This window comes from Mixophyes fleayi, chromosome 4 (assembly GCF_038048845.1).
Source record: "Mixophyes fleayi isolate aMixFle1 chromosome 4, aMixFle1.hap1, whole genome shotgun sequence".
Lineage (NCBI taxonomy): Eukaryota > Metazoa > Chordata > Amphibia > Anura > Limnodynastidae > Mixophyes > Mixophyes fleayi.
Window position 1 is genome coordinate 104,503,334 of NC_134405.1, and position 131,403 is coordinate 104,634,736.

The 131,403-nt window shown below is 41.5% G+C and overlaps 2 protein-coding genes, 1 long non-coding RNA gene and 1 pseudogene across 3 annotated transcripts; 2 read left to right on the forward strand and 2 right to left on the reverse strand.

The window, feature by feature from the left end:
- Positions 1-27,469: 27,469 nt before the first annotated feature.
- Positions 27,470-59,249, forward strand: USP8 (ubiquitin specific peptidase 8). Its single transcript, XM_075207933.1, has 20 exons — positions 27,470-27,613; positions 30,194-30,367; positions 31,557-31,701; positions 32,264-32,349; positions 32,641-32,770; positions 34,362-34,413; positions 35,056-35,209; positions 35,592-35,754; positions 36,729-36,873; positions 38,402-38,613; positions 39,843-40,244; positions 40,686-40,763; positions 40,932-41,006; positions 41,979-42,232; positions 42,922-43,134; positions 46,713-46,923; positions 49,526-49,762; positions 51,444-51,586; positions 51,700-51,829; positions 57,283-59,249. Exons 2-20 carry the CDS (start codon positions 30,264-30,266, stop codon positions 57,466-57,468), a joined length of 3,120 nt encoding a protein of 1,039 aa, XP_075064034.1. The 5' UTR covers positions 27,470-27,613; positions 30,194-30,263; the 3' UTR covers positions 57,469-59,249.
- Positions 46,930-48,053, forward strand: LOC142151869 (uncharacterized). The gene is made up of 2 exons (XR_012691259.1): positions 46,930-47,498; positions 47,575-48,053. It is a non-coding gene; the product is annotated as an uncharacterized LOC142151869 (long non-coding RNA).
- A 723-nt stretch (positions 59,250-59,972) lies between the features above and the next one.
- USP50 (ubiquitin specific peptidase 50) lies at positions 59,973-84,285 on the reverse strand. The gene is made up of 7 exons (XM_075207934.1): positions 84,195-84,285; positions 83,523-83,717; positions 76,781-76,976; positions 75,509-75,715; positions 66,191-66,333; positions 65,536-65,668; positions 59,973-60,240 (listed from the first exon to the last, which is right to left on the reverse strand). The coding sequence occupies exons 1-7, from the start codon at positions 84,221-84,223 to the stop codon at positions 60,040-60,042; spliced, it is 1,104 nt and encodes a 367-aa protein (XP_075064035.1). The 5' UTR covers positions 84,224-84,285; the 3' UTR covers positions 59,973-60,039.
- Positions 84,286-118,009: 33,724 nt separating this feature from the next.
- On the reverse strand, positions 118,010-122,701 carry LOC142151870 (migration and invasion enhancer 1-like; annotated as a pseudogene).
- Between the last annotated feature and the right edge of the window lie 8,702 nt (positions 122,702-131,403).

Here is a 131,403-nt window from a genome sequence, read left to right on the forward strand (position 1 = left end):
ATTTTTTTAACTTCACACCCGTGGGCAAAGAGGCAATTGTATCCTTTGAAATGTGACAGCTGGTCTGGCAAACATAGACATTTTGGGAAGCCATGCCACTTCATTCATGCTTCTCTGCAAGAAGTTCTATTGCACTTCGCATTGTTAGTGTCAGCAGGATTGGAACTTTTCTCCCTTGTTTTCCCTGGATTTCAATCCATGTGAAGTGCCAGAAGAGCATCTTCTCAAGCTCAGAAAGCACTATGGCAACATCTTCGTGGAGATCTGAAGTATCTCTTAAAGAGAAGGTTGTCAACTTCATCTTGGAGACTGCCCAGTCCCTTCTTCGATTGAATAAGATCACTTGTGCCAGGCTCACCTTTGTGAACCAAAGGCTCGTAGATAAACTGCTTTGGAACGCTTGCTGTTTCTCATCGAGATACAAGTGCATCTTTTTCACATCTTTAGTGAAAAGTAAAAGCTAAGGCACATTCCACTTCGACTCCTTAAGAGTTTTTAAGGCAGGCGATGAGATCAGCCCATTCCACCTTGCCTCATAGATCTTCCTGACGTTGCATGAATTTTTAAACGCAGCAGTGCAGTCCTCCATCATTGCTCGGCATTCCACAATGCTTGATAACTTTTGCAAGTCATGCCTGACCTTCAGTGCCAGCGAGGGTGTCATAAATGTACTGTTTTCATAGTCATAGCCAGCTACCAGCTTCACCGTGTGTACTACATGCAAATGGTGTCACGGGCACTAGGAGTTCTACCCAGGATTCACCAGATGATAATGCTTACCAGAGGGACAGATTGCACAGCGATCCTCTGGGCAGCAGGGTGAATAGTTGGAACTCTATACAACAACTGGTGGAGAAGGAATGTCAATGGAGTAGATAAGAGTCAGCGACTTGCAGCTATAGTGGTAGGAAAGTCAGCGACTTGCAGCTATAGTGGTAGGAAAGTCAGCGACTTGCAGCTATAGTGGTAGGAAAGTCAGCGACTTGCAGCTATAGTGGTAGGTAGCGGGGAGAGTCAGTGGTCTGCGGATAGAAAGTTGTACCACTGCTGTGATGGGAAGACTTGTCCAGGTGCAGGTAGGTAGCAGGGAGTCAGTGGTCTGTGGATAGCAAGTTGTACCACTGCGAGGAGGTAAGGACTGATAAGTAGAGTAACAGCAAATAGTCTATAGCTGTATGTATACAGCAGTTGAGCTGAGAAGCTTGTCCAGAACAGATATGCAGGGTAATCCAGCAGGAAGCTGAAGACACAGGCAGGACACAGGAAACACCTTCAGAGACTCACAGGAAGTGAGAATCAAGATCAGGCAATGATACAAAGAGCACAGGTGCCTTAAATAGGAAGAGGTGATTGATCCACCAATTAGTTTAAAAGCAAGGTCATAAGAGTTCAGGGATCCTGCACATGCGCAATCCGATCAAGATGGCGGGCGGCCGCGGCTCAGGACAGGCGCCGGCAGGAAGGAGAGAGAACTACGCACAAGGGCAGAGGCACTCACGGTCCGGTGAGTGACAGTACCCCCCCTTTTAAAGGTGGGCACAGAACACTTGGAACCGGGTTTGCCCTGAAATTTGGAGTAAAATTTCTTTAGAAGGGCTGGAGCATTGAGATCATCTGCACGGATCCAAGAACGCTCCTCTGGGCTAAAGCCCTTCCAATGCACTAGGAAGCAAAGGACTCCTCGCAAAATTTTGGCATCTAGAATATGGGTAATTTCGAACTCCTCCTCCTGATGAACTTGTACTGGCCGAGGTACTGAAGGAGGAACAGAGAATCGGTTGATGATGAGAGGCTTGAGTAATGACACGTGGAAGGCGTTGGAGATACGAAGGTTCTTAGGTAATAGTAACTTGAAGCACACCGGATTTATCACCTGAGTGATTTTATATGGGCCAATGAAACGTGGAGCGAACTTCATGGAAGGAACCTTCAGGTGAATATTTTTGGTAGAAAGCCATACGCGGTCTCCAATTTTAAGTGGTGGAATTGCTCGCCTCTTTTTATCAGCAAAAAACTTATATCTGGCAGATGCCTTCTTCAGGAAGGATTTAACCTGAGACCAGATAGTTTTAAATTTCTGACATAAATTCTCCACTGCAGGCACTTGGGTGGGAGGGAGGGCAGGAAATTCTGGGAGAGACGGATGGTGACCGTATACCACGAAGAATGGAGTTTTTGAAGATGACTCGTGATACATATTATTGTGGGCGAATTCAGCCCATGGAAGTAAATCTACCCAATTGTCCTGGTTGGCTGAGGAGAACATTCTTATGAAAGTCTCAAGATCTTGGTTGACCCTCTCGGTCTGTCCATTTGATTGAGGATGGTATGAAGATGATAGTGACAGTCGGTACCCAAGGCTTTGCAAAGGGCTCGCCAGAATCTGGAGACAAACTGCACTCTTCTATCCGAAACAATCAGCCAATGTAGATGAGGAAGGTAATCCAGTCAAAGGAACGAAATGGGCCATCTTAGAGAATCTATCCACCACTGCCCAGATGGTATTGCATCTCTTGCTGGGAGGAAGGTCGGTGACAAAGTCCATACTTATATGGGTCCATGGTTTGGAGGGGATAGGTAGTGGTTGAAGTAGTCCCGCCGGTGTTCTGCAGGAAGATTTGAATTGGGAACAAACCTCACAGGCAGCCACAAATTCCTTGACATCCTTCCTAATAGAGGGCCACCAGTAGCTCCGAGAAAAAACCTCTAATGTCTTTCGTTCTCCCGAATGTCCAGAAAAACAGGAATGATACCACGACAATAATTTTTTACGTAGAGGTGGTGGCACAAGGGTTTTCCCAAATGGTAGCACATTGGTGGAAGAAGTGGCCAGAGTCACACATTTGGGATCCAATATGGGATGATCAGAACAATCCTCAATGTCAGCGGAAGCCGCAACCGCCCGAGATAATGCGTCTGCTTTTCTATTCTTTGAAGCCGGTTTAAAGGTTATGATAAGATCAAAGCGGGAAAAGAAAAGTGACCATCTTGTTAGTCGAGGGTTCAGGCATTGAGCTGACTGCAGGTAGAGAAGATTTTTGTGGTCAGTAAAAATAGTTACAGGGTGACGAGCCCCTTCCAGTAGGTATCTCCATTCCTCTAAAGCCTGTCACGGGCACTAGGAGTCTTTACTCAGGGATCACCAGGTGATAAGCTTACCAGAGCAGTATACATGGTAATATGGTACTCTGGTAGCGGGGTGATCACGGAACAGGAGACAGCAGATGATAGAGATGCTCGGGAAAGTCTATGACTAGCAGCACTGGTAATATATATGTAGTAATACACGAGGAACTGAATGGACAAAGGACACGTGAGGGTAGTCAGTGGTCTGCGATAGCAAGTTGTACCACTGCTATAGTGAGAAGGAATGTCCAACAGCAACGAGGAGGTGATGAGAGTCAGCGGTCTGCGTTTAGCAAGTTGTACAGCTGTCTAGGTGAAGGAATGGAATCCAGGTGGAGGTATCCGGGGAGTCAGTGGTCTGCGTTAGCAAGTTGTACCACTGCTATGTGAGAGGACACAGGAACAGGGATCAGTGGTCTGCCTCTAGCAAGTTGTACCACTGAATATATATGTGAGGAGGAGCACGGGGAGAGACTGCAATACAGAGGATACACGGGCACCTTGAACTTGATCCACAATGACATGCACAATATAGTAATGACTGAACAGCACTGCAATAATACAAAGTCACAGAAACTATCCGGGAAAAGGTAACACAGTCAATGATGGCAAAAGTCTCAGCGGATAGTAAGCTCCAGAGGAGAACAACTCAGTCCAGCAAGATATGCAATACACCAGCACAGTCAATGAGAAGTATGCATACCGTGGTTCAGGAGCAGGCTGTCAGACAGGAGTGCAGAGATACCTGAACGGCTGGAAGCCGGCAGGATACGAAGTCCCTGGAGGGTGAAGCGGTAATCAAGTAGGTGCAGCGCACAGGTAGGTAGACCAACAGGGATAGCAACAAATACTCAGGAAGCAGTAGTATGTAGAACTGGACTCCTGGGGAACCCTGAAGAGTAGCGATGGTCTAGACGAGATGAAAGCAGTGAGGCGTAGATCCGATGCAGACTGGCGAGTAGACACCAGCAGGAACACTGAGAAGCACGGAGAGCGGATCAGCTGCTGCAGACACGAGTAGAACTGAGGAGTAGCAGCCAGCAGGACTCTGCAGGTACACGGAGGTAGCGGATAGAAATCAGCAGGTGCAGTCACGATGAAACACGGGAGAGTAGAGCTGAGCTGGAACTGTTGAGCATGGAGAGCAGCGGATAGGAATCAGCTGGTGCAGTCTCGAGGAAACACAGGAGAGTTGAGATGAGCTGAAGACTGTAGCGCACGGAGGCAGCGGATAGGAATCAGCTAAACAGTCATGATGAAACACAGGAGGGTTGAAGTGATCTGAAGACTGTAGTGCACGGAGGCAGCGGATAGGAATCAGCTAACAGTCACGATGAAACACGGGAGAGTTGAAGTGGTCTGAAGACTAGTGCACGGAGGCAGCGGATAGGAATCAGCTAACAGTCACGATGAAACACAGGAGAGTTGAAGTGGTTTGAAGACTAGTGCACGGAGGCAGCGGATAGGAATCAGCTAACAGTCACGATGAAACACAGGAGAGTTGAAGTGGTCTGGAAACCACAGGACCGTTGAAGTGGTCTGGAAACCACAGGAATCAGCAGCGCTGAATACACGAGGAAACACAGGAACACCTTCAGAGGCTCATGGGGAATGAGACTCCAAGATCAGGCCACGAGGTATGGAACTCAGGTGCTTTAAATAGGGAGTGTTGCCTGATCAGCCAATTAACTTAAGGGACAGGTACTGAAGGTTTGAAAGGGCTGCGCATGCGCAGACCCTCAGGATGGTGGACGGCCACGGTTCCTAAATACACGGGAAGAAGCACTCACAGGCTGGTGAGTGACAGTACCCCCCCTTTTAAAGGTGGGCACAGAACACCTGGAACCGGGCTTGTCCGGATTTTTGGAATAAAACTTCTTAAGAAGAGCTGGAGCGTTGAGATCTTCAGCTTTGATCCATGAACGCTCCTCAGGACCAAAGCCCTTCCAATGAACGAGGAAACGAAGAATTCCTCGCAAAATTTTTGCGTCCAATACATGAGTAATCTCGAAGTCTTCCTCCTGATGAACTTGAACTGGCTGAGGTGCTGAAGGAGGAGCCGAGAAACGGTTGATGATGAGAGGTTTGAGCAAGGACACATGGAAGGCGTTGGAAATACGAAGGTTCTTAGGAAGTAGAAGTTTGAAACAAACTGGATTTATCACTTGAATGATCCTATATGGACCAATAAAACGGGGAGCGAATTTCATAGATGGGACCTTCAAACGAATATTTTTGGTAGATAACCAGACACGATCTCCAATTTTCAGTGGTGGAATAGCCCGCCTCTTCTTATCTGCGAAAGACTTATATTTGGCAGATGTCTTCTTTAAACAGGTTTTGACCTGAGACCAAATATTTTTGAAGGTCTGACAAACAGTCTCTACAGCAGGAACTTGGGTGGGAGGGAGGGCAGGAAATTCCGGAAAAGACGGATGGTGACCGTAAACCACAAAGAATGGAGTTTTGGAAGATGACTCATGGTACATATTGTTATGAGCGAATTCAGCCCAAGGAAGCAATTCTACCCAGTTGTCTTGATTGGCTGATGAGAACATCCTTATAAAGGTCTCGAGATCTTGATTGACCCGTTCAGTTTGTCCGTTTGATTGAGGATGGTAAGAAGATGAGAGTGCTAATCGTATGCCCAAGGTTTTACAGAGGGCCCGCCAGAATCTGGAAACGAATTGTACTCCTCTATCTGACACAATCTCAGACGGACATCCATGAATACGAAAGACTTCTTTGATGAAATGTTCAGCCAGAGTAGACGAGGAAGGCAAACCAGACAAAGGGACAAAAAGAGCCATCTTCGAAAATCTGTCTACCACTACCCAAATAGTATTACAATTTTTACTAGGCGGAAGATCAGTAACAAAGTCCATACTAATATGGGTCCAGGGCTTGGACGGAATGGGTAGTGGTTGAAGCAACCCCGCTGGAGTTCTGCGGGAGGATTTAAACTGAGAACACAATTCACAAGCAGCTACAAACTCTTTGACGTCTCTTCTCATCGACGGCCACCAGTAACTTCGAGAGAGAATCTCAAAGGTCTTGCGTTCACCAGCATGTCCAGAAAAACGAGAAGAATGGAACCACGAAAGGATTTTCCTCCTAAGAGTAGGAGGCACGAGGGTCTTCTCAAATGGTAGCACTTTAGTGGAAGAAGCAGCCAGCGAGATACATTTGGGGTCTAGTATAGAATGGTTGGGAACCTCTTCAACGTCAGAGGACGTCACAAAAGCTCGGGATAGAGCGTCAGCTTTCTTGTTCTTGGCAGCTGGTTTGAAGGTTATGATTAATTCGAAACGGGAAAAGAAAAGAGACCATCTTGCTTGACGAGGATTCAAGCATTGGGCAGACTGTAGGTATGACAAGTTCTTATGATTCGTGAAAATCGTCACAGGGTGACGAGCTCCTTCCAATAAGTATCTCCACTCCTCTAATGCAACTTTGATAGCCAGCAACTCCTTGTCCCCGATAGTGTAATTTTTCTCCGCAGGCAGGAGACCCCGAGAGTAAAAGGCACAAGGATGGAATTTTTGTTGCTCCGATCGTTGGGAGAGAATGGCTCCTAAGCCAACATTAGAGGCATCTACTTCTAGGAAGAAGGGAAGTGTCACATCAGGCTGGCGAAGAATGGGAGCAGATAAGGACTCTTTAAGGAATTGAAAGGCTTGGAGAGCCTCGGATGACCATTGCTTAGTATTGGCCCCTTTACGAGTCAGGGCCACAATCGGAGAAGCAATGGACGAGAAGTCTTGAATGAAGCGTCTATAGTAATTGGCAAAACCTAAAAAACGCTGGATGGCACGAAGGGTAGTTGACTGGGGCCAATGTAATACAGCATTCACTTTTTCTGGATCCATTTGTAGGCCAACTCCGGAAACAATATACCCCAAAAATGGAATCTGGGGTAACTCGAATTAACATTTTTCTAGTTTGCAGAATAATGAATTTTTCCGGAGTCTGGAAAGGACTTCTGCCACATGTTGGTGATGAGAAGGCAGGTCCTGTGAAAAGATCAGTATGTCGTCCAGGTAGACAACGACATATACATATAACAAGTCCCGAAAGATCTCATTAACGAAGCCCTGGAAAACAGCGGGGGCATTACACAACCCGAAAGGCATTACTAGATATTCATAATGCCCATCTCTGGTGTTGAACGCTGTCTTCCATTCGTCACCGGGCCGGATTCTAATTAAATTATAGGCACCACGAAGATCCAACTTGGTAAAGATCCGGGCTCCCTTGATGCGATCAAACAACTCAGTGATCAACGGAATGGGATACCGATTTTTAATAGTAATGGCATTGAGTCCACGAAAATCTATGCAGGGGCGTAGTGATCCATCCTTCTTTTTCACGAAGAAGAACCCGGCTCCAGCGGGAGAGGTGGAAGGTCGAATAAACCCTCGCTGGAGATTCTCTTGGATGTAATCAGATGTAGCTTGAGTTTCAGGTAACGAAAGTGGATACACCCGACCCCTAGGAGGAGTCTTGCCAGGTAGCAGATCGATCGGACAATCCCATGAACGATGAGGAGGAAGACGTTCAGACTGAGCTTTATCAAAAACATCGGCAAATGAAGCATACTGAGGAGGAAGTCCCAGTGAGGAAGATGAGATGGAAGATTGCTGTATTTTCAGAGGAATGACTTGAGAAAGACAACGATGATGACATTCAGCTCCCCAAGACGTAACTTGAGGAGTGCGCCAGTCAATCTGGGGAGAATGACATTGAAGCCATGGAAGGCCTAAGACAATCGGACTTGTCGTAACAGGAAGAATTAAAAAACAAAATCTCTTCATGGTGTAGCACACCAATCTGAAGCGTTACTGGAGACGTACTCTGGGTGATGAGACGTGATCCATCTATAGCAGTCACAGTAATCGGTGTTTTCAAAGTAATCACTGGTAGGGACCATTGATTCACTAGGGATTTAGAAATGAAATTTCCTGCTGCTCCAGAATCAATCAGTGCTTGAGACTCAAAGGATTTGGTAGCAAAGGAAATCGTAACATCAAAAGCGCAGACTTTTAATTTTGCAGAAGATGGAGAGGACTCCAGGGACATTAACTTCACCTCTCCAGAACTAGTTAGGGCCTGGCATTTCCCGATTTCATAGGGCAAGAACTGAGCATATGTGTAGAATCAGCACAATAGATACAAAGTCTATTCTTTACTCTTCGGTTCCTCTCCTCTGAAGATAATTTGGAACGTCCGATCTCCATGGGGATCACAGGAGATGAAGCTGGACGAAATTGAGGGGTTGAGCGAAGAGGTGCTTTAACTGAAGTTGTTTTCTCAGATTCCCTTTCACGAAACCTCATGTCTACACGATGGCAAAGAGAAATCAAATCTTCTAATGACGTAGGAAGCTCTTGGGTAGTCAGTGCATCTTTAATTTTATCGGAGAGCCCCTGCCAGAAGGCGGCAATTAATGCTTCAGTGTTCCACTGAAGTTCAGAGGCTAATATCCTAAATTGAATGACGTACTGGCCTACTGTACGAGAACCCTGACGTAAACGAAGAATGCTGGAAGCAGCGGAGGTCACACGACCTGGTTCATCGAACACACTTCGGAACATAGAAATGAATTTGGCACTATCTTGTAATACAGGATCGTTTCTCTCCCACAGAGGGGAAGCCCAAACCAGAGCTTGTCCAGAAAACAATGAGATAAGATAGGCCACTCTGGAACGATGGGTAGAAATATTTTGAGGTTGGAGCTCAAAATGAACTGAGCATTGGTTGAGAAAACCCCTACAAGTTTTGGGGTCTCCATCGTATTTTGACGGAGTAGGCAGGTGAAGCGTGGAAGCCGTAGACACCTGGGATGGCACTGGGGAAACGGAGGAAAGCACAGGAGCTTCAACATTAGCTGTAACGGTCGGTCCAGATGTTCCTTGGGAGGCTAACGACTGGTAAAATTGAAGTAACAGATGTTGGCGAGCATCCTGTTGCTCCACACGGGTGACCAGATGCTGCAGCATCTCTTTGGCTGTAGGTTCCGTATCAGGGTCTGTCATGGCCTGATCTTACTGTCACGGGCATTAGGAGTCTTTACCCAGGGATCACCAGGTGATAAGCTTACCAGAGCAGTATAGATGGTAATATGGTACTCTGGTAGCGGGGTGATCACGGAACAGGAGACAGCAGATGATAGAGATGCTCGGGAAAGTCTATGACTAGCAGCACTGTTAATATATATGTAGTAATACACGAGGAACTGAATGGACAAAGGACACGTGAGGGTAGTCAGTGGTCTGCGATAGCAAGTTGTACCACTGCTATAGTGAGGAGGAATGTCCAACAGCAACGAGGAGGTGATGAGAGTCAGCGGTCTGCGTTTAGCAAGTTGTACCGCTGTCTAGGTGAAGGAATGGAATCCAGGTGGAGGTATCCGGGGAGTCAGTGGTCTGCGTTAGCAAGTTGTACCACTGCTATGTGAGAGGACACTGGAACAGGTGACACAGGAACAGGGATCAGTGGTCTGCCTCTAGCAAGTTGTACCACTGAATATATATGTGAGGAGGAGCACGGGGAGAGACTGCAATACAGAGGATACACGGGCACCTTGAACTTGATCCACAATGACATGCACAATATAGTAATGACTGAACAGCACTGCAATAATACAAAGTCACAGAAACTATCCGGGAAAAGGTAACACAGTCAATGATGGCAAAAGTCTCAATGGATAGTAAGCTCCAGAGGAGAACAACTCAGTCCAGCAAGATATGCAATACACCAGCACAGTCAATGAGAAGTATGCATACCGTGGTTCAGGAGCAGGCTGTCAGACAGGAGTGCAGAGATACCTGAACGGCTGGAAGCCGGCAGGATACGAAGTCCCTGGAGGGTGAAGCGGTAATCAAGTAGGTGCAGCGCACAGGTAGGTAGACCAACAGGGATAGCAACAAATACTCAGGAAGCAGTAGTATGTAGAACTGGACTCCTGGGGAACCCAGAAGAGTAGCGATGGTCTAGACGAGATGAAAGCAGTGAGGCGTAGATCCGATGCAGACTGGCGAGTAGACACCAGCAGGAACACTGAGAAGCACGGAGAGCGGATCAGCTGCTGCAGACACGAGTAGAACTGAGGAGTAGCAGCCAGCAGGACTCTGCAGATACACGGAGGTAGCGGATAGATATCAGCAGGTGCAGTCACGATGAAACACGGGAGAGTAGAGCTGAGCTGGAACTGTTGAGCACGGAGAGCAGCGGATAGGAATCAGCTGGTGCAGTCTCGAGGAAACACAGGAGAGTTGAGATGAGCTGAAGACTGTAGCGCACGGAGGCAGCGGATAGGAATCAGCTAAACAGTCATGATGAAACACAGGAGGGTTGAAGTGATCTGAAGACTGTAGTGCACGGAGGCAGCGGATAGGAATCAGCTAACAGTCACGATGAAACACGGGAGAGTTGAAGTGGTCTGAAGACTGTAGTGCAGGGAGGCAGCGGATAGGAATCAGCTAACAGTCACGATGAAACACAGGAGAGTTGAAGTGGTTTGAAGACTGTAGTGCACGGAGGCAGCGGATAGGAATCAGCTAACAGTCACGATGAAACACAGGAGAGTTGAAGTGGTCTGGAAACCACAGGATAGTTGAAGTGGTCTGGAAACCACAGGAATCAGCAGCGCTGAATACACGAGGAAACACAGGAACACCTTCAGAGGCTCATGGGGAATGAGACTCCAAGATCAGGCCACGAGGTATGGAACTCAGGTGCTTTAAATAGGGAGTGTTGCCTGATCAGCCAATTAACTAAAGGGACAGGTACTGAAGGTTTGAAAGGGCTGCGCATGCGCAGACCCTCAGGATGGTGGACGGCCACGGTTCCTAAATACACGGGAAGAAGCACTCACAGGCTGGTGAGTGACAAAGCCACTTTTATGGCCAACAGCTCCTTATCCCCGATAGTATAGTTGCTCTCTGCAGGTAGAAGGCCTCGAGAGTAGAAGGCACAAGGATGAAATTTCTGTTGTTCCGATCTTTGGGATAGAATGGCCCCTAGTCCAACATTAGAGGCATCCACTTCAAGGAAGAAAGGAAGAGTCACGTCAGGCTGTCGAAGAACAGGAGCGGTAGAGAACGCTTTTTTAAGGAACTGAAAGGCTTGAAGAGCCTCAGGCGACCATTGCTTGGTATTAGCGCCCTTACGGGTCAGGGCCACTATTGGAGAGGCAATGGAGGAAAAACCTTGAATGAACCGTCTGTAATAGTTTGCAAATCCTAAGAAACGTTGAATTGCTCTGAGGGTAGTTGGCTGGGGCCAAAGTAGCACTGCATTAACTTTCTCCGGATACATCTCTAGACCTACTCCAGACACAATATATCCCAAGAATGGAATCTGGGATAATTCAAAGGAACATTTTTCTAACTTGCAGAATAGCAAATTCCTCCGGAGTCTAGAAAGGACTTCTGCCACATGTTGATGATGAGAGGAAAGATCCTGAGAGAAAATTAATATATCGTCCAGGTAGACAACGACACAAACGTACAACAAGTCCCGGAAGATCTCATTCACGAATCCCTGGAAGACAGCTGGGGCGTTACACAACCCAAAAGGCATAACTAGATATTCATAGTGTCCATCCCTGGTGTTAAACGCTGTCTTCCATTCGTCTCCGGCCTTGATCTGGATTAAGTTATAGGCGCCACAGAGATCAAGTTTGGTGAATATCCGGGCTCCCTTAATGCGGTCAAAGAGCTCGGTAATTAGCGGGATAGGGTACCGATTTTTAATGGTTATAGCATTAGGCCCACGATAGTCTATACAGGGTCGTAATGACCCATCTTTGTTTTTAACAAAAAAGAACCCCGCTCCAGCGGGAGAGATGGATGGTCGGATAAATCCACGATGGAGATTCTCCTTGATATAATCAGACATAGCCTGAGTCTCTGGTAGCGAGAGAGGGTATACACGGCCCCTAGGAGGGTTCTTGCCAGGCTGTAAGTCTATCGGACAATCCCACTCCCGATGGGGCGGAAGGCGTTCTGACTGGGCTTTATCGAACACATCCGCAAAGGAAGCATACTGTGGAGGAAGGACCAGCGGGCAGGGTGTTATAGAAGATTTATTTACTTCGAGTGGAACAACTTGAGTCAGACATTTATGACGACAATCCGGGCCCCAGGACGTAACCTGAGGAGTGTTCCAGTCAGTCTGTGGAGAATGGAGTTGAAGCCATGGAAGGCCAAGTACAATGGGACTAGTGGTAACAGGAAGGACCAGTAAGGAAATTTTCTCTTGATGTAAGGCTCCGATTTGAAGGGTCAAAGGAGTCGTACATTGAGTGATAAGTCCATTAATTATTCGTGAACCATCTATAGCGGTGACAGCAATAGCTGCTTTTAAAGGAATCACTGGTAGGGACCACTGATTCACTAGGGAACTAGAAATAAAATTTCCAGCAGTACCAGAGTTCAAAAGTGCTTGAGACATAAATGACTTGGTAGAAGTGTAAACAGTAACATCAAAAGTACAAACTTTAGAATCCATAGAACATGGAGAGGATTCCAGAGACCCTAACCTTACCTCTCCAAAACTGGTTAGGGCCTGGCATTTCCCGACTTTCTGGGACATGAGTTCAGCATGTGAGTAGAGTCAGCGCAATAGATGCAGAGTCTATTTTTCACTCGTCGCTCCCTCTCCTCAGATGTTAGTTTAGAACATCCTACCTCCATGGGTTCTACTGGAGGTGGGAGAAGACGAACTTGAGATGCTGGGCGAATGGACCCTTTAGAAGAACTTACTCTTTCGGAATCTCTCTCACGAAATCTCATGTCTACTCTGTGGCACAGAGAAATCAAATCGTCCAAGGAGGAGGGTTACTCTTGTGAGGTCAGTGCGTCTTTGATCTTGTCAGCAAGACCCTGCCAGAAGGCAGCTATCAGCGCCTCACTGTTCCATTGGAGTTCAGAGGCAAGTATCCGAAATTGGATTACGTACTGGGCCACTGAACGGGATCCTTGGCGTAGTCAGAGAATACTGGAGGCCGCGGGGATAACACGACCAGGTTCGTCAATTCTCCGGAACGTAGAAATAAACATAGCACTATCTTCCAATAGGGGGTCATTTCTCTCCCAAAGAGGGGAGGCCCATGCCAGAGCCTGTCCGGAAAACAAGGAAATGAGATAGGCCACTTTAGAACGATGAGTAGAAAAGTTGTGAGGTTGGAGTTCGAAATGAATGGAGCATTGGTTAAGAAAGCCCCTACAATTCTTCGGGTCTCCATCATACTTTGAGGGAGTAGGCAGGTGTAACGTAGAAGCGGTAGACACCTGGGATGGCACTGAAGAAGAAGAAGACACTGGAGGGTCAACAGTAGCTGATACATTTTTTACAGGGTCTCCTCCGGAGGCTAGAGCCTGAAAACATTGGAACAACTTGCTGCCGAACATCTTGTTGTTCAATCCGAGTAACCAGGTGCTGCAGCATCTCCCTAGCTGTTGGTTCCAATCCTGGGTCTGTCATGGCCTGATCTTACTGTCACGGGCACTAGGAGTTCTACCCAGGATTCACCAGATGATAATGCTTATCAGAGGGGCGGATTGCACAGCGATCCTCTGGGCAGCAGGGTGAATAGTTGGAACTCTACAACAACTGGTGGAGAAGGAATGTCTATGGAGTAGATAAGAGTCAGCGACTTGCAGCTATAGTGGTAGGAAAGTCAGCGACTTGCAGCTATAGTGGTAGGAAAGTCAGCGACTTTCAGCTATAGTGGTAGGAAAGTCAGCGACTTGCAGCTATAGTGGTAGGTAGCGGGGAGAGTCAGTGGTCTGCGGATAGAAAGTTGTACCACTGCTGTGATGGGAAGACTTGTCCAGGTGCAGGTAGGTAGCAGGGAGAGTCAGTGGTCTGCGGATAGCAAGTTGTACCACTGCGAGGAGGTAAGGACTTGTCCAGGTGCAGATAAGTAGAGTAACAGCAAATAGTCTATAGCTGTATGTATACAGCAGTTGAGCTGAGAAGCTTGTCCAGAACAGATATGCAGGGTAATCCAGCAGGAAGCTGAAGACACGGGCAGGACACAGGAAACACCTTCAAAGACTCACAGGAAGTGAGAATCAAGATCAGGCAATGATACAAAGAGCACAGGTGAGGAGATTGATCCCCCAATTAGATTAAAAGCAAGGTCATAAGAGTTCAGGGATCCTGCACATGCGCAATCCGATCAAGATGGCGGGCGGCCGCGGCTCAGGACAGGCGCCGGCAGGAAGGAGAGAGAACCACGCACAAGGGCAGAGGCACTCACGGTCCAGTGAGTGACAAATGGTTTGATGGAATGGTAAAGTTTTCAATCTTCTCCAAAGGGGTAGCTCTTCTGGCATGTAACAGTAGCCTTTCCATTTCTCTAAGCTTCTGGCAGATGTACTCGTGTTTGCTGGCATTTGACCAGACCTGGTTGAAAAGATGCTGCCCTCTCTGCATGATGCATCTGTCATTTTTGACTGAGTAAAACTTCATCTGGGGTCTTGTCACTCTACAGCTTCCAAAAGCCACCAATGATGGCAGGTGGAACAGGCTGAGCCAAGGCACAGAGACTGGAATCAGAACATTGCGTCTTGTCCTCATCACCTCAGAGTTGTGTGCAAAGTTACCTCTATCGCGAAGATATACAAATTGCATGCACCTTTCTATCGAGTGCTTGGGAAATTTCATGGCCCAGGCAACTTCAGTCTCCTTATGGTGAACATGCTGGATATGCTATTTTTGAGGGGATTCTCAATGTACAGGCAGTATTGTTTTTTATTACACGCCCTGGAGCCATCACTTTTTTTGGAAAGTGTTCGGACGGACACAGCATCATCTTCTGGGCCTTCTGTGTTTAAAACACTGCTGCCATCAGGTCGAGAATTGTTGTGCATACAACGTGTCTCTGTTACTTCGCTGTTCCACTACCCTGCAATGGCTCCATCATTGTTACTGGTGTCTGAACCACTCTTCTCTGAAGGGTCAGCTCCATACTCCTCTCCACTGCTCTCCAGGCTATAGTCGGAGCCACCACTATCATGTCCCACTGTCCCCACATTACTTTGAGAAGCAGAAGGATATGACTGTGTCTTATTCGTGTTCTGCTAACAAAGCAGGAAAGCTGCAATTTCCTTCACTTCATGTTGATTATACGTATGTCCTATTGTTCCACTGACATCCGGTGGTAACATGCATACACTTTTCCCTCCGTGTCAGAAACACACATATTTTTAGTCCAACAAAAGACATGCCATATTTTGATGCCACGTGTCCCCTGCGTTAACTAGCATAAGTTTCGTGAGGACCATATTTTTTTTGTCCCCATTATGACTGAGGTCCCCACAATGTTGATGTGTAAACAGGTCAATGTCCCCACAAGTATAGGAATACAAGTACACACACACAGTGTAAAAATCTGTCCAGTGTGTCTGTGCTACATGCAAAATCAGCCAGTATATTACCTGCATAAAAGAGGATTTTTGTACTTACGTTAAATCTCTTTCTCCGAGTCCATCTGGGGGACACTGCTACCTTGGGGTTGTCTGAGGGCATTGCAGTTGGCACTTAAACAGTTAAGAACTAAACTTGCTGCTGACTCCTCCCCTCTGCAACCCCACCACCTCAGTTAATACTAAAGTCCCAAGAAAAATTGGGCAAGTCTAACTAACTAAAATAACCGCAAAAGGGAGGGAAGGCAGTGTCCCCCAGATGGACTCGGAGAAAGAGATTTAACGTAAGTACAAAAATCCTCTTTTCTCCATCATCCATTCTGGGGGACACTGCTACCTTGGGGACCTTATAAAATAGCCCCTCTAAGGGTGGGAATTAATTGGTCTACCTGCTTGTAATACATTTTTTGCCAAACTTGGCATCCGAAGACACAAAAATGTTGAATTTGTAAAACCAAGTAAAAGTATGGACAGAAGACCAGGTAGCTGCCCTACACAGTTGATCCGCAGAAGCCCTATGAGGAGCAGCCCAAGAGGCCCCCACCGCACGGGTAGAGTGTGCCATGACAACTCTAGGCACAGGCCAGTTCACACTCATATAGGCATGCCTAATGACAGACTTAATCCAGCGAGCAATTGTCCGTTTGGAAGCTGGCTATCCTCTCCTTGAGGTGTCGTAAAGCACTAAAAGAGAATCAGTTCTTCGACAGAAGTCCTTTCCACATATACTTTTAAAGCTCTGACCACATCCAGACTTATTGACAAAGAGGGAGAAGAGGACCCAGGAGAGGACTCTTCTTCCTTAAAAGCTGGAACCACTATTTCTTGATTCATTTGGAAACTTGAAACCACCTTTGGCAAAAAAGACGGAATTGTCCTGAGGACCGCTCTGTCCTCATGGAAAATTAAGTAAGGAACTCTACAAGATAAGGCTCCTAATTCAGAGACCTGAATTTTCAGGGAGCTTAATCTAAGACCCTTCTCTAACCCATCCTGGAGAAACGCCAGAAACCGAGTTAGACTAAAAGACACAGGATCATGACTATTACTTTCACACCATTGTACGTAAATCTTCCATATTCTATGGTAAATCTATGCTGATACCGGTTTACAAGCTTTCATCAGGGTATCCACTACGCTAGATGAGAAACCTCTGGAGCTCCAGAGTTTGGCTTCAATAGCCACGCCATTAAAGCCAAACGAGTTAAGTCCAGATAATGAAATGGACCTTGAATTAGCAGATCGGATCTGAGGGGAAGAGCCCAACCCTGACCTGCCATCTTCAAGATGTCTCTAAACCAAACTCGTCTTGACCAATTTGGTGCTACTAGATTTACTGGATGCATTCCCATTCTTACTCTTCGCAGTACTCATGAAATCATCGGAATTGGGGACAAAAGATATCCCAGTTTGAAATCCCAATTCATTGACATTACATCCACTGCTACTGCTAAAGGATCTCTGGTTCTTGCGCAAAATCTTAGAACCTGATGGTTGTATCTCGATGCCATCAAATCTAGATCTGGAAGACCCCCACCTTTCAACTAGTTGCTGCAACACCTGTGGATGTAGATACCATTCCCCCGGAAGGATTGCATGCCTGTTCAGATAATCCGCTTCCCAGTTTTCCACTCCTGGAATGAAGACTGCGGAAACCGCTGGAACCCATATCTCTGCCCAAGACAAGATCTGTTCCACCACATGCATTGCTCCTGCACTTTTTGTTCCTCCCTGACGATTTACATTCTCTAAAGAAGACCATTCTCTGAGTGGGCTGTAGATGAGACTTTTGATAATTGATTATCCATCCGTGTCGTTGCAGAAAGTAAGGGACAAGGTAAGATGTTGAGACAGGAGCTGATACGATGGAGTCTTTATTAGCAAATCGTCCAGATATGGAATTACGTTTATTCCTTGAGCACGTAACCCCGCCGCCATTACTGACATAATTTTTGTGAAAACCCTGGGGGCGGTGGAAAGACCGTAGGGAAGAGCCCGAAATGAAAAATGAGAGCTCCCTATCGAAAAACGAAGAAGAGACTGATGTCCCTCCCAAATAGGGACATGTAGGTATGCGTCTTGAATGTCTATCGATGCAAGAAACTCCAGAGGTTCCAAACCAATTATCATCGAGCAGATTGATTCCATACGGAATTTGGTTACCTGAAGGTGAAGATTTACATTTTTGAGGTTCAGAATCGGCCGAAACGAACTGTCTTGTTTTTGAAATAAGAATAGGTTTGAGTAAAACCCCTTGCCTCTGACTTTCCGGAACCTTGCAAATAACGTCAGCGGAAAGAGAAGCGATCGATTGTAACATCGCATTTCTCTTGATGCAATCTTGAGGCAACTGAGTCTGGAAAAAACGTTGGGGGGTAGGGCCAATAATGTCTAGGAAATAACCTCTAGAAATTATTCCCAATATCCAAACATCCTTGATGGAAGCTGTCCACTGATCTTTGAATAATTGAAGTCGACCCCCCGCAGCCGCAAGGAGAGGCGGAATCACGTCATGCGGAAGGCTTATCTGATGTCTTGGACGATGGCCGCCTCTTACGAGTGAGAACCCCTTCCTTTCTGAGATTGACCTCTAAGAGCGATTGGCTTACCCCTAACAGAGGACTGTCCTCTTGAAATTGAGCTACCACGAAAGGGCTGCCGAAAGGAACTGATCCGTGGAATTCTGGGTTTAGAAGAATTAACTGGTAAGAAAGTACTTTTACCTCCAATAGTCTGACTGATCATATCATCTAATTCAGAACCGAATAGGACGGACCCTGAAAAAGGTAACGCCTCCAAAGATCTTTTAGATTCCAAGTCCGCATTCCATGAACGAAGCCAAAGCGTTTTTCTAGCTGCCACTGCTGAAGCAGAGACTGTGAAAGAAATTGAAGCCGCATTCTGGGCTGCCTCATAGAGATAACCAGAAGCCTCTTTAAATGAAGGAAGGAATTCCGTATCCTGTAAACCTGCTACTAATTGGCCAGCCCAGGACTCCATAGCTGTAGCCACCCACGCAGATGCAAACAAGGGTCTAAAAGAAGAGCCTGCCCCAAGAAAAATATTTTTTAGGAACCCTTTGTCACGGGCACTAGGAGTCTTTACCCAGGGATCACCAGGTGATGGACTTACCAGAGCAATATAGGTGGTAATATGGTACTCTGGTAGCGGGGTGATCACGGAACAGGAGACAGCAGATGGTAGAGAATGCTCGTGGAAAGTCTATGACTAGCAGCACTGGTAATATATAGGTAATAGTACACGAGGAACTGAATGGACAAAGGAAACGTAAAGGTAGTCAGTGGTCTGCGGATAGCAAGTTGTACCACTGCTATAGTGAGGAGGAATGTCCAGAAGTAACGAGGAGGTGATGAGAGTCAACGGTCTGCGTTAGCAAGTTGTACCGCTGTCTAGGTGAGGGAACGGAATCCAGGTGGAGGTATCCGGGAAGTCAGTGGTCTGCGTTAGCAAGTTGTACCACTGCTATGTGGAAGGATACTGGAAACAGGTGACACAGGGAACAGGAATCAGTGGTCTGCCACTAGCAAGTTGTACCACTGAAATATATATGTGAGGAGGAGCACGGGGAGATAAATGTAATGCAGAGTATACACGGGCACACTGAACTTGATCCCACGATGATATGCACAAAGTATTAATAACTGAGCAGCACTGCACAAATATACAAAGTCACAGGAACTATCCAGACTACAAGGTAACACAGTCAAATGATGGCAATAGTCTCAGTGGATAGGTAACTCCAGAGAAGAACAACTCAGTCCAGCAAGGTATGCAATACACGAGCACAGTCAATGATAAGTATGCATACCGTGGTTCAGAAGAGCAGGCTGTCAGAAAGGAGTGCAGGGATACCTGAGCGGCAGGAGGCCGGCAGGCTGCGAAGTCCCAGGGAAATGGAAGCGGAATCCAAGTAGGTGCAGCGCACAGGTAGGTAGACCAGCAACGATGGAAACAATACTCAGGAAGCAGTAGTATATAGGACTGGTCGCCTGGAGATCACTGAAGAGTAGAAGTGGTATGGCAGAGAAGACAGCAGCGGAGCGTTGATCCAATGCAGACAGGCGAGTTGACACAGGCAGGAACACTGTAGAAGCACGGAGAGCGGATCAGCTGGCTGCAGACACGAGGAGTACTGGAGGGTAGCGATAAGCAGGACACTGCAGATACACAGAGGTAGCGGATAGGAATCAGCAGGTGCAGTCACGATGAAACACGAGAGAGTTGAGGTAAGCTGATAACTGTAGTGCACGGAGGCAGCGGATAGGAATCAGCTAGAGCAGTCACAATGAAACACGGGAGAGTTGAAGTGAGCTGATAACTGTAGTGCACGGAGGCAGCGGATAGGAATCAGCTGGAGCAGTCTCGATGAAACACAGGAGAGTTGAAGTGAGCTGATAACTGTAGTGCACGGAGGCAGCGGATAGGAATCAGCTGGTGCAGTCTCTATGAAACACAGGAGAGTTGAAGTGGTCTGGAAACCACAGGAGAGTTGAAGTGGCCCGGAAACCACAAGGGAGTTGAAGTGGTCTGGGAACCACAGGAATCAGCTGGGCTGAATACACGAGGAAACACAGGAACACTTTCAGAGGCTCATGGGGAATGAGACTCCAAGATCAGGCAACGAGGTATAGACAGCAGGTGCTTTAAATAGGGAGTGTTGCCTGATCAGCCAATTAACTAAAAGGAACAGATACTGAAGGTTTGAAAGGGCTGCACATGCGCAGACCCTCAGGATGGTGGACGGCCACGGTTCCTAAACATACGGGAAGAAGCACTGACAGTCTGGTGAGTGACACCCTTCCAATCTACGATCAGTGGAATCCTGGAGAACCGCTGCGCCTGGAACTTGCAAGGTGGTATGACGTGCCAGCCTAGCCACCGGAGTATCTACCTTGGGTAGCTGTTCCCAGCAAGATACATCCTGTTCGTCTAGAGGATAAAGCATAACATATCTACGAGGGACTTCTTATCTGGATGTTTCCAGGCAGATTCAGCAATTTCCATAAGTTCAGGGGAAGTAGGAAAGCAAATAATTTTAGGTCTACTGCGCTTAAATAAACCCTGGACGGAAAGAACTAAATCCTCTTCCATGCAATCAAGGGTCTGACGCACTGCTAACACCAAATCCTGAATCCCCTGGTTTCTGGAATTTTCATCCCAGTCACCTAATTGTACAGAATCTGAATCCTCTCCTACCTCGCCAGATGAGCCGTCAGAATCAGAAAGTAACAAAGGATGAGAATGGTGAGGGCGCTTTGCTCTGGGAGCTAAATGTGTAGAAGAGTCTAAGAAACTATTCAATCGGTCCAAACGCTTCCCCAAGGTGGTATGACCATGCAGGTTCAGATTGAGATGTGGAGGGCTGTACCTGAGACAAGTCATGCACCAAACTGCCTGAGTTCCCAGTCTTAATTATTTTGCTAGAATTTGCAGAAGCAGAGTATCACGCGCCGGGTGTTCGGGCAGCGCACCCGGCAGACGAGTGTCGGCAGATGGCAACGCATCCCGCTGGGTGCCGCCATCTTGGATCTCGGTCTGCGCATGCGCATATTCTGCAGCTGGACTAAATCCCTCTGTCTCTTTCTCATTGGTCCCTCTCCTTGGCGGCTAGTAAAAGGCACCTCCTCACTTTCTACAGTGCCTGTTCTTTGAGTCACCTCCTGGTGATAGAAGTGGCTTCCCTACATGTTCTGCTTTTGTCTGCTAAGCTGACGCTCACCTGCTGCCTTCACTATCCTCTCGTCTGCAGAGCTAACGCTCATCTCCTGCATCTACACCTGCATCTACGTTACATTCGTCTGCAGAGCTGACGCTGCTCCTACTACATTTACCAGAGTGGTCTGCTAAGCCGACGCTCACCTGCTGCCGTCACTATCCTCTCGTCTGCAGAGCTGACGCTCCTCCTGCTGCATTTACCACACAGTGGTCTGCAAAGCTGACGCTCATCCCCTGAATCTACGCTACGTTTGTCTGCAAAGCTGACGCTCCTCTTGCTCCATCTACCGCACAGCGGTCTGCAGAGCTGACGCACATATCCTGCATCTATGCTACATTTGACCGCAGAGCGGACGCTCCTTACGATACAGTTACCACACTGATCTGCAGAGCTAACGCTCATCTGCTGCATCTAAATTCTGTTGGCACCGCTGACCACTCCTCCTACGGTGCTATTCCCTGTAGACTTCCCAAGGGCTTCCGTACAGTACTCTTAGTGGGGACCGCGACCTGCGAGCCAGACGCAGCTAAGACCATACTGCTTTGCGGCAGTTCCTGGTGAACACCGTTTCCTCATTAGACTCCGCACCCTGCTAGAGTAGTGCAAAACTGTACGAATCTCTAGGATTCGCTGCACCTACTGGATTCTTTTGTGAGAACCGTGACACAGAGCCAGAATCCACTCCAATTACATTGGAATTTGTCTCTGCCTGTCTATTGATAAGCTGGGTGAACATAGAAACTGCTCCAAAGAGCAAACCCATACCGGTTCCACCACCACGGCGGAAGGGCCACCCCGGGACTGCTCGCCCTTTGCTCCCGAATCACACTTTGCATACACAGCCCCTTTGTCCACTTGTCCTACTGGTAGTTTAGCAGAACATTTAGAACAAAATATTTAACGCTTACACGCTTTCCTTTGTCAGACATTTTATATATATAATTCCTCTCACAAATTAAATATAAATTTCTTGTGTTCTCTTCTTTTTTACTTATTTTTTTTAGAAAAAAAAAATAGCTTTTAGCAAATATATTTAACTTGTGCACACTAAAAAAAATAGGTTACCAGCCCTTATTTCAATAGGGTAAGGGTGGGAATAGGGGAACAGGTTGTGAACTCAGAAAATATACATACATATATATATATATATATATATATATATATAGACTATACCTACATATGTATATCTACATATCCCCTATGGGGTACTAAGCATTTTTAACAACAGAGGAATCTGAAGAGGATCCTGAGGGGAGAAGTCAGCAGAGCCCTGTCGTCCAGCAGTCTGTGTCTGATCGAGTCGCTGCCCAGTCCTGTCAGGTAGAAAAGGGCGGGAAAATCTCCCTCCTCGGGATCTTCCACCGAGCAGCCAGCAGTCTTAAACTACCTCCGGCTGTCTTCTTTGTCATAAATAAAACCTTGGACAGCTCAGTCCTGTGAGCATATATTGTGCCTCTCCTATTGCTCACTCAGGACTCCTTCCGCATCCACAACACCTCCTGCAGCTATAGAGATCCAAGCCCTCCCTCCGCCTCAGCGGGGGACTTGGTATCTCCCAACCTGTCCGGCCTCAGACGTAGTGCAACACTCTCTGCCTTATGGCGGTGTCGGACCCGCCGGGACAGAGTGATGACAGGCGCTTAGCGCTGTCACCGCTCACTAAATACCACACAAACGTGTCGTTTTTTGTTTTGTTTTTTTTTTAAAAAAACCTTTCTTGTTAAAGGAACGGAACTTTGTTCCATTATAAATATCTATGAGGAAAAAATGTTAATAACATTAAAACCTCACCTACACTCATTTGAAAACTAATAAAAAATAATAAAATCTAACACTAAACAGCAGGTACTGCTAAGCAGTACCAAACGCAGCCCAACTCCTTGGGCACTTAGACATACCTGAGGTGGATGGGGTTGCAGAGGGGAGGAGTCAGCAGCAAGTTTAGTTCTTAACTGTTTAAGTGCCAACTCCAACGCCCTCGGACAACCCCAAGTTAGCAGTGTCCCCCAGAATTGATTATGATGGAGAAAAAAATGTATTTGCACCACTTGCATTGCAACATGATTTGTATGAGGGCAAATTTGCTCCTAACGCTAAATGAAGCCCTTACTGTACCTAATCTAGGGAGATGTGGAATACACATACACAGGCCCCTTGCAGTGGACATTTGTTCAAGGGAACAAATTTGCACAACCCATATTGTGGAAAGATCCATACTCCAAAATCCATATACAAAGAACAGCTATGTATTTCACAGATTACTTAAAACCAAGTGTTGAAAATATTATAAATATTATATTAAAAAATAATGACATATACAGTTTTATACTTACATATAATTAGATTTTTCAAAATGGGAATATGAGTATTAACAAAATCATTAATAGGACTTTTCTGTGTGTATTATTATTATAGGGTCCGGAGAGGATTTGATTTTTACTGATTTTTCTCTTACTGATGGAGGCTTATTCTAAATGATGATTGGCAACCCTACCCAGAGAATAGATGTGCACTTCACAATCCACACACAGGACATTGCTGTCACAAGGGCATATCCTTTGATGGAAGTCAGTGACTTGTATGTCTGTCAGGCTTTTCCACAAAAAGTGCAGGGGATACTGAGCAACTTTAGAACTATTTTCATCCATATTTAAAATTAGTAATTGGTTAAAACTAGAGATGAGCGGGCTCGGATTTCGTTAATCCGAGCCCACCCGAACAGTGCGGATCCGAGCACTGTTCGGGTACTTCCGGCCACCTAAGAAATGCAAAACGAGGCTATGACATCAAAGTCTCGCGTCGGATCTCGCGAGACTCGGATCTCATAAATGCCCCGCTCGCGGCCGCCATCTTCATTCTCCCTGTGGTTACTGAAGAGGGAGGTTGATGTGCTCTGTCCTGCTGATTACTTCAGTCAAGTGGTGCTTTGTCCTGCTGAGTCCAGTAGTACTTTGTCCAGTGCTCTGTCCTGCTGATTACTTTAGTCAAGTGGTGCTTTGTCCTGCTGAGTCCATTAGTACTTTGTCCAGTGCTCTGTCCTGCTGATTACTTTAGTCAAGTGGTGCTTTGTCCTGCTGAGTCCAGTAGTACTTTTTCCAGTGCTCTGTCCTGCTGATTCCAGTGGTGCTTTGGCCAGTGTCTGTGCTGCTGAGTCCAGTGGTGCTTTTGGCCTGTATTTGTTTCTGATAAGTCCATAGCAATTTGTTAATTAGCCAAAAATCTTTAAAAAAAAATTTAAAAAATACCAATTTTTTTTTTTTAAAAAAAAAATATAAAAAAATAATTTAAAAGGTATAAAAAATATTATAGAGCAATATATTCTTGCAGTCCCAAAAAAGAGGAACTGCCTTTTCGTTTACTACGTTCATTGTTTGTGCAGTCCCAAAAAAGAGGAACTGCCATTTCTATTACTACGTTCATTGTTAGTGCAGTCCCAAAAAAGAGGAACTGCCATTTCTATTACTACGTTCATTGTTTCTGTAGTTCCAAAAAAGAGGAACTGCCATTTCTATTACTACGTTCATTGTTTCTGTAGTCCCAAAAAAGAGAAACTGCCATTTCTATTACTACGTTCATTGTTAGTGCAGTCCCAAAAAAGAGGAATTGCCATTTCTATTACTACGTTCATTGTTTCTGTAGTTCCAAAAAAGAGGAACTGCCATTTCTATTACTACGTTCATTGTTTCTGTAGTCCCAAAAAAGAGGAACTGCCATTTCTATTACTACGTTCATTGTTTATGCAGTCCCAAAAAAGAGGAACTGCCATTTCAATTACTACATTCATTGTTTGTGCAGTCCCAAAAAAAGAGGAACTGCCATTTCTATTACTACATTCATTGTTTGTGCAGTCCCAAAAAAGCGGAACTGCCATTTCTATTACTACGTCCATTGTTTCTGTAGTCCCAAAAAAGAGGAACTGCCATTTCTATTACTACGTTCATTGTTTGTGCAGTCCCAAAAAAGAGGAACTGCCATTTCTATTACTACATTCATTGTTTGTGCAGTCCCAAAAAAGAGGAACTGCCATTTCTATTACTACGTTCATTGTGCAGTCCCAAAAAGGAGGAACTGCCATTTCTATTACTACGTTCATTGTTTGTGCAGTCCCAAAAAAGCGGAACTGCCATTTCTATTACTATGTTCATTGTTTCTGCAGTCCCAAAAAAGAGGAACTGCCATTTCTATTACTACGTTCATTGTTTGTGCAGTCCCAAAAAAGAGGAACTGCCATTTCTATTACTACGTTCATTGTTGGTGCAGTCCCAAAAAAGAGGAACTGCCATTTTTATTACTACGTTCATTGTTTGTGCAGTCCCAAAAAAGAGGAACTGCCATTTCTATTACTACGTTCATTGTTTGTGCAGTCCCAAGTTCCCTGAGTTGTCCCCCCTCCAGTGTTTACTCCGAAAGAGTTTTTAGTGCAGCGGGGAACCTGGTCAGTGAGCGGCGAAGGAGGTTGCTTCCGCAGAACGTTGAAAAAATGATGTTCATAAAAATGAATTATCAATTCCTCAGCACTGGCCTCCAGATACTACAGAGGGACCTGTGGTTGTGGAGTCCAGCGGGGACGAATTGATAATGTGTGAGGATGAGGAAGTACACACTGAAGGGGGAGAGGAATCAGAGGATGAGGATGAGGACGACATCTTGCCTCAGTAGAGCCAGTTTAGTTTGTACAGGGAGAGATGAATAGCTTTTTTGGTGTGGGGGCCCAAACAAACCAATCATTTCAGCCACAGTTGTTTGGTAGGCCCTTTCGCTGAAATGATTGGTTTGTTAAAGTGTGCATGTCCTATTTCAACAACATAAGGGTCGGTGGGAGTTCCCAAGGACAATTCCATCTTGCACCTCTTTTTTTGGCATTATGTGACCATCCAACAGTCGTTTGCCATGAGCACAAAGTACAACAGTAGTCATCCTATGGCAAAGCGGATAACTGCGGCCTTAACAGCTATGTTGGTGTTAGACGTGCATCCGGTGTCCGCCATCTGTGCAGTGGAATTCAGACCAGTTGGAGGAGGTAGGAGCAGTCATCTGTGCAGTGGAATTCAGACCAGTTGGAGGAGGTAGGAGCAGGCATCTGTGCAGTGGAATTCAGACCAGTTGCAGAAGGTATTGTGGCCCCGGTACCAAATTGGGTACCGGGGCCACTCCACCACGCAGTCCAGATAGATGCGTATCATATATTAAAATACATTGACTGTTGCTGCCAAATAAAAATTTTATGAAAATGACCTGTCATCGTCGAAAACAAGAGGTAGTGACGCGCTCGAACTACACCCTCTATATGCTGCAGAGGATGTAGGAGCAGCCATATGTGCAGTGGAATTGAGACCAGTTGGAGGAGGTATTGTGGCCCCGGTACCAAATTGGGTACCAGGGCCACTCCACTATGCAGTCCAGAAAGCTACCTCGGTGCAACGTTTTGGACTAAAAACAATATTGTGAGGTGTTCAGAATAGACTTGAAATTAGTGGAAATGATTGTTATTGAATGTTATTGAGGTTAATAATAGCGTAGGAGTGTAAAAAAAACCAAAAAACTGGATTTTAGCGCTTTTTATGCTTTTTTAAAAATAAATCACAACCCAAAACCCTAAATCAGAACCAAAACCTTTTGTCAGGTGTTTTGGCAAAACAAATCAGAACCCAACACCTCAAGCTAATTAGAACCCAAAACACTAAAAGTGCCCGGTGCACACCCCTAGTTAAAACATAATTAAATACAGAAAAGCTTTGTGTAAAGTATTTCCACGCGTAGATTTGAGCCAGGGCTTGACTCTATAATGTACATGTGAGTTTATTCACACTCGGTATCAAGTGGTGAATATATAGGATACTGATTGGGAGAGCAAGGCTGCAAGTATCCATCTCTTAAACCTTATGCCTGAAACAGTTACCTCAGTTCGTTTCATTATAGAACTTCTGACACTATTCTTCTTTTTACCTTCTCAGCACTACAAGACAGCAGAGAATGAAGAGAATTGTAGCTTTAAGTGAATGGCTGTGCTCTTTTCTCGAGTCTCACAAGTGCAGTGCTAAATGTACAACCTATAAATGAGTTATATATTACATCTGCTGATAACCTAGCAGGGGGTGTAAAATAAAACTAGTATCATCATATGGTCGCCCTCAGCGGCGCTGTACCCACTCCCCGGTACAGCCTCCCGTGACGTCATGGCGTCGGTCGCTCGCTCACACCACAAGGAAAACAATCCGTAGCCATTTTGGTGCGTCAGGCTGCAGAAGTTGTGTCTTCTGCCCTTGTGTGCAATGACGGATGGACTGGAAGAGAAGGGAACATGATGAGCTCGGTAAGTGTCGGATATGCAGTACAGCGAGCGGGTAGGTGGTGCTGGGGGTCTGCTGCTCCCCCCCCATGACATTATAACAGACCAGGAGCCTAATGGGACGTGTCATGTGATCTCCCTGTCACTGGGAGTGCTGCTTGTCTCATGTCGTGATATGACTATCACATGTCACACATGATGCGTTGCTTAACGTGCACATATTGAATTTTGAAACAGTTAAGCATTGAAGTGTAATAACATATTGTTGTTTATTGATACATGTTCTGCTTGTAGATGTGAAATATGTTTATACGCTAGGCATTTATGTGTAGTTTATATGCGTAACTTACTGTATTTTGCTTATGCAGTTACATATATATATTTAAAATATAAAAGCTATTTGAATAAATGTTTAAACTTTGAAATTTGTTCTGGTGTTATTTAAAATCTCCTATTATTTGGGGTGTTTTTAATCTGATTTTACCTTATGTTTTGTTGTTAAAATAAAAAGGATACATTTGAGAGGAAAAGTTCCTGTTTACTTCACTGCGCTGCGTTCCTCTGAGGTGGGTCGCACTGCCTCCCTGTAGGGTGCTTTGTGCTGTGCTCCTGCTTATTGGATTGTGTGGTGCAATGCAAAGATCCTCATAGGTGTTCCGGATTCTTCACACTTTTGCCAGAGTACTTCTTTTTGTGATTGCCCATCTGCTACCCGGGAGGTTTCTGTCCTCCCTGAGCTCGCCTTAGGACACCCATGTTACGGTTTGACAGGTGTACTGCCCCAGTCAAACTCCCCACCTGCCACGTCCTTGGAGCAAGGAGAGAAAGTCACACACTACCACCCCGATTAGGTTTTTCACTGTAGGTTGCAGTTACCTGTATTTTAACAGTCATTCAACTGTGGTGGTTACAGGTCAGATTGAATGAACATTAGAGTATGTAAACCTGTGTTATTCATATATGTGTACGTATGTTAGAGATTTTAGACTGTAAGCTCCAATGGGGCAGGGACTGATGTGAGTGAGTTCTCTGTACAGCGCTGCGGAATTAGTAGCGCTATATAAATAGCTGATGATGATGCCTACGGTCCATTACTGTAAAAAAACATAGGTGCACATGAGCAGAGCAATACAGCCCATGGATGCAATAAAAAATTGCATATGTTCTTTCAGAGTCCACATGCATGTTCTTGTGTACTCAGGATGTGTTTCCTATAGGCATGCTTATTATGTTTTGGAACAGAGCTCAGAGCATGATAAGCACCCATGTGTATGAACCCTAACACTGAAACTAACATAGAACACACATAGCTTATGCTACTATAGGCATATCCAAAACATAGTGATAAACTTATATGTTCATGACTAGTGTTAATGCAGGGTAAAGAAGACAGTTGCCTGATTCCCCCTTTTCCACTCTATGCATAGTTGACTACGCTCCCAGAATGTCCAGGAGACTCCCAAATTTCTGGGAGTACTCCCAGGAGAGCAGCAATTCTCCCTGATCCTGGCCGGCTATGTAAACTAAACAGAGGGGATGGGTCCTAGTGACATCATGTACCCAGCATCATTGCCACGCCCCCTGTTTTTATTGGTTCAGAGTAGTGATGGCTGTTTTGGGGGAGGGTCCAATGACTCGCTTCTTCTAGCCCCGCCCCCACACACCCACTTGCACCCTGGACCTCCTGGGAATTATCTTGCCCATGTTGGCAAGTATGATTCTATGATGTTACTTGTGTGTGTGTGCATTGTTCTCCATAGGACCAATTTCCAGGCTGCTCCACCCAGCTGTTTTACTTGACATCCATCTCCTATTATAATAGGCACTGTATGAGTGCTGCTGCCATCAGAGTGTGTTAAACCTCTGACCACTAGTCTGATCAGTCCAGCCAGGCCTAGATGCTTAGCAGCACAACACATTACATTTTCCATATTGGCACTTGTAATTTCCACTTTGAACACGGTATGTATGTATGAGAATATATATAGATTTCTGGAAATGCATACAATTTGTCATTGTGTTGCACTTTTTAGAAACTACAATTACTGAGAACACAAAAAAATAGCACTATGAACCTAGCCCTACTTCCCACACAGGAGAGATCCCTCTACTACAATTCTTTGGCTCTAATGCAGTCATGAAATCCAGCCCCTCTTCCCCTTCTCTTTTCCCAAAGTAATACCTTCGCGCTTGCTTCCCCCACCCCTCTCCTTGTACCCACCATCTGGGTTTCTGTAATGTTTCCAGCAAATGTTTCTCACGTAATTTTCAAAGATTGTTATTTACCCTATTTTATATTTAATGATTTTTGATATGTTATTGCTATGCTAAAAATTGCACCCTACCCCTTATCCCCATTTCTCTTTTCTGTACCCATTTACTTGTTAATTTGTATGAAATTCAAATAAAACTGTTAGAAAGAAAAGAAAAATTTCATAGGAATCTATTTGTTCATATTTGATGGGATGCATATTAGAATCACATGCATATTACTGTCTTTGTACCGTTCAGAATTATTATGTAATCTTGTAGAGTTTTGTATTCTTTTCATTTTTTGCATTTTGTGCTTACTGGTTGAATTCTTCTTTCTTTATTTTTGCAAAGGAGCACATTATCACTAGGGTGATAAGAAGATACACCCTCTGATGTAAAGAAAAGAAACCCTTAGTCCAATATGCCTACAGTATCTGCATTACCCAAAGAGTTGTATCTTTCCACTTCCCTGTTGGAGCTTAATAAGAAAGCTGAAGTTAAATCAGATGCAACTAGTACAAAGAGGTAGATTCTTTTCTTTGTGTTCAACAGTTACGTATGGGATAAATATTAGGCTCTTCCTTTTAACAGAAGTGTCTTGCAAAACTATCAAAGACCTCACATTGTTTATGGTGTATTGCTTATTCATGTATCCATTTAAGTGTTTACATCAGCTTTTAATCTGTTACAGCATGTTGTATGGAATACTAGCTATGGTAAAACTTTCCATGACACAAATTGCAGAGAAATGTGTTGCAATAACTGTTTGCAGAAGATTAATTGTCCAAAATGTTTTTTTGTTTTTCTTTTCTGGAACTGTCTCCCTGGGTTATAAAGGTGTGTGTATATATATATATATATATATATATATATATATGTTAACCCGTGCATGATACTCATGCATTCTAGTCAAATCAAGCTACTTAAGGTCTTAAAAAGGTTCTTGTCATGCATTTGGGCCTAGCCCAGGCCTCCTCAGGGGAAGAGCGTTACTTCCCGACGCAAGCGGCCTTTTTAATGTGTGTTCATGAGGTAAAATTACCTCACGAAAATGAGTTTGAGCCCTACCAAATTTCAGCCCTTTTTGAATTTTTTTTCCCACACACACTAAGAATTTAGTAGGTCAGTGTATAACTCCGCCCAGCAGGTGGCGCTGCAACTTTTTTTTTTTCGACAGACGCCACTAAGCATTTATATAGTAGAGATATATATATGTATATCTCCACCAGTTAGTTGTAAGCAATAGCATACTTACTTATGCGTCGTACCTCCTTGCTGCATACCAATTATGCTAGCAGTAATACAGCTTATGTATTTAGTACATAGAACACATTTTAGTACATGTAGAACACAAAAAAAAAAAAGTAGTTCAAAGGGAAAAAAAATATATAAACATCCTTCATGTTTGGCTTTTATATATTGTAAAGCTGGTTAATTCTGTTTGTTGATTAGTCATGAATATGATAGAAAGCTTGATGTACAAAGTGCAAGTGTAAAATACTGAACCTGACGACACCACTTGCTCATTGCAACAAAATATTTCTATAGATAGCAAAAGCAACATTGATTGTGTTGTTCTGATTTTGGATATAATACATTTATAAACATTTGTTAGTTTTTGAATTTCTTTTCTATTCATTATATTTCGCAAAGATGTGCTTCTGGTCTGTACAATGTACAAAATATTTACACTTCTTTATTTTTTATTATTTAGCTATGTTATCAGTGCTTCCAAGATCTTTAAGAAAGCAGAAGAATGCAGACTTGATGGAGATGAGGAAAAAGCTTATGTTTTGTACATGAAATTTTTATCTGTATTTGAACTTGTTAAAAAAAGAGCAGATTTCAAGCAAAACCAGGTACAGTTTTCTTTTGTTCTGTAAGATTAATAGTTTATGTAGAATGATAAACTGTCATGAGAGTTGTAGTCTTGTGAACTGCACAATATTTGTTTTAGATGGCTGTATATATTATTCAGTTATGTTTATTGCTTCTGTGTCATGTGAAAAGCATTACCAGCAACTTATGAAGGCTTTATGAAAGTGGATATAAAATAATTACAGTTGTTCTGGGTTTGTGCTAAATGCTGAATTTAAATATTGTGTTTGAGATAACAATCTCTCTGTTAAAATGCACCCTTCACCTGCATACAGTGGTTACTGCCATTCTGTGGACAATGCAGACTATCCATTCACTGGGGACTGATGACATCACTGACACATGATCCTATGCTGGGTACACATTAACAGTAGCATTTTTCATAAGTATAATCAGTAGTGAGATTCCGTATTAGAAGTTCTTCCACTTTATTCTCTGTGCTATGCGACTATCTTGTTCAGCAAAAAGATGGCCTCTATATATGTACATCAATATCTACAGATATTCAGCTCCAGCACTCACAGTTTGCTTGTTTTATTCTAGGATTATTTCAAGTCCTTACTTGGGCCTAGTACAATATTAAAGTCAATTGAAGAAGCAGAAAAACTGTCAAATAGCCTTAAAAACAGGTAAGTGTGATTTGACAGTTGATTGGTACGTGAAAACATTAGAGAGAATATTTAGGCTTTTGTGGTTATTCTGTTACAAAAATGTTGTCTTTATTAAATATGAAAATGATCTTGCTGTTTGCCTGAAGTTGCGTCTCCACAAGGTTACACCCTCTGTTTATTTTCAGTCTAAAATAAAACTTAGAAAAAATAAAAATAGAGATTACTTTCTAGTGCAGTAACACTAATTTGAGCATCTCTTTGTTTCATGTGCATGGATCTTTATAATAGAAACATTCCCATTTTAACTAGGTATGAGGAAGCTGAAGTCAGAAAGAGACTTGAAGAGAGAGACAAGGAAGAAGAACAGAAGAAAAAGGAAGGGAAGTCTCTTCAAAAAGAAATACCTAAAGATATTTCTGAACGGAGTGATAACTTAATGGTACTGTATCTCTATATATTTACCATGAAATAACGGCCTGTGTCAATCCATTGGAGATTAATTACTATTCTGCAGGGCAAACCCTTATAATGTTCAGACAACCTTACCTCCTTCCTTCCAGGAAAGGGTGGAGGAGGGGTGAATGAATTACAGGGGAGAGAGAAATGAATTACTTGCTGGGGGCATGAATTTCTGGGGTGGGAGGAAGGGGAAATTAATTGCAGGGGAGGCAGGAAGGGAGGAATGAAATCGAAGGGAATGAGGTTGAATGAATTATACAGTGTTTTGGGGCATATGAATTGCAGGGGAGGAGAGCTGGGGTTGATGAATTGCCATGAAGGGCAGTGGGGGAAGGATTAATTGCAGGGGAGGGGGTGAGGGTGGATGAGATTACAACGTAGGGGGAATGAATTACAAGCTAGGGTAAATTACAGGCCAAGAAAAGTTAAGTAGATGCATTACCCGGGGGGGGGGGGGGGGTATGAGTAGATAAATGATAGGGGAGAGTGGGGGGATTATAGGCGATCGGAGGTGAATTACAGGGAAGATGAGATGGAGGAATTACAGGAGGGAGTTGGGAAGCATTACAGGGGAAAGGGTGATGGATGAATTACAGAAGAACAGAGGAGGGATTACAGGATAGAGGGTGATGCTGGGGAAAATTAAACTACATGTGGGGTTGTTTGGAAATAAAGTTTTAGTGTGAACAACCTGTAGCCAGATCATATCATATCATCAGAATGTGTACAGTAACACGAGATGAGTGTGCTGATCTTGTGCGAGGCAGTGACTTGTCACATTTATACATGTGACAGCAGTAGTATCGTGATGTGATGAGGGAAATGAAGAGAAGCAGGAAGCCACAGACTGAGATCTAGTACAAGGAACAGCACAAAGGAGTGGTGTGAAGCTCTTGTCACTTTGGTGGAGGAAAACTGTAGTGTTATCCACTTCTTTGCGAAACTATACTCATACATCCACTTATTTACATAAAGCATTTCACTTTACAAAGTGATGTACACATCATTTTCCCTGCACAATTACCCTACTGCTTTTAGATTTTGGTGCCTGGGGCAAAGGGAAACACAATGACTTGTCCAAGCTTACAAGGTGAAGACATTGGGATTTGAGCTGTGGTCTTCAGCAAGTCCCTCTACTGTCCTTGTAAGTCTACACAGTTTCCTTAATTTGAAGGTGGAAGATTTATTTTAATTACATTATTATTTACCTTTATGTAGCATAGCCTACACATAATGCAGAGCTTTACATAGAATGTCTTACTCATTCACACAGAACATAACCTATGGCCCAAGCACAGTGAGGCAGCAATTCTAGTCGCCATGCCCCCCAAATTACAAGCTGTCTGATGGTTTCACAGCATTCATATAGGGCTTTGCAGAGCTGCTGTAACTTCAATGCTGCATTCCTTACATATGGTAATTCTCATGCTATTATTGTTTGGAGTCAACACAATTTGCTATTTCTGTATTTAATATGACTAAATACTGAATATCGATAATGATCATATTCCGTGTTTATTTAAAGGAATATAATTTTGAAATATTTTTTTTTAACCTTTCGTATTTTGTAGGTCAATGGTGATAAAAAGCAATCCTTGCCCAAGAAAGAAGTCTCTTCAAATGGTATACATCAGAATAGTCAAACTGATTTTTTTTAAAGATATTTTTTTTTTTTTTTTGTATTTCTGTGTATGCTTTAGTTTCAAAGAAGATTTCCAATTCCTAACACAATGTAAAGGAGCAAAGAACAAGCTAGGAATAAAAGCACATAAAAATAAGGGAGGAGGGACATTATTAGTGCCTATATATTCATGTTACAATCAAAGTATGCAGTTAATCCTTTTTATTCTGTCTTTTTTTTTAAGAACATACATGTTCTCCATCTCAAGAGATGATGTTTACAGATCATGTAGTGTTGAACCCTGAACATGCAAGTCCCAAATACAATATTAGTAGAAACCTCACTGGAGGAAGAGAAATGATCTGTGTTGTATTATTAAACTCATTCAAGTCTAAAAAATAAACACCAGTCCCACCATGTCTTAACATATCTATTTTTTGCTTTCTTGTAAAATAAAATGTTTTGCTTTGCTTGTTTTTTGACTATTTATGTAACATTGCAACATCAGAATCAGTAAAACTTTCATTTGTTTTTTTTATTCGGTTCTAAGGCAAATGGAATTGGCTAACTTGGATCTTAATATGAGTGGTGGTTTTATTAACATTTTTAATCAATATTTTATTTTATGTTTATTTTTTTTGCAGTGCTTCATGGTTCAATTAACCCAGAAAAATTGTATGCGATGATGAAGGACCAAGATATCAATGTTATTATAATGGATGCTCGCAAAACAAAAGATTTTGAGGAATCTCACATAGAATCCTCCATAAATGTGGCTGAAGAAGCTATATCTCCAGGGTTTGTATATTACCATGTTCATAGGTTTTCTTTTCCTGTTCATAGCTTTGCAGATCTGATCATGAGATCAGATCTGCCTGTAATACTTTTTTTTGTATTTGTATCTATTGCTTCTTGCATTTTGTAAATGCTTGTGCGCTTTATTTTATATGGATTGTAGGCATCACATATTTTGTAAGGGTTTTACAAGGCTCGTCTATGACAATTGACATAGTTCATTTTTGTAGAGCATGACAGTAATATGTATTATTGTATCTGCCTTCTCAATGTTTATGCTCTTAAGAAATAGAAAAGTGTTCATGTGTTTAGGGTTACATATTTTCTCAGGCATTAGTTAGATGTTAGATCTGCTTAAAATAAATAAAAATGTTATTGTTTGTAGATGTACTGCAACCAAGATTGAGAATAACCTACCGGAAGCATCAAAAAATGCATGGGATACACGAGGTCATGCTGATTACATTGTATTGCTTGACTGGTTCAGTTCTGTAAATGACTTAACGCTTGGAACGACACTTCAGAGTTTAAAAGATGCACTTTTTAAGGTAATTCAGAATGACTATTTGAAAATGTACATTGAGTTGGGGAATGTCACTAGATAAAAGGTTTGATAGGAGCCTGACATCACTACTCTGTGCTGTTAGGATAGTGCTAGGAACAGTGTCACCTGTCTTATTTAGTCTGTGGCCTCCCACTTGCCTCCATTTCCCTCCACATGGTACTGCTTTGTCATATGGAGCCCTGCCTTCCATTACACAAACGTGTGTGGACAGGTCACTGTCTCCCACAAGATCAGCTCACTCATCTCCTGCAGTATTAAAAAGTATTCTGTTCTGCTGAGCAAATTCTGGTACTCTAACTGGACACAGGTAGTTTTTTTTTTGTTTTTTTTTTTCCTTTAACACTTGTGCACAAGGGAGGTTAGGAAATATAACAGAAAGATGCCCAGTCCTATGCTGGATGATCTTCATAATCAGTACTGTGAACGTTTTGGATTGTGATTTTTTTTTTTATTTTTTTTTTTATGATTTTACAGTATATAAAATATGGTGTTTAAAATGTCCTTGCTTGCTAGCCGTATTGTTTCTAATTTCATAACGAACCCTTATCAACAACATTTGCTCTGTCAGCTGCTTTGAATTGCTGAAACATTAAATGGGTTGTACCACTCCCTGGAGCATTAAATTAGATTGCTGTATCCTGGAGATATCAGGCCAGCAGTCACTTCAGAGAATTAAATGAGTGGGGCTTGGGAGCTGAAGAGGACAGCGTGTGATTGGATGTCAGCTAGTCACATGATGCATTTACAGCTCACTTCCAGTCATGTGCCTGGAATGCCAAGCTGTTTTAAGTCTTTGAAGTGTTTTTTTTCAGCAGAGTGGTCAAACCGTTCACCTAAAAACTTTACTCTTACATGGCTGCCACATTCTTACTAAAGTGCCCAATATGGTCTATGCGTCTGGTAGTTTGTTAATATGTAAATAATATGTTATATGTCCATATCTTGTTTTGCTTGTAGTGGGAAACTAAGACTATTCTGAAAAGTGAACCTTTTGTATTGGAGGGTGGCTATGAAAATTGGCTTCTTTGTTATCCAATGTACACCACAAATGGGAAAGTAGCCGTGCCTAGGAGGAACACAGCTGAAAATATGTTAATGTCATGTAAGTTCATCCTGCTGAGTATTTAATCTTCTGTAGTATTTGCTTTTTTTTTTGGGTGAAAGAAATCCTAAAATATTTTATTTACATTCTATAGTATGTAATGGCACATCTACCCTACTTACTGAAATAGTAACATCATGATGGCTAAGACATTGCATTTAAAGACTATATTATGTCATGTTATCATTATACATTTACTATTTCAAGTCAGAGTAAATGGTAAGGCTAGCTCAGGTGTATGAAATATGTTTGTTTAAAAAAATTAAAAAAAACACACGTAACAGCGGTACCTCTTGATAGTCAACTGAACAGGAAACCATTGCATTTGGATGTTGATTTCATGTTCCAGTATTTATTCAAGATATCTTTCACACTGACTATTGCAATTCCATTCTTATTGGTCTTCATCCCTACAATCTATGTTTTAAGACTGCTCTACTTCTGCTCTTGTCAGTTCCTACAGATGTTACCTGTACTTTACTGAATCAAATATAAAATACTTCTAACACACAAGGTCATAAAGAAAACTGCACCAACATTCATTTCTTCACTTGTCTCAAAATATCTCTTGCCTTGCCCCACACTCATTACCTGCTTTATTGCTGGTTACAGGACTCTTTTTTTCAGACTGCACTCGATCTGTGGAATTCCCTCCCTCGTACGACAAGACTTTTCCTTAGCCTGCAAACCTTCAAGTGTTCCCTGAAACTCACCTTTTTAGGCAAGCTTACCTAATTATTGAACCATCTTCTTAACTCCCTAGGCTTTATACCACATTTATACATAATTCACTCAAAACATACATTTATTCTCATTCCATGCTCAAACCGTCTTCTGACCCCCAAACCAACATTGGGGCAGCACGATGGCTTAGTGGTTAGCATTTCTGCCTCATAGCAGTGGGGTCATGAGTTCGATTCCCATGGCCTTAACTGTGTAGAATTTGTATGTTCTCCCCGTGTTTGCGTGGCTTTCCTCCGTGTGCTCCAGTTTCCTCCCACACCAAAAACATACTAGTAGGTTAATTGGCTGCTATCAAATTGACCCTTGTCTATGTGTGTGTGTGTATGTTAGGGAATTTAGACTTTAAGCTCCAATGGGGCAGGGACTGTTGGGAGTGAGTTCTCACATCAGTCCCTGATGTTGTGTTCCTCCCCATGGTTTTGCCTTGTGATGCTTTGCAGTAAATATGCTTTAAGTAGGAGGCTGACACTTGTATATTGTGAAAATTGCTGTATATAAGTATATTTAAAGCTATAATGAAGTTTTGTGTCCTGAGTCAAAACCTTAGTTTGTGGCATTGTGCCTCTTTATAGTCATGTTGACCGATAAAATTATTATTTACAGAGTCAGAGACATTATCCCAATAGTAATAATGTTCGCCTATCTCTTATAATGCTGTGGTACCAGGGTGCCTAAGACAGTCTAGTGTTAAGTATAATTCAGAATAGGCTACAGATATTTTAATATTTCTCAAATCCCTGATACCTCCTGATCTTATGAGGCATTTATTTTCATTTTGGGATAGTGAATTTCAACTACCCATCTCTGGAAGAGCCATCAGCTCCTTCATCCTCCATTCAAGTAGAACCACCTCCTGCACAAAATACAGATGTTAATGACGGTGAAAACATGAAAGTAATTAAAGTAGTGAAAATAGAGGAACCTGTCAAAACAACACAAAAGCCAGAACCTGCACCCCAAGTACAGCCATCAGTGCCAGCAAAGCTTATTCCACAGGTAAGTGTGTTACTAATTCCTGTTGTTTAAAATGCAAATAATATTTTCAGGGGTTTTGTTCTCTGCTGCAAAATAATACTGCATGCCTGTTGTTATTATTTCTGTAGTTATTATTATTATTATTATTATTATTATTATTATTATTATCATTATTATCCTCATTTCATAAATTTTCTGCCAAGTAAAATAGTTTAAGGATTGACAGTATTAAATTAACATTTGATTGTTATTGTCATTGTCACTGTTTTTGTGTCACTTAAGGCTTTTTCACACCAACACAGGGTTTTGTTTGGCAGATGGGAAAATGATAGGTTTTTGGCTTTTCAGAAGGGTTTTTCAGTTGTCACTTACTTTGAATCAGGACTGCAGGGTAGCAGGCTCGGGATGCTGAATTCAACACAGGATAGCTGGAAGATGGGTTAAAGACTGGTTCTTATCTGCAGGTCACAGGCTTTTAGCAGTTATGTGTGTCTTGTATGAATAGTGCAGGATCTTTAGGAATTGTAGTGTTGCTCTTAAATGTGCTGTTACATACCACTGAAAAGTACAGTAGTTATGGTACACACCCAAACAGATGCATTGAATTTACACAGTGCTTTTCAGCCCTATTTATATAATTTTTATTATATAAAAGATTATTAAAAAATGTTATTATATAAAATAATAATTATATTTTTTACATACATATTGGCAGGGAGTAATCCAGTCCTAGTTTATTTATCTTGCACATAAGTCAGCCTGAACCTAGTTCACACCTTTAACATTATACTCTGTGGTCATGTGTGTGTTCCCTCTCTCCAACGTCTCTGCTCTGCCAGGTTGAGGGGTGAGCTCTGCCCCCTCTTCACCCCGACAACATGAAGTCTGGGCTTGAACTTTAAATTCCCAGTCCAAAGTATCTTCCGTGAGATTGCTGCCCTGGGGAGTAGAGGGGTAGCAGTGTTCCTGTTGTCTCAGCTCTTTCAGATTGGCTGTGGAGCTTTGCTTCCTGGGGCCTCCAGGGGGCAGTGCACTTTTAGGATTTAATACAATCTTGGAACTATGTAGGAAATGTGTCTGGCGCTGATTGTGGCAGCCTAGCTACCATCAGCACCCCTTCTTTCGGGCTCACCGCAGTAAATGTGCCCTAGTATTGTCATTGGTAAAATTTGGGGCTACAATTTTTAATTTGTTACGTAAAAATTAGACCTTGGTTCCAATTGATCCTCTGCATTATATTTCATTTTTAGATCGACCGCTCAAAGAAACCAACTGTAGTGATAAATGACAGTCCAAAAACATTCAAGCATGAAGTCAAAGATAACAAACCAGTGCAAAATGGCAAGATTATTCCAGACCGTTCCACAAAGCCGCCATTACACTCAAAGGTAGACAACTTGTCTTCATTGAATAAAAAAGAGACCACAGTCAGTGGTGTAGAAGAATTCAGAGATGTCTGTACACAAGAAGGAACAGATAAGAATAATATGACAGAACCTGTACAGGAGATACCTCAGGAAAAACAAGAACCGGAAAGAAAGCAGCAAATTGTGATTGATAGAGAAACAAAGGAAATAAGCAAAGCAGATGCTGAACAAAGTTTTAATGATGAAAGAAAGAAAGACGTGATCATATCAATCATTCCGAAGAAGGTGAGGTCATTTTTCTCACGAACTCAAATGAAAGATACATGTTAAATTTATGTGGCGTTTATTAGATAGAAAACCCAAAACATCACATTTTAATGTTGCTGTGTAAAATATTCATTAAAGCTATTTAGGGAATGTACTTGCAAAAGACGTCTCTACTATATGCTTCTGTCCAGTCTAAAACGTCATGATGACACTTAAGGAGGAAGACGTCTCTATGACTGTTTAACAATGAACTAGATGACTTAATTAAAAGCTTTGGAGGTAAACTATAAATCTGTGTTTTTATAGTATTGACTTGAAAATACCCACTAGGCAGATATTTCATACATATCCACAACTGTCTTCACTGCATCTGTTTGCATCTGCACATGAATAAAAGGTAAGTCATGTTGTGTACATGGTGTTAAAAGATAAATAAATCTGCATCATCTTATTTTACAGCCTGAAGCAAGTAAAGGTCTGCACGAGGGTAAAGCTGAGGTGGTTACAAAAGAGGTTGCTGAAGATGATCGACCCAAAGTAGGTATTTTCGGTACATCTGGAAATGTTTGCTACTGATTATCAATATATATTGGATATCTTGGATTATGTCATATGCATATTTATGGAGTAGAATTAAATTTCATAACCTTACCAGCAAGCATGCCCTTTGTTTTTACTTATGATCTTTTTAATATGTTGTTTTAGAGGGAACCCTTGATGCGAGCTCGAAGTGAGGAAATGGGAATGACTGTTCCTGGAATGCCTGAAGGTTGGGTCAAGGTAATAAAAATAGATATATTTTTTTAAATGTGAGGATAGCGCACACAAGCTCACAGTCTTCCTTTTCCCAGCGGACATCTGACTCAGGAATTCCTGCATCAACCTACAGCAACAATTTTTACTTCTTTTTAACTTATTCATTAAAAAAGTTTGCAATAATGTGCAACATTCTTGGTTAGATGCAGCTCTAGTATATAGATGTGAGATTGTATCTTCCCGCTGTAGTGTTGGAAAAAGCCAGATTTTTATTTATATTTAAGCCGTCTTTTCTTAAACCACTGTAGCTGTATAGTTTGTGTAATGGCATGTTCCTGTATTTAAATGTTTTATAACTGGCAGGTAAAAGTAGAGAAGTAAAGAATTGTGTACTTCACCTGCTTAACGGTCAAACACAAATAGTCACACACATGCAATTATTATTTGCTTTTTTTATAGTAAATCACAAATAATCAGTAATGAATTTCAGCACAGCAGTGGGAATTAAGCAAGCCAAGACGGATACACAATGTATGTGAAATAAATAACAATTTGAGATCAAAAATTGATATATCATACTAAGTGCTTGTGGTTCATGGCCCCCAGAAAATAACACAATAAGGTCAGACACTGTCACCATCAGCGGCTGCAACATTGAGGGGGGAAAAAGAGCGTTGTTTCTCGTATCCAGTTCTCCGCTGATGTTTTAGGGTATTACATGTAAACCTCCTTGTTCCTTACAGCATTCATTTTATTACTGTTACATGTAAGTTTATGGTTATATATTTTCTTTTTAAAGGGGCATACTTTTATTACTATACATAACATCTGAAGGCCTTTACATATCAAGATATCTTAAGATGGCTGTCAGTTGGTGCGCATTCAGTAATCTGAGTATAAGGTGATAGACTGCTGGATTAATATGTTATACAATAAAATAGTGTAATGTTTCTTTTCTAGTCACCACAACCTACTTGCCGTTTCTTCTCCCTACAGTTCCTTGAACCCATAACCGGTACCTATCGCTATTATCATTCACCAACTCACACAGTTCATATGTATCCCCCTGAAATGGCTCCATCGTCTACTCCTTCATCTGCTCCAGTTCAAAAAGTGAAGCCTCAGGCGCACACAGACACAGACAAGGAGCAAACAAAGTTGAAACGATCTTACTCTTCACCGGATTTAACCCAAGCTATTAAGGAAGAAGAAAAGAAGAAACCAATACCTGTGATTAACCGTGAAAATAAGTAAGTGTTTATTTATGTAATTCTATTGTATGATTCAATGATTTTATACATTTTACATAATATTGCAGCATGACTCAGAACTTAATTAAATCATTTTAGATGCTTTTGAATGTATCGGCTGTATAGAGGGACTCAAATTGGATTAGATCCCTGTCTAGGTCTGCTTTACTGATCCATTTTCCGCTGTATATAATCAAACTTGGGTCTTGGATGTGGTTTAAGCTTCAGGAAGGATATTGCTTAAAGATAGTATTGATGTCAGACCCAACACCAAAGGAACCTAAGACTTCTTGTATGTGGGCGGCACAAGTATTCATGGGTATATTAGTGTAGACAGAAGATTTATACTCTTGTGCTTTCACTGTGACTCTTTTAATGGCACTGTTGTGGTGTGAAATCATTACCAAATGTTCCATAGCCTAAAAATTAAAGATGGTGATAATGAAGGCTAGACTAACAATGAGCCTAAAATGAAAACTGGTAAATATATCAGGCTGCTGTGACAATGGAAATAAATATTAATGGGAGACATTTTGAATATGACAAAGAAGACAGTTTTATACGGTGATGTACAACATTCCAGAGAGTATTTTTCATTTATGCATTTCGATGATTCCATGACATCATAAGCCAAGCCATGGGTATTAGAGGATTGGTAAATGTTAATGGGAAATGTCTTTGTCTTGCAGGCCAACAGCTCATACTAAAGCTGAAATCACAAAGTTATCCGCATCTAAGATCCGCAGCCTGAATCCTGTATTTGGAGGGGTAGGTCCAGCTCTCACCGGCCTGCGGAATCTTGGCAATACTTGTTACATGAATTCTATCTTACAGTGTCTCTGCAACACTCCACGCCTGGCTGAGTACTTCCACAAAAACAATTACCAATCGGACATTAACAGGTAATATGTACAAATAAAACCTTTCTACAACATGCGCATTTATAGTTGCAGTACATTTACCTCTGAATTATTTTGCCCTTTTCTTTTTGCATCCAAAAGTAAAACGTTTAATGATTCAAATTTTTGTGTCTTGCATAACATTGCTTTATGTTATCCATTTCTGTATGGTAGGTCTAGACTAATTACTTTACAGTACGTTTTAGATAAAGGCTAAAAAAATAGAAATGAAATAATTTTTGTGATATGCATTATATTTGCATATTCTGTGCTCATCCATCTGGCAGGCATATTTAATGCTCTATCTTGTATGGAAGTACTTTTACATGCCAATGTGTGTTTCTAGGAGAAGGTTTGTTTTAAAGGAAACTAGATCTAAACTAACTGAATCTAAAAATCTAGTATTGGGTGGATTTCAGAAAGTTCTACTTACCAGGTATGAGTCCACAATGCATGTGATGGTCCACACTGCTCTGTATTCTAACTGCTTGCGTGTTTCAAACAGTTTAAATAGGTGTCGATGCCCCATACACCATGAACTTGTACACACAGAATACCAAAATAGGAAGGGGTGCAGTTTTCATATATTTCCCTGCACACAAATAAATCATTCTTGCCTTCTCTCCTGGAATGTCCAGGAGACTCCCGGGAGAGTAGCCCACCTTCCCGCATCTTGACTCCTCCTCCTCTTGTAAAGAGTGGGTGGGACAATAGGATTGCAACATTGAGGGAGGGGTGAGGGATGTTGAATAGTGTCATCACACCCCCGCACTTGTTCATTGGACCTCCCATCAGTGGATCACCCGAATGGGATTTCCAAAAAGTAGGCAAGTATGAAATAAATAGAAATTTGAAGGCTAGTGTCTCTTTAATCTAAATTTTATAATTATGATTTATACATGGGAATATACCAAGATACCAGGCCAAATATTTTAGTTTGTCAAAAGTAATTTTATGGAAATTATTGTGTTTTACACATTGGGACCCATTTATAATTCAGCTAAAGTTTGCAGATTTGCAGCTGGACATATCATTGTGTGATTCAAGTGAGACAAATGCAAACATTTTTGCATGCATGGAAAATACTGTCTGCTTGTGCATGTAGCACAGATACTGGGCCTAGTTGAGCTAGGACAAGTCCCCTCCAAACTAAATCTGTCTGCCCATTTTGAATTTGCACACTCCCTTCCCACAGCACATCCTTGATTTGTCAAGGTGCAAAATGGCACCTTCTAGCTGGTTTTACTCCTAATTGTGTAAATAAGGCGAGAAATAAAGATTAATGATGCATCATACATGCCGTACACAATTAGCAGTGTGTATTAAAAAAAGCAGGATCAAATAAATGAATAAATCTAGCCCCTATCCTCTTTATGTGTCACTATTAAGTGACTGCTAAAGGTGCTGCATTCCCAATTCCTTTTTCTCTGTATGAAACAGATGGTGACATGCCGATCATTACAGTCACTCCTACCTATGCCTATCATTACAGTCCCTCCTACCTATGCCTATCATTACAGTCCCTCCTACCTATGCCTAGCATTACAGTCACTCCTACCTATGCCTAGCATTACAGTCACTCCTACCTATGCCTATCATTACAGTCCCTCTTACCTATGCCTATCATTACAGTCCCTCCTACCTATGCCTATCATTACAGTCCCTCCTACCTATGCCTATCATTACAGTCCCTCCTACCTATGCCTATCATTACAGTCCCTCCTACCTATGCCTATCATTACAGTCCCTCCTACCTATGCCTATCAATACAGTCCCTCCTACCTATGCCTATCAATACAGTCCCTCCTACCTATGCCTATCATTACAGTCCCTCCTACCTATGCCTATCATTAGTCACTCCTACCTATGCCTATCACTACAGTCACTCCTACCTATGCCTATCATTACAGTCACTCCTACCTATGCCGATCATTACAGTCCCTCCTACCTATGCCGATCATTACAGTCACTCCTACCTATGCCGATCATTACAGTCACTCCTACCTATGCCGATCATTACAGTCACTCCTACCTATGCCTATCATTACAGTCACTCCTACCTATGCCTATCATTACAGTCACTCCTACCTATGCCTAGCATTACAGTCACTCCTACCTATGCCTAGCATTACAGTCACTCCTACCTATGCCTAGCATTACAGTCACTCCTACCTATGCCTAGCATTACAGTCACTCCTACCTATGCCTAGCATTACAGTCACTCCTACCAATGCCTAGCATTACAGTCACTCCTATCTATGCCTAGCATTACAGTCACTCCTACCTATGCCTATCATTACAGTCCCTCCTACCTATGCCTATCATTACAGTCCCTCCTATCTATGCCTATCATTACAGTCCCTCCTACCTATGCCTATCATTACAGTCCCTCCTACCTATGCCTATCATTACAGACACTCCTACCTATGCCTATCATTACAGACACTCCTACCTATGCCTATCATTACAGTCACTCCTACCTATGCCTATCGATCATTACAGTCACTCCTACCTATGCCTATCGATCATTACAGTCACTCCTACCTATGCCTATCGATCATTAGTCACTCCTACCTATGCCTATCGATCATTACAGTCACTCCTACCTATGCCTATCGATCATTACAGTCACTCCTACCTATGCCTATCGATCATTACAGTCACTCCTACCTATGCCTATCGATCATTACAGTCACTCCTACCTATGCCTATCGATCATTACAGTCACTCCTACCTATGCCTATCGATCATTACAGTCACTCCTACCTATGCCTATCGATCATTACAGTCACTCCTACCTATGCCTATCGATCATTACAGTCACTCCTACCTATGCCTATCGATCATTACAGTCACTCCTACCTATGCCTAGCATTACAGTCCCTCCTACCTATGCCTAGCATTACAGTCCCTCCTACCTATGCCTAGCATTACAGTCCCTCCTACCTATGCCTAGCATTACAGTCCCTCCTACCTATGCCTATCATTACAGTCCCTCCTACCTATGCCTATCATTACAGACACTCCTACCTATGCCTATCATTACAGACACTCCTACCTATGCCTATCATTACAGACACTCCTACCTATGCCTATCATTACAGTCACTCCTACCTATGCCTATCGATCATTACAGTCACTCCTACCTATGCCTATCGATCATTACAGTCACTCCTACCTATGCCTATCGATCATTACAGTCACTCCTACCTATGCCTATCGATCATTAGTCACTCCTACCTATGCCTATCGATCATTACAGTCACTCCTACCTATGCCTATCGATCATTACAGTCACTCCTACCTATGCCTATCGATCATTACAGTCACTCCTACCTATGCCTATCATTACAGTCACTCCTATCAAGGCATTTCAGTCACACTATGTGCTGTGGGAGAAAGTTAAGTGACTAAATAAAAGGTATTTTAAATGATTGAATTAAAAAAATAATGACACACATCAGATATAGGTTAGGTATTTACATGTTTGTTTTTGCTGTGCATTATTTCAGTAGCATATACTTGTGTTTTCCTGTTCCTAATATCCAGAACCAATGAATATGAACTTCTTTTCTGTACAGAGCAAATTTTCTAGGTCATAAAGGAGAAGTGGCTGAGGAATTTGGTATTATAATGAAAGCCCTATGGACAGGTCAATACAAATTCATAAGCCCTAGAGACTTTAAGGTAACAATCGGGAAGATCAATGACCAGTTTGCTGGGTACAGCCAGCAAGACTCCCAGGAGCTTCTGCTATTTTTAATGGATGGACTCCATGAGGATCTCAATAAGGTAATCATGTTTGGCTTCAGCTCATCCACCATTATTAATACTGGGTAATTTTATTATTTTTTCACTTTTAGTATAATTGAAATGTCTCTATGTTTTTAATATGTCGATCTTTAAAGAGGAAAAATCACTGTTCATGTATTTCTTTATATACAATCCCCTCCTCCCCCTCCAAACTGAATCTACATGACCTCTCTCTACAATGCCAGCAGTCCCCCAAATGTTGAATTCTTAAATCAGGAATTCATCTACATCTCAGAAACTTCCTCCCTTAAAAGAATAGGATAGGTAATAATTTATTACCCACGTAAACATGAGGAAAACATACAAACTCCCTATAGATAGGGAAAGCAGGGGGTGAAGTGTGTCGGCCCAGAACAGCGCAAAGTCAATCACCGCATTAGAATTCTAACAGCACATTGTCCATATGTAGGTGTGGGAGAGGCTAGGACAAAAGTTAGCCAGTCAGAGAGAGTAAACCTGAACAACAGTACGGAGTAGTAATTTGAGGCTTTAGTCAAAGGGGTGTGGGAGAATCGTTTTGTGTACAGTGATATATGCACAGCTCTGTGAATGAAGTTCCCACATACAGTTTATACATCCTCGTGTTTAAGGAGCATTGGTCAGAGATCACATTTATGATTAGCATATTAGTGATGGAGATTAGGCTAATGTCATTCTCTAAACTCTGCAAGCTGTTATCACAAGATGGGTGTGTTGTCACAGTGTAATGCTAATGCCGTTTAGTAAGATTTTATGTTGGGAAATGACATGTAGTAAAAATCTCATTTTGTTTTTACTTTCTATTTTACGTGGCCTTTGGTGATGCTTGTAGAGAGTAAGTAAGCTACAACATTTATTTGTGTTTTGTAAAATCAAAGCATTTGTTTTCAGTTTCTATATCCTCAACTTTTGTTGGTTTTGTGTGGTAGCTTCACAAAAGAACATTAATACAAATAAACTAAAATAAATATATATAACTTGAAATGTTTACTATGTCTATTGTGATAATCAAGTCCATTACGTTACCATTAAATCAGAATATGTTTTTTTACTGTCTACATTTGTTTGGTTGTTTCACATTGTGTAACTGTTTGTGTGTTGGCTATATTAAACAAACCTTGTCTATTAAATTGGAAATATTGAATACATATGTGTACCAGAAATTGTGCTTACACCTATTGAACACTTTTTTGATTGTCTACATTTTTTCTTTCTAATATTGTCTATAGCATGTTCCACTTAATAACTATTTCCAGACTGTATTTGTTATTTTTCATTTATTTAAATGTATTTGTCACTGGCAGTCACATTGTCCTGGTCTGTTTAGCAGTGGCTGTTCAGGTGCTTATTCTATAGTCCATTTAAAATCTTCAGGATTAAACATACTTGCCAACTCTCCCGCATTGTCCGGGAGACTCCCGCATTTTGCGAGAGTCTCCCGGACGAGTGTGGCAATCTCCCTGATAGGAAGGGAGAAAAATTTAGTTTAAACGCCGCGATTCACCCGGAATCGCGGCGTTTAGCCCCGCCCCCACTGTAAAATGACGCGATTTGCGTCATTCCGTCACGGGGGCGGGGCCAAAATGACGCGATTTCGCAGCCCCGCCCCCTGCACGCCCACGTCCCAGCCGGCATCTCCCGGAAGAAAAAAAAAAAAAGTTGGCAAGTATGGGATTAAAGCATGAAGCATTTTCATTCATTAAAGTTCATTCCTTTATTATCAGTGTGATGTAAAAAGGAAATTAATTATAGCAGTGTGATGTGAATGGTTATTAATTGCTTGAATGGGAAGCCCACCTTCAGAGCATTCTCCAGGCAGAGCATTTTTATTTCTGTTTCTCTCAAATGTGTCGACAAAATTATCTTCAATATCTTCTATAGTCTAGTAGGGAAATTTCTGTTTAATAGTTTTTTGTTTCTAATAATCTTTAGTGCTGTGTACGTTATTTAGGATAAATCAATGATATATTGCAGACCATAAAACCACTGTGCAAACATTGGTGTGATATTTAAGGCTTGTTAATGCTTTACAGGTAAAACATATTTGGAATGTCTGTAAATTTGTTGTGTGTTTCCATATGTTCTCTACAAAATGATTGCTCCTGTTAATCACCCGCTATTGCATGTGAAAGGTCAGGTTTTTTCATGTGGTGCTCAAAAGGATAAACAAAGTAAATGCCACCTCCAGACCAGTTGGTGATAATGACGCTGGTTGCAATATTCACGACCTCTGCTGCTATTGTCTACAGTTTTGACTCACCAGGACCTAATTACTTCTATAAATATTAGAACCCCACATCTTCCATACTGGAGTAAACATTTGTGCTGAGCCACACACTGTGCAGGTGTTTATATAGTCATACTTCATGACCAGCCCAGATCATCTATTGTACAGTCTGTTTATAAAGCCATTGTGAGCACAGCAGCTGCTGTTTGGTGCAACTGTTAGGTATGAATGGTGATAAACATACTTTGTAGTTTTACACAGAGGTGCTTATACTACTGCTTAATAGTCAATCTTTTTGCTTACAAGCAAATAATATTCCATTTTTCTCTGTAAAATGTAAAGGTAACAGATGGGTTGCTTTTTGTCTATTTGTAGGCAGACAACAGAAAGAGACATAAGGAGGAAAACAATGACCATTTAAATGATTCTCAGGCTGCGGATGTAGCTTGGATGAAACACAAGCAACTAAATGAATCAATCATAGTGGCACTTTTCCAAGGCCAGTTCAAATCCACTGTGCAATGTCTGACGTGTCACAAAAAATCCAGAACGTTCGAAGCGTTCATGTACTTGTCTCTGCCTCTTCCATCCCCAAGCAAGTGTTCCCTTCAGGTACCAACTACAGCTAATTCCTTTTGTTGCAGCATTAGAAAACTTGATATTGTCCTATATTTTAACATTACATGGAGCAACTACAAAATCACGCAATATGCTATACGTTTATACTTTTGTCCTTAATGAAAATCTTGCAAGAGGATGTTGCAAAAACTCAATGTTTAAAGCCTTGCTGTTCTTTTAACAAAATGTATAAACGTGATTCTACGTACAGGTTATGCATATCGTGTTATAATTCAAACAGGTTGTTTTTTTTTCTGTATTATTTGTATTGGCAGCACATTGACGGATACAATTTGATCACAAATGTAGGTGACTTAAGTTAGGCAGATCCTTGTTATTTGGCTGTCTGTCCAAGCTGACAAATCACATGGGAGGCTGTCAATGTGGTTGGCAGATGATTGCATACACTGGTGGCCAGTGATTGTTTGTCCAAATGTTTGGGTGTGTCAAAAAATTATTAGATTTTAATCGGACTTTTGGGCATTGCGCTCGGTTTGGGACCACACCCTCAGAAATATAGGGCCAAGTGGTTGATAACGCAGCTTGGGTGACTAGCTGTCATCATTGGCTTTAGATATAAAATCCTGTGCTTTACTTTACCATTTGTATTGGTTTTTGATCATATAAATGTAGTGAATTTTGTATTGGAACATTTACCTTTTTAATATGTTGGGGTTGGGGGTTTTCATACTTTTTGATCCAAACAACTTTCACAGTTGTACTTTGCTTTTTTATTTTAAAAGCATTTTATCAGCAGAAAGGGACAAATAAAAAAATAAAATAAAACTTTCCCATGATGCTTTTAATACTTACTTTGACCCCATTAGTGCAAACCTACAAAGTTACCCCAAAAATATTTTTTCCAGAGGTATAGGAATACCAAATATATGTACTTTACATAAAGTTTAATGCAGTTACTGTATCTGTAAAGAAAAGTAGATTTTAATTTTTACATTATGATTTTTTCCCCCCCCCCCTTTTTAACATTTTACTTTTTTATGAGGGTACCAGTCTCCGGTCACCCTTATTACCAGAATTGGTGGATCTAGCGTAAGTTGGATCTAGCAACAACTGACATGTGAGTCAGGTTACACTAGATCTTTTGGTCTCTATAGTAGGGAATTTAGACTGTAAGCTCCAATGGGGCAAGGACTGATGTGAATGAGTTCTCTGTACAGCGCTGCGGAATTAGTGGCGCTATATAAATAAATGATGATGATGATGATTGGTGCTGACAGGAAAGGAAGATCAAAGTCAGATCTACCCTGATGCTCTTTGAATTTACTTGTACTAAGGGAAATCTCTGTCAGGTTGTGCGCTTCCACATTAAGCGGAAAACCGTTGAATGCTGTATACGGAGATTAGGTGGCAAGGAAATGAAAGTAATAGACAGCTGGTTTTCTCAGTGTTGTGTTTGTAGCTATGCCAATATTAATTAACAATGATTGAGATTAAAGTCTAGCCACCACCATTATGACTGTATACACAGCAGAGAAGAACAAGTTAAAGAATGTTGTCTACTTTTTTTTATAGGTTACAAATGCTATTGTATCTCATGATTACTTTGGTGTGATATTTTATTAACTGTAATCAAGTGTGTGTGTTCCCAAAATAGTAAGCCCTTGAAGTTGTATGTTTAGCAGTATGTATCCACTAATTATTGTGTTCTTTGTAGGATTGCCTTAAGTCATTTTCCAAGGAGGAGAAACTCACAGATAATAATAGGTTTTATTGTAGTAATTGTAAAAGTCGAAGAGATTCCATGAAGAAAATAGAAATTTGGAAACTCCCACCTGTCCTTCTGGTGCACTTAAAACGGTAAGTTACACACTTTCATTATATTTATTTTTGCAACCTCTGGAAGAAGCAAATAGAAATAAAAGTATTCATTCTCAGTTCTTCACATGTACGCCTGTATATCTGTTTCCTAGATTCTCATATGAAGGACGCTGGAAACAAAAGCTTCAGACTTGTGTTGATTTTCCCTTGGAACACCTTGACTTATCACAGTATGTCATAGGCCCCAAGACTTTTAAGAAATACAATTTATTTGGAGTCTCGGTAAGTATCTATCACTGTACAACTTGTGACTTAATTGTGTGTATTGTCTATTTTCTATACATAAAGTTTCAGTGTTGTGTGTCTGTGGCTGCTTAGTGTGCCAAGGTGTTTAAGACTGTAATGTTAAATCCGACCACACTGACAGGTGGTGGTGTCTCCAGCGGTGCCAAATTTAGCATCTTTTGATATGAGTAGTACGTGTATTTGTTGCTGAATGTGGGCTAGGTGCCATTGTGTGCCTCATATTGCTCCCACATTCGGAAATGAGATATCGTTTTGTACTGTGAAATATTAAAATTATCTTCGAGCTTGGGAGAGTACACTTACAATAGCAATTCCCCTTTGTGGGGGCAGGAGGGGGTGGGGAGCAAAGCCTTTTTCTCCCTGCAAAAGAACTTTATTTTTACACATCCTTTGAGGTTGCGGCGATCTGGTCTTTGGTCTATACTTTCAATGGGATGATTTTTTGCACCTTCCAGGCATACATGAAGGTGCATTTCGATTAATGTAATAAAAGCATTTAAAATGCAGTATAGTCACACATGAAATAAAGACCGTACCAATGTCCCCCCATTCCTAATTAAATGACATGAGTGAGACCAAGCAGTATTATAGAGGAGGGGGGAAAGAAAATTGTTAAATTAAGGGGCTGTTCCTATATTGGTAATAGACTGCACTTTGAAGTGATGTGTTTACTCTTTCCACCATGCACATTTGCAGCTGGACATGTAGTCTCAATAAAGTAAATGTAAAGTAATTTTACAGGGTCAGTACTTAAAGCAGAAAGTGGGTTTCCTCCGGGTGCTCTGGTTTCCTCCCACACGCCAAAAAACCCCCATAGTGGTAGGTTAATTGGCTGTTAACAAATTGACCCTAGCCTGTGTGTGTCTGTCTGTGTGTGTGTGTATGTTAGGATATTTAGACTGTAAGCTCCTATGGGGCAGGGACTAATGTGAGTGAGTTCTCTGTACAGCGCTGTGGAATTAGTGGCGCTATATAAATAAATGATGATGATGTATGCTGTAGCCAGATTGTAGCAATACCACATAAGGGTATACTGCAGCCAGGATTGAAAACTCGACACAAACATTTAGGTAAAGAAACAATTGTATAGGTACAGACAACTGACTATATAAGCATGAAACTGATATATAAAGTATGCATAAAGACACAAAATGGAAACAATACACATACAGGGTGCGTATGCAGAGTGCTTTGTAATCCACAGTAATGAATAGTCTCCTTGTGGCCTCGCTCTGACGTGCCAGTGATCCAGCTGGCAGCGCCTCAACCCAGGAGTCTTCCCACATTTTGTGAACCAGCTGTGGCAAGCTGAGCCTATTCCAGACACACATGGCACAATTAGACATTGTGGAGCAAATACAGAGAAATAGCAATGTAATCTAGCACATGGTTATCTTTGGTACATGTGGGGGAACATGGCACTAAAACTACAAGCACATCCTTGGGTATGAAAAAGCGTGTGCTGGGTCAACTTGACCTTTATTAAGACTGTTGGGAGTATCCCCTTTCATAACCCAGATAAAAATATGCACCAAATGAAATGTTCTGGAAGAGATATTTGTCTGATTAGTAGTCGCACAAAACGAAGGAGAGTAACTAATAAAAAATAAATATAAAATAACCAACAATAAAACCTTTTTCCACATTATTCATATAGACAGATTGGTCCACCAGGAGTTTGATTTTATCACTATTAACTCAAGGATCTCAGAATATTGAAGGTTCATCTTGTACACCAGCAATTAAGCTTTCCATTACATTCACTTGCTCCACTTGTCTTATACAATTAGGCAGATTAAAGCCGCCTTATCCCCTTTGCTCAGATTGCTACTGCTATGAAGAAGAGAGAATATTTCTGTGATTTAAAATATTGTTTAAGTGGGTGGGACACTGAGGAGAAGTGGGGGGATCTGTATTATATTCTGTTGTAGTACAACTTGTTATTACCTTCTATAAATAGTTCAGTGTAAATTATTTACTTAGTGAAGTGCATGTAATGAGTGTAGCTGTCTATTTTTAAGTAGTAGTTTGAAGTATTGAAGGTGCTGTTCTGCTCTAAAGCAGTTGTTTTGTCAGTTTATGTTGTAATGGCTGACAGCACCGTTTTGTGCTCCTTTTCTGTCCTTGTCTCACAAAGTTCCTGTTATATAAAGATTTCACACTGTAGTCAGACAGAACAGAACGTAGTATCACAGAGTAAAAAACAAGGGCCTGTGTTGTGACCTATAATATCTTGTGTAGAGATCCTCAGTGACTGCTAGTAAATATACTGAGAGAGCCCAGTGTGTGCAGCACCTGTGAGTGCCATAGGTTATGTTATTTCCTACATGTGAAAGAGGCTGCTTGTACACCAATGTAAATACAGACTTGCCATTGATTATTTTATACCTCCTTTGCTTATGTGCATAACTGGAGAAATGCATAGGCAAAAAGATGTCTCAGATGCTGCACATGGGGTGTGGTAGTGAATCATCCCCCCAGGGTTATGTTTATTGACAAAGCACAGAAGGAACATGACATTTCGGGGCAGTCCCACTTCCTGAGGTAAAACATAACGTTTAGGGGGATGATTCACACACTCCATGTGCAGCTTTTGAAGCATCTTTTCTGTATATATATTTGGAGGCTTTAGAGAGAGGCCCAGTTCATAGCTAGCACCAAATCCATTGGAAAAGATGTGCTCCGTGCATAACTGGAAACCCGTCTTCTCATGACTCACATTTATTGACTTGTACATGCTCCCCTACAACTTATACAGCTTACAACTTCATACACCACCTTATCTTTCTGGCTTCCCTCTGTGTTTTTAAGCTATGTCCTTATGCTGTCAGTGTTGTTTACCTTTGTTGTCCTATTATGGCACCCATCAGTTTTCTGAATACAGTAGCATCCAGGGTAGACATCTGCTTTGTTCTCACTGCAGCATTAATATAGTGGCCGACATCTTAAAACAGGACTCGACAGACTCCGGGCTCCAGATCATCATGGCGCTTATCTTCTGGGCAGACATGCCCTGTGTGAATCAGGACATTTTTCTTTCTCATAGCACTGCTGTGTCTAACTAGGGTTGGAGAAGAAGGCTCAGTGTTTATGACTCTGTAATGAGCTCTGTTCTGATGACCAACACCAGCATCTAATTGACAACCCAGAATGCTAAGCAACAGGGCCTGGCATTCTGGAGAGCTAAAATTAAACTTACTCACAGGGTAATTGATCACAGATCAAGGCGGGCACGGAAGTACTCTGAGAGTAACTCATGTATCATCAGTTCCCCTCTGAGTAAATGAGGAGGCACAGTGGTGAGTGAGGGAAGGGATTATAAAGGATTGGGTTGGGGAGTTCATGATAGGATAGCAGATTACTAAGGTAGGTATAATGATAATAATGGAGACTAGTGAGGTTGAGGATGTGGGAATCATTGAGCATTTAACTAACCAACATTTAGCTAATCTTATGTTTATAGTTATTCTGTTGCTGCTTCTTCTATATTCACCTTCTGCATACCATATTTATAAATATTCATGAGTATTGAGCTACGCAAATACTGGTGTTTGCACTGTGATTGTGAATGCATGTGTTTAATATGCATTTATGGTGTGTGTAGTAAAAGCTAATTGCAATTAGGCTTTAACTCCAGGTGTACTATTATTATTTTGATTTTTTAAAACTATATTTGTTACATTGTAATTAGCCAAGTGCAGAAAGTTTCTTGAGTAAAGCACACACAGCTATGTTTTTTGTTTTTTAAACCATATTTGAAGCCTCTACGTTCCTAGGTCCCTTAGTTATTCACTTGAGAAGTTATAAATAAAAACACTCACAAGTCTCTCATCCAGTACAGATGTGAAAATAAGGAAAAACAAACCTATAGAAATATTTAAAACAGAATAAAATGTCTTTCTGGACATAGACTAAAGATTTATGTCTTTAGTAAAGCTGTTATCATCTGTCATCTCAACGATGGCAGATAACTTTTAGGCTTCATTTATTAAAAAATTATCCCGGGACAGCGCATCAGATAGGAGGCTGTGTCCCGATGATGACCTTACTCACCTTTACCGCAGTTGAGAGCAGAAAGGCTGTGGAGAGGGTTCCGAAGACCCCTCTACCGCAATGCTAGAGTAGAACTGCCATCGGCCCAATCTCCAAAAAGCTAGGCTTTTTGGAGCTTGATAAATTGCCCCCGCCAGCGGTTCCAAGATGTAGGGAGCAGTGGAGTTGGAGAGGGCCTTGAAGGTAAGTGTAAGGAGCTTGAACGCTATTCTGTAGGTGAAGGGGAGCCAGTGAAGGGATTGGTAGAGGGGGGAGACAGAGGAGGAGCTGCGAGAAAGGAAAATGAGCCAAGCGGCAGCATTGAGTACGGAGCGAAGGGGAGCGAGATGAGAGCGGGGGAGGCCAGTAAGGAGGAGGTTGCAGTAGTCCAAGCGGGAGATAATAAGAGAGTGGACAAGAGCATAAGTGGCATCTTGGGAGAGAAAGGGCCGAATGCGTGCGATGTTGCGCAGCTGGAAGCGGCAAGATTTAGCAAGAGAGAGAATGTGAGGGGCAAAGGAGAGAGAGGAGTCGAGGATGACACAGAGGCCGCGAAGTTGAGGAATAGGGGAAATAGAGGAGTTGAGAACAGTGATAGAGAGGTCGGAAGGGGAGGGGGAATGAGCGGGAGGAAAGACAATAAGTTCGGTTTTCGCAAGATTAAATTTGAGAAATTTAGAGGACATCCAGGAGGAGATGGCAGAGAGGCAGGCGGACACCCTGGAGAGGAGGGAGGGAGAGAGATCAGGAGAGGAAAGGGTGTCATCCGCATAAAGATGGTACTTGAGACCAAAGGAGCTGATGAGTTTGCCCAGGGAAGAGCTGTAAAGAGAGAACAGTAGGGGTCCGAGAACAGAGCCTTGGGGGACCCCTACTGGAAGGGAGGAGGGGGGTGAGAGAGATCCAGAGGTGGTGACAGAGAAGGAACGGTCAGCAAGGTAAGAGGTGAACCAGGACAGGACGGAGCCAGAGAGACCAAAGGATTGAAGGGTGTGGAGTAGGAGCGGGTGGTCAACGGTGTCAAAGGCCGCTGAGAGGTCCAAGAGACATCTCAAATTACTATCCGGTATCCAGTTCATTTTGGGAACACGCTGTGATATTGAGCCAATTGACCGTTATCGCTCCAGATATTGTAGCAGCTGTGGCCAACAAAAGATGGAGGGGCGCCCTTATATTTGGATCAGGAGACCCACTCACTTCTAATACAGAAACAGTACTTTGCTGCCAAACATCAGTGTAGACACTAGCAAACCATGTGTGCTTTATTCCAACCAGCATTTATATGTAACTGATTTGTTATAAATATTTCTGCTTCTGTGTTGCTGTACGAATACTGCTGTCCTTGTTGTATGATCCGGACACGATTTATTGGTACTAATTAAAATTGTGTTTCACAGAATCACTATGGAGGACTAGACGGAGGGCACTACACAGCATACTGTAAAAATGCAATGAAACAGAAATGGTTTAAATTTGATGACCATGAAGTATCAGAGATCTCAGTATCCTCTGTGAAGACCTCTGCCGCATACATCCTCTTTTACACCTCTCTGGATCTCCGAGCAACGGAGCTTTCAACATAAAAACAGAAATTGATCAGAAAATCTGTTTATCTGGTGAGACCAATCATTGCCACAGAGAAGAAATAGAGGACTCCTTCGCTTTTTCTCAATTTTCTCAATTCATATGTGAGCATTCCAGAGCATAAATATTAGCAGAAGACAAGATTTAACCTTACATTGTACCTTTAATCTATTGCCTCATCAGCCTAAACCAGTTAATAAAATAGATATATTAGCCTTGGAAATGTCCCTAGTCTTCAATATGTAACTTCTCTTTTGTCTGTAGTGGCCATTCGTTCCCTTTTTCCATATGCTTTTCTACTGTGACATAGATACGGTCTAAGCGGAATTGGGAATGTATTTGAATCAAGGACTGCATACTTGCACACCATTACTATGAATAAAACTATAAAAAAAATGTTAGATATTCTTCTTCTATACTAACTGTTAATCTTCAGCATCCAACATTGTCTATTATCCCAAGAAGTATGTTCATATGATGATGTATACAATTACTCTGTTAAAATCACAATATATATTTTAATTAGCACCTCTTGAGACCTGACGTTTGCTATACTTAAGTGTCACTTGCCTCTTTTACTTGGTGTGGGCAGCCATTTTGTGGGCTGACTAATATTTTTGAGAATGCAGGAACCAATGACACCACTGAGGTACTTTATGGCTAATTATTCGTGAGGCATGGCTCCAAGTGAACTGACCCACTGGCCACATGTGCAGTAGGAAAATAACCGGCAATTGCAAAAAACAAACCTTTTATGCCGGTAAGAATGTGATCAAAATGGATCCGATTATTATGAGACATGTTCGTTAATATAGTCAGGTAACCACTATTGGCATAAGTTTAGTTAGCAGGTTCCTTCATACCAGAAGTCCTCAGAATGCCCAGTTCTCATCCTGTTTATGCATTGGACATTGATCCTTTACGCTCAGCAGTCTTACTGACCAGAAGGACTGATCCTGTGTCACTGCAGTCTTGCAAATATTGGCTCAGTCCACAAAGTGGTTGCATCCACTTTAAGGCAGATGCAATTTTACCCTTGTTCAACTCTTCTGGTGACATCAGCTGCATAAAAATACCTCTCTCTTGAGGGTTCCTTTACACCTATGTGCTTTTCATCTTGATTTCTTGCGTTTTGGACTCGTAAAAAATACATGCCTTTTACAGCCACATCCTCATCCCTACATTGACGTTAGTCTTCCATCCAGTATTGCGTGTTTTATATTTGTTCATCAGAATTAAGTGCTGATTAGTGCATCAGAAACACTTGTTACAGTTGAAAATCCTAACCTAGATGGGAACTAGTGTCTGGCTTTGCTGTCTCTGCTAAGATGTGCATAGTATGCACAGCTGAAGCACTGCAGGTGTCACCATAGACTGACCAAATAGACTATTGAATGGTTTGCTTTCATTTGCCAAACCATTTCCAGAAAAGTAAAATGCTCCATTCCAATTATTTGAGTGTGGTATTTTTCTGTTAAATTTTTGCAAAAAAAATAAACAAAATGCACATCATTTTCTCTAAAAATGCATTTTATGAAATAAAATTTTTCTTCTGTTTAACTGATGTTTATAATAATTTACAACTTTCAAAGAAAATGGAGTATAAGCGTCTTATCATTTAAATTTTAACATGTTAAAGACTTCCTGCTGGATCGTGTTAATGTCGTATTTTGGTGCCAAGATCTTCCTGGAAGAAATAGTATTAATGACACATGCACTTGTATTTTAGAAAGACTTCCTTTGTCACTGTAGGCCAAGATAAAGAAAGAACAGACATTAATTTGATAGAATGTTTTGGTTTTTTTCAGGATGGGTAAGGCTTTCTTTCAGTTGTAACACTTTTTTTTTTTTTATTTTTTATTATATTTTTACTGTGAAAACACGCATGATTTTGTCCATAATTAAAAATCACATTGGTGTGAGTGCACTTTACTGTCCATCAAAATGTATGTACTCTACTTGATCTCAGTTAAATTATTGAGTCCTAGATTGAATGTATTAATTTTAGTTTCAAGAGATTATATTGATATACTGTACTATGATGTCATGTTGCTTGTTTGACTCCTCAGTCTAACCACTCGTATTGATTCAGTCATACAGTTGTTCGCCACGGTCACACCTTGATAAACCAAATTGGACAGACCTTCTCTATCATTAAGCAGCCAGTTCAAATGCCTTGTAATAATCCCCTTGTTACTTGTTGGTCAAAGACTACACACACACCTATGTAGATTTTCCATCCCGTGCAGTGAAATCCAGGATGGACAGGGCAGATTTGATAGGCACCATAAAACTTTTATGTTTTTTTTTTTGTTCATGCTGAGTTTTCTTTGATGCCTGTATGAACAATACATACAAATCAAGAGCTCCATTTGTACTTTCCTTATGCATTTCATTTGGACTGTCACACTTTTCACCTTTTTAAATGTTTTTAAAATATATTAATTTCACATTCCTCTGATTGCTAACCTTACAGCTGGAAGTAAAGGGCCAATTCATAAACTCTGTGCTTACTTGTTTAATGGTAGTGATGAGTTCAAACAAACACTAGGAAGCATCAATATTCATTATTAGTATACAGAGCAAGATGATGTCTTTTTTGGCGTGTTGAACGCCTGGCTTGTGTAAAACAGTATATAAGCGAGTGGTGTTTGCACTGAGGATTCTGCAATACTGAAGTGCCTCATGTCATCAAAGACATTCCACTCTTTGGTTCCAGGATGTTTGCAGTATGCAGTGTAATGGCCAAAATCTAAATCTCCAGTATGATTCTGAAAAAAAGCAAACAACAAAAAGAAAAGACAACAATTTTGTGATATACTAATATTTTTTGTCAATATGACCAAGCTATTTATAAGGAAGTTGATTTGTGTCCATAGGCTTAGTACTGTTTATGCATCACACTATAAAAATTTGTATGTAGAAGCTCCATTATCTACTTCACTCTAAGCAATTATCCTCTGTTATGAGCCATTATGAGTCCCAAATATTTTCATTGCATTAAAGCAAATGTATGAAATTGCAAAAGTAAATTTGTTTTTTTTTCAGGACTGCATGGATTTGTGGATTAAGATGTAGAGATGCAACATTTTGCATTTCCTGATGGAAGGAGCTGAGCAGATTAGGGATGTTCCTTGCTAAGTTACGGCTAGGAGCATGAATGCACCTGCTTAGCCAAACACAAGATTTCCCCCTGACATCCCTATCGAATGAGTTAACACCTTGGTCAGTTGAATCCTCCTTCTGGGTGTTTTCTTTCTCTTTCAGTTGAGTAGGGAGCTTGTTTTTAGTTTTTTATTGGGAACTTAACTTGGTGATTCCCAGAGCAGAATCCGGAAGGTCTTGGCATCACACCGCACAGAGGAATGCTAGCCGAGGCAGGGGTGTCTCCCTGAGAATGCCATTTGCTGCTAGAAGGAGGGCGAATGTAAGACGGGGCCTTTGCGCCCTAAGCAAGAGCTTGTCAGGACAAAAGCAATTTCCGGGGACACGCCAGCTCTTGCATTGGCGGTGAAATGTACAAGTAAGACATGATACAACTTTACAGGAAGGCATTACTGTTGATTCAGTACTCTTGTAGAACCTGTGGGGAAAAAGAACAGCAAAAACCACCAATGGTTTTGTGGAGCATGTGAGAGGGAACTGGCAGTAGATTTATGAAGGGCCCGTATGTGTGTACTGTACTCCTCAAATCAACCTCCTGAACAATTTAAAGAACTAATTTCCTGTATGATCAGATCTTTGGTTACTAAAAAAGATTTGCATTCCTGCCAATGTGCTAAAAGAACTAGGTTACAGATTGGTTTAGACATGGACGACATACCAGGGCCCTCTCTCCGTATCGAACAGGAGAATCACTTGAGTAGGATTGGTTCTTGGATGGTGGAGGGAGAGATCAAAGAAGAACCCAGATCATTTAATACAAGGTTAGTGGAGGTGTTTCTGAAGCATATTAATAAAACTAGGGATACAGGATACATCAACCCTGACAACTTTGCTAGATGTCTTTGAGGATAACCAGTAATAAATGGAAAGTTTTGTTTGTACTTTGGGTTATTAAAGATCTTACTAAAGAGTGGAAACAGTCAGAAAAACAGTAGTCCAATCCCAAGATGCTAGACTGAATGTATCTTTCCTGGATAGTGAAGTAACTAAAGGGGACTCAATCCTAAAAATCAATGCAATGGTAGCCGATCGTTTGGCTAAAACTACCAAATCTCTGGAAGGTGGGGGTTCATTAAAATATCCAATGGACAGAACAATAGAAAAGAGGTTTAAAGGCTGGATGAATTGAAGAAGGATACTAAAGAAAACGTTAAGAGAATATTTACTTAAAAGTATGGAAACTATTGACTTCCTCTCTGAGGCATCCCTGGATACAATTACCCCCTCTGCCAGGAGCATAACTTCAACATTGGTTACTAGAAGAGCTCTTTGACTTCAACTTTGGGTGACAGATCACGTTTTAAGAATCACTTGGCCACACTACCTCTTGAGGGTTCTTTACTCTTTGGTGTCAAGCTGGACTTTAATCTAGAAAGTCACAGGAGGTAAATTATTTATGATTATTTTCTACCACAAGATACTAAAAGGCCTCATTCGTCTTTTTTTTCCCCTCTTTTGTCAGCACATTAAGGAAGCAACAAAGTATAATTCCCGACAAACCGTATTCTAAGCAGTTTGGGCATAACACCTCTAAACTGCCTTTTCATGCCAATAGGTGTAAATGGATTCCCAGTGACTCTTGGACGACACAATTCTCAGAGTTCACGTTGGGAGGCAGGATTTCAAATTATGTAAAGATTAGGACATTACCCCCAGATCATTGGGTTCTAGACATTGTATTTGATACAATAGGTTACAAAATAGAATTCAGAAAGGTACCAACTGCCCACTGTGATCGGTGGGTTCTCTTGTAATGATGCAGTAAGAGATCCGATATAGATTCTTCCGGACATGCTTTTTCAGAGCCTTGATCTCCCAAACTATGGCTCAGAAAACAAAACTTGGGGCAGCTTAATTTGGATGGAGGAATTCCCCTCTTCCATGCTTGGGATAGCAAGGTAATTGATCCCTAATTTCATGTTCTATGTTATTTAGTTTCCAAAATAGTATGCTTTCCCCGACCTTTATTTTCCCTGAGGAAGCCCTGTCATATTGGGGGTTAAATGCGTTGGAGGAATAGCTACTGCACACTTATTATAATTAACATATCGCACTGCGCTGGCTTGTAAAGGCAAGTTTGCCTTTACAAGCCAGCGCCGCTTTAAACTGTAGCTGTAAACTCGCCGATTTCCGGCGAGTTGAAAAAAACGGACTTTCATACATTTACCCCCTAATGTTGAATCCAATATCGGAAGGGAGTGTGAAATAGCAGGAACTAATCACCTCCACTGCGCATGCGGGGCCAAAATGACACGTTTGGCTGCGCCCACCCCCTCCCGCCCTCCAGTCATGCCCCTCTCCCGGACAGAACTTGCCAAAAGTAGGTAAGTATGTCTAAGGTATTGTCCGTGGCAATAATATCTATGCTTCTATTCCAGTGTACTTCTGGATCTTTTTACTAACAGTTGGACTTTTGTCTACCGGGACAACCCTATCCCCACGGAGACAAAATATTCAGTAACTATTAGTCCAGCCCCGAGTGGGAGGATATTTGAGTTACTTTCAATAAGATGGGATATGCTCTGTGTACCATTTTAATAGTATGATATAGGCTATATAGCATGTAAGATTTTATATGTCAATATTATATTTGGTTTGTTCTGAGAGATATTTTGAATTTGCCCTTTTTGGGAATATAGGAGTCCCTTTCCCCACCACCTCTCTATGTGACTGCACTACTTAGGAGCGCAGTTTACCCACTCAGTATAATTGTTTCCCCACCTTCTAATCGGGAGACTTGAAGAGATTCAATCAATCTTTTGAAAGTCATATAAGCCATTTTGGACGAAAATTATAAATGACCAACCCTATACAAAAGTTTTTACCAACAGTAAAGTCTCACTCCAACTTGGAAAGCTCCACCATAGAAAATGTAGATAGAGGTTTAAAAAGTTATGCTAGAGCTCCAGTTAGTGTGTGTACCTGTAAACATTTTAAAAAATAATTAGCAGCTAAGATATCCAAATCCATCCAGAACAGGGTCCCTGTCACAAAGTTCTGCCCAGGGTACAATAACAGGATGTCTGACCCGGACCTCAACCCCATTGTATGTCTTCTGGGATTCAATGTTTCCACTCTGAAATTTTCATTCAAATTCATCCAGTGGAAGGCTCAGAACAGTCTCCCCACATCAAAGTTCTGCCCAGCGTACAGCAACGGGAGGTCCGACCGGGACCCTAACCCAACCTAAAACCTGGCCAGGATCCAATTGGGCCACCTTGTGTTGGTTTCATCCCATCTCTTTGCAGAGGTGTTGCGAAAGCATATCCGGACAGACATTTTTACATATAAGAGGTCATCCAAATCCATCCAGTAGAAGACTTCCCGGGTCAAAGTTCTGCCTAAGAAATGTTTTCAATATTTGTCCCTCTGTCACTTTGTTCCATTGTCGCTATGTGGTCTAATAGCTTACTTTTTTGATAATAACTATGTAAATTTTGGCAGCTGTACCTTGAGAGACAATGATATTTGCCAACAAAGAAACAAACACATTATATATATTTTACATACACACACTCTCTCATCCTTCCAATAATGTATATTGTGTGTATTAATTTTTTCACAACTGTTTTACAAATACAGCAGATAGGACTATGTCTAAACTGTAATACTGCTTTTAAAATAAGAATTTCATCGACAACGTCAATACAGGGTAGACAAACTGAGGTCCATGCATGAGTGCTGAATTAGATCTTGTGTGCAAGGCAGCACTAAAGGAACCTTGCTGAACCACTTCTAATAGCAGCTATTCTATAAAATCTATTGGAAAAAAAAATGCTATGCCTAGTATGTGGCTAGTGCATGAGCATGGCCACAGTTGGAAGAATTTAGAAATCGGGAAGCGGAGATCAATTAATGTTATGTTTTTTTTTATTCCTGTACATGTCTTTCGCCAGTTTACTTCAAAAAATATATGAGGGATGTGACACTTCTTTTTCAGTTGCTTTCAGGATCTTTCCTCTCGCTCTTCGTTTTTAGTTGGATCTAAAAATCTGCTGATTGTAATGATGTTCTATTCTGTATTGTAAGCAAGTGTGGCTATGAAATATAGTGCACGTATTTGCCTGTGACTTCTGCTTCAGGATTCCTTATACCCCATTTACACTGCCTCAAAAACCTGGGTTATTGCCGGGGGTAGCCCCAACGACCCGGGTCGAGGCTCAGTGTGAACGGGTCCAGAGGCATGTACCCGGTCAGATGACCCGGAATTTAGACCCGAGTCTTTTGGAGGGTTATTCCTGGGTGCGACCCTGGCAGCCTCCAGTCTGAGCGGTGAGACGAGTTTTTCAACCTGGGTCTCACCGAAAACTATTAAAGTTTTTGTTGTTTTTTTTAACATCACTAGAGGAGCCAATCAAAGCTGTTCTTGAGATGTTGCCATGGAGACCCGGGCAGACCCGTGTTCAGTGTGAACACTGTCTACCCGGGAAGTGGCCAGGGTGTCCTGCACTGTCACCCGGCAATATCCCGGCTTCATAAACCCGAAATATTGCCAGGGGGCGGCAGTGTGGAAGTGGTATTAGTCATATCTGTATATGTAACTTCTTTTGTTTCACTCATGCAGAAATAGATGCTATATCGAAGCTTTGCCTTGTGATCCTACACCTTCTGTTTTCGTGGCATTGCTTGTATAATAATCATCTATGCACGATGTGGAGCAGCAGAGGGGGTTGGGTGAACAGAGCAGTGCACATTAATGAGGGAGTGATGACCCAGAGTCCTTTGATACTAGCAGGAAATAGAAACAGGAAGGGGGACTGAGTTAGGGGAGATGTTTGGGGAAGTTCATGTAGAGAAAATGAGTGGTAGATAATGTATTACCAGTGAATTCTAACAATACTTGTGACTTTAGCGGGGTACATCATATTAAACTAATAATTCAAGTGTAGTATTGTACTTACCACTACAGAATATAAGTTGTACATAAGATGTTTTACATTAAAAGTTGAGACAAAAGGAGACAGATCTAAATTGTGCAGAGGAAAAATGACATTTGTTTTCAGTTTCCTTTTCACTTGACCTTGATACTCAAACCTGCAATATAAATAGGTGTTAGGATTTTATTTGAATTGATCACTTACATGATTCCTACTCACATACTTCAATGCCTACAAAAATGTATATATGACATTAAAACATTTTAAGTGGGTCTTTGTAAATTTCACTTTCTAAACTACCATTGTTGGACAAGAGAATCATGGCACACATACCTTTTTTATTTTATAGATACTGCTGGTCTGGTATGTGTGAGCTATTCTTTACTTTTACTCTCCTGATTTTTTTGGCCAAATGCACTTGTTCTGTAAATTCTATTAGAATATCTTCTAGATCGGATTACAGCACATGCTAGTCATACTCTTTTATTAGCTGGCTGATGACCAAACACTTGACCATCCCTTGCTACTGTACATTGGCATTTCTTTCATGGTACTTAAAGTGACATTTGTAATTGTAAACCAAGTATTCTTGATAAAAGTAATATGTCGAACATGGCATTTATATTTATAAAATACAGTATATGCAGACATTCTAAACTCAGTCAGTCTGGTGACATACCTTTTTAAATGTAATATTAGGATCTTTGGAGGTTTGCCTATCTGTACTTTGACTGAAGTATCCTGTTTGATTTCACAATAAGAGCAAAACATTTTATCTTTTCGGGTTAGGATGACTTGCTGAAAAAAGCACTCAAGACATTCCTGTAAGGTAGGAGAAATGTATACGATCATGTTTTTAAAGAAACACTAACAAATAAATATAAAAATAACAATCGGCACGCTCCTGCCAGAACATGTTATGTTCACATTGAGGAATATAACATGGATACAAGCTGTATATTAAATGTTACATATGTTTATTCGCATGTTGTAGTGTAGATATCTGTTTAATGTGCACTTGTCTGTATGTGACATGTCCCTTCAAGAACCATAAACATTACTGAACTCACATTAAATAGTACAAGTGCTCCCGTGATATGGTATGGTCTTTAACAGGATGTGCTGCTTTGCTGGTGTTGACAAATGTTATCAACCATGGAGAATCACTTTTTTTCTTATGTTTTAACAGAAATCAAATACATTACATTGGTACAAGAGGCATCACAGTGGCTCAGTGGTTAGCACTTCGCTTCCCGAACAGGCCCTTATCTGTGTGGAGTTTGTATGTTCTCCCCGTGTTTGCGTGGGTCTCCTCCGGGTGCTCCGGTTTCCTCCCACACTCCAAAACATACTGGTATTATTATTATTATTATTATTATTATTATTATTAATTTTTATTTATAGGGCGCCACAAAGTATCCGTAGCGCCGTACAAGGACAAACAATGGCACAGTACAAGGTGAAACAGCACAGTACAAGTAACAGTAAGCACTATAACTCTGGGGGCTCAGGCACAGCATGAAAGAGAGGGAGGGAGGGGAAAAGTGAGTACAGGCAGGTAACTATGGCCCAAGAGGGTGGGCACGGATGACAGGTTGAGAGTCACTGAGGGGAGTGGAGACAAGCGAGAGGAGACAGAGGGCAGAGGGACTGAGAGGAGGTGAGCTGAGTAGCTGGAGAGCGCAGTTAAAAGTGATGGAAACAGAAGGTAGGAGAGCCCTGCTCAAAGGAGCGAACAGTCTAAAGGGAGGGGAAGACAGACAGACACATGGATGAGACGGAGAGACGGGAGGAAGGGGGAGAAGGGAAGAAGGGGTGAGAAGAGAGGTAGCCGACCGGTGGGAGTTTAGGCATGAGACTGGAAGGCTTTAAGGAAAAGGTGGATTTTTAATGTTCGTTTGAAAGAGGACAGATTAGGGGAAGTTCTGATGGAGCGGGGGAGCTTGTTCCAATGGAGGGGAGCGGCGCGGGAGAAGTCTTGGATACGTGCGTGAGAGGAGGTAATCAGAGGGGAAGAGAGGCGACAATCGTTGGACGATCACAGTGAGCGGGAGGGAGTGTGAATAGAGATAAGGTTAGAGATGTAGGGAGCAGTGGAGTTGGCGAGGGCCTTGTAAGTCAGAGTGAGGAGCTTGAAAAGGATTCTGTAGGGGAAGGGGAGCCAGTGAAGGGCTTGGTAGAGTGGGGATACAGAGGTGGAACGGTGAGAGAGGAAAATAAGCCTAGCAGCGGCGTTAAGTACAGATCTAAGGGGAGCGAGATGAGAGAGGGGGAGGCCGATAAGGAGAAGGTTGCAGTAGTCCAAGCGGGAGATAATCAGAGAGTGGACGAGAGATTTGGTGGCATCCTGGGAGAGGAAGGGCCGAATGTGGGCAATGTTGCGAAGCTGGAAACGGCAGGATTTGGCGAGAGAGTGAATGTGAGGGGCAAAGGAGAGAGGGGAGTCGAGGATGACACCTAGGTAGCGGAGTTGGGGAACAGGGGAGATAGATGAGTTGTCAACAGTGATGGAGAGGTCAGAGGGGAAGGAGGTACGAGAGGGAGGAAAGACAATGAGTTCAGTTTTAGCAAGATTGAGTTTAAGAAATCTAGAGGACATCCAGGAGGAGATGGCAGAGAGGCATGCGGATACCCTGGAAAGAAGGGAGGGAGAGAGATCAGGAGAGGAAAGGTAGAGTTGAGTGTCATCAGCATAAAGGTGGTACTTGAGGCCGAAGGAGCTGATGAGTGCACCCAGAGAAGAGGTGTATAGTGAGAATAGTAAGGGTCCAAGGACAGAGCCCTGAGGGACCCCGACTGGAAGGGAGGAAGAAGGGGAGAGAGAATCAGAGGTGGAAACAGAGAAGGAACGGTCGGCAAGGTAAGAGGTGAACCAGGAGAGGACGGTACCGGAGTGGCCAATGGACTGAAGGGTGTGAAGCAGGAGGGGGTGGTCAATGGTGTCAAAGGCCGCTGAGAGGTCGAGGAGAATCGGGAGGGAGTAGTGGCCCATGGCTTTAGCCGAGAGGAGATCTTTCGTAACTTGAGCCAGGGCAGTTTCAATGGAATGGAGGGGGTGGAAGCCTGATTGGAGCGGGTCAAGGAGGGAGTGTTCAGAGAGGTAGGTGGAGAGACGGTTGCAGACAAGTCTCTCGAGTATTTTGGAGGCAAATGGGAGAAGGGAAATGGGGCGGTAATTAGAGAGTGAGGTGGGGTCAAGATTGGGTTTCTTGAGAATGGGTGAGACGAGAGCATGTTTAAAGGCAGAGGGGAAGATGCCGGTGGAGAGGGACAGATTAAAGAGGTGAGCGAGGTGGGAGCAGGTGGAGGTGGAAAGGGAGCGAAGAAGGTGAGAAGGGATGGGGTCCTGGGGGCAGGTAGAAGGGGGGGAAGAAGAAATGAGAGAGTGGACTTCCTCACCCGAGGTGGGGCGGAAGGAGAGAAGGAGTTGGTGGCTGGGGGGAGAGGGGGGGAGAGTGGAGGGGGAGGAAGGGCGAGAGGGGGGGTGGCGAAAGAGTGGGTGGAGGAGGAGATTTCAAGTCTGATGGCCGCAATTTTAGAGGAGAAAAAGGAGGTGAAGTCAGTGGCAGATAAGGAGGGGGGGAGGTGGGGGAGACAGGAGAGTGTTAAAGGTAGCGAAGAGGCGGCGGGGGTTGGAGGACTGGGAGGAAATGAGGGATTTAAAGAAGGATTGCTTAGCGAGCGAGAGGGCAGAGCTGTAGGAGGAGAGGATAAACTTGAAGTGGAGGAAATCAGCCAGGGAGCGAGATTTTCTCCAGTGGCGTTCGGCAGTACGAGAGCATTTTTGGAGGAAACAGGTAAGTTTGGAGTGCCAGGGTTGGGGATTGGAGCAGCGAAGGTGGATGGGCTGGGCAGGGGCAACCGCATCAAGGGCGGAGGAGAGGGTTTGGTTATAGAGGGAGGCCGTCTGATTAGGGCAGGACAGGGTGGAAAGGGGAGAGAGGAGAGTTTCGAGAGAAGAGGATAGAATAGCAGGATCAAGGGTGTCGAGATCGCGCCTGGACCGGGTAGATTTGGGTGGGGGGAGGGGTGCAGGAGTAGAGGAGAGAGAGAATGAGAGGAGATGGTGGTCCGAGAGTGGAAAGGGGGAGATAGAGAAGTCGGACAGACTGCAACGGTGGGAGAAGACAAGGTCAAGGGAGTGACCAAGGCAGTGGGTAGAAGAGGAGGTCCATTGGGAGAGGCCAAGGGAGGAAGAAAGGGCAAGGAGTTTGACGGAAGCAGGGTCAGTGGGGTTGTCAATAGGGATATTGAAGTCGCCAAGGATAATGGAGGGGATGTCAGAGGAGAGGTGGTGTGGGAGCCAGGCAGCAAAGTTGTCAAGGAAAAGGGAGGAGGGCCCAGGGGGGCGGTATATAACAGAGACGCGGAGATGGATGGGGTAGAAGAGACGGATAGAGTGGACTTCAAAAGAGGAGAAGGAGAGGGAGGGTTCAGGAGGAATGAGTCTGAAAGTACAGGTGGAGGATAGGAGAATGCCCACTCCTCCGCCTGGGCGGTCTCCAGGTCTGGCGGAGTGGGTGAAGGAGAGGCCGCCATAGGAGAGAGCGGCAGGGGAGGCAGTGTCGGAATCGGTGAGCCAGGTTTCGGTAATGGCAAGAAGGTTAAGAGCGTTAGATAAGAAGAGGTCATGGATAGAGGGGAGTTTGTTGCGGACGGATCTAGCATTCCAGAGGGCACAGGAGAAAGGGAGGGAGGGGAGATGGGGATAAGGTTGGCAAGGTTAGCGGTGCGCGGGGGAGTGCGGGGACAGGAGCGTGAAGTTGGGCGAGGTGAGAGTATGGGTATGGCAAGTGAACAGGGAGGCATGGTGAGGTGAGGGAGGGATGGGGGAGGAGTGGAAGAAGTAGGGGGGACCGAAGAATCGTCTGAAGCAGAGGGGCGGGAGAGGAGGACAGGGGGAGTCAGAAGGTAGACAAGAGGAAATGAGATAAGTGAGTTAAATAAAGTAATAGCCAACAATGACAATGATGGTGGGGAGAGGTGTGGCAAAGAGGCAAGGCAAGGCAAGCCGTGTTAAATGAGACAGAGAGGCGTGAACGGGGAACAAAGAGACAAGAAAGGCCAATAGACGGAGAGCAGAGGAGTACCAAGGGAGAAATAAAATGCTGTTGGAATAGATTAAGAAATGCAAATAGAAATAATTAAATTATAATTAAATACAGTAAATAAGAGAAGCAAATAGAAATAATTAAATACAGTAAATAAGTAAATAAGAAATGCAAATAGAGATAAATACAGTAAATGCAATAAAAACAGAGAGCGAAAAATAAAAATAAGTACAGAAATGCAATAAAAATAGAGAGCGAAAAATAAAAATAAAGAATGGAGAAAATAAATATAATAAATAAAGAAATAAATAAAGAAATACAAGTGGAAAAAATAAAAATAAGGCCTACAAAGGAAGCCGAGAACAATAAATACAGTACAATATGGACTAGGGTGAAAACAGGAGAATGAGAATGAGAACAAACCCGGGAGATGAGACAAAGTCACTGGGAGAAAGTCTGTGAAGTCTGAGATGAGAAAAAGTCGCTGGAAGAAAGTCTGTGACGTCTGTGCTTGCCAGGAGACTTAGAAGCAGGAGCTTCAGGCAGCGGGTGTCCAGAGGAGTGCAGGGCCGATTACCACAGGTCGCTGTAGTCCTCAGGAGGGCCAGAGATCAGGAACGGCAGCAGGCAGATGGTAGGTTACTTGGCTGCTACTGGTGTGTGTGTGTGTGTGTGTGTGTGTGTATTTAGAGTGTAAGCTCCATTGTGGCAGGAACTGATGTGTTTGACAAATATTCTCTGTACAGTGCTCTGTAATTTGTGGCGCTATATAAATAAATGGTGATGGAGAGTGTATTCAGACAGAATATGAGGTTTTACAAAAAAATTCAGTGGAATAATAAAAAAATTGTGATATAACCTGGTAATGGAAGGTAGGAGAAGGGGTAGGTCTCCACATTAATGCCCAATAATATGTAAGTGATGAATAGTAATAATCAGAGACTTGTATCTGTACCTAGGGAACACCAAGATAAGGAACCAGTTTACATTGGTGTGAAAGAGCTGAATAACTTTATAGGAGTAGCCATGGGGCCCAGATCTGAATAAAGGTGTTCTTTTAGTCATACAGATGGTATGTGATTTTTTTATTTTTTTTTCCCCATGTGTGCGATACATCAAACGTAGAATTTAAGGGTAGAAACGTGGGGGAGAATCACTCTTCTTTTCTAGATGGAGTGATCTTTATATTTAAATAGAGTAAATATATTTAAATATTAGTTTTTATGGAGTCAGAATGAGGCGAGAGGTAAGTTTGTAAGTCGCGGGATATGTACTACTGGAAAAAGAACGATTTCTTCATTACAGATATGAAGGCTTATACATTTATGTATTTTTATTATGTACAGACCAGTAAATATTTAATTGATGTTAAAGGAAGTGAGTTTATAGTAAAACATTTTAGAGATTGTAAATACAGCAGCTGTAGTTTAATAAAGGATGTGCTGGTGTAGTCAAAAAATATGTGGGAGAAACTAAACAGCTTTTAAAATATATATATATTTATGTTCATTTATGTACATTTACAGGAAATGATGAATTCTAATCTACCTACAGTAATTAGTCACCAATTCAGTGTGGTGCTTTATAGGTCCCACAGTTCCATAAAGGAGACTTTAAATAAGATTATTCTCCAAAGAGAGACACAATAAATATGTAGTTTACCTACCCAAAAGTTTGGCCTTTTTAATGCAAATATTTTTTGGGTTAGCACTTTTTTTTGCTTTTGTATAATATAATATAATATTTACTCTTATGTCTGGCTCAGGTATAGTTATTACAACAGTTTGTGTTGCATTGTTATGGGCTTACTATTATAGCAAAAGATGTCATGATTGTAGGCACACAGGTGCAGATTAAACACATAGGGGCATATTCAATTGTCCCAATTACCCGCAATTACTACATTTATTACGGTAATTGTCAGACGGATTTCAGCTCGTGGCTCAGGGAGCTGCGAGCTGAAATCCAGCGAGAAAACTACAGTAATAACGTTTTTTCCGCGTGCACGGAGCGCAAGTTTTCGGTGTTTCCGAACATGAATCAGACCATAGGGTCTGATTCATGTTTGGTTTAAAACAGTGCACAGAACATGAATGTAGCACCGACTGTATTCAAATCCAAACGTCTCTCAAGATATGCTTTAATTTGAATCTGGGTGTAAGTACACTCTGCCTAAACGTTACTTGCCATATGTAGATATACACAACAGACTGCAGTATACGCACAAGCATCTGTTCACTAAAAGGTTGCATCAGAACACATAAAAAAATTATAAAATAATATAAAAGTTAATAAAAAGTGGATTTAAAAAAGTTTTTTTTTTTTTTTTTTACGTAAATCAAGATGCTTTTAATGCATACTGTACATACAATGGGGGAATTCAATTGGCCGTGTTACAGGTAAAAGTAAGGTGGCCTGCGTATTATTACCATTTTTACGGTAATAATGCGCTTAATTACCGCTATTAGAATGGTTTCAACGCCAGCTTTTTGCTCGCAGCTCCCTGATGAGTTAACAGTCATATGCCACCAGCTTTTCATTCTATATCTCTGATTGTGGAATATGGTCTATGCTCAGTGGTATAATAAGGAGCTATGGTACCTGGAGCAAACACATGCTATGGTCAACCCCTCCAGCACTAAAATGTGCCACTGTATGCCAGTGGAGGGGGCATAGCCAGCAGTTAGAGAAGGTGCAGCCACTGTGCATGGGGCAAGATGAACTGGAGGGAATATGAGTGAATGACTCTGAAAGCCAGCTTCTGGCGACCTACCTCTGTCGGGTGATATGACTGTTGCACCCTACAGCACATCTACTGCCCAGAACATGTGCTATTCCCATGCCACTCCACTGCCTATACTTACCTTAAGGAGTGTTTGGATTGCCCAAGGGGTGCATTGGGATAGTAAGGACTAGCAGTCTCCTCTTCACCCTCTGGTGCTTCTGTATATATGTGCATGTGTGTGCATCCCTAAAGCTCCACATAATTTATGTAAGGGTGCATTTGTCCCTAAATCTTCCTTGATCAGTTTTACAGGAGCCTCAGATCACTTCGCTGTGCTGTTGCTAGTTTGCTATTTCCACTATCTCTGTCAGTGGCTTCTCACTTGCCTCCATTCCTCTAACCAAATCACAAGGTAGTGAGAGTTGCTTACATTGGCTGCTTCAATGTAGCAGAGAGGAGCCAGGACTATCGAGCACAAATCACTCTTGTTTGTTTGTACAAAAAACAATACCAAAACGGTTTTGGCTCATGTTGCCAAGCAGTGAAGTTGATTTTGCTCAAACAAGTTCCCTTTGTTGTCACTTAGACATACTGATGGTCAAAGATTTTGTTTTGTATTTAGTACGACACACTTGAGAGGTTTAAGGAAAGTTCACTAATTATCACAAGAATGGAAAGTACCGTGCTTATCATTGCTGCCTCGCAACGTTGCCCAGTGGTTCAATGCCAACCAGGGCACCATGTGGTTTCACCTACAGGAGATGCCTTGACGCTGGCAGGTGAGCTTAACACCAATAGAGCTATATTGTGCACAAAATTCTCCTTTATGTATATGCTGACACTGATTTTTATATATTGTTTCTGAGTGCCGGACAGCATTTTTCTTTTGGTTGCACATGTACATTGGTCTTATTTGTCTTTGGCTGCCGTCTCAAATGATTTTATTCACTTGTACACATTTCATTACTTTAAAGAAGTGCCCCTTTTTCTCTTTCACTATTTTCTAGTTTGTTTTTCTGGGAGTTGACCACTCCTTCCATGTGTTGCATGCTTTATAAGATGGAGGTTCAGGGGAAGGCTTTAAATTGGACACCCTGAATATAAATTTGTATCACTAGCTTAGAGACTCACCTACAGGAGATGCCTTGACGCTGGCAGGTGAGCTTAAATCCAATATAGCTATATTGTGCAAAAAATTCTTCTTTATGTATATGCTGACACAGTGATTTTTATATATTGTTTCTGGGCACTGGACAACGTTTTTATTTTGTTTGCACACACCATGTGGTTGCAGTTTGTGTATGCTCTTCTTATTTGTGTGGGTTTCCTCATCAAATGCCTTTGGACTGGATTGATCCAAGTATGTGTATATGCTTGTATGATTGAGAATTTAGGGCCTGATTCATTAAGGATCTTAACTTGAGAAACTTCTTATTTCAGTCTCCTGGACAAAACCATGTTACAATGTAAGGGGTGCAAATTAGTATTCTGTTTTGCACATAAGTTAAATACTGACTGTTTTTTCATGTAGCACACTAAGGGGCATATTCAATTCCGATCCCGATTCGCGGGATCGCGCCGGAACGGCCGCGAATGTAATCCGCGGTACCGCAATAACGTGGATTTTCCTTCGCAGCCCATAGGGCTGCGTACTAAAATCTGCGTTATTGCGATACTGTATTACCGGCAGTAGTGCGCATTTTCCGCGGTAACGCGCGTTACCGCGGATCGGATCGGAATTGAATATGCCCCTAATACTTGATAGCTTATTTGTACACTGAAATTTAAAGTTAATATTTGTGTGCTACATGAAAAAACAGTCAGTATTTAACTTATGTGCAAAACAGAATACTAATTTGCACCCCTTACATTGTAACATGGTTTTGTCCAGGAGACTGAAATAAGAAGTTTCTCAAGTTAAGATCCTTAATGATACAGGCCCTTAGACTTTTTAAGCTTTTCTGGGAGAGGAACTGATTAAACATTATCTGTAAATGCTGTGTCATATGTTTGTGCTATATAAATCATACTTGCCAACTTATTACTGGTTGCATCATTTTACATCGGGGGAGGAGCTGAAATGACGCCTCGCTTCACTAGGAGCTGGATGCTCACCGGAGAGACCTACCCGGAATCTGGGAGTCTCCTGGACATTCCGGGAGAGCGGGCAAGTATGACATAAATTAATAATAAAAAATAGACTTATACTAGTATATCCTACCTGCAAAGATGTATCATTTCCAGGTGGTATAGGAAGGGATAGTACAGTAAAAATGTCATCTTTGTGACTAGTGTGTCCACAGTCCAAACAAATTGTTTTCTGTCTGAGAACTCCCTGTATAAAGCGAGTAATCAGAGACTCTGATGAAACATTATTTCCTATACAGCTGCTGCTTCCAATGGTCTTAGAAGGTCTTCTTCTCATATTCTATAAAATAGTCAAAGCTTTAGATTACTTAAATATAAAAAGCATAGTTAGAGAAAGCAAATAAAAATGATATAACTTCGCTAACTGTAGTGATTATGCTTGGGGATATAAAATGTTAGATATATAATGTTAAAAATAAGAATTGGCTTATTAGTAAACAGGCATAACATATTAAATTAGAATTAGTTAAAACAAATTACAATTCATCCGGATCAGTAAATTCCTATATAATAATGTATTCACCTAATATGAATGTTAATCAGAAGCGGTTACATTTGGCTAAAGAGCATTTCTCAATATTTCCTTAAATGTTCAAGCACAAATCATAATCAACAATAATTAAGTGGTTTCAAGGAGAGGATGAAATGCTCTATACAAGTCTATGGGATATATTTACTAAACTGCAGGTTTGAAAAAGGGGAGATGTTGCCTATAGCAACCAATCAGATTCTAGTTATTTATTTAGTACATTTTACAAAATGACAGCTATAATCTGGTTGCTATAGGCAACATCTCCACTTTTTCAAACTTGCAGTTTAGTAACTATACCCCTATATGTCTGGACCTACGCAGTTTTAACCTCAAATATACTTATTCCAGAATATCTCTTTGAGGTCCCTCAACTCAGCCATGGAAGGCACAAATTATTCCCAATATATTGTGCAGAGAAGTTGTATAATTTCAGAGACCCAAATGTGGGTGTTTCCTTCCTGGATGAATAGAAGGGCAAATAATTTGCTAAAACTCAGAATTAGTAACACTTCCAGGGACAATCAGAACTGCACCATTATGTGTGGGGGGAGGTGGGGGGAGTTAGAACATGTCATATACACCCTCCCCATTCTCCTGTTGTCTCATATGTGGGAGTCAAAGGGTTGGCTTGGAGCATAATGTATGACAAACAGGTGGGTAGACATAATGCTACCCAGGACCAAGAGAGAGGTGCGTGAAGTAGCGCCACAGGTTTTTGACGACATGTCAAACGTAGATTATGCGGTGCGGTAATCTAATGGGCCGGTTCATTTTGATATCTGATATATAATTTTTTTCACTGAACTTGCTTACGCTTGCTAGGTCCTCATGTAGTGCATTGAGAGTGTAAATCAGTAACTCCTGAGCATCCTGTTGACTTCGCTTCCTAAAAGATGGGTGAACGCTACAGATGGCAAACCAAAAGTCTTCTGTTGAAACATACTGGTCTTTCCCAAACCACAAGTCTGTCACAAGGTTAGCAAAGGCGGTCACAACTTCTCTTTTTTCCCTGCAAAAGAACCATAGACATAGATATAAAGATATGGCGATAGCCATAGAATGCTAAAATATCTGTATGTATCCTGTCCGTTCTTTTTTAGTGAAGAGATAGAACCATGCATATATTATACATATTATTGTCAGTATGTCTAGTCCATCTCCTTCAACCTCAGAATCTTGCTTGCATATGCCATGATGTTACCATCCCTGAGGTTATAAACCTCAGAAAAAGAAACAAATGTATATTCCTATTTGAGCAGAAACAACATTAATAATTAGGATTGGTTGAGGTGTACACTGACTAAATCATGTCATATATTCAGGATGAATAAAATAATTATAATTGTCATATCTTGGTGTGTACCTACAGAAACTGATCTGGAGAGCAATAAGTATCTTGAATTATATAGTAGCCACCAAATTGGATACTGTATTGCACATTAGCCACCAGACTGGGGTATGTATTACAAAACAGTCACCGGGATCAGGGGCAAAAGCCTAGAGGGGTTTTATTTTTTTAATTTTTGATTTTGGAACAAAACAAAGAGGATGGGGGTTCTGGGCAATGGGAAAGCTCCCCAAGTGCGTACCTCACTGAACTGGAGCCATGGCCATAAAGTGCTGCTTTCATTATATGTCATTTAAACACAATTTTAATGTTTACTTGTAGAACTTCTCATGGTAACTTTTGTGGATTTAACATTAAGGAAACCCTTGCCTGACTGCAACAACATATTTGTATTTATCTGTGCAATAATGTGAACAAATCATTAAAATTATCAGTGACAATGTCCAATGAATACAGCTACTAGCTTTAAATGTTTATAATTTTTTAATGTTAATATTGTAGTGACCCCATGTCATACACCAGGGTTGCAAAACCTATTTCTGTAAATGTTTCCTCTGTGTAAGTTATATGCTTACCAAGTAACCTCCTCCCGCTGCGCCCTCACCTGCTTCTCATCAAGCAGCTCCAGTGTCACCATCTGCCACCGGCTGCTGTACAACATCTTCTCTGTGGATGTTGTTACTTCAGCCTATTTATGGCCTTTATAAGAATGTCTGTTCCTTCTAACTTTGCTAGTTCATCATTTGTCTCTGCTGCTGGTCTCTCAGAAACTCCTTTGGTCCTGTTTTTCCCTGGTTTCTGACTTCTGGTTATGCCATCATCCTGCCCCGTTTCTTGTGACCCAGAACCTGACTTTGTTTGACCTTGCTCCTTTCTACTCCTTGGCATTGTTGTGGATCTTCCGGTTTCTAACCCTGGCTTGCTTGACCTTCCTCCTCTCTGATTCTCCCGTGAATCATCCTGTGTCTTCCGTTCCTCTGCTAAGCCTGGTAATCCTGGTATCCTGTCCTTGCAGTCATCCTATTGTGCCTAGTCTCCAGCTCCTCTGCGAAACCTGGTATATCCTGATATCAGTGTCTGCAGTTTACTCTTTGTATCCGGTATCCAGCTTCCAAGCTAAACCTGGTAATACTGCTGTTTTGTGCCTGCACTGCACCCATTGTACTTGCTACTCCTATGGACTTTTGTTTGATGTTTAACCATTAAATGTATTTAGTTATTGTGACCAAATGGGCTTACTACGCCACCCGGTCTGTAGGGGGGAAGGAGGAACGGAGGGATGTTCTTCCTGCACAGTTTATTTTGGTTTCCTTCTCACCGTCAGTAACAGTTGGTTACAGTCCTACTGGTGTCACCTTGCCACCAGACACTTGCTGACTAATTAGCCTTAATGAGGATTTCCTCTTGAAGTTACACAACAGATTTCCTCAAACAAGTTTCTGGCATAATACATTAGAAATCAATACATTTTCTATACCGAAAAAACACACAATATAAAAAAATATCAGTACATTTTCAATAATATAAATTAGTGGACTGCGCTAATAATTTAAATATATTTATACAATAGGTTATTTATAAGTGATCCAGCCACATTTATACCTGTGTTCTGTTTTTAAATATTTAAATTTCACAACTACTCTTTGTGGAATTCATACTGGGAATCCTGACATCCAGTAGGAGATCCAAGTTATCGCTCCCTCCTCAATGTTTTTCCCATAGCAGCCTGGGGCAGGATATGCTAATCAGCCTAACCCCCTATTTACTGTGCACTCAAGCTTTAGCGAGGAATTCTTTGGTGTCTGTGAGCGGGTTACCTACAGCGGCGACTGGTCCCATAGTGGGCTACGCTGGATTGGGTCACTGGGCCAACTGCATTTTCTTGGCCTTTAAAATGTTACTAAAAGCCTGCTGAGTCTTGTCTTGCCCCCCCCCCCCCCCCGCCTAAAATTTGCCAGCCCTCCCCTGGTTACCCATGCACCACAGGAGCTGTGCAATATATTTTATATTGATCGCTAAAGCGCTACAAAATCTGCTGGCGCTATATAAATAAATGTTGATGATGATCACTAGAATGCCTTGTATTTTATATTGATCATTAATCTCTGCATTTAATTCTTATCATATGGAGCTGTGTTATATTTAAACAAACAGAGAAACAATGTAGGGCGCTGCAATATACCCTTAATATGCTTGTACTGCAGCTCTTCAAAGACAGAGTCTGATTCTTTCAAAAGGCAATAGATACATACAAATAGGAAAAGCGCAAAGCCACAAGCATAAAATATGAATAAAAATAAGCAATTTTTTATGAGCATATATACTCGTTCAACATGTAAATAGGATAAGATATAAAGCTAATAAACTGATATAGGCAGTAATTAGCTAATATACATCTGTAAGTAAGCTGACTTCAATTAGTCCAAAGATATACCCAGATCCAAGGCCAGAAAAAAATATATAGATATATGGTACCATATGTGGGAAAAATATACTGCCGTTGCAGAAACCGATCACGGAATGGCACTTATGCCGAAGATTATATCCTTTTGTGACTCAATCTGTGGCAAATGGTTATATTCCCTGTAACAGTGTCCAGATAACAAGCACCGAGATCTCCTCCCCTGTCTCTGCGCTGTCAGCCATATACTGTGAGCCGGGGGAATTTGAAGTCCTCTCAACTTCAGGAGTTCGGACATCTCCGCATTGAATGTCAGACTGTCGGATACTTCCGGATGATCAGCTGACGATCATATGACCAAGTTCCATGTGATGAGACTTACATATATAAGGAAGTGCTGTTGAGTCTCTCTATTATATTTGCCTCTGATGAAGCGTCAGTACGCCGGGAAACGCGTCAGGACTGTTATCTGAGACCACTTACTGGGTACTGGCCAGTTTACAACCCTGGGGTTGACTTATACTACTGCCGATATAGCTCACTGCGGATTGCCATTTTTATCGGATTGAAGACATGTGGCTGTAACTACTCATGGTGGATAAAGTCCACGGGCTTATGGAGCAAAGCTAAGTACCCGTTTGAACTTTTTGGTGCTAAATTGCACCTATCGGTGCTTGTTATCTGGACACTGTTACAGGGAATATAACCATTTGCCACAGATTGAGTCACAAAAGGATATAATCTTCGGCATAAGTGCCATTCCGTGATCGGTTTCTGCAATGGCAGTATATTTTTCCCACATATGGTACCATATATCTATATATTTTTTTCTGGCCTTGGATCTGGGTATACCTTTGGACTAATTGAAGTCAGCTTACTTACAGCTGTATATTAGCTAATTACTGCCTATATCAGTTTATTAGCTTTATATCTTATCCTATTTACATGTTGAACGAGTATATATGCTCATAATAAATTGTTTATTTTTATTCATATTTTATCCTTGTGGCTTTGCGCTTTTCCTATTTGTATGTATCTGTGTTATATTTGATGATAGCTATTTGAAATAACAATTGCACTGTATGGGTTAAACCGAGCCTATATGAAATAAGCCACACCTATATCTCTCTGACCATGCCCATTTTTGCTGCATCACTCTATGTGCGCTGGAAACCTTCCCCGATTTCCAACCTTCCAGGTTGATGTCTCTGTTACTGGCACAAGCCGCATTGAAAAGTGTATGTTTATAATTAAGCATTGCATCCAAATGTAAGTTAATAAATGCAAACCATTTTGGTATAGTAATGGTTTGTATTGGTTTCTGTTACTAATATCCAATATTTATAAAGCATCCACATTTTATATATCACTGTATAATTTTAAGAGTCTTTTTTAAGTAATTTTAAGAGTTTAAGGGGTCTATTTACCAATCACCGCAACATATGAATGTAACTTTTCAATCCTCATCGCATAGATGCGGATTGAAAAGTTTCTCATATGTATTAAAAACATCAACACAGGAACAGCTGTTCCGATGAACGGCTGCTCCTGTGAAGATTAACACTTACCTTTTCACTGGAGTTTTCTCTTCTCCTCCCTGTGCGGTGCTGCTCACCCCTTATTCAATCCCTGTGCGCATGCGCCGACCGGTAAACTAGGGCATGCGCACAGAGATCCCCGAATGAAGGAACATGAGGCATGTGACATGAAGGGATCACATGATCCCTCCACACATGCGCTGTGCAGCTCTGCTCTTCCGAGCAGAGCTGTTTTCAGTGAAACTTTTCAATCATGGTAATGTACGCCAGCTTCAGATGGCGCCAGCTTCAGATGGCGTACATTACCATGATTGAAAACTTAGTTTCAGCCTTTAATACATAGCGTTACTGAGCATTTCCCATACACTGTTATGGGGAGTGCTCAGTAAAGCGATGAGAAAAGCAAAGCAGCAGATATCTGAGAGATCTGCTGCGACGCTAGAATAATACATAGTAATTTACCTCTAATCACAGGGGGGAGATCTTTGATAAATAGGCCCCTCAGAGTTCTCATCACTTCTCTCTTCCCTGCCCCTTACTTGCTCCTCCTGCGCTTGATCCCCTGACTCCCCATTGTGCCTGCTGTCTGTTTGTCCTCCTTTTAGGATGTAAGCTCTCAAGAGCAGAGCCCTCTTCCCTCCTGTCTCTATACCTCACTGTAATAGCTATGATTGGAGTCCTGGTATTTTCGTTTATTGTTCTGTACTGTTTTATCCTGTATGGTCTACTGTTTATATTGTCTACGGTACTGCACAATCCTTGTGGCGCCTTATAAATAAATGATGATAATAATAATAGTTAAACAGACAATGTATACTAGGATAACCAAATGCAGAGGGATAAAGAAGGCCCAGTGCATGAGTGTTTAAAGGTAAAATGTGCAGCTGATTGGTAAATGGAAAGTTTAAAGAAAAGATGAGATGTCAGGATAAGCTTCTTTGAACAGTAGAGTTTTCAGTGACTATTTAAGGGCACAGAAGCTTGTAAACAGTCTGAGCAAGGGAAAGATTTACAAAGATGAAACACTGTAAAGAATTCTTTTGGACATGTGTGTGAGGAGATTACGAGAGGGGATAAGAAACAGGTATTGGGACAAGGAGATCGGGTTCTACAAGACTTGATGATTGACATCCCATCCTAGAGCTGCTCTGTGTACTATGGCCAATTACTCTGATTGGCTTGAACAGCTGCTCTTCATGCAGAGGGATGGTGAATGGAGGAGCTGTTTTCTTTACAACAGATCTTCTGTTTACCAATCTCCTACATGGTGACAAGTGTTGTAGTTCAAGCCAATCGAAGCAGTATGTAGGGGAATGTGCTCTGCTAGCATCTGTGGGCAGGGTGAATAATTCAGAAGAAAAGAGCCAAATGCACAAAGGAAAGAGAGGGTAAGAAAGTCAGTCATAAGCTACACACACTGCTTTCTGGATAGGGGACAATGATGCAGGAAGCACCCATGAAGTGTTTGTCCAGGGCCCAGACTCCCCTTCAGCCAGAGCTGTCTTAACGCATGGGCTGGCTGGGCAATTGTCTCGGGGCCCCATAGGCTTGCCAACGTTTCAGTATATTATTCCTGGAGATTTACTCAGAACCTTCAAGCCCTCTTTATTAACAGGTTTAGGTGGACTAATCACCTCAGTATCAGCTGTTATCAGCACATTTGATCTTGCTGCTGTGAATACATATCTTGACCTTGAGGAAAACAACGTACACGTACTAATTGTACATAAGCAAGACAAAATCAACACATAATTTTTTGAAGCGGTAAAGCTATAATAAATTTCTTCTAAAATTTTTAACAGTCCATGTCAGTTGCCTCACCCTGCTACCTACTAAACATAAATAATGAAAGAAATGGACCAGAGTGCAATGAAGTTTGAAGGCTATAACACGACAGTGGCTTTGTTTCGGTTTTAGGTAGTGCACTGCTTCGCCCGGGGGCCTATAATGCTTTCAAGACGGCCCTGCCTTTGGCAGCCTAGGCTACAGTAGTCAAGATATCAGTACTAAAACTTCCAAACTAAACTAGAGCATCATGTGCTCAAAAGGGGTGTATTAAGGAAACATTGCATGAACAAATGTGGCAGATTTTGATCAATGATTGGATGTGAGACTGGGAGGTGAAGTTAGAACCAATGATTAGCCTCCGAATGGGAAATACATGTGATGATTGAGTTGTTAACAGTGATGGAACATTCATAGACATAAAAAGCATGAGATGGAGGAATTGTTACTCCAGATCTTAAAACTGAAATACATGAATGTTACCCGGCAATATAGTCCTCAAACTGCCATGAGAGTAAGTATTCGACGAGCGGTGATGAGCAGTTCAGACACTGTAAAACTGCATTCATGTAGCAAGTGTTGCCCAGATTACACAGGCCCGCCACTCCTTTGTTTTTCTTTTGCTTCAGCTGTTCATTTTGCTGAATTCGGCAGGAGGTGGCAGATGGTCCAACTTCACTGTGGTAGAAAAAACAATAATTATGCACAAGTCAATGGAAAATGGAAATATATAAAAAATGTAAATACTACTGAAAAGACGATTTAATCTTTTGTTTAAAAACCCATAGATGTACCATGCATTTTGGCCCAGGCTGCAGTTCATTATTTTCTATAATTAGAGTATTGATTTTTTTTCTGTTTGCTGTATTTTCTCTTTAAATGCAGATATGCAGCAAAACATGGTGCCCTGGCCAGATGACCAATATGCTTATGTTTTACTGAACATGAATAGACAATAAAGTGAAAATAAACCTAGGGTATATATTTTTACTTTAAAATGTTATTATTCATTGTACATCTCTCAAGCTTAGGAGTGTCAGAACATGAAATGCATGGATCTGTAACTGCATGTTTACATGTGATAATGATGGTAATATGGGGTGATTTATCACTGTATATTACACACATATGTACATAGCATATATATTCGCATACCGCATGTAGGGCTCTTCATCTGCATCCATCCATAGGTTTATTGGTGTTCTGGACAATAGCCTGGCCACATGTAGCTACATTTCACATTATGGTCTCTAGGTACTGACATAGAGCTATTAGAACGTGGAAAATTCTCAACCCATTGTTACATCATACAATGCATTATAATGAGATCACCATGACAACACAACTGTGCTGTTACTAGGCTAACATTTTATTGATTGGGGATATTTATGAAAACTACCTCTGATGAAACTGCCCCCTTTAGAGGTGGAGAAACGCATCAGTTGATATTAGTGGCAAACGGACTGAAATATCCAGCTCCTCATATCAACAGCAAAGTGGATTTTTCCTGGCCATTTGAATTGTGTTTTGGACTGCACAAAATTTGGAGCGCTCCATTGGAATCAAGGTATGACATTCATTACATCTATTTACTGTGGAATTTTTCTTGTCTTCAGATTGTTGCCTAATTGATGGACTATGTCATATTTTTTTAATCAATGGGATTTTTTCATTCTAAATAATAGCTGTGGACAGTTACTTAAATATTGATTGAATAAGTCTTACTGACACCTGGAATAATATTGGATTGTTTTATGGGAAATTGTTTTTGGACAATGTATTCTAACTACGCAATCTATTAGAGGACTTTGTTGTCCTGATTCCTTGAATAATTTTTTGAAATTATGTATTGAATATTTGTGGCCACTTGTATATTATGTACACATAAGGGTTATTAATTATATATAACCAGTAAATAATGATTAGATAATGATGCGGAGAGAGGAGTTGGGATCTATTAACAACTGCCTTTTAATTTGGCATAATCGGGGTGTAAACATTTTATTATATCATTTTTGATATATATATATATACATATATATATATATATATATATATATATATATGTATGTGTGTATGTGTATGTGTGTGTGTGTGTGTGTGTGTGTATGTGTATATATATATATATATATATATATATATATATATATATATATATATATATGTATATATATATATATGTATATATATATATATATATATATATTAACCCGTGCATGATACTCATGCATTCTAGTCAAATCAAGCTACTTAAGGTGTTAAAAAGGTTCTTGTCATGCATTTGGGCCATAGCACAGGCCTCAACCACCAACCACTCCCCACTGTCACCCCCGGCAACCACCAACCACTCCCCACTGTCACCCCCGGCAACCACCAACCACTCCCAACTGTCACTTCTCCTTCAATAAATATATATATATATTTTTTAAATCTTTATAAACACTTTTAACAATTAACAAATTAAATTAACAAATTGAAAACATCTTAGTATACCAAATTTTAGCCCTTTCTGAATTTTTTTTTCCACACACACTAAGAATTTAGTAGGTCAGTGTATAACTCCGCCCAGCAGGTGGCGCTGCAGCTTGGTTTTATTTTTTCCACACACAGACAGACTAACACACGCCACTAGACATTTATATTATAGATATATATATTCTTTTTTAAATTGTTTATTCTTAATAAATACGAGAGTTAATAATCTTTTTACCATAACCAGCGCTCTACTATATTTTTATTAATTTATGAAAATTGGTGCATAGGTAACTGCAAAAAAGTTGCTTTAATCCATTGCAACCAAATGCTTGTAATTTTTCTATCACAAGATACAAAAATAAAGCTGTCAGATTCTTACGGGTTGCTGTGTGTTACAGTACCTTTTTTTCTAGTTAGTTGTGCACCAGTTTTAATAAACATTCACCCTTATGTTTATTTGTATACATCAAAATACAGGAAACATTAACAGCTTTGTCTGACTGTTGATCTGCGGTGCCAGGTTATCAACTGCAGTCTTCAGCAGGATGTAGGGAGCACAACTGGTTTCAGTCCTAAAATCAAAATGAGTGTGAAACAGAGTGGTTTCAGTGTCCACTCTAGTTTCTCTTTCACAGTAACAAGTCTTTAAGCTGAACATTATAAACACACAATTTCACTGCATGAAATCACAGTGGTTTCATTATCTGAAACCATTGGGCCTAATATCAAGTCTAGGGTTAAAGCTTGAAGTAATAAGTGAAGAGCCATAACTAGACATTTTAGAGAACACAGGCAAGTCTTGGTGGGAGTAGATGCCACCTCCAATCGGCATATCATGGCTATCTCACTGTGGTGCTGTGTCTAATCCTTTACAAGTGCTAGGATGCTGTCCAACCCTGTACTGCTCTTTCCTGCCTGTTCTTGCAGCTTTAACTACCTGGTGCTGCTGTTGGTGTCTTAAGCTTAGCTGCTGCTTTGTCTGTCAGATCCTGGAATGTTGGGGTCCTGTTAGGAAAGAGATAGTTACTCTTCACTTGAGCAGTGAGTGAGAAGTCTAGGTTACCCTACCACCAAATAGCCCAACATTAAATCTGTAGTGTTTTTTTGTTCAATAAATAGGCTTCATTCCCTTCACCCAACCCTAAAATTAAATTAATAGCATTCACATTTAATAAATATAAATATTTCCCCCAACTAGCCCCAAACTTAAATTAATAGCACCCATCTCTAATAGGCCTTTTTCCCTGCAACCAGCCCAACATTAAATTAATAGCATCCCCAGTTAATAAACAGGCCAATCCCTCATAGCAGCCCGGGCATTAAATTAAATCCTGTTATATATTGTTGTCCTTCATTTTGTCCTCTCTATATCTATATTTTAATACAAAATATTTTATGGGTCTAGAAATGGTGAAAAGATTCCAAAATATTAATGTATATATAGTAAGTATAGGAAATAAACACCAGGTAAAAATCAATATCATACTTACTATGCTGTAGAGAAAAGTCAAGATGGAACCTGTTTGCAAACTTTCAAAGGAAATTGATCATTACAATACATTATTGTGTTTAGGTCTATTTGGTTGTTCATCAAATTGGGAAGATCCCTAAATCCCATTTTTGCTGGATTTAGGGCTCATTCCTATTTATGAAGCTTTATGTATACAACAATGCACACATTAACAATAAGGTACAAGGGGATTTTTTTTAAAGGACATAAGACTGTCAGGGGTATATTTACAAAACGGCCGGTTTGAAAAAGTGGAAATGTTGCCTATAGCAACCAATCAGATTCTAGCAGTCATTTTGTAGAATGCACTAAATAAATGAAAGCTAGAATCTGATTGGTTGCTATAAGCAACATCTCCACTTTTCCAAACCAGCAGTTTAGTAAATCTAGCCCTCAGTGTTTATTTTGCAAGAACACGAACCAGAATATCTAATACAGACTGTGATATCTGCAATATGAATACATGGGACATATTTAGCTATAGGAAACCAAGCTGTACAATATAGACTGGACCTATTTCTTTGTAATGATTTTAAAAGTCTTTTACAGGTATGGACATCACATTCATGGTCTTTATCAAATGAATGCAATAATAGTAATGTTTATTGATTGATTTTGTTTTATTAATTGAAGATTAGGAATAGGAATAAAATCATACTTATTTAAAAGTTAGAAGAATAAGGCTTTTTGTGATTGTATATTTGATTATTATTGAGAGGGCACTTGTGAGTGTTTATTTTCCTCTACATTTTAGAGGTTTTTCTTCTTATGTTTCTTATGGTAAATCTATGTTCGGGATGTGGCAATCCATTTCCATTGGCAGCACCTCTATGTATAAGGTATTGGATAGGTTTGATGCACTGAGTACATTGTGTCTTTTTACTCCTCACCTGTGCCACTCTCCCCCTGTGTGTTTTTAACCTTTACTGGTATGCCCCATGTGTTTGCCTTACCTGTGGACAAGCATTTTTTCATCTTTGAAGTGGGAGGGGGAGGAGAGAGGGGAGGTGAGTTGAGGATTTAGAGGAGGCGGAGAAACAGATCTCAGATATGTAGTACATAGAATAAGGTGGCTAGTCCTGGGGGAGAGACCAACCATCAGAAGCACAGCTATAGCTGTGGGCAGGTGAGAGAAAAGATAGGTGGGCAACCCCTGTATTCGCACCCGGAGGCACAGTGATGATCTGAGTAAGGAGGGGCTCAGATCTACTCTGACTGTCATGGTCACTGACAGTCAGAGTGCTGCCTCCTCAACTTTACACCCCAGACAGTGGTACATGCTGCACCGCCCTAGTTACGGCCCTAGATGGGAGTATACAGTGGACTAAGAAATAGATTATTAGGGGCATATTCAATTGCCGCGTTACTGTTAAAAGTAACGTGGCCGGCTTTTTGCTCGCAGCTCCCTGAGCTGCAAGCAGAAAGCCATGTTAAAACTACCATAATAACGGTAATAGTATATACTATTACAATATTATATTATATTATAATAGTACTTCGGGGGTTTTGAATTCCCCCCTTAGGGTATAGGGGAACTTCACCTTCAGAAAAATCTATCTTCCCAGTCATTGCCTTTGGATATAACAACAGTTAAGTTCAGGTCAGTACCTTGGGTATAAATATATCTAAATATAGGAATCAGTGTAAAACAAAATATTCCTGGAATATAGAATTATATGAAGGTAGAATTCCCCTTTACAGATTTGTAGCCAGCACTTATTTCGACGCCAAAAATTTTCAGTCATAGAAGAATTAAATGTCTTGTTTGGGAAATTTTTCTTAAACAGTAGCATTTAGATGCCATAGTATCTCATCTTTAGTAAAGACAATGGCAAGCAATGTATTACATGATAAAATTGCACATTTACAAAAGAATCCCAATATAAAACAAAATACTGCCTTATATACTCACTATTTTGCATCGCTGTATGAGTCTGTTTCCTCATCCTTATCAGAATTAGTTGTGCTATTGCTTTTTTCGAAACCTAAATGGCCACATTTTCCATTTATCTCTTGTGAGAGAAGGTTTACAAACTCCTCTAGAGATAATTCTTCTTCAGAGTCTGCATTATCCATGTTATAAAGAATAGAAGCATTAATGCAGGAGAAGTGAACCAGAAGCCAAAAGATGACCAGAAACATGATTGTGGTGTAGTTTCTTCCATCCAGCGGGAATATGGCATATCCATCCAAGTCAGAAGCAGTCCTCTGAACACGGGGCTGTCTGATAAAAGCTGATCCAGATTTCCCCCCATGCTGAGAAACCGGCTCTAACTTGATACCACTTTTGCTAAACTCTTCTTTGATGGTTTCATTGATATAAGCAGAACTGTCTATCTGTAGTGTATAGTTTCTGTCATAGAATGGAGTAAGGAGCTTGCGTATAATGTATAGAAGTGGGATACAATCGGCTTCACTGAGCAGTTGAAAAATGGAGTATATTAAAAAATTACAAATATAACCAGTGTCCGTGTCCACCAGCAAAACAACCCGTAAGTCAGTGGGATGCTGTCGATCCTTAAAGTCTACTTTGTATTTTTTAATGCAGAGTACTTGAGTAGGCTCATAATATGTCCTGAAGTTCAGTGCAAGACCTTCTTGCAACTGATTCATTTCTTGACACAAGCTTGTTTCATTTTTGTTTCCTTCTGTGTAAAATGTACTGAACAAATCATGTAATTGTTCATTTGGGAAAAGATTACAATATCTTTTAATTGAAAGACCTACTGAATCTTTTGTGGGGTTTTTATAAAATCCAAATAAGCCACTCCACAACAGGTCTCCCACCCATTCCAGTAACTCAGCTTGCTCCACCTTTGCCGAGCTCCAAGATCCACGTCCAGACCTTAATAGTCTTCTGCCATTTTTGTTGATTTTCTTTACCACCGTCTCTAAGATGTTTACATCTAATAAGTTCTGAAATATATTTTTTTTTGAGAATTGTATTTGATAAGCAGGTCTTAGAAGTCCTCTCCTTTTACGTCCCATTGGTTTCACTTTACGTTTCAAGGTAAAACATCTTCCACAGAGACTACAGGAAGAAGCAACAACACTGACAGCGGAGTAATCTTCAGATTCCCATTGCACTGATGTGAGCGTTGCGACAGTTACATCCATGCCCACCTACAGCAGTGCAATAAAGCCTCACTGTCAATAACATCAGTTGGTAGCATCCACTGACTTACTCTTTGTTTGTGGGAGTGGTGAGCTGGTTTCCAGTGACTCCTAAGTAAAGACTTGAGCACTAGCAATTTGTGTACACTTGTCAGTTAGAACCACAACATTGTAAACATAGGGAATTATATGTGAAGAAACTCGACACCTGTATATCCGTAGCACATGATATGGAGGTTGTAATGGAGTTAAATTAAGCAGACACATATAAGAACTGCCCAAAATGTGCGGCCAGTAAGAGACACAATAGATACAATTATTTCTATTAATATACAGATATATTTTCTGAGAGGTAGTGTTATCCAAAATTATCCCACAGGGTGATTGTGTATCAAACCACTGGCCCATAGACTGTAAGTTTGCGAGCAGGGCCCTCTTACCCCTAAGTCTGTATGCAGACCCTGACATATCTGCCGCCTATAGCGCCTCTCAACGCTTAGAGAGGAGGAACATGGAAGGACCTGGCCAGGAGTCTGGGTGCAGGAATTTCCCAGCTTATAAATATGATTGCAATGCCGGTTTTGTCTTTTTTGCGGTGTGGGTCTTGTCAGAGCAAATTGTGTGGCATGTTGGCTAAGTGTTTAGCACTTCTGCCCTCACAGCACTGGAGTCATGAGTTCAATTCCCGACCATGGCCATATTTGTGTGGAGTTTGTATGTTCTCCCCATGTTTGCGTGGGTTTCCTCCGGGTGCTCTGGTTTCCTCCCACACTCCAAAAACATACTAGTAGGTTAATTGGCTGCTATCAAAATTGACCCTAGTCTCTCTCTCTCTCCCTCTCCATATCTCTCCATGGTGCTATATAAATATATAATAAATGATGATACAGTCATGTTTTTTTAAATGTAACCCTTGAAATGCCTGCTCATACAGAAGATGCAAAACATTGTCTGGGTGTGTCTTTATTTATAATATCTTTTGTATACCTGTTTTGTAAAATTTTTCCAAGATGCACTACAGGTACAGGCAGGGCCGCCAGAAGGGGGGGGTACAATTGATCCGTGCCCGGCCATGCCGGGGGGCATGGCCCGGGCCTTCACTGTTGGTTTTTTTTGGTATTTTTTTTACATTTACTTTTTATTGCATTTTTTTTTTCTATTGACTTTTTTTTTGTTCCCCGGTTGGGGGTTGGGTGGCGGCGGGGGTGTCTCCGACCCGTTCGTTGGTGGGGGGAGCTGGATGGTTAAAAAAAAAAAAAAGTTACATACTCACGTGATCGCGGCGCCGGTGTCCCTCCTCTCTGCTCCGTTCACACTGAATGTCGAGTGTGATGTCATCAAGTCACGCCCGACATTCAGTGAGGAGCGGCGCAGAGAGGACACAGCAAAAAGAAAGAAGAGAAGAAAGAAGCTAACAAAAGGTAAGTAAAGGAACGGATAGGCAAGGAGAGGAAAGCAGAAAGGAACAGTGTGATAAAGAAGGGGGGAGAGAGGCACAGAGTAAAAAAGAAGGGTGGAGAGAGGCACAGAGGGAAAATGAAGGGGGCAGAGAGGCACAGAGTGAAAAAGAAGAGGGGTGGGGAGAGAGGCACTGAGTGATAAAGAAGGGGGTGGGGGAGAGAGTCACAGAGTGATAAAGGAAGGAGAGAGGCACAGAGTGATAACGAAGGAGGAGGAGACACAGTGTGGTAAAGAAGGGGGGGGAGAGGCACAGTGTGATATAGAAGGGGGAAAGCAGCATGGATGGTGCAGTGTGATCATAAGGGGGCACAGTGTAGTTGTGATGAAGGGGCACAGTAATTTGTGTGTGATGGCGCTGGGGCTTGTTGCAATGTAGTGTGTGTGAGGTAGGTGGTGGCTAATTAATGGGTGCTATTTTGTTTGTAGGGTGATGGTGAGGCTAGTTAATAATGGGGACTATTGAATGGGGGGTGAGTTTGGGGAGAATGAGGTCTATTTATTAAATGTGACTATGAATTATTTAATGGCATTGATGGTTGCGAGAAATAGGTATTGGTGAGGCTGTTTGCAAGAAGGGAAATAGGTTTATTTATTAAATGTGAATACTAATTTTTTAATGTTGGGGCTGGAGGAAGGCCTAATTATTACTCATGGGTGCTATTGATTTAACATCGGGGCTGGTTGTAATTTTCTAAATGTACCAATTTTTTCCAAATAGGGCCCCCAACATTCCAGGATCCAGAGAAGCCGCAACTAAAGAAAGCAGCAGCCACAGGTGGTGAAAGTGAGAAGAACAGGTAGGAGAGAGTAGGAGAGTGTGTGAAATGTTGTGATTCTAGTGGGACAATCCCAATTTTTGGTGAGTGTTCTACCCAGTAAGCGGGCACTGCACCCTTGTGTCAGTGGTGTACACAACAATGCAGGTTGTTTTTGTGTAGGAGGGTTGCCTAGCACTTTTCAACTTTTAGCCACGCCCCAATGATGCATAGCTATGCCCCAATAGTATGACCACACCCAAAGCAAATTTTGTGCAGCTGCGAAATTTTTTAGCATGCTCAATTATAAGTTGGATCCCATTAAATTGTTGTACCCTGAATTCCTCTTGGCAGCCCTGGGTACAGGCACTGGGCGTAAGGGCATGCTGACACTTTTAGTTCATACCCAAACAATAGCACTATTGTTTGCAACATGGAGCTAGTTTTACCTAAGGGGGAGTGCATTTTGTTTTAAAGGGTATATCCTGGTATCCCCAAAATCACATGCATTATTAAAATTGTGTTACGAGACCAAAATATTTGCATTATATTAGGCGCAGGCAGTAGTGGAAATGTGCTTGTTGGGGTTCTACTGGATTTTAAATTTACTGTTATTAAAGAAGTTCCTAGTATGCCGGTAATCAACACAGGTAAATTCAAATATGTTTGGGACAGATATAGCTTACCTTTGCGAACACAGTGACACACCGTGTCTTGCCAAGCCACTTGGTCCTGAGAGACAATTCGATGGGTTGGAGAAGGTAGAATAGTGAGGGATGAAGCTGAAGTGGAGGAACAGGCAATCAAAACAAGACTTTTTAAAGCACCAACAGAGAAACAGAAATCCAAATTTTTACTCTTCATTGTTGAAGTGCTGTAGCTGCAGTGTCAGCGTTGATGGTGAACTGCCACCTATCGTCCACAGCTGGTATTGCAGCAGATCCACATACAAAGTTGAGAAAATATATTTTTATTGGGATTTATATAGGCAAAAAAAAAGCAAAGAAAATTGTAGAAAACACATATTGTTCCCTTAGCAATGTTTACACAATTAATTCAAAAAATATTTTATACTGCAACATTTAATGATTATATGGGGGGTATTCAATTGTTCCTCCGGGCGCCGCCGGAACGAGCGCGTTAAAACTATTACCGTTTATATGGTAAACTTGCGCGTAAAAACCGTTAATACAGTAGTTTACTCGCTGAATTCAGCGAGTAATTACCGTAGTAACGGTAATAGTTTTGACGCGCTCGTTCCGGCGGCGCCCGGAGGAACAATTGAATACCCCCCTAAGAATATAAAATATAATTAAACAATTGAGTCCCTGTATTTAAATTATTTTCTGCCTCATCATCAATGTTGGCCAGCATATTTATCTTCTGGGTCAAACTTTATGCAGTTTGAAGGCAGCGTGTACAGACAGCCTATGTGGCCTTTGGTGGACTTTTTGCTGTTGGTCTGCCATATACTATTTCTAATATCTTTCACGCCAAACTTCTGGCGTCTGCTGTACCATCTCTCATGTGAAAAGAGTGGTTTACTGCTTGCAGTGAACCCTCCTGTATGGAGGCATATTTTAAAACGACATTCATTGGAATTTTGACATGGAGAGTTGTCTGATTTTGTTAAGTTTGTTGCAAATTCTTAACCAGTTCACATGCACAGTAAAACAGCATGGAAGATAGAGTTTCACATAAGTAGCACTTGCAGTCCCCTCGGCTCTGGGAGGAGGATCTGAGTTGTGCAAATACAACCAAAGTAATACAGCAAGGATATGCATACATTAGTGTGGCATTGCTGCAAATCCAGCCTATTTTAAATAGCCTGATAATCAGTTAGCTGGAATATCTTTTCTGGCTAAATAAAACAGAAACCAGTACTGTTTTGTTAATATACTTGTAAATCAGTTCATCAGGACACTGAAGCATGGGTGGGCACTGCTGAGCTCTTTATTCAGCCATTTGCAGACTCTGGGTACATTGCACACTGGCCACACCCACTTCCCAGCATTCCCCATGGTCTTAGGGACCATCACTAAAGATTCAAGCTTAAACATATAAGGGAGTGTCTACAAACATTAAGCATATCTAATGCAATAACATCACATCTTCTTTTCTTTAAAGATAAGCCCTGTATCCTTCAGTATAACAATTTAACAATATAACATTAAGAACATCATCTAACACGTTTCAATGAGTCTCTCAGGTCTGCGTATTTCTCTTATGGGTCTTTCACACAAAGTCTGTGTATCGTCAACCATGTTGGACCTTTCTTCCATCATGGTTTGTTCACCATTATCAAGTCCATCATACATGTCAGATGAAGGGTATTCTTCAGTCGTGTTGCCATCACTATGGTTGGGTTGAGATCTTAAATCGACCCGATTTCTTCTTACTTCTGTTCCACGATCTGTACGTACAATATAAGATCTTGGTGCTACTTGTGCTTGCACAATACCTTTCTGCATCCAAATGCCTTTCTCATGATCTCGGAGACGGACTTGGTCACCTGATCTTAGATCAGATAAGCTTTTTGCTCGCCTATCATGGTACAGTTTCTGTTTCTCCTGTTGACGTACCTTACTCAGTCTCACCAATGCTGAGTTATGCGTATTAAGCAGTTCGTCACTTATCGGAAGATTTGCTCTAATCCTCCTTCCCATCAGCATTTGTGCAGGAGAGAGTCCATTCTGTAAAGGTGTACTGCGGTAGATTAAAAGACTTTTGTAGAAATCTTCTTTGCCGTCTTGTGCTTTTTTCATTAGACTCTTTACAGTTTTTACTGAACTTTCCACCAACCCATTTGACTGTGGATAGTGGGGACTCGATGTTGCATGGACAAATTCCCACTCTTCAGCAAACTGTCTAAATTCAGCGCTGGAAAACTGAGGTCCATTGTCAGTGAACACTTCCATAGGAACACCATGCCTTGCAAAGATTGACTTCATGCAACTGATTACGGCTTTACTAGTAGTTGTAGGTAGAGTCTGCACCTCAGGGTAATTAGAATAATAATCAGTCACGACAATGTGTGTTTTTCCAATACAATCAAACAAATCTGCGCCTACCTTCTGGTATGGTCTCTCTGGCACTGCATGAGGACTCAGCGGCTCGACTTGTTGCTTTGGTCTGTACGTAAGACACAGTTCACATGTAGCTGTTGTCTGTGCTATGTCCTGGTTCATTCTTGGCCAATACATCACTTCACGCGCCCTCCGTTTACATTTCTCTTCTCCTAAGTGGCCTTCATGTATCTTGCACAGCATAATTTTTCTTAGTCGTGCAGGTATAATAATTCTATTGCCTTTGTAAATAATACCATTGACAACCGTAAGGTCAGTGCGGTACATCCAATAATCATGAATAGACAGTGGGCACGCATTTTTTTCTGCTGGCCATCCTTTCAGAATGATGTCTTGTAACACTTTCATTGTGATGTCTGTCTCTGTTTCTTTTCTTATCTGTTCTTGTCTTGCAAGAGACACAGGTAGAGAAGCTACAATCAAATTAACATATGCGTCTATCTCTTTATCCATCAGACTTTCAGAACCTTCACTTTTGTTCACAGCACGGGAAAGTGTGTCAGCAATGTACATGTATTTACCAGGACAGTACAGCAATTGGACATCATATTTCTGTAGTCTTATAAGCATTCTTTGAATTCTCATGGGACAGTCATGTAACGATTTAGCCATGATAGCTACCAATGGCTTGTGGTCAGTTTCCACTGTAAACGCTTGACCATACACAAATTGATGAAATCGCTCACATGCATATGTGATTGCTAGAAGTTCTTTTTCTATCTGAGCATATCTTGTTTCAGCACTTGTCAATGCTCTTGATGCATAGATTACCGGTTGCCATGTATCCTCATGTTCTTGTAACAACACTGAGCCTAGGCCAAATTGCGAGGCATCTGCTGAAATTCTTATACTTTTTGTAGGATCAAAGAATCTTAGTACCGGTTGCTCTGTGATGGTCCATTTCAAGTTTTGCCAACTTTCTTCTTGTTCATGTGACCACATCCACTCATTATTTTTGTCCAACAACCATCTTAGAGGTGCTGTTTGTTCGGAGAGTTGAGAAATAAACTTTCCTAAGTAAGTAATCATTCCTAGGAATCTTCTCACGTCGTCTTTGTTGTTAGGACGTTCCATGTTTATTATGGCTGATATTTTCCTCGGGTCAGGCTTCACACCTTCCTCCGAGACCACGTCACCCATAAAGGTAAGTGTTTTCACACCAAATTCACATTTGTCCTTGTTCAGCTTTAGATTCACCTTCTTGATAAGTTCCATTACTTGTCTCAGTCTAGAATCATGTTCTTCTTTTGTAGATCCCCAGACAATAATGTCATCCATCATTGTTTCAACACCTGGAATGTGTTCAAAAATCATGTGTATCCTTTTGTGATATACTTCTGGAGCAGACAATATCCCATATGGTAGTCGAAGGAATCTGTATCGACCTTCTGGGGTATTAAATGTACACAGCATTGAGCTGGCTTCATCTAGCTTCATTTGCCAGAATCCTGAAGATGCATCCAATTTACTGAACCATTTTGCTCCCGCAAACTGTGACATGATTTCATCTCTGGTTGGTAGTTTGAAATGTTCTCTTTTAATAGCCTTATTTAAATCTCTTGGATCCAGACATATTCTGAGTTGTCCATTTTTCTTTTCAACAATTACTAAGGAGCTCACCCATTCAGTAGGCTCATCAACTTTCTGTATCACACCCAAAGCTTCCATGCGGTTTAACTCCTGTTTTAGTTTTTCTCTCAGCGCAAATGGCACTTTTCTATAGGGGTGTATCACTGGAGGAACTTGCGTGTCTAGATTTATCTTATGCTCGCCAGGCAGACAACCTAAACCTTCAAACATGTCTCTGTATTCTGTAAACACTGATTTGCATTCATCTTCTACTTGTGATGTCACCATGAAAACTTTCTTTATCAAGTTAAGCTTCTCACATGAACTTAATCCTAGAATCGGTTGTACATCTTTATCCACAATCAGTAGCGATGTTTTGAACTTTTGTCCTTTGTAGCTCAGGGTCACTAGGCATGTACCTTTCACAGGAATTTCCTCCCCAGTGTAGCCTGTAACTTTCACATTGGCTGGATGAATTTTAGGTTTTACTCTAAAAGTCTTATAGTCTTGAAACGATATCAAATTCACCTGCGCACCAGTATCAATCTTAAAGGGAATGACAATCTCGTTCACTGTTAAAGGAACAATCCATTCTTTCTTGTCTGTACTGCAAAGTTCAATACAATTCACAAAAAAATCTTCAGACGTAGCTTGTTCAACGGCATGCACTTTGTTTGTTTCACTATTGGTTCTACAGCATTTGGCAAAGTGATTAAGTCCACCACATTTCATGCAGGTTTTACCATAAGCAGGGCACATTTTAGGATTGTGAGTATTTCCACATCTACTGCAGATTTTCCTATTAGATTGCATTTTAGACTGCTTCATTTTAGAGAATGGTGGTTTGCTTGGCTCTGTTTTCTTCACCACATGTACAGTAGTATCAGATTCCTTGTGTAACTGTTTGGCTTGCAGTCTGGTCATTTCTGTAGATCTGCACATAGTCATTGCCTTGTCAAGTTCTAGGTCTTGCTCTCTCAGCAATCTTTCTCTGAGTCCATTATCAGGTATTCCACAGACAATACGATCTCTAATCAGTGAGTCCATTAAATCACCAAACTCACAGGTTTTGCTGAGTGATTGCAGTTCTGTAACATACTGATCAAATCCTTCTCCAGACTTCTGATCACAGGTGAAAAACTTATATCTTTCATATGTCACATTTTTCCTTGGCACAAAGTAATCTTCAAACTTTTGCATTATAGAAGATAGCACCATATTCTGCCCTTCAGCAAACTGAAAACTGTTATAAATGTCCAGCACATCCTCTCCTATCACATGGAGGAAGATGGATGACTTTGTTTTATCCTCCATTGCATCAGCTCCACATGCAGCAAGATATATATTAAACCTTTGTTTAAATCTTTTCCAGTTTTCAGACAAGTTGCCAGACATGAGCATGCCTGCTGGAGGAGACAGCCTATCCATAGTTACTCACTGTTTGATGTGACCAGAGCACAAGGCAGATATTCAGACACTGCGTGTCACAGCTTTACAGACTTCTGCAGGATCCTTTCACACTCTGAGCTCTAGCAGTCCAGTTAAAACTTCTTCTGACACCATGTTTTGTTAATATACTTGTAAATCAGTTCATCAGGACACTGAAGCATGGGTGGGCACTGCTGAGCTCTTTATTCAGCCATTTGCAGACTCTGGGTACATTGCACACTGGCCACACCCACTTCCCAGCATTCCCCATGGTCTTAGGGACCATCACTAAAGATTCAAGCTTAAACATATAAGGGAGTGTCTACAAACATTAAGCATATCTAATGCAATAACATCACAAGTACCAGCGCTCAAAGCCTGGTCTGGTCACAGTTAATGTGGGGGCGTAAACAGCAGGAGGTCCCCCAACAAAAGCTGCTACCAGCACTGGGCTATGACAGGCTGGGCTGGTCACAATATAACAGGGAGACCCACACCCTCATTAAAATCGTCCCTACATAAAAAATGCAGCCACCCCCTTAGGGAGAACCATCCTGTGCTGATAACACTGGTGCTTCTCCCAACACCGCTGGGCAGTGTGGTTGTGGCAATCATTTTAAGTACTGGCTATTATAGCCATGTTGGGTATGAATGAACTACGATGTATTCATGAACTTCAATGATATATTTTATGAATGAACTTCATTGATATATTTTATGAATGAACTTCATTGATATATTTTATGAATGACCTTCACTGATACAATGTAGCTCATTCATTCCAACATAGGGTCTATATACAAGTAGCCAATCAAAGAAGAGTTGCTCTGCCTGTCGTGTGTTGCGGCCCTTAGCAGAACAAGTCTAGTATTCACGTTCTTCTTTTTTATTTTATTTTTTTTAATCATGGATTACTAGAAGAAAAAGGATTTAGACATAGAATAAAGATTGCAATTATTCAATAGCTAAGTCTTTTTTTTTTTAATAAAGTCTTTTTCATGGTGTGTGTGTGTGTGTGTGTGTGTGTGTGTGTTTATTTACATTCATGGCCAAAAGTTTTTTTTTTTATATAATCTGTTTTTATTGAAATGAAACGGCGTATACATATGTATGCAACAATATGAACACAAAAATATAGTATTTTAGACTTTCCGTTGCACAACAACAATTACAGGTTCACCCAAAGAGGTGTGTATCTGCTTAACCACTCTTAAAAGAGAAAATAAAATAAGGCGGATAGGGGCTAGAGAGGTAGAAGAGGAAGACTGGGAGGAAAAGCATGGGAGAGGGGGGAAGGTGGGCTTCATACATTCCACTAAGCGAACAACACGGTATCTTTAAACTCGCTCCATTCCGACCACAGCATGTAGAATGCATTATATCAGCCGTCAAATAAATTACTTCATCCATTGCCATATAAAAGTCTATTCGTGCAAACCATTCTTTTATAGTGGGGGCTAACGGTGATCTACAGTGGACTGGTATCACAGCCTTAGCAGCACCATTGAGATATTTTAGCGAGGACTTTTTATATTGGGAAACTGGCATATTAGTGTCGTTAAGTAACCAAAATCTCGGACAGTTTGGTAATTCAATTCCCACAATTGTTTTAGAGATGAGAATGACCGCATCCCAGAAAGGTCTGATTGCCGAGCATTCCCACCAAATGTGTAATGGAGTGCCCGATGTCCCCTGACACCTCCAACAGAGATCAGGGACCCCAGGAAACATTTTTGCCAGGAGACTGGGACACTGGTACCAGCGAATCAATATTTTATCATGTGTTTCAACCACTCTTATACTAACTGAGCTAGCTTGAGTGCTCTGAAATATGTCCCCCCACTCTGACTCAGGTATGACTATATTTAACTCCCGCTCCCAATCCCTAGTGAATTTAGGTAGCGCTTTGAATAAATGCACAATCAAAATCTTATATATAGATGATAAAGTGTGCCTAGAGCGTTGGGCCGCAGTACAAAGGGCCTCAAACTGCGTGTAAGTCCTGCCTGCCTCCTCATGGACTCCCCTAGAACATAGAAAGTGTCTCAGTTCGATATGTCTCCAAATTTCCACGTTGGGTAGACCCAATTTTGCCTGTAAATCAGCAAAGGGTATGACTCCAGATATGTCCACCAACTGGCCGACGCGAGTTATCCCTGCTTGGATCCAATGTTGGAAAGACTGTCTTGAGAGGCCAGGGGGGAAGTCTGGGTTGTCAAAAAGTGCCCTCAAGGGTGAGTGTTTTGTGGAAATATGTAGGATAGAGTGCAGCTTTGACCATCTGGCCAAGGTGGGAGAGATAGTCGGGTGTTTAACAGTGGGAAGAGAAGACTGCCATGGAACAAGATTAATACATGTACCTAAGACATAATCTTCAATCCAGACCCACTGCCAGTCCCCTCCTTCTCTTGTCCAATCAAGACCCTCCGCATTACAGCATCATAATATGTTGAGAAATGTGGCAGCTGTAGACCACCGTCGCATTTGTGTTTGTATAGTATGTCGTGCTTGTAACGAAGTCTCCTGCCCCCCCAAACAAAATGTCTAATGGCCTTGTGTAGCTCATTGAACCATGAGGTGGGGACATGGATTGGGAGTGTGTGTAGGAGGTAGAGAACTCTCGGAAGTAAGTTCAGTTTTACAACATTAACTCTACCTATTAGGGAAAAGTCCTTCTGGAGCCAGTCCCTTAAATTGGAGCTGATAGTTGCAGTAATGGATAGGAAGTTATCAGTATAGATCTTTGAGTTATCTTTATTTATGATCACCCCCAAATACTTAAGATGTGTGGGGTGCCAAAAAAAGGGAAAAGCCGACTTCAGACCTTCAATTATTTAGTAGCTGTCTATAAATCCATAAATATGGAGGACCATTGAAATTTTTTTTGGTCCTAAACGGGAGATGTCATGAATATATAATAAGTCATCATTAACGGAGTAATGGTAGTATAGACAAAGTTGTTCCCTTATTGTAATGGAATAGTTATTATAGGGATATATATCAAAATAATAGACCCTTTATTTTCCATAATCACGTAACCTCCGTTTAATAGGACATGAACTCTGGCAGTGGCAGTCTTATCACTATAGATCAGACTTAGGAATACTGTATAAGTAGATATATTATCTCATAATTGTTGGCAACATAATATGTATAAGCCACAGATTACCACACTATAAGATGTTGTTTTCAACATCAAAGATTATATATTTCATTATGATTGTTATTGAAGCATTAGTCAGGCTAAATCCTGCCCTAACTATAAGATATAATTGAGATTAGAATAGGACTGATCTATGTGTCCCTCTATAATGGAGGCTCACATCTGAGCATTCAGTCAAAGCAGTCTGTCAAGCTAATAAAGCCCTAACTGTTTGCTGAGATTATCATGTAAACTGATCTAAGAGTCCCTCTTATTACTAGTTATGGGCTCTCATTCAAAACATTCACACACACGCCAGAGATTAGTCCCCTCCCGAAATAACAAGTTTTTGATAATTAATTGATTTGCATAACACTGCGAGGCGAACGCCGACGCGCGTTTCGCTCACTAATACTTAAGATGTGTGGGGTGCCAAAAAAAGGGAAAAGCCGACTTCAGACCTTCAATTATGTTAGATTGAGAGGAAATATTGAGGGCCACTGACTTTGAGTAGTTAATTTTGAAATTAGATACATCTCCAAAAACGCGGAATTCCTACACAAGGTTCGGAATGGAGACAAATGGGTTTGTGAGGATAGCAAGAAGATCATCCGCGAAGAGTGCCAACTTAAATTCTTTGTCTCCTATCTGGACTCCAGAAATATCAGGGTTTGCTCTAATAGACCGTGCGAGTGCCTCCATACATAAAATGAAAATCATTGGAGAAAGGGGGCAGCCTTGCCTCTTTCCATTCGCTATATTAACGGGTTCTGATAGATCTCAATTAACCCTAACTCTGGCCATTGGATGTGTGTATAATGTTTGAATTCTTGCCAGCCCCACTGGCCCCAAACCCAAATGGCTAAGTGTACCGTGCATGAAATCCCAATCGACTCTATCGAATGCTTTTTCCACGTCTGTAGATAATAAAACGGTTGAAGTACTGGTAGAAGTGACAAACTCCTATCAAAGCAATTATTTTAGTGGTATTGTCACTCGCCTCGCGTCCTGGGACAAACCCTACCTGGTCTGAGTGAATGATTTTAGGCAGAAGTGACTTCATTCTGTTAGCAATAAGCTTGGCATATAATTTAATGTCCACATTAAGCAGGGATATAGGTCTATAACTTGGACAAAGCGCTGGATGTTTTCCCTCTTTAGGCAATACTGTACTGTGGGCTGACAGAGAGTGATGTGAAAAGTGAGATTGGGCGGAGATCGCATTGAAGGCCTGAAGCATGAGGGGTATCAATTTGGCTTTAAAGGTTTTGTAGTAAGATATTGTGAAACCATCTGGACCAGGACTTTTCCCCGAGGGTGTCGTTTTGATTGCCTCCTCTAATTCTTCAGATGTAAAAGGCGCCTCCAACATTTGTATGGTATTTGTGTCCAGTGTGGGAAACTGAACCCTCTCTAGGTAATTAGCTATGTGTTCCTGCTTAATGGAGCGCTCTGCCGGCGACAAATCACTTTTAAGATTATAAAGATTGGAATAATATACATCAAATGTCTTAGCTATGTCAGAGGAGGTAACACATATCTTCCCAGTTTCTGATTTAATGTGTGGTATATACAGTTGGGCTCTCTGGGTTCGAAGGGCTCGGGCCAATAGTTTTCCTGGCTTATCACCCCACTGATAAAACTTATTTCGGCATTTACGATAATCCAACTGTATCTTACCCAACATCAATTGATTTAGAGTCTTTCTCACTTCCGCTAATTCAGCCAGAGTATCTGACTCTCTAGAAACTTTGTGTCTCATTTCAAGGGATTTATTTTTTTCAAGAAGCAGATCGCGGTAGGCTGTCTTTTGTTTTTTCATGAATGTGCCTAGCTGAATCATCTTTCCCTGAATTACACATTTATGGGCCTCCCATAGTGAAATTTTTGATATGTAAGGGGTATTATTAAGTAAGATATGTTCAGTGCTGTCTCGATTTGGGATTTATTATAGCTGTCCTGGATCAGGAGTTCGTTCAACCTCCATGTATATGGCCTGTGGCCAGGTTGGGGTAATGAAAGAGACAGATATACTGGGGCGTGGTACGACCAGGTAACTTGAGGAAAAATAGAATCGCGCGTTCCCCTACGTCGTTGCAGGAGCTGCACTAATCAAATAGCGTATCCCTCCCCAATATATACTTAGTAGTAACAATATATGGTTAGGCGCTCACTGTCTGATGCTATAAATTGTGAATAATTTAATATTTAATCAATCTATGAGTCACATACACATATGCAAAAATATGGCTATCCATTTCAAAATTATGTTAAAAATTCTTATTTATTAAACCTAAGGTAAACTCCAATAGCAAGTTTAGACATATTAATATACCAATGACTTCCTATTTAAAAACTGGGTCACTTCCGGATATCTGTCAGACTTGCGATGATAACACAATGGGTGTGTCTGAGGGTGTATTTCAACACGTTTCATTCCAATCGGGACTTTTTCAAGGGTTGGGCAACCCTTGAAAAAGTCCCGATTGGGACGAAACACGTTGACAGATATCTGTAAGTGACGTGTGCGGTTCAGACTGAAACGCACCAATTTCCGGTACTGCCGCGTGGCATCAATCTGGATTACACCACGAGCGAGACATCAACAGCAAGTATTAATCTAAAGACCCTTATTAATTTTAGACATTTATCTTGTTCAGGAAACAGCGATATTGGATTGACATGCTTATATAGCACGGACCAACATGGACATTGTGTACAACTCTATCTGATTTCCACAACATTCATGGTGGATGTGCGATTTTTCTCAGTTCACAAATAGTACCTAATTTCAATTTGATTCCGGCTGGAGGCTCTTGACTTTTCTTAGAATTCAGTACACATCTGTCAAGTGCACTTTGTTCCATACACTGTGATCTTGAATACTGTGTTTTTAATGTTGTTGTCTTTTTATTGTCATATTATATCCATTCACGTGAATGTGATGTTACCCGGTTTTTAAATAGGAAGTCATTGGTGTATTAATATGTCTAAACTTGCGACCAGGTATCTTGGCCTATTGTGGCTTTTCTTATCAAAGCTAGGTGATTGTGTGATAGGAAAAAGTAGTCCGGTCGAGAGTATATATTATGTGGGTGGGAGAAAAAAGTGTAGTCTCTCTCCATGGGATGTTTAAACCTCCATGTGTTGACCAGCTGGTGCCCATGTATGGAGCGTCTCACCTTGCGATAGAGTTTGCCGGAATATCTAGTCATTCCTGATGAGGCATCGATGGCAGGATGAAGCGCCTAGTTGAAGTCTACTCCTAAAATAAGAATACCTTCCCTCAGCGGGTCCACTTTATCCAAAATGGCTTCTAGGAAAACAGGTTGATTGTGATTAGGCGCATATAAAGTCACCAGGGTAAATGGCTGGTCAAAAGTTTTGCAGGTCAGGGCTAGACCCCTACCTGTTTGCAACTTATGAATAACTATGTCTTTAACCAGCAGTCATCTAGAAAGAAGAATAGCTACACCTAATGTCTTGCTATCAGGGTTATTACAAGTAAAAATGTATGGATAATGTTGACTGCGAAGGCAAGGTTCAGCAGCTAGCTTAAAATGTGTCTCTTGTAAGAAGGCCACATTTACCTTTGTTGCTATGAGATCCCTTACTAGCCAGGATCTCTTCTCCGGAATATTAAGACCCTTAACATTAAGAGTCATACATTTGAGTTTATCCCATGTCATCTATGGGGAACAAAGAATACATGCTGACCGAACAACTGCTCTGTGAAATACATAACCAGGTAGCCCAAATATGTGGAAGTGGGAGGGAATGGGAAAAAAAAGAAGGGTTGGGAAGGAGGGACATGGTAAAGAAAAATGCGAATGATGATAATATTTGAAAATAACATTTAGATATAGTAAACAAAAATACTAGACTGCTCCGGGGAAACATGAGGGGCTATAAACCTCTCAAGCCTCGGGAAAAACTCTTGCTGGTCGGGGGTACTGGGGGGATTCAATGACAGTGACAACTATGCATTAAAATTCTTATGTACTGCTTTTCAAACTTATTACTGAGATAGTATGCAACATAACACAATCAAGATTAAAATAGGTGGTCAAAGCATAAGCAAGGACCAGAACAACCATAACTTTGCAAATAATCTAACTAAAGGCGATCTGAAAGGAGCGACCTCTCCTCCTTCACCCATCACCTCTCAAAGAAAACAAGAAGAAACACGGAAAGCCTCAGAACACTTATCCGAGCTGACTCGATGAAGCTGTAAAGTCACACAGACCGCAGAAATCTGTTAATTCTTTTCCGTGGCTTTCTGACAATTCTCCTGACGATGGAACACTTCCAACCTGTGGAGACAAGTACAGAAAAAGAGAGAAGAGAAGGGGAAGGAAGAAGGGAGAGAAAAGGGAACATAAAGAGCAAGTAGCTTGTCTGCTGGGCATCTTGACTGTGTCCAATGGGTAACAACGAAAAACGACAAGCAATGTAAGGCCTTCTTAGGTCATCTCCCTGTAGTATATAGTCTCATGAGTCTGTTATCGACTGGTCAAGTGCCATCCTGATTTTGGCGCTTTTGGGGAGCCTTCTTTGTCTTGCCCGCCTGTCGGAATCTTTCAGCTCCCTGAGGGGCATCCATCAACGTCAAGCGTGTAAAAGACTCTTGCCATTCTGAAAGTGTAACACTCGGGATACCCAATGTTGAGCAGAAATCTGGGAGGCCTGACGTTCCACCATTTCCCTTCATGAAGGTAGCTGGAAAGGGAAGCCCCAGCGATACTTAATGTTGTTCTTCCGCAGTTCTTTTGTGAGGGGCTTTAACATCCGCCTTTGCTGGAGCGTGTGCCATGATAAGTCTTAAAAGACCTGGATCTCTTGACCGTTAAATTGGAGGCCATCCAGACACCGCAGCTTCCGCAAAATCTCATCTTTTTGTGTAAAATAATGTAAGCGGCAAATGACATCCCTGGGCCTTTCTGAAGGAGCCCCTCGTGGGCGCAGTGCCCTATGTGCTCTATCAAAGGTGATGATATTCTCCGGCGGCATCTCTAGTATTTCATTAAATATTTTCGTGAGGGCATCCACCAGACCTTGTAGGGGGACTTCCTCAGGCATGCCCCTTATTCTCAGATAATTTCTGCATCCTCGATTGTCCATATCATTCATCTTATAATGTAGCCACTGTAGAGCCTTTCCCTGAGCTGACACTGTGGATTGAAGAGTGGTAAAGCGGCTCTCCTCTGCCTCTTTGCTTTCCTCCAAAGCTACCAGCCGATGACCCAGGTGCGCCAAATCTGCTTGAAGTGTAGCAACCTCATGATGGACCGCCTCCTTCAGCCTGGTCTCCAATGTCTCAAAATCATTTTTGGAAGGGACCTCCTGTTTGGTTGGCAGAGTCCGGAGCAGGCCCATGATCTGTGACAGTTCTAGCTGGTCTTTGGCGGGAGAGACCTCAGCGGCCTGGGACACGGATACTTGGGATTCAGGCATAGATGGTTGAGAATGGCTAGTGGAGGAAGCTATATCACTTGCTTCTAATCCGGTTGAAGATTTCAGAAAAGCACGCAGGTTTGAGCGTTGAGGCGTAGCTGCATGTTGTTTAGGCGCTTTCTTGGTGAAACTTCTCTTATCCTTGCCCATCTGGACCTCTAACAAGCACACTTGGCAGGTTGCAAAGACTGGTCTTCCTCAGCAGTACTGTGGCATATAGATGAGTCGTCACTAGACCCGTTCCCCCATCTGAAATCTAGACAGCCATGTCAGGTACAGGAAAACAGGAGGTGCTTTTGAGCCAGTATAGCAAGAAATGCCAGGGAACCCTCAGCATCCACACATCCACTGGACCACAGAGGCGACAGGAACCGAAAAATGATCACTCTTAACTCCATCTCTTACGCCTAAACCATCGTGGTCAGACTTGCAAAAGCTGTGATGTTATTATGTTTATATAGCTGTAGTACAGGACCTGCAGTTTGCGTAGGCCACCACAGGGTGGCATCAGTCTGCCAGGTTTCCTGAAGTCAGGCAATTACATGCAGGTGCCAGAAATCTCCCACTTGAGCTCTCCTCCTCTGTGAGGGATACTTGTAGGGGGTTAATTCCAGGGGGTGCCCCGCTTCTACCAGGGGCGGATCTAGAAACATTTTCTACCCCGGGCGATTTAGGGGGGGCGATTTAGGCCCTGCCCCTTTCTGACTTCTAAGGCTACCGGCGGCTGCACACTATGTGCAGGTCCGCTCGGCAGTGACAATGTGCTGCCTGGCTGCTCTGATTGTGTTTTAAACACAATCAGCTGTCGGCAGCAAGCCCCTGCTAGGGGGGGCGATTGCTCGATGGCTTCTACTTGTGTGCCCTGGTGTGCAGCATATTAGGGAAGGAACTGCCTCTTCCCTTATGGACATGGATTAGGTCCCGCAGCCACGAACCGGAGGTAGCGGCCCCAAAAACGGAATTGGCCACCCGCGATCCACCCGCGAGTACCTGTCCTCAGACCAGGTGCGTATCAGACCAGGGGAAGTCCTGCTGTGTAGAGTGTCTCGCGGGGGACCCACTGAGGGCGATATGGGGTTTGTTGGTCTCGGGAGTCTCCTCCACGCGAGGACCCGGCGATGCAGCCTCCAGGACACCGAAGATGGCTCTGACCGCGGCAGCATCCACCTCCAGTGGCGCTAGGGACTCCCCACGAGCTCCCCCATCGAGTGACCAGATGTCACTCGATGGCGTCCAGACCACGCCCCCAGACCAAAAGTTTTTAGAATGACACAAATATTATTTTTCACACATTCTGCTGCCTCAGTTTTTATGATGACAATTTGCATATACTCCAGAATGTCATGAAGAGTGATCAGATGAATTGCAATTAATTTCAAAGTCCCTCTTTGCCATTACAATGAACTTTATCCCAAAAACAACATTTACACTCCATTTCAGCCCTGCCACTAAAGGACCAGCTGACATCAGGTCAGTGATTCCCTTGTTAACACAGGTGAGAGTGTTGGCGGGGACAAGGCTAGAGATCACTCTGTCATGCTGATTGAGTTAGAATAACAGACTGGAAGCTTTAAAAGGAGGGTGGTGCTTTTTCATTATTTTTCCTCTGTTAACCATGGTTATCTGCAAGGAAACACGTGCAGTCATCATTGCTTTGCACAGAAAGGGCTTCACAGGCAAGGATATTGCAGTTAGTAAGATTGCACCTAAATCAACCATTTATCAGATCATCAAAAACTTCAAGGAGAGAGGTTTAATAGTTGTGAAGAAGGCTTCCGAGCACCCAAGAATGTCCAGCAAGCACCAGGACTTCTCCTAAAGTTGATTCAGCTGCAGGATCGAGGCATCACTCACAGTGCAGAGCTTGCTCAGGAATGGCAGGTGTGAGTACATCTGCACGCACAGTGAGGCGAAGACTTTTGGAAGTTGGCCTGGTGTCAAGAAGGGCAACAAAGGCAACAAAAGGTACAGGGACTGGACTGCTGAGGACTGGGGTAAAGTCATTTTCTCTGATGAATCTCCTGTCAGATTATTTGGGGCATCTGGAAAAACGATTGTCCGGAGAAAGAAAGGTGAGCGCTACTATCAGTCCTGTGTCATGCGAATAGTAAAGCATCCTGAGACCATTCATGTGTGGGGTTGCTTCTCAACCAAGGGAGTGGGCTCACTCTCACAATTTTGCCTAAGAACACAGCCATAAATAAAGAATGGTACCAAAACATCCTCCAAGAGCAACTTCTCCCAACCATCCAAAAACAGTTTGGTGACGAACAATGCCTTTTCCAGCATTATGGAGCACCTTGCCATAAGGTAAAAGTGATAACTAAGTGGCTCAGGGATAAAAACATCAACATTTTGGATCCATGGCCAGAAAACTCCCCAGACCTTTATCCCATTGAGAACTTGTGGTCAATCCTCAAGAGGCGGGTCAACAAACAAAAACCCACAAATTCGGACAAACTCCAAGTATCGATTAGACAAGAATGGGCAGTCATCAGTCAGTATGTGGCCCAGAAGTTGATTGACAGCATGCCAGGGCGAATTGCAGAGGTCTTCAAAAAGAAGTGTCAACATTGCAAATAAACTTAATGTAATTGTTAATAAAAGCCTTTGACACTTATGAAATGCTTGTAATTTTATTTACAGTATACCATAGCAACATCTGACAAAAAGGTCTAAAAACACTGAAGGAGCAAACTTAGTGAAAACTAATATTTGTGTCATTCTCAAAACTTTTGGCCATGACTGTAGTTTTTCTTTACCATGTGGCACTACTGGTAGTTCTACAAGTACCAGCATGCTCTGGCAGACATGTTGGAACTTGTAGTTCTACAAGTGTTAGGGTTTACTGGTACTTGTAGTGTCACATACCTAAATACTATATTTTTACACCAGGCATTTTTTTTTGCAGACCAATTCCAATGGGAGTTCAGTTACCCTGCAGATCACCCTGGGGCTGAGACCCACTATGAGAAAGGGACCCACTAAGCAGGTCTCCATGATAGCCCATGCTGTTTGTTTGTTTTTTATTTTACATTTTAATCATCATCAAGTTGATGATGATGACTGGCATATTCAGTATACTTCAAGTGTAACTTGATGCGGCCACATTTTGACACAATGTTTTGAGCTGCACTCAAAATACACACATAAGTTTTGTGACCTGCATTTTACATGTACGTTCACGTTGCAAATTTGTGAAAGCGAAACCCAAATTATTATATCCCTCAGGCCAATCTTTGATGTATGCATTTTTATTTTAATGATGTTCTTTATGACATACCTAACATCTTAGCAGCTCTAGTTGATATCAGCAGCTTGTTAATGATAAAGACTCCAGAGAAGACCACTGCAAATGCCTCTCTAAATAGCTCTAAAGGAACCTTGAGTTTTGAGGAAGGCTTATATGGGCAGATATATAAGGCCTTGATTTTGATAAGGACAGGGCCTGAGAAACCAAAGTTTCCTAAATGTAGAAACATGAAAGGCCAAGCATAGGCCTGTCTTTCAGGTACACAACCTACTTCATCTGGATTAATCAAGGAGGGTAAGCATTTATTTAATTTATTAGCCAACATCTTGATATATATCTTAAGACAAAATAATGCTGATGACTGTTATTGATATGACAACATGCAATCTATCTCAAAATCCCAAGCTAAGCATTCCTACAACCAAAACTTACTGCCTCCATAGAATGTATGACCTGTGTTGCATGATATTCTTAATTTAATTGTAATAGACATAATACACTGGGAAAGTGCATACCATCTTACTGTAACCACCCATCATATTCTATGTAGCATGTTTCTCATAACCAAGCAGCATTCCTTTATGATAAAAAAATGTGTTAAATAATGCAACCCATGTTAGTCCCAAAACTACATTATGCATACTTACACTCAGGCCCTCGCAATTCTACCTAATTATACTTTAGAAAAAAAATTGGCACTATGGAATGTAATTCAATCCTAAACCTGTTGAGCTGGTTTTGGGAGTTTCTGTAGGCTTCTATAGAATAGACCCTGCAGAGAAGACTCAGGACAATTTTACGTTATTTAACAAAGAAATTGCTATTTTGCACTTTGCATTTAAGTTATATTCTATATAATGTTTACATTTTACAATTAATCCTATTCCCTTATTTTTCCTGTACTGACAGGTATTGTAGCACTGGTTACAAGGGTTGGTGGAAATGTGCATAGTTCTGATTATGTTTATTTAATGTATCAAATTCCAAACTGTCAACAAGGTATTGTACTTTGGGAGGAGGGGAGAGATAGAGCTGGGAAAACTAAAGGTCATATACTGCCAGCGAAACATGCAAAATTTAATGGGCAGATGTGGAATAAAGGAAATATTTTGAAAATGTTGCCTCTCGCTAAGTACAAGTGACATTTTGCAGCAGTTTGAGGATTAGCATGGCTGGTCAACAGTAATGCAATGTTTTTGTCATCCTCAGGGGAATGATGAGGGTGGCCACTTACATCCCATGCTCAAAGGTGGTAAGAAAAGAATGAAAATGTATTTGCTATAAACCTACATATGGCACAGGTAAAATAAAAAGGCAAATTTGTTTGAACATCTCCGCATTGCTAAGTATATTGTACAACAAAAGAAACAATGCTAGTGCCAGCCGTAATGAAGAAATCATCATAATTGATTAATAATAAAATTATATAATGTTCATACAAAGTATCGAAGCCCAGGCCCCCAGTAGTGTGCAGAGTGTCATGGTGAGAATCATTGTATTTAGTTGGGTAGCATTAGCAATGTAGGGGCGCTGATCTGTAAGGACCTCACAGGTAGACTCCGCCTCCAGTGATTACTTTTTTTCCTCAGCCCACCCTTAACCTCCTCCTCTTCCCCTTGTGTGTATATCTCTATCATCTCCATATTTCGCCTTTGTGTTTCTTTCTCCAAGTTTGTTTGTGTACCTCTGTCTCCACACGTGGGTTTCTCTACTACCATTTTGTTTGTGTGTGGAAAAAAATGTTTTTTAATATGATTACATTTATTTAAAAATATTTTAAAACCTCCATTCAGTAGAAAGAATGCTTTATTCAAAGAATAAAGTGTTTCGTAATTATACTAATAAGTATTGCGGGCAGCACAGTGGCCTAGTGGTTAGCACTTGTGCTTCACAGCACTGGGGTCATGAGTTTGATTCCCGATCATGGCCTTATCTGGGTGGAGTTTGTATGTTCTCCCTGTGTTTGGGTGGGTTTCCTCCGGGTGCTCCGGTTTCCTCCCACACTCCAAAAACATACTGGTAGGTTAATTGGCTGCTATCAAAAATAGTCTCTACCTCTCTGTCTGTCTGTATGTCTATGTCTATGTATGTATGTATGTATGTATGTGTGTGTGTGTGTCTGTCTGTCTATATTAGGGAATTTAGACTGTAAGCTCCAATGGGGCAGGGACTGATGTGAATGAGTTCTCTGTACAGCGCTGCGGAATTAGTGGCGCTATATAAATAAATGATGATGATATTGCAGCAAACTTCCCTCTAGCAATCTTGCATTGTACTTGGAGTAGGAGGCAGCATAGCCATTTTGGGGCTTGTCATGTGCCCCAAAGAGATTCAGACACACCCCACCACGAGCACCATCTACGGAGGGGGCCCTAAGAAGTTACTGTACCTTGCTGAAATTGCTAAATTGCTGATCAAAAGATGCTGATCAAAAGGGGCTGGGACAATTGCGACCAGGGCCAAGGGGGATTAGCCAATCAGACTGAAGGGGGCGTTACTATGCTAAATCCCCTGCCTCCCCTAAAAAAAAAAGTCTAGGTCTGCCCCTGGATCAAACATCTTCTTTCAAAGGGAAAGAAGGTTGAAGTTTAGGTTGTACGGCTTTTTAAAAGATTGTGCAGTTGAACAAAAGGGAAGTGTTTCATCTCAGGGATGTTATGTTGCAATTTTAAATTCTCAAACTTTTGTTTTGCATTAGAGTAAAGCAGCAATCTCATGAAAAATTAGGTATTTTTAACATAAATAACTGTGTCAGGAAAATGCTGGTATTTACAATTTTCCTTTCTCATGCTGCTAGTTATAATTCTGCATGGTGTCTTGGACTACTATGGCAACCACTGTCAGATGGCACATGATGTAATGATCAGAAAGGCTTGGGAGTGCCCCTTTGAGCGGAGTCTGCTCCATGTAATGTAAAATTCCTACCATCTCACCCCTCCCCCGCCTTCACATGACATGCAGAGAGCTGTGAGGCTGTGTCTGTGAAACTGAATCTTTATTTTGCAACTTCTAGAGAAATTTTGAAAGGGAGATAATGATGTGTAGAAGGACAGCTCAGGTGCATACTTAAAAGATACTAAACCTGCTATTTAAGGAAAAGAAAAAAAGTACTATTTGGGATTGCTGCTTTAAGTTTCCTATTTCAGTGAATCCCTTGGATAACCAAATGTGAAATTAGTTACAAATTAAGTGTGGTGGAAATAAAAGACTTTTAAACAGGGATGTCATGAGGCGGGAATCTAGAGTCATATTTAGGTGTAAGTATATTCCATAAAGTGAGAATATTCTTAATAACCGTTTTATTTAGTTACATGATAATTCCTTTCTCACTAGCTAGGGGTTATCGCCCACAGAAAAGCTGCTCACTGGATATTTTTTGTTTTGCACTCCGGTCTTTGTAAACTCTAGAGCAGGGTTGTCCAACCTTTTAGCTTCCCTGGGCCACATTGGAAGACGACGAGTTGGTTTGGGCCGCACATAAGATACAATAACGATAGCTGATCATCCAAAAAACCATAGAAAACATAGTTAACATATATATATATATATATATATATATATATATATATATATATATATATATATATATATATATATATATATATATATAATATATATATATATATGAGAAAAAAAGTTATATATATATATAACTTTTTTTTCAAATCCCCCTATACTTACCTTTCAATCTCCCTGTTCAAAAAATCCTCTCTAGTTATTATACTATAATCACTTTTTGTATTGTTTCGATGCAATATCAATAAAGTGCATTTAAGCCAGGCATTGTATATCAGGGTGCCCTAACCAGGTCTGCGGTACCTGACATATACAACACTGTGACCCCACATTGTCATCTGTTTTGATAATTACACCACTATGTTAGTTAAGGGATAACAACTTATAATGGGCCAAAGAGAATAATATATAATGCCCCATTAGTATTACTAGTAGAAGTATGTAGCAGGGAGATAAGGTCCATGATGCTCCAGGACCAGGTGACTTTTATTCACTGGTCAGCGTCCCTTGAAATAATAAAAAAAATCCCCCTTAACTTACCTTTTAATCGGCTTGTTCTCCTGTCCTCTTCTCTTCTTTTCTTCAATTCTGTGCTGCTGATTGTTCTTCTCGCGCGGGTGACTCCTCTGTGCTGCGCTCCGCAATGGATGTTGGGCGTGATGACATTACGCCCAACATTCACTGCGAGCACCGCACGGAGGAGGAGACAAGGGAGGTAATCGGAGTACCAGCTGACGTGACCGCAAGGTCATTTTTTTTTTCCCATTAACAGCGCTGCCCCCTTGTCACAACCAAAACTCCTTCTGGGCCACATTTACAGGCGTGCTGGGCCGCTGGTTGGACAACCTTGCTCTAGAGAATGCTTTCAAAGCACCTCGTCTGGCACCAGCAATCATTCCATGGTCAAAGTGCCTTAGATCACATTATTCCCATTCTGGTGTTTGTCTGCCACATGATTGGCTGATTAGATATTTGCATTAACGAGCAGATATACAGGTAGGCAATTGATATTATATGCTACTATGCTCTGCAATGATGGACTTTTGTATAGAAACATACAGATAAAAACAAACCTTTTAATAGCCACACACCTCATTTAGTTTATGACAGTTTTTCTCATAATTATCTGACACTGCTTCCCCTGTCGCTCTCTACTATTGGAATCTTTTCTTCACCCACACTAAACTCAATGACTGACAAGGTGGTGGAGTGGGCTTCCTACTGTCCCCTGGTTGCACCTTCTGCATCATCCCCCCAGAGCTGTCCTCTCCCATTCCAACTTCGAAATTCATACCATACGTCTCTTCTCTTCTCTCCACTCCATCTCTGCGTTACTGTCATCTATCGCCACATAACGCTCTGTTTCACAATTCCTTGACAACTTTGCTGCCTAGATTTCTCACTTCATTCCCACTGACCTACCCACTCTTATTTTAAGGGATTTCAACATCCCCACTAGCAACTCTACTGGCACTGCCACATCTAAACTCCTCACGCTTACTTCAGTGTCAGACTGGGGCATGAAGGGCCCACCCAGTGAATGCAATGGTAGGAACCCATGATATAATGTGTGAGCATCTCCGCGCACCATTGAGGGGGTGTGGGCAGCTACCAGATAGTAGCATACAATACAGAGAGCATCCTAGTGACCGAAATACAATATAAAGAGCATCCAAATGACCAATATACCATAGAGAACATAAAGTAAAATTATATTTAGGGCTTATTTGCCTTCGAATATTACGATGTCCAGCATCACTTTTGCATGTTTAGTACACACACTCTTCATGGCAATGCACAGGCAGCTGTAAGAGGACAGATCAGTAATGACTTTTTTTTCCAAGCATGTATCTTGTTAAAAGTAATACTGACAACTGCAAGCTATAGGAAAATCTGGAACCCTCTTTCAGGTGAAACATTTACAGATTTCTGCAATGCTTTTCAATGAAGCATCCGCCACGACAGGCTTTAGATTATTAATATGGGAGATACCTACAATATATCCGATTTAATGATTTACAGACGGATCATCTCTTGATCACATGCTAAGAACCTGGTCAGTGCTGTCTCCGACAGCCATTGCACCTTCTGAATCACAGTGCTGCTGGGGCGGTACATGCACTATCTGCACCACCCCTCAGTAACTACATGTGCTGAGCCTCGATTGGAGGAGCTCAGCACACAGTTATTATGTGCCAGGATGGAGCACTACAAAAGTGCTCCTGTTCCGCCAAGCACCTATGGAGAAAATCTTGCTCCAATACTACTACAAATTTATCTTGATACTTACAACGGCAGATGTTGGGTACTGAGTGGATATTAGGGATGTCCACCCAGTACATCGACCTCTGCCAGTGTAAACAGACATCTCTGCTAACCACCATCCTCTAATTCTTTCTTCACTACTCACAAAATTGCCACTTACTTCAAAAGGCAAAACCAACACCATGGGGTATATTTACTAAACTGCGGGTTTGAAAAAGTGGAGATGTTGCCTATAGCAACCAGATTATTAGCTATCATTTATTTAGTACATTCTACAAAATGACAGCTAGAATCTGATTGGTTGTTATAGGCAACATCTCCACTTTTTCCAAACCCGCAGTTTAGTAAATATACCCCCATATGTCAATAAGTCTAATCTTGCCAGATCAATCACCCCACACCCACCTTTTGCTCAACTTTTACCCAACTTAATTTCTCTCTCTAACATCTTAACAATCCTATTTTACTTTTCTCCTGTGATTCAGTTCCCTCCCAATATTTGCCTGCACCTCTTCAACCTGTCCCTCTCCCCTGACACTTTGCTTGTGTGCTCATCTCTCCTATTCTGAAGAAAACGCTTTCCCTACCTCTCTATCCATCTACCAACCCATTTCTCTTCTCCCCTTTGCTTCCAAAGTACTTGAGCGGCCAGGGCCATCTTAACAACATTATGTATATATATATATATATATATATATATATGTATATGTATAGAGATACAGATATATAGATGTACTTGCTCAGTGACCCTTGAAGGTTTTTTTGCAGGTTTTCTCTTTTGCAGGGTTATTCTAATTAAGAGCCCTGCCTCTGGGGCCCCCTTGCCCGTGGGGCCCCCGGGCACCTGCCCATCGTGCCCAATGGAAAAGATGGCCCTGTGAGCGGCTTGTCTTCAAGCATCTGATCTACTTTTTCTCCACTCTCTGTTTAGACCTCAGCAGCGAGGCTAACTTTGTGCCTCCTACATTTGGGGACGCTCCCTCATGGTCTCTACTATTAACACATGATCCCAGCTACTTCTCTTTTTATCTTGTGTGCCTCATCTCCTCCACCCCCCAACTAGTTACTCCTCCTCTAGACTCTCTCACAGTTGACATCACATTCTCCCATTCTCCAAGCCCACTGCTGTGGTGTCATCATTAGCTCCACCCTCAACTTCACTCCACACACCCAGCCCCTTGTGCTGTCTTGTCACCTCCTTGTTCAAAACATTGAATAATATGCCTCTTTCTCGCTCTTATCCATTAATTTTCTCCCACCTTCAACTTCCTGCTTAGTGCCTTCCCCTCATCCATCTCTCTGCTCTACAATATGTCTTAAAGTGCTACAGCAAGATCTCTCTTATCACTCCAAATGCCTACACTGGCTCCCCCATAACCTCCAGAATGCAATGCAAACTGCTCACCCTCACCAACTCCCCCATCATACATCTCTTCTTCGTCATAAGATAAACTCCTGCTCACCAACTTTGATCAGAATCTAACCAATGCCTCATCTCCTCTCTAATAACTAGCTCTCACTTCCACCTCCAAGACTACTCCCCTGCTGCTCCCTACTCCACCTGACCAGTTTCACCCCAACCTTCAATCTTTCAAGTGCTCTCTCAAAACCCACATCTTCACTATAGCCTATTCTACATCCACCCTCTACATGTTCTACCAGCCTCAGCCCCATGTTCACTCTGCGTCCCACTAGCAGCTATTGTTTTGGCTTCACCCTCTTCCTCTAGACTGTAAGCTCTAAGTAGCAGGGCCCAATCTTCTCTTTCTCGTGTCTGCACCTTCTCTGTCAGCCTTGTAAATAAATACCTGGTCTGTTTTTATGTGCGACTTCTATTTTGCATGATTTGCAATACTGACTGTCTGCCGCTGCAGAATTTAGTGGCTTAAACAAAAAGCAAAACTGCTTTAATTTAAATAAAATAAAGAGATAATCCATTAAACAGTGTTTAGAACATTTATTGGATGTGGAGCAAGAATCAGCTGTATTACAGCTCAAGAACAGATTCTAAGATCGCTCATGATTTCCTCGGCTTTTTGACGAAACCAGTCATTAGCAGAACCCGCTCTAGTCTGTAAGCCAGGCTGTATTCAAGTCTTCTATCCCAGCTGTACTCTACTGGATAGTGCAAGATTTATTGTTCCTGGTGATCTTCTCAGTACCATGCCCTTCTTTCATCTTCTTCACAGTTTCAATGATCTAAGAACACATACAAATCACAAGCTTGAGTATTATTTTACTTGGAGGACACAGTGTGTCTTTTCGTTTAAACAGTTGTGATGATTTCTATTTCAAAGCAAAGTACTAACTGAAATAAAGTGGACTCATTTTGCAGAAAATGTCAGTTTAAACCCCCGTGTTTTTTTAGCAACATAGGTTTAGCTATTAATACAAACAAAAGGTCAATAATTATTCGCTGTGTTTCCACAGAAAACAAAATAAAATCAAAACCCAATGTAAGAAAAAAATAAAAATAAAATACTAAAATATACTTAAATTCAATCGTAGTGATGCATTCCAAACTTCATGTTTTCTTTCCAGTTTATGTCGTTAAAGGAAAAAACAAATAGTGTTATACTGTATGTAATATATATATATATTAAATATTACATACAGTATTACACTATTTGCTTTTTCCTTCTTCTTTAACGACATAAACTGGAAAGAAAACATGAAGTTTGGAATGCATCACTACGATTGAATTTAAGTATATTTTAGTTTTATTTTTCCTTTTTTTCCCTTTATATTACATTGGGTTTTGATGTTATTTTGTTTTCTATGGAAACAAAGCGCAGAATTATTGACCTTTGTTTGCATTAAGATTTTGTGACCTTAGTGTGTTGTCTCCGGTTCAATAATCTTGCTGCAGTGGTCTATGAAGCGTGGTAGGGGATTCACATATAACTTTTGCATAGGTTTAGCTATTGCATTATCTCTCTTCTGTGCAAGATTTCTATGTGACAGGGTGTAACTGACATCTGGTATCATGCAAAATGACTGGTAAATCACATGTCGACACTCACATCTTGAGGGTATGGAAATCCACCACATTCCAGTTTAGAGAAGATTAACTCATCATTAACTTTGACTTCAAAGCTCCCTATTAACAGAGAAGAGACAGAAAAAAAGGTTACATAATTTCAAACTAAAATGTATATCTTTGATCCAGAGTCCTATAACCATATCTTGTGGTCTTGTTCACATAACATATTTGGTGACACTGATCTGGGGAAGTATCTGAGTACACGGTTTTATATTTGTGTGTTTACACTAATTGTGTAACAGTAACAAAGGGCAGAATTATGGAAATGTTTTTTTCCTTTTTTTTTTTGCTTATTTTTCCTTTTGCTTTATATTATGCCTGAAAAATAAAAAGGCATATTATTCCCAGCTGTTAACAAAAGATAACTCACATGTCTAGAAAAAATAAATCTTTAGTAGACCAAAAATTAGCCATATAATTGTTTTAACCAACTAATTGGTTGTTGAATAGTTAAGAATAGTAAGCTGGTTATATAGGTGTTAAACACAATAAAGTATTGTAATAAATGCATGAAAACATTTGTGTGTTGCACCACTTTCCCTGCTAAAGCAAGGAACACTGTTCACCAGGCTGCAGACGGTCATTTTGAGGAGTGAACCAATATTAACAACAATGTTGCTTGTCAATAAGCTATGAACCAGTGACATTAGAGCAATGACATGCATATAAATGCTGCCTCCACTGCGTGCATGTGAGAATTAGTGTTAATGCAACCAAGGAAATGTATAATGCAGAAAGTCAACAATCAATGTTTAGACTTTGCTTCCTCTTATCTATTTTTTTTTTTTTTTATTATACTGGAATTCGGCATCCACCCAGCATGTGCCAAACACTTTTGTTTGTTACACCTCACTGAAGATAGATAAATAGACACTAAACACAGAGTATGAAAGCCAACCAACATCTCTCGTTAGTAATTATTTAATTCACCCACTCTATTTAGCAATTAACAGCAATCAGTTTGAGACGTTGCCCCCTATGAGATCGATCTGTGATTTGGCTATGATTTTAAGAAGCAATCCGAAAATTCTTTAATGTTAGGAGTCTAAATGTTCTGCTGTATATTTTATATATAGAGACAGAAATGATTCAAACACTTACATGTTGTGGCACACAAGAAAAATTGAGGGACATTATGGAAAATTGTTCTATAGGTCACTTTATAAAAAAGGAAGAGTTATCCATAGCAACCAATAAAATTATAATTAATCAGATTCTAAGTGAGAGTAAACATGTAATTGGTTGCTATGGACAACACAACCTTTTCTTCAGTTAACTGTAAAACAGTTTTCATAAATGCCCCCCTCATTATGTTGTGAGTATAACTACTGTTTGAAACTTCTCATATGACTTCCAGTACAATAGGGAAATTAATTTAATTCTTGTTTTTGGAAGGTTATTTGGCTGCCTGTATACATGGAATGAAGAAAGTTATGTAGACAACCTCATACTTACCAACTCTGCCTACACCACCAGTGATCTCCGCATCAGGTACATGCTCCTTGATTGTAGTTGCAAGCTCCCGATAACGGGACTCATAACCTCACCTTCCACTAGGAAAAAAAAAAGCAGGTAGGAAATAAATAATAATTAAAAACCATTAACATGACATTCATTTTAGTGTCCTATGTGCATAGAGTGTAATAGAATTTAATTATGGTCATGTTAAACATTGGTTCTTAATATTGCTAGGTATTTGTATTGGCTGACTATGATAGTATGGACACTTGTTGGGTCTGATGTGAAATGCGGTTTGTGGAGTGAGCCTTGTGTATGAAAAATACTAATTACGACAAACCCAATAGTTTACATACCCACGACCAGTACGCCAAACACACTAATTAGACTTTTAACTGTGCTGAAGTAATTCAGCAGCAAGTCTTAACTCCCCTTCCAAACATCATCATCATCATCATCATCATTTATTTATATAGCGCCACTGACTCCGCAGCGCTGTACAGAGAACTCATTCACATCTGTCCCTGCCCCATTGGAGCTTACAGTCTAAATTCCCTAATATAGACACACACTCACACACATAGAGAGGGAGACAGACAGACAGACAGGTAGAGACTAGGGTCAAATTTGATAGCAACCAATTAACCTACTAGTATGTTTTTGGAGTGTGGGAGGAAACCGGAGCACCCGGAGGAAACCCACGCAATCACAGGGAGAACATACAAACTCCGCACAGATAAGGCCGTGGTCGGGAATTGAACTCATGACCCTAGCGCTGTGAGGCAGAAGTGCTACCACTTCGCCACTGTGCTGCCCACAAACAACTCCGAACATGTTTCAAAAATTACCAAACATCCAATTCCATGCGGAGGGTGGAATCAATCTTAGCTATATTTACATTGGAGATCCCTTATCTATGATAAAAATTAGCTTGGCTCGTCAGGTCTTTATTTAGAACCCGTGGATGTGAATCTATGATCAAACCCAAGTTTTAGTATAAACACATCAGATTTGGGACTGAATAGCTGTTGTGGATTTGGTAATCCAGTTTTTAATGAGTATAACTTGTTCATATTATGCTGTGGTTGTTGGCCTTTGATTCCTTACGAGGTTTATTTTTCAACGTTGTTGCATATCTTCCATACAACTTTCCAAACTCAAATTGATATTAAAGTTCTTATGACATGTAAGGATACAAGGAAAGCTTGGAAAAAGTGACTAAGCCCTTTTATATCACATATGAGTTACCTGATCAGTTCAAGAGCATGTTCCCTTTCTATAACAGTGGCACAATAAGTTGTTTCACCTGCAGGCATAATTTAATTATGAATATAGATATTAGTATGTCTATATAGAGTGTAGTAGAGTTGTATAATGGGCATGACATGTTGGATGGATGTAATGTTCTATAGCCATACAGAAAGATTTAGAATATTATTGTGATCATGTTGGGTAATTATAGTGTATATTTGCCTAATCTCCTCTCCTGAAGTGTCCGGAGAGTCTATTTGCAGACCAAAGTCTCGGGGAGTAGGCAATTCTCCCTGAAGACCACTCCCCAGCCTGTGGTGTGAGTAGGGACATGTTATCCATCAAGCCCAGCCAGCTGAGTGATCAGAGGTGTGATGATGTGATTTGTAGCAACATACACTATGTCCCACCCACTTGACAATGCAAATTACATCATCCACACACATAATTTTCATAACTTCTCCCAGATGGATGGTATGAAAAGTACACAAGTATGTTACATCAGTTTCCCTGAACATAAGTTGTTGTTTGTTTGTTTTTTACAATATCCTGGTACAAGGCTCCGTTTGTTTTGTGGTCTATGAGCGTCTCTGGTAATCCAGAACGACCGTAGCTATACAGTGTAACTACTCTCTGCTCCTATTTTTCTCTGCCAAGAAAGCTATACCTCAATAACTGCTATAAAATAATCTAAATTATTAACCAGTCCAAGACTGAACAAATATTAGATCCCTGAATTCATATTTTGTACATGCTAAAACAAAACAAACTTACCAGTATTCTACGTAAATCTTCACTGCTTGTCCTTTACTCTGCATCCTGCTGTTGTGATTATGCCGGAAGATGTGCTGCTTCTATTTATGTCAGCTGAGGGGAGTGGTCGGAGTGCTCTGGAAATCTGCCTAGTCATCCCCCTGTTGTTTTCTGTGTAATGTGACTTGTTACCTGGACGCAAAACAGAACAATGCACCACCTGAGATAGGATATAGGTAACACACCTTGTAACATGCGATGCCTAGAAACTCACATTCCACCTCTAAAATACATTATAGCGCATTAGACTGAATAACATTTACTATTTCTCCTAGCTATTTCCCCATTGGGTTACAGGTCTAAAACAGATTTCTGCAGTGCAGGTTGTAAAATAAAAGCAGACATCTAATTGGTTGCTATGGGCAACATCAGTTATACTGGGCGCTAGTTTTCATACATGCCCCCCCCCCCACTCCCTGTAATTGTGTAACATATACCTCATACTTGCCAACTTTTCCTCGTTGACTTCAGGGAGATCCCGGGGGAGGTGGGTGTGCGAGAGTGGGGCTTGCGTAGTTAAGGCCCCCCCCCCCCGCCACTTATCTATTGCCGGAGCGAGAACCGAGAGGTTGCCCTGCTCTTCCGGGAGGTCTCCCAGATATGTGGGAGTCTCAAGGACATTCCGGGAGAGTAGGCAACTATGCGTTAAAGAAAAACAGCTAATGAATCTCTAGAGATTGAAGTGTCTTTTACATTTCTGTCTCCATTACTGAAGTCATGTTGTCTTACCTGTCAGTCTTTGTTTAAATCTTGGTCTCCATGAAAATGGCCACCTCCATGGCCGCATCAATACATGGAAATAGGACACAATTTCAGAACTGTGTCATCATGCCACAGATGGCGAAGCCAACCACGTCTTGTACTGGCTCAGCATCAGGGAGAATACCAGACTCTTCAGGGAGTGAGGGAGATCACCCCTATTTCAGGGAGTCTCCCTGACATTCAGGGAGAGTTGGCAAGTATGATATACCTATACTTATTAGTACTCTTATTTTTTTCATGTATCATGATACCTAAGTTTTTTTAAACAGCACACATTGCTTCCCTTTGGGCAGGGGGACATGTGACGGCTTTTTTGTTAGTTAATGCAGAGAAAAAATTAATTATATATAAAAATAAAAGAACTCAAACATGTTATACTCTGCGCTGTTTTTAAGTAACAACATTTCCTATTTTGTGTTTCCTTTGCTTATAATGTTTATTTTGAAATCAAAGCAGATTTAAAAATACAGAGAAAAGAACATAAAGAGCAAAAAGTAGCCAAGAAACATAGCAAAGATAAAATGCTTGTGATTCCAGGGCCTTTGATTTATTTGGTTTAATTGGGGCAAAACATCAAACTGTTCTGGAAAAAACATGATGCATGTGACCCAAATGTAAATTATGTGTGTTCCCAAAAAGACACATAACGATTCTATTGGAATCTATAGGATCATCATCCAGCATGACAGAAAATTCAGCGGGACGAGGGACTCTTAGCCAGTGTGTTGACATCTTCCAACCACACTAACAGGCCTCAGTCAGATGGGAAGTGATCTAGCCATTGTGCTGCCAAATTGAACAAGGATCCTGTAGCATGGCTCTTGGGCAGGCCCAGCTCCTGGCAGCATTGTGACGTCACAACACTGTCAGTGGAGAGAAGCCAAGAGAAGTCAGCCAGCCAAGGAAGAAAGATAAAGCAAAGAAGCGGACAAGAATAGAAAAGAATGAGATAAGGTAATTACATAAATACAGAGAACATGGGAAGAGAGGAGGCTACGGTATGGAAAATGAAGGGGGTTGGGGAGGTGGTATGCTCAGAAATCACCACAAGCTACAGACTATTACTTTAACTACAGAGTTGAGTTACCATTTTTTTAGTACTTGCCCACTACTTGGCTCTCCTCTGTACCAGTCTAGTAGTATAATTAATTTTACATCTACAGTATACATTAACCATACTTGCCGAAATTCAGGGAGTCCTCACAGACTCCTGGAAGAGTAGGCAAAGCTCCCGCATTTGCCGAAATTCACAGCATTGAACGGAGGGGGCGGGGCTTAATTGTGTCATTAAGCCCCGCCCCCACCATTCAATGCCATGAATTTCGAGGTGGCAACGCTCAAAGGCATTGGTGGTCAGCAACAGGCAGACAATCGCTAGGCTGCCTGTTGCTGTATGGGCACCCACAATACTGTGCAGCAGACAGGAAGCAGGAAGTCTTCACTTCCTGTCTGCTGATCGGAGGAGCGATGCTGGCTAGCACAACTACAGGTAAGTAAGGGAGGGAGGTGCCATGCAAATCTATAGGGAAGGAGGGAGAGTGGGATGCTGCCATACAAATCTATAGGGAGGGAGGGAGAAGGGGGCTGCTATACAAATCTATAGAGGGGGGTGGGGCTGTCATACAAATCTATAGGGTGGGGGGCTGCCATGCAAATCTACAGGAAGGGAGAGAGCTTGATATGTGTGAATGAGGGCAGAGGCGGGGGGCCGATATATGTGACTGGGGATGGGGGTTTGATGTGACTGGGGGAGGGGGAATAGCTACAGGGTTGAGGTAAGAAAAATGGCTGCAGGGGGGGTTAAGGAAAATGGCTGCAGAGGTGGGAGGTGAGGAAAATGGCTACAGGGGAGATGGATGCAGGGTGGGAGGTAATGAAAATGGCTGCAGGGGGCAATGGCTGTAAGAGGGGGTAAGGAAAATGGCTGCATGTTTTGTTTTAACTAAAGGGTCTAATCATTCAGGGTTTGTTAACATTTTGCATTATAATACATTTTTGCATTTTCAAAACAGGACGCCAGAAGCCAGTGAGAGGATAACAAAGCTGCAAGAGAGAAGAGCGAGAACAGGTAAGACACAAATGCATAATCTGTCTAAATTTGAATGCTGGAGAATACACCTGAACATCCATATTCAGGAGTATTCCTATACACCTATATATTTGGGGGGAGGGGGGGTGGTGCTGCAGCCGTATTAGCTTAGGGCGGCAGAACTCTTAATCAGGCCCTGTGTGTGAGAAAAGTTGGTGGGCAGCAGGGGACATGTCAGTACGTAACACGTGTGTGATATCACGGTTTTGTTTTGTTATGAAATCTAACATTTGGAGCCTCCCCTCTAGATATCCTGCATTTGCTCCTGGGCAGCAGTGAAGCCTGGACAGAATTCTGCGTCAGACATCAGTACATCTGGATTACAGCCTTGTCAGCCAGCCAGGAGGAGGTAAGAGTTAATTTTTGATTTTACAAATGTCAATTGTGTGAGGGGCTGGGAAGTGAGTATTGTGGGGAGGAGGGGTGGTAGCTGAAGCTTTGCCTAGGGCGCCGAACAACCTTGCACCAGCCCTGCTCTTGGGTCGAGTGGACCTGTATGACACGTTGTAAAGAAGAAGAATTTTATTATGATCTTCAGTGAAGTATTTAAAGAAACAGCGTTGTGACAGTATTTCTTTTCAGTCCAGTCATTCAACTAAGAGACTTATGTTGGAATTTAAGCAGTCAATAGGAAAACACATCCTTTATGTTTTTCTGTAAAGTAGATTGAAAAACCTGTTTAGTTCTAGCTTCAGGTTGTGTCTTGCAAAGGTTCTGTCAGCTATGCTCACAGTTGTACAAATAATAATTTAAAAAAATCTGCATGCACAACTGTACAAATTATTCTTTGTATTTTGTTTGCATATCTTTTCTTTAGCAAATTGATCCTTATGAGTAGGCAGATCCAGTCACACTTCAGATCCCTATTTATTATTGATCTATGTCACAGAGTTGACAAAGAACTTATCAGTGAAGTATATAAATGGCCTATTGGAATCAATTGGATTACAAGGTGTATTATCAATACATGCAAGCAAATGAAACCCAGGACGTTTCTCAGTAAAAAGGATAAATAGTGACCAAAATTTGCAACTATGTGTATAGATATAATTACACAGATACGAATTGTGCTAAAGGCAGACATTGCAACAATACATGTTTCTCCACATAGCTTGTGAGAAAGTATTGTGATGAAAGGTCTGTTAAGTAAGTCAATTAGCAAATTAGTGACCACATGATTTCCACCTAAAATTTCCTCTACGTGATTGCCACACATTTTGGTGACTTATCTTAATATCTGCAGCAGAGTCTGGATAATTCTAGAGACCTAATACTTACAAAAATATCATCTTTTCATTTTTTCCCTGTGCACAATAGGATTTATTTACTAACATTGTCGGCCTTCCTATTAATCCCAATTTTGACAAAGCTGTCCTGAATTTTGAACCAATAAAGTGGGAGTGATTTAGTGAAAATGTGGGTGTGATTGGACACATCTGGACATCATGGTTGTGGTGGGGGTGGGTGCTTGTATTTTTTAGAATATTAGAAAGCATACAGATATACATTGCATTTAGGTGCAACAATTGTGCTAAACTGTGGCAACCAATTAGATACTTGCTTTTATTACTTATAACTTGCACTATATGGATAAATAGCTATTTGCTAACTAGTTGATGTGATTTAGGGCAAATTATATGATAAATACAATGTTTGTAAATTATCCTTGCTGGGCTGGAATAAAGCCCAGTGGCCACTAAAGTGTTCAAACTTCCCTTTTCTTCATATTTAACTTTTAGTGAAAGGGAGATACCAGACATCAATGTAGTTGTCTCTATAATGCCCATCCCCTTACTTGTATAACATGAGTACTTCTATGAGATTCTGTAGACATAGACGCACATATCTGGCTGCAGTGCACAGTTATCCCTGGATAGTAACCCATACAGTCAAATCCATAAATATTGGGACATTGACACAATTCTCATATTTTGGGCTCTATACACCACCACAATGGATTTGAAATGAAACTAACAAGATGTACTTTAACTGCAGACTTTCAGCTTTAATTTGAGGGCATTTACATCCAAATCAGGTGAACGGTGTAGGAATTACAACGGTTTCTATATGTGCCTCCCACTTTTTAAGGGACCAAAAGTAATGGGACAAACTAAATAATCCTACATCAAACTTTCACTTGTTAATACTTTCTTGCAAATCCTTTGCAAAGAGTATTGTTTTGTTTGCCTGCTCATCAACATTAGCTTCGCATCTCACTATTAAATCTTCTCCAACCCATCAACATAAGCTTTGTCTTTCAAGACCCATTCTTTAAATCAATGTTTTCCAAACCCAGTCCTCAGGGACCCCTAACAGTGCTTGTATTCCCTATTTCTTTGCTGGAGCACAGGTGTAATCATTACTGACTGACACATTTTAAAAGATCCACAGGTGGTATAATTATTTCACTTGTGACCTGAAAAATCTGCACTGTTATAGGGGTACCTGAGGACTGGGTTTGGGAAACACTGCTCTATATATTAAGTAGCTATCTGTTACAACTCGGAGGGTAACTGTGTCAATCCCAATTGGCACTAGCAGACCAGAGGTGCGGAGTCTAATGGATTCCCTGGTATTCACCAAGAACTGCCACAAGGCAGGATAGACTTTGCTGCCAGGAACCCACAGGTTGCAGCCCTCTGGACTGCTTCAGGATGTAACACTAGGCCCTAGAAGGAAGATGGAGACATTTTTGAGAAGCTGAGACCGTAATAGAGAGTAGGCAGTAACACAATAAACCGCACGGAAGGTCTGCAGATAAGGAACCGGTACACAGGTAGTCAGGCAGAGTAGTCAGACAGGCTAGGATCTGGTACAAAGAATATCAGAGAGGGAATCATCAGACAGGCCAAGTTCGGTACACAGGATGATCCAGCAATGCATAGTCAGACAGGCCAAGTTCGGTACACAGGATGATCCAGCAATGCATAGTCAGACAGGCCAAGTTCGGTAAACACAGGATGATCCAGCAAAGCGTTGTCAGACAGCACTAGTTCGGTACGCAGGAAGATCCAGCAATGTGTAGTTAGACAAGCCAAGGTCGGTACACAGGATGATCCAGCAAAGCATAGTCAGACAGGCCAAGTTCGGTACTGAGGAATATCCAGCACACATAGTCAGGCAGGCAGAAATGGTACACAGAAAATCCAGCAGACAGCAGTACACAAGGAGCAGCACAGGGGAGTCAGACACGCAGCAACAAAGTTACACTGTCGCTGAGCAAGCGTCCGTGCTGAGATTATATAGAGGCAGTTTTAAAAAATCCGCCCCGACAGCCGAATCATGTGACCCACTACCTGAAAGTGCGGCATGGAGGAGACATTGCTGAAACGAGGAAAGGTAAGAGCTGTCACTAACTTACTTGCCCCTGTGCTGCTGATTTCCTGCCTCTGTGTACAGCAGCACTTCCTGGTTTGGGTGGTCACATGATCGTGGCTGGGAGGCGCCATTTACTATCTGCAGACTATATAAAGCTCACCTGGACACTGCAGCCTTGTCAGAGCAAAAAGTTACCACTTAGCATCTGGCTCCCCCTGTGTATCCTGTGCTGCATTCTGGAGTTTTCCTGTGTATCCGACCTGGCTATCCTTATTGACTACTCTGCTGCCTGTGAACCTGTGTATTTGACCCGGCTATCCTTATTGACTACGCTGCTGTCTGCTCACCTGTGTATCCAACCCGGCGACTCTCCTGAGTGTGGTGTGTCCTCAGTGTATCCGACCTGGTGTTCCACTGTATACGACTTGGATTCTTCTGCATGTGCTGTGCTTCTTCAGCTAACAGATCCTGCTCCTCTGTGCCGTGCTATATTACCTCTACAGAGTCTATTTTCCCTTATTCTGCCGGACCTCTTACCAAACGTCTGTCACCTATCACGTCAGTGGGCTAACCTAAGGGCCGAGACCAGCGGACCCCCGGCAGCAAAATCCATCCTGCCTTGCGGCGGTTCTTGGTTCAGGTGGTTCGTTAGACTCTGCGCCTTAGGAAGGTCAGCGCTAACACTGACTGATAGAAAACTCCTGAGAACCGTAACAAGAGCGTTACACTACCCCAGCCAAGTGGTACTCCCCTGGGTGAAACCAGCACTGTGACAATGGGTAGTAAGAAAATCACACTGTGCCGAGTACAGAAAAGAGCATATAAACCTATGTGTGATAAATTATAACATGGGATGGTTGGGCAGGTGGTTGCCAGAGGAACAGGTGGGCTAAACCTGCCCCATATGTTACTATCTAAAGAAGTAATCAGCAAAGGGCCATAGCAGAGCAGTCTGTACCAACATGACGCACTCTAGCAGGTAAATGTATCAAGCTGTGAGTTTCCGGTGGGTTTAAAAGCGCCTTCTTGTTAAGCATTGCCAATGCCAGTAAGTAGGCCTCAGTTTCCTGCTAGCTGCGCAGATTTCAATTTGATAGGGCTGTAATGTTCTTGAAATCTGCGTTACATCACTTCCGGAAACGTAAGTATGGTTACCATGACAACGTGCTATAGGATAAAAGTTATGTAATCGGTATATATGACCATTTGGAAAGTATTTATATATATATATATATATATATATATATATATATATATATATGTAAGCAGGTAGGATTGTCATAGAAGTCTGCAAGGAGTAATTAAGATCTCTCTAATTGAATATGTAGTTTGTGGCTTAAACAGTTGTCATGACAACGCTACACGACATATGCATTACATGGAAAGAAATTGAGCTATGTGATTAGTATTGCATTTGATTCTTTACTGTAAGATGTTGTGCATATTATGTATATGATTTTGCAGAATATTATGTTTGTGTACCATGACTGTGCCTGATTGGCTAATCACCACTATAAATATAAGCATAGACTGGATACATCCTGTACCTTGATAAAGATCTCACTTGGAAGATCGAAACGTGTTGGTAATTGAAGGAGCATTCATTGAACTATCTACAGGATGATTTAAACGTTGCAGTACACCCTTTTATTTCAAAAACTCTACAGGAAATTGGGAAACCTGAATACTCCAGTAAGGTATGGGTGACGTGGTCTATCTTTTACGGTATGTACCAAACATGGGCGCCATCTTGAAATCGGCCCAATTCCTGTAGAGTTTTTGAAATAAAAGGGTGTACTGCGACTTTTGAATCACCCTGTACTACTGACTATCATGTGAAGGACCCATTTGAACATGTTGAGAACTTTGAACCATCTTTAATCCCATTGTCTGTTATGTGCTCAACTATGGATTGATCTGGTAGGAATTTAGGCTGCACTGAATGCTACCTTAAGGGGATGTATTATGTTTTTAAGGCATTTTAATAAATTGTGATACGTTTTAAAAAAAGATAACCCGCCTAGATACTGTTTTATTCTTTATTTCTCTATACGTCTGAGTGATTTCGTTTGGAGGCAGGAGGAGGATTGAGGAAAGATCTCATGTTTGAAGCTGATTCCCATCTATTTGGATGTAAGCATATTACCATTGTGGATTGAGGAGATTCATCACTATTCCCTCATGATTATTGGGTGTCTGTGTGAAGGATTCATCTACATATATTTAAAGCTGATTTTCATCTATTTTGATATAAGCATATTACCATTGGGGTCCGAGGAGATATCTCACAGATATTGGGTGTCTTTGTTGTGAAGGACCCATCTTCTCACGAGGTGTTGTGCTGTAGTGTACAATGTACTTCACTATATACAGTATCTCTCTTTTCTTTTATACGGAGTGATTTTCTACACCTGTGGAACAGTGACGATAGAAGATTGCTGCAGATATCTGGACTGAACTGTGGTGACTGCAGGGCTGGATTTACCGCTAGGCAAACTAGGCACCTGCCTAGGGCCTAGCGGCTCTCGGGGGCCCAGCTGAGGGGCACAAGAGCAAATTGAATTTTTTTAAAAAATAAATCAATTTTGGCCCCTCCCCCGAC

Coding starts and splice junctions, on each gene's coding strand:
- USP50 (XM_075207934.1), bottom strand. CDS start 84,223: ATGGATGCAGATGAAGAGCCCTACATGCG. Junction 83,718..84,194: donor GATGAAGAGCCCTACATGCG/GTATGCGAATAT, acceptor TTTCTACCACAG/TGAAGTTGGACCATCTGCCA. Junction 65,669..66,190: donor CTAATATTACATTTAAAAAG/GTATGTCACCAG, acceptor TTTATATTGCAG/GTTTGAGTATCAAGGTCAAG.
- USP8 (XM_075207933.1), top strand. CDS start 30,264: ATGCCTACAGTATCTGCATTACCCAAAGAGTTGTATCTTTCCACTTCC. Junction 30,368..31,556: donor GATGCAACTAGTACAAAGAG/GTAGATTCTTTT, acceptor TTTATTATTTAG/CTATGTTATCAGTGCTTCCA. Junction 42,233..42,921: donor GTGATTAACCGTGAAAATAA/GTAAGTGTTTAT, acceptor TTTGTCTTGCAG/GCCAACAGCTCATACTAAAG.